The sequence below is a fragment of the Amblyraja radiata genome, chromosome 6 (assembly GCF_010909765.2).
Source record: "Amblyraja radiata isolate CabotCenter1 chromosome 6, sAmbRad1.1.pri, whole genome shotgun sequence".
In the NCBI taxonomy this organism is placed as follows: Eukaryota; Metazoa; Chordata; class Chondrichthyes; order Rajiformes; family Rajidae; genus Amblyraja; species Amblyraja radiata.
In genome coordinates this window covers 42,768,757-42,912,935 of record NC_045961.1, presented here as the reverse complement: position 1 = coordinate 42,912,935, position 144,179 = coordinate 42,768,757, and the positions used below count along the sequence as shown (strand labels likewise).

The following is a 144,179-nucleotide window of genomic DNA, read 5'->3' as shown; positions in this document are numbered from 1 at the left end:
TGGAGAAACTCAGCGGGTGCAGCAGCATCTATGGAGCGAAGGAAATAGGTAACGTTTCGGGCCGAAACCCTTCTTCAGACTGATAGGGGGTGGCGGGGAGAAGGAAGGAAAAAGAAGGAGGAGGAGCCCGAGGGCTGGGGGATGGGAGGAGAGAGCCCGAGGGCTGAGGAAGGGGAGGAGACAGCAAGGGCTAACAAAATTGGGAGAATTCGATGTTCATGCCCGCAGGATGCAGACTCCCCAAGCGAAATATGAGGTGCTGTTCCTCCAATTTCCAGTGTTCCCTGAAGAAACGGGGTTCCCCTCCTCCACCATAGATGAGGCTCGCACCAGGGTGTCTTCCATACCCCGCAACACAGCTCTCTCACCCCATCCCCGCACTCGCAACAAGAGCAGAGTCCCCCTAGTCCTCACCTTTCACCCCACCAGCCGTCACATACAACAAATAATCCTCCGTCATTTCCGCCACCTCCAACGTGACCCCACCACTCGCCACATCTTCCCATCTCCCCCTATGTCTGCCTTCCGCAAAGACCGCTCCCTCCACAACTCCCTTGTCAATTTTTCCCTTCCCTCCTGTACCACCCCCTCCCCGGGTACTTTCCGTTGCAACCGCAAGAAATGCAACACCTGTCCCTTTACCTCCCCCCTCGACTCCATTCAAGGACCCAAGCAGTCGTTCCAGGTGTGACAGAGGTTCACCTGTATCTCCTCCAACCTCATCTACTGCATCCGCTGCTCTAGATATCAGCTGATCTACATCGGTGAGACGAAGCGGAGGTTGGGCGATCGCTTCGCCGAACACCTCCGCTCGGTCCGCAAGAACCTAGCTGACCTCCCGGTGGCTCAGTACTTCAACTCCCCCTCCCATTCCCAATCCGACCTCTCTGTCCTCGGTCTCCTCCATTGCCAGAGTGAGCAACACCGGAAATTGGAGGAACAGCACCTCATATTTCGCTTGGGGAGTCTGCATCCTGCGGGCATGAACATCGAATTCTCCCAATTTTGTTAGCCCTTGCTGTCTCCTCCCCTTCCTCAGCCCTCGGGATGTCTCCTCCCATCCCCCAGCCCTCGGGCTCCTCCTCCTCCTTTTTCCTTCCTTCTCCCCGCCATCCCCAATCAGTCTGAAGAAGGGTTTTGGCCTGAAACGTTACCTATTTCCTTCGCTCCATAGATGCTGCTGCACCCGCTGAGTTTCTCCAGCATTGAGGTAGATAGTAGCTCTGGATCACTCTCTAGTAGTTGATAAAATGGTTTGGTAACCTGATAATAGCTGGGAAGAAATTGTCCTTGAATCTGGAGGTGTGCTATTTCAAACTTCCATTTGATGTGTGATTACTGATTATATACATAGATCAAAAATAAAAGCAAGAAACCAAAGGGAAAATATTTTGAACGGCTTTGGAAAAAGAGGAAAGAAGCAGGAGGGAGAGTGGGAATTATTTGACTCTCTCTGATTCTCTCATTCTAAGATGATGATGCCTGCTGAAGTGATGCCAACATCGGTTTGGATAGCAATTGCTCTTCACAAGCCAGGCTGTGAATCAAAGTGTGCTTAATTTAATCCAAGACGGTTTGCCCAGTACCATTGAGAATATTGAAAAATTGTGAATAACAAGATATTGGCATCATTAAGAATATTATTGGCATTTTCTAAACAAGTTGGCAGTGCATATGGGTGGATATATTTAAGTTATGGAACGCGTCTAATTCTGCCATTTCAAATAAACTACAGGTTTTTCCTTTTTTTTTCTTTGGTAATACAACTTAGATTGTGTTACATTATGACAGGCCGTTATTAATAGTGTGGCATGATTGATTTTGGCCTACTTTACATTTCGGCAACCTTCCCAACTAACCTTCCCTGAAGCCATATTTGACAATAACAAAAGTCTTCCATTTCTAATGCAGCATGTGGTGCTCTAGACATCATTTTATCTGCTGAATGTAGTCATCAGGGGAATGGTAAGTGGAAAATAATCTAACTTGGAAAATGGTCATTTCTACATTTTGCATTTTGGAATTCAAAATTTGAAGCCAATGACTGATGTATGAATGATGACTGGAATAGTTGTAGTGCCCATGGAATGTCGCCAATTCCACTTGTTATGTTTTGAAAGTACTAGAGGAAAAAACTTTGAAAGGAGAATGAATTATAAAATATTCCTGTCTATTAGGGTGGCACAGTTGTGGAGTTGCTGCCTTGCATCACCAAAGCCGCTGGTTCAATCCTGGCTACGGGTGCTGTCTGTACAGAGTTTATATGTTCTTGCCATGACCGTGTGGGTTTTCTCCGGGGGCTGGTTTCCTCCCACACTCCAAAGACGTACAGGTTTGTAGGTTAATTGGCTATGATAAAATTGTAAATTGCCGCTAGTGTGTAGGATAGTGTTAAGGACCTGTCCCACTTGACGATTTTTTCAACGACTGCCGGCGTCATTGACTGATGTATCAGGGTTGCCAAAAGATTCTGAACATTTCAAAATCCAGCGGTGACAAAAAAAAGTTGCGACACTTGAGGCAACACCGCGCGTCAATGCGTCATGACGCCGCGTCACGCCGCAACTATTTCGGTGACCTGATACATCAGTCAATGATGCCGGCAGTCACCGAAAAAATCGCCAAGTGGGACAGGCCCTTTAGTGTTTCCGTGCTGTATCTCTAAACTAAACTAAGCTATTATCTGATGGCTTATTTGCTTGAAAACCTGGTCAATACAATACAATACAATACAATACAATACAATATTTATTGTCATTTGAACCTCAGTGAGGCTCAAACGAAACTCTGTTTAAGCTCTTACCAGTTTTTATTCCAATTCTAATGGAAATCACTTAATAAAGATTTACGAGGATGTTGCCACGATTCGGTGGCCTGAGCCAAAGGGCACGGTTGGGCAGGCTCAGACTTTAATTATTGTGCAGGATGCTAAGGGGTGATTTTATGCAGGTGTATAAAATTATGAGGGGGATTTGACAAAGTGAATGCACTGTCTTTTACCCCAGTGTAGGGAAACAAGAACCAGAGGACATAGATTTTGGTGATTGGGGAAAGATTTAATAGGAGGCTGAAGGGCAACTTTTTCACTCGTCACTCATGGCATGTTGGTATTACAATTGACGCAAAGTGCCGGAATAACAACTCAACGGATCAGGCAGCATCTCTGGAGAACATGGATAGGCAATGTTTCGGGACAAAACCCTTGTTCAGACCCTCTATCAGTGTGGTTTAGTGACTTGCTGCATTGGCTTTGAGTCCACTGCACTCTTCCTGGTTGCAACCTTATGAAATTTGATAAGTACTCGAAGATGGTCCAGAGTCTAGAAGTCTGGACTTTCAAGCTCCTGTACTTTCCTCCAGAAGTTCAAAGCGAGGATGTTGCAAGGGCTCGAGGGCCTGAGCTAAAGGGAGAAGTTGGGCAGACTAGAACTTTAATCCTTGGAGTGCAGGAAGCTGGGGTGTGATGTTATGGAGGAGTGTAAAATCCTCAGGTGAATTGATATGGTGAATGCATAGTCTTTTACCAAGAGTTCAGTGATGACAAACCAGAGGACTTAGGCTTAAGGTGAGAGGGAAAGGATTTAATAGGTTCCTGAGGAGCAACCTTTTCACGCAGAGGGTGGTGGGGTATATGGAATGAGCTGCCATTGGTGGTAGTTGAGGCAGGTACTATAATAACATTTCAAAATGTCATCTATTCCTTTTCTCCAGAAATGCTGCTTGACCCGTTGAGTTACTCCAGCATTTTGTGTCTGTCTCGGGTAATTTAATTGCTTCATTTAATAAATCTTTCTGCTTTGTCTTTGATCCATGAGAATAGAAAATGCAGAGAATTCCTTTCTTATTTGTGCATTGATGACTCTGCATCAGTAGGATAAGGGCCAAATGGAGGCAGGTGGTATCTTGGGCTGCATAGGCCAATTGGGCCAAAGGCACTAATTGGACACTATGTGACACCATGACACTATATTGGACTACTGTGCAAGGGCACTTTTTCAATGGGAATTCGTCCTCAAACAGCAGAACTATGATCAGCATTGCTTGGCAATGGCAGACAAATGGTGACTTTCTTTGCCTTTAGTGTTGGAAACTGTATAGCAAATCTGACATTTGACTTTCCAAGTTTCCGACGCAATCGTAATAAAAAGATAAACTGAAATGTGTGTGTTTGTTACACTATCTTGGGATTTTCAAAAGATTTCTCACATGTGATGAACTTGTGGTGTAACTTGAACATGCCTGAGACAATGGAGTGTTTCATGACAATTGAGGATTAATAATACATTTTTCACCTGGATTGCACTTAAAATGAGAAGTCATATGTCCTGTACTGTAGTTCCTTGTTTTATCTTCATAAGATGCCCTGAAGTCTGTCAATGAGAAATGTCAATTTACAGTAATAAACAAGATGTCCTAATTTTTTGGGGCATATTTTACAATATTTTTAAACAAATAGAACTGGAGCCCAATAATTGTTCTCAGGGCAGCACGGTGGCACAGCTGTAGAGTTGCTGCCTTACAGCGCCAGAGACCTGGGTTCGATTATGACTACGGGAGCTGTCTGTACGGAGCTTGTACGTTCTCCCCGTGATCAATGTGGGTTCTCTCCGGGAGCTCCGTTTACGCCCCACACTCCAAAGGTGTACAGGTCGGTACAGACTCGGTGGGCCAAAGGGCCTGTTTCCATGTTGCATCTCTAAACTAAACTAAAGTAAGGTCAGCAATCATTTATTTTTCCTCCTTTGAAACTGATAGCATTTGTCCACCTCCCGATGGATTTCTCATCCACCCTTGGAGAGTCTGATAGTTGTAGTACATTTCCCATTAAAATCCCCAGACTTACTTTGCCTGTCTTTATTTCTGTTTGCTGACTCATCTGATCATCCTTGGATTGTCTATAGCAAAGATTGTCAAACTTATTTTTTCAAGAGACCGACTGAAACCAAACTGTTCATGCGCACAAACAATAATAAGTTCTTTAGTTTGCAGATTGGAGTTGTATTACAAGGAGCAAAGATAATGGCCAGTTGTTTTGTTTTAACAGCCTGCAATAAACCAAGAGTCATGTTCTCTGGTGTGGCATCTACAGGTGAAGTAGGTCCTCAATTTCAATGGAAAAAGATGTCCCAGATCAATAGTTGTCTCATTTCATTTATGATGTGAATCATTCTGCACAACAAATCATCTAATTTTCTGTGAAATAAATGAATTAATTGAGGCTTTACTTAACTTACAAACGGGCAGTCCAGACTGACTCACTCTAAAAATGCAGGCATTCACATCCCAGGCTACTCCAGTCAACAGTGCTACACTGATCCACTACAATGCTGTCCACAAGCATTACTTATTGCATTCTTGGTCCATCTCTCAAAATAAAGCAAAGGAATTTTCATTACAGCCAGGAGGCTTGGATCACAAAATCATAGTGTTTTTCTTTTTAGAAATAATGTATTCAAAGAATAAATGTATTGTTTCAACTTCTGAAGCCTTGAAAGTTATTAATTGTGAACATGCCTTGACTTGTGCTCTCACAATTAGCTTCGTAGGGCACCTACTGTTACAGCCGAGCAATACTATGGTATAATTACTGGACTACTACACAAGGGCACTTGTTCAATGTGAATTCAAGTCCTCAAACAACAGAACTATGATCAACATTGCTTGGTAATGGCAGACATAAGGTGAATTTTCTTGCCTTTAAACCAGTTGGAAGCTGCACAGCAGATCTGCCACTCCACGTTTGACTTTCCATGTTTCCCACTCAATCATAATAAAAAAGATGAAGTGAAACGTGTACTTTTGTTACTTTGCCTCAGGATATTCAAAAGATTTCTCCTTTATGACAAACTTGGAGGTGTAATTTGAACATGCCTGGGTCCATGGGGTGTTTCGTGACAATTCAGAATTAATGATACTTTTTTTTTCATCTGGATTGCATTTACAATGAGAAGTCATATATCCCATTGCTCCTTGTTTCATCTTAATTAGATGCCCTGGTCTGTCAATGAAAAATGTCAATTTGCAGTACGAAACAAAATGTCCTGATTTTTAGGGGTATATTTTACAGTATTTTGAAATAAATAGTACTGGGGCCCAATAATTCTCATAGAGTCAAACAGTTTGGAAACAGATCCTTCAGCCCAACTTTCCCACACCGATCAACATGTCCCATCTCCACCAGTCCCACCTGCCTGCATTTGGCCCATATTCCTCTCTTGAAAGTATCCAGAGAACTGGCCTCTGAGGTAGAGAATTCCACAGACTCACAACTCTCTGTGTGAAAAGTGTTTCCTCATCTCCGTTCTAAATGCCTTACCCCTTATTCTTAAACTGTGGCCCCTGGTTCTGGACCCCCCAAACATCGGGAACATGTTTCCCGCCTCTAGCATGTCCAAACCCCTAATCTATATTACTAAAAGTCTGATCTTGACCGCTTTTGGCCCACTGTGCTGCGATTTCCGAGAGAACGCCGCCACCTACGGCCGTCATTTTTGGCCACCTCGCCCAGAGCCCCCCTCCGTCTTTCGGGACCGGAGGATTTTTCCCATCGATGAAAAATCAGAGAGATATTAATGTTTTTTTTTTTAATTGCCATTCTCTCTGCTGCCCCTGCTGGTGGGAGGGGGGAGGGACTATAAAACCCAGAAGTGGTGTGCCTCACTCAGTCTCTGCAAGATGGAGGAAGCCTGAGGGTCATGTCTCTCTGAGCTGTGAATAACACTGAACACATGTCTACTCAACTGTGAGTGCCCTTAATGTGCCCTTAATGCTTGCAAAAAGTGTCTATTGTTTCTAAAATGGTTGCAAAAAGTGTCCCTATTGGTTCTAAAATGCTTGCAAAAGGTGTCTTTTTTGGTTCTAAAATGGTTGCAAAAGGTGTCTATTGGTTCTAAAAGGCTTGCAAAAAGTGTCTATTGGTTCTAAAAGGCTTGCAAAAAGTGTCTATTAGTTCTAAAAGGCTTGCAAAAAGTGTCTCTATTGGTTCTAAAATGCTTACAAAAAGTGTCTCTATTTGGTTCTAACGTGCTTGCAAAAAGTGTCTCTATTGGTTCTAAAATGCTTGCAAAAAGTGTCTATTGGTTCTAGAATGCATTCAAAAAGTGTCTCTATTGGTTCTAAAATGGTTCCATAAAGTGTCTCTATTGGCTCTAAAATGCTTGCAGAAAGTGTCTTTTGGTTCTAAAATGCTTGCAGAAAGTGTCTCTATTGGTTCTAAAGCTTGCATAAAGTGTCTATTGGTTCTAAAATGCTTGCATAAAGTATCTATAAAGTATCTATTGGCTGTTGTTGTGGTGGTAACTGCTTTGAAAGGCTGCACTACAACTAAAATGGCTGTTGGTGGTGGTAACTGCTTTTAAATGGCTGCACTGGTAAAAATGGCTTTGGTTGTTGGTGGTATCTGCTTTGAAAGGCTGCACTGCAAAAAAAAAATGGCTGGTGGTGGTGGTGGTAACTGCTTTGAAAGGCTGCACTGCAAAAACAAATGGCTGGTGGTGGTGGTGGTAACTGCTTTGAAAGGCTGCTGCACTGCAAAAAAAATGGCTATTGTAGGTGGTGGTAACTGCTTTGAAAGGCTGCACGGCAAAATAAATTGGCTGTTGTTGGTGGAAACTTGACAACTTCCTGTTTGCACGAATATTGATTTTAGATAAAACGCTACCACTTACAGCTGTGATTTGTGACCATCTTATTCAGTTCCTCGCCACTCATGAGGTGCAGAGGATTCTTCTCATCAATTAAAAATAAAAGTGGTGTTAGTGTTAAAACATTTTTTTGAGAATCTCTCTACTGTCAATCATGCCTTGAAGGCCACGCCCCTTCCACTTGGAGGGGGAGGGATTATAAAACCCGTAAGTGTGGGCGTGGCTCAGTCTCTGCAAGATGGGGGGGAGAGAGGTCACGACTGTCTAAGCTGTGAATCAACTGAACACACTGAATGTCTACTGGACTGCGAGTGTGGTATTTTGTGTGGTTTTATAGTGGTTTTATGGTGGTTTCACCCTGATTGAAATGGTATGAAACTGCATTTGAATGTGGTTGTGTTGCACCCTGCTTGAAATGGCATGAAACTGCACTAGCATTTGGTGGCCTTGCACCCTGCTGGAATTGACATGAAACTGCACTTGAATTTGGTGGCCTTGCACCCTGCTTGAAGTGGCATGAAACTGCACTTGAATTTGGTGGCTTGCACCCTGCTTGAAATGGCATGAAAGTGCACTTGAATTTGGTGGCCTTGCACCCTGCTTGAAATGGCAGGAAACAGCACTTGAGTTTGGTGGCCCTGCACCCTGTTTGAAGTGGCATAAACTGCACTTGAATTTGGTGGCCTTGCAGCCTGCTTGAGGTAGTCGGAAGCTGCACTTGCATTCGGTGGCCTTGCACCCTGCTTGAAGTGGTAAGAAACTGCACTTGAATTTGCACCCTGCTTGAAATGGTAGGAAACATTATTTGAATTTGGTTGTCTTACACCCTGCTTGAAGTGGAATTTCAAAGAATGGCCGTGAGTCAAATGTTAGTCCACCAGCCATTAGTGAGCTGCCAGCACATCAGGCTTGAGTGACTGAGCTGCCACCTCAAGAATCCATTTGGCCCACAATGTCCATACTAACCAGTCCATTCAGCCCACAGTACCCATACTGCATCGGGGGACCAGCCGTCCCATGTGAACATGGGACCCAACGGGTCCCACTTAGTCTAGTAATCTTATATGTTTCAATAAGATATCCTCTCATCCTTCTACATCCTTCTAATCCTTGGTTCTGAAAACTACTGCTTATGTTTTTTTCCCCAATGAGCCAATGAAATTCAGCTCTGGCTACAACCTACTAGTACCTAAGAGAACCTTCGACCTCATGGCAACCTACTAGGACCTCCTGGCGACTCACTTACGGCACGAGAATTCTCGCTACACTCCATGGCGGCTTCATTCTAGTCGCCGCTAATTTTTCAACATGTTGAAAAATTTGCAGCGACCATAATGAGGCCGCGACTAGTTCCCAGAATGCAGGAACTCCTCACGACCAAGAGGGCGACTCCCTGGCAACCATCCGGGAACATGTGGCGACTCTAAAAAGTCGTCTAAGTGGGACAGGCCCATAAGGTTAGCAATATAATACAATCTTTTATTTTTCTTCTTCTGAAATCGACAACAAAGGCCTACTTCGAGGTATGTCTCATCCATCCTTGGAGAGTCAGACAGCTGGAGTATATTTCCCAATAAAATCCCAAAACTTAAGGGCCTGTCCCACTTGGCGATTTTTTCGGCGACTGCAGCATCATTGACTGATGTATCATGTCACCGAAAAATATGCCGTGTGACGACATATGACACAGCAGTGACTCGCCGTGATGACGTACGATGCGGCGGTGATGCGGCATGATGACGTATGATAGTTGGGGGATAGTTAATGACCCCAGAATTAACGGGAAAGAAAGCTCACAAAGGGATAGGAGAGTATGGCCAAGTGTAATAGGGATCGATGTGAAAGGTGAGATGCATAAGGAATTAAAAGTATTGTATATGAATGAGAAAAGTATAAGAAGTAAAGTAGATGAGCTTGAGGCTCAGTTAGAGGTAGGTAGATATGACATTGTGGGGATTACTGAGACGTGGCTGCAGGAGGATCGGGCCTGGGAACTTAATATTCAGGGTTATACATCCTATAGAAAGGACAGGCAGGTGGGCAGAGGAGGGGGGGTAGCTCTGCTGGTGAGGGATGGAATTCAGTCCCTTGCGAGGGAAGACATAGGGACTGACGAGGTAGAATCACTGTGGATTGAGTTGAGGAATTGTAAAGGCAAGAAGACACTAATTGGTGTTATCTACAGAACCCCAAATAGTAGCCTAGATGTAGGGTGTAAGTTGCAGCAGGAGTTAAAACTGGCATGTAACAAAGGTAATGCCACTGTGGTGATGGGGATTTCAATATGCAGGTAGACTGGGAAAATCAGGTTGGTTCAGGACCCCAAGAAAGAGAGTCTGTAGAATGCCTCCGAGATGGATTCTTAGAGCAGCTTGTAATGGAGCCGACCAGAGAAAAGGCAATTCTGGAATTAGTGTTGTCCAATGAAGCAGATATGATAAGAGAACTCGAGGTAAAGGAACCACTTGGAGGTAGTGATCATAATATGATTAGTTTTAATCTGCAATTTGAGAAGGAGAAGGTTAAATCGGAAGTGTCAGTGATGCAGTTGAACAAAGGGGACTATGAAGGCTAGAGGGAGGAGTTGGCCAAGGTAGACTGGAAAGGGATCCTAGCAGGAACGATGATGGAACAGCAATGGCAGGAATTTCTGGGCATAATCCAGAAGACGCAGGATCATTTCATTCCAAAAAGGAAGAAAGATTCTAAGGGGAGTTGGAGGCAATCGTGGCTGACAAGAGAAGTTAGGGATAGAATAAAACTAAAAGAAAAGATGTATAACACAGCAAAGCGTAGCCGGAAGCCAGAGGATTGGGAAACTTTCATAGGACAACAGAAGGAAACAAAACGGGCAATACGGGCTGAAAAGATGAAGTACGAGGGGAAGCTGGCCAGGAATATAAAGGAGGACAGTAAAAGCTTCTTTAGATATGTTAAGGGAAAAAGAGTAGCAAAGTCAAATGTGGGTCCCTTGAAGGCAGTCACGGGTGAAATTATTATGGGTAACAAGGAAATGGCAGAAGAGTTGAACAGGTACTTCGGATCTGTCTTCACTAAGGAAGACACAAACAATCTCCCAGATGTACTGGAGGACAGAGGATCTAAGGGGGTAGAGGAACTGAAATAAATTTTCATTAGGCGAGAAATAGTATTGGGTAGGCTAATGGGACTGAAGGACGATAAATCCCCTGGGCCTGATGGTCTGCATTCCAGGGTCTTCAGGGAGGTGGCTCTAGAAATAGTGGACGCATTGGTGATAATTTTCCAATGTTTAATAGATTTAGGATCAGTTCCTGTGGATTGGAGGAGAGCTAATGTTATCCCACTTTTCAAGAAAGGAGCGAGAGAGAAAACGGGGAATTACAGACCAGTTAGCCTGACTTCGGTGGTGGGAAAGATGCTGACTTCGGTGGTGGGAAATATTAAAGAGGTAATAATGGGGCATTGGGAAAGCAGTAAAAGGATTAGTCCAAGTCAACATGGATTTATGAAAGGGAAATCATGCTTACTAATCTTCTGCAATTTTTTGAGGATGTGACATGATGGGGTAGTGTATCTAGACTTTCAGAAAGCCTTTGATAAGGTCCCGCACGGGAGACTGGTGATTAAAATTAGAGCACATGGTATTGGGGGTACAGCGTTGACATGGATAGAAAATTGGTTTGCAGACAGGAAGCAAAGAGTAGGAGTGAACGGGTCCTTTTCAGAATGGCAGGCAGTGGCGAGTGGAGTGCCACAAGGCTCGGTGTTGGGGCCGCAACTGTTTACCATATATATTAATGATTTGGAAGAGGGAATTAGGAGCAACACTAGCAAGTTTGCGGATGACACAAAGCTGGGTGGCAGAGTGAACTGTGAAGAGGATGTTAGGAGGTTGCAGGGTGACCTGGACAGGTTGAGTGAGTGGGCAGATGCGTAGCAGATGCAGTATAATATAGATAAATGTGAGGTTATCCACTTTGGTGGCAAAAACAAGGGGGCAGATTATTATCTCAATGGGGTTAGGTTAGGTAAGGGGGAGGTGCAGCGAGACTTGGGTGCCCTTGTACACCAGTCACTGAAATTTGGCGTGCAGGTACAGCAGGCAGTGAAGAAAGCTAATGGAATGTTGGCCTTCATAGCAAGAGGATTTCAGTATAGGAGTAGAGAGGTTCTTCTGCAATTGTATAGGGCTCTGGTGAGACCACACCTGGCGTATTGGGTACAGTTTTGGTCTCCTAATTTGAGGAAGGGCATCCTTGTGATGGAGGCAGTGCAGTGTAGGTTCACGAGATTGATCCCTGGGATGGCGGGACTGTCATATGAGTAAAGATTGAAAAGACTAGGTTTGTATTCACTGGAGTTTAGAAGGATGAGGGGGAATCTTATAGAAACATATACAATTATAAAAGGACTGGACAAGCTGGATGCAGGAAAAATGTTCCCAATGTTGGGCGAGTCCAGAACCAGGGGCCACAGTCTTAGAATAAAGGGGAAGCTATTTAAGATTGAGATGAGAAAAAACTTTTTCACCCAGAGAGTTGTGAATTTGTGGAATTCCCTACCACAGAGGGCAGTGGAGGCCAAGTCACTGGATGGATTTAAGAGAGAGTTAGATAGAGCTCTAGGGGCTAGTGGATTCAAGGGATATGGGGAGAAGGCAGGCATGGGTTATTGTTTTGGGACGATCAGCCATGATCACAATGAATGGCGGTGCTGGCTCGAAGGGCCGAATGGCTTCCTCCTGCACCTATTTTCTATGTTTCTATGTTTCTATAATGCGCGGAGTCTTTTCAAGTGTCGCAAACACTTTTTTGGCCCTGCTGGATTTTGAAATGTTCAAAATCATTTGGCGACACTGATATGACGCTGGCAAAATCGCCAAGTGGAACAGGCCCTTTACTTTGCACATCTTAATTTCTGTTTGCCAACTCATCAGATCGTCCTTAGATTGTCTAAAGCAATGATGGGGTTTTTTTCCCCCAAGAGACCTACACACAAACAATAATACGTTCTGTTGTGTGCAGGTTGGAGTTTTATTTCAAGGAGCAAATATAATGCCCTGTTGTTTATGTTAACATCCTGCAAATTAGCAAGAATATATATAATTTTCTTTTTTTAAAGTCGGGCAATAACTCTAGATTAAACACATGCATACGCACACACTATATGTGTATATATGAAATGTATATAAACAATGCCCCCAAGAGCTTACTTATAGTGTTTAATAGCCTGATGGTTGTTGGGAAGGAGCTGCTTCTCAACATGGGCATTAGTTTTCAGGCAGGAATGAAATGAAACTGTGGTCAGGGTAGTGTGACTGTCAATAATATTAATGCAATTTTTTTCTTTCTTATCCTTTACAGGCTTTTTTCTTAATTTGTGTTCTCCATTTTCTTTTTGCAACCATACCGTTTTTGTGTTTGTTTTTACAGCAAAAGCGTGAGAGGGATGTGGATATATGTTGGTAATGTATCTAGAATAGTCATCCAGCTCTATTGAAGATACCAAGGAAAATGAGGAAAGAGTCAGGAATTACGTCAGAAAACCATAAGCATCATGACCCCTGGGCTGATGGATATTCCATGGAAGAATTGCAAATAACAGTGAGACCTGCATCTTTATCAATATTGGCTCCATAAATGTCGCAGGTTCTATTTTTTTCTGCAAAATTAAAAAAACGGGGCATTGTAATGGTTTTATTCATTTGCACCACCAATTAGTTTAAATGATTCCAGCTGTGATTAGCTGTCAGCATTCATTGTTGAGAATCCTTTTATATACTACAGCAGCAGAACCTTATTAACTTAAACCAATGCCTGCCCATCTTATTTATTGTAGAAATAATGCTTGTTTGAGTACCAAACAAATGATAAAAAATAGATTTTGCAGTACAATTTGTAATTGGGGAGAATATTCTGCTAAATCATCATTGTCCAACTAGATTACTGATGCACCATTTATCTGTCCTAACAGCCTGGGGATTCTGTCTTGGAGTTATTGTCTTCAGGATGAAGGACGGCTGACAGCTGATCTTACTGGGGGTCAGCAGGTCACATTCTGAAGCTGCTGCCATTTATTAGTTGGCAATGTCAGGGAGGCTGCGGGAATGAGATGACCTTTTGTTGCCCTCGGTGATGTTGGAAGCACCGTTTGTCCTTGTGTTTGCGTTCAGCCTACAAAGTAGTTGATGATGGACCAAAAGGAAAGCTTGTACACTCACTTTGCTCACTCACTTTGCACTCGTTCATTGTGGATGTCGTAGAGAGACAGTCACCTTGCTCTTTATTTAACACCGCTGCAAAAGGGAAATGTGCAAACGGCAGGAGCCAAGAGTCAAGACTCATGTCAAGTATGTTTTATTATCATCTGGCTTGAAACGGAACAATGAAATTATTACTTGCAGCTGCACAACACCGCTAAACCTAATACAGAGCGGCACGGTGGCGCAGCGATAGAGTTGCTGCCTTACAGCGCCAGTGACCCAGGTTCGATCCTGACTACGGGTGCTATCTGCGTGAGTTTTCTCCGGGTGCCCCAGTTTCCTTCCACACTACAAAGACGTACAGGTTTGTAGGTTAATTGGCTTTGGTCCAGTTTGTTATATTGTCCCTAGTGTGTGTAGGGTAGTGTTAGTGTACGGGCATCGCTGGTCGGCACGGACTGTGGGCCAAAAGGCCTGTTTTCACACTAAACTAAACTAAATAAGGTCAAAAATAAAACCCCTATGTGTACATCGTTTGGAGCCTATTTGGAGGGTGTAGTGTTAAATAGCCTGATGGTTGTTGGGAAGAATCTGCACCTGAACCTGTACGATAAACTAATCTCATCTCTCAGCACATGATCCACATCCCTTCTACACAAAAGGATAATATGCCAGAAGACTGGCAGATAGCTAAAGCAACAGCTGTACTCCATAAAGACAATAGAACATATCCAGGGAATTGTAGACCAAAGCAAAATAGAAAGAAGGGAAGCTCATGGGACTCAGCGGGACAGACAGAAGGGAAATGGACAGTTGACATTTTTGGTCAAAACCCGCCATCTAGCGTGTCTGTTTCACTCCCCAGATGCTGCCTGACACATTGAGTTACTTCAGCTTCTCTCTGTTATTCTGCCACAGATTTCAGCATCTGCAGTCTCCCGTGTCTCAGAATTGTGGTCCAGTCAGATCAACATTAATGGGAGGAGATGAAATGGAATCCCTACCAAGGGACAGAAAGGAAAAAAATCTAAAATGAGAAGTATAGCAATGACTAGTCAGCAAGGGTTTCAAAAGGGAAAGTCTTGCTTGATCAACCGTATTGAATTTGTTGAGGAGGTAACAGAGGCAGTAAACAATGGTAATTCAGTCGATGTTACTTAGATTGATTTTCCAAAGGCCTTTGAGAAAGGAACCCATAATATAACAATGAATAAGGTCAGAGAATGTGTAGTCAGGGGACAAGTAGCAGAAAGGATTTATAGCTAGTTTAAGGCTGAAAGCAGGGAGTGGGAATAAAAGATAACTATTCATTGTGGGAATGTGAGTAGCAGTGTTCCACAAAGGACAGCGCAAAGCTGCTATTCTAAATTTACTATCATGATTTAAGCTTGGGAATCAAAACCATCCTTTCTAAATTTGCAGATATTTTGCACTCTGGGATGGTGGGGGATGGGGGTATCAAATGATTGATATTGAAAAGGTTAATAAATAAATAAATAAACACACACGCACACACGCACACACACATATATATTTAATATCCTTTTCAATATCAATCATTTGATACCCCCATCCCCCACCATCCCAGAGTGCGAAATATCTGCAAATTTAGAAAGGATGTTTTTGATTCCCAAGCTTAAATCATGATATATATATATATTTTTCAAAACTGCATAATGGGAAAGTAATTGGCAAAGTGGGCGGCACAGTGGCGCAAAGGTAGAGTTGCTGCCTTACAGCACCAGAGACCCGGGTTCGATTCTCACTATGGGTGCTGTCTGTACGGAGTTTTGTACATTCTCCCTGTGACCGCATGGGATTTCTCCAGGTGCTCTGGTTTCCTCCCACATTTGAAGGACGTACAGGTTTGTAGGTTGATTGGCTTTGGTAAGAATTGTAAATTGTCCCCATTGTGTGGGGTCGTGCTTGTGTACAGGCGATCGTTGTCTTCAGTGCTGACTCAGTGGGCCGCGCTGTATCTCTAAACTGAACTAAGCTAAATCGGGAGAACGTGCAAACTTCATATGTAGTGCCCGAGGTCAGGATTGAACCTGGGTGAGTGGTGCTGAATGCAGAAACACTAACTGCTGTGCCACTTGGGTGTAGAGATCCCATGTAGCCTTTGGCAACCCCAGTATAAAATTTGTTGAATTTGTTCAGGTCGGGTATGAGGAAAAATCGTCAGTAAACATAGTAATTTCATGTGGGGGCTGCCACTGTCTGTAACAGAACACGACTTAGGGCAATCTCACGGCAGGTTTGCATTCTGTTGTGCTCCACCTACGCAAATCAGTGATACAAAGCAGCCATGAACAGAGCATATCAATTAATTGAATGGTTAAAATGTTCATCATTGCACAGAAGTCACCTCCATGAAATTGGACAAAAGACCAATGATCGTAAACTTTTATTAAAGGAAATAATAAACATCTAAGGATATGCAACAACAACTAATAGTTTTAGTTTTGTTTATTGTCAGGTGTACCGAGATGCAGTGAAAAGTTATTTTTGTTGCGTGCTAACCAGTCAGCGGAAAGACTATACATATTACAATCGAGCTGTCCACAATGTATGGATATATGATAAAGGAAATAACACAAGATAGAGTCCAGTGAAGTCCAATTAAAGATAGTCTGAGAGTCTCCGATGAGGTAGATAGTAGCTCAGGACTACTCTCTAGTTGTTGATAGAATGTCTCAGTTGCCTGATGACAGCTGAGAAGAAACTGTCCCTGAATCTGGAGGTGGGCATTTTCACACTTGTGTACCTCTTGCCTGATGGGAGAGGTTTGTAGGTTAATGGGCTTTGGTAAAATTGTAAATTGTCTTTAGTGTGTAGGATAGCATTAGTGCATGGGGTGAACGCTGATCAGCGCGGACTCAGTGGGCCGAAGGGCCTATCTCCTAGCTGCATCTCTAGAGTCTAAAGGGTGATATTTCGGATCGGGACCTTTCTTCAAACTGTCTGAAGAGGGGTCCTGACCAAACACATCACCTATTCGCATTCTCCAGAGATGCTTCCTGACTAGCTGAGTTACTCCAGCACTTTGTGTCTTATTTTGCAAACTAGCAACTGCAGTTCCTTGTTTCTCCATTCACCACTGCTTGGCACATCAACGTGAACACTCATGGTTCATAGTTACTAAAGTTGTGCTCAACTGTTTTGTCCCTTGAGAAACACTGTTTAATGTGGAGATCGAAAGTCGGATAGGTTTGAAAGAGCAAAACTTGACAAAGGCCCTCTGGTCATATCCTTTGCTGGAGTTTGATGTTGTAATGAATGTGTAAAGGAGGTCATTACAGAGGAGACTTTGACATCCTCAAAAACAGCTGTTTTTGATCAAACCATAAAACATTACAAATGGTCTTGGGAAACATTGTCAGGTTTGGGAATCTCGTATCTGGGAACTTTTACATTTTGCCGGCTCTGAGAATCATTTGGCCCCAGGGTACAGCTATAATCTGCATTCTTGTATTACTAAATGTTCCAAGGGACCTCTTAGGAATTTCATAAAGAGGGATTGAAATGAAGACCTTAAGAGATATTAGGGTAGACGACCTGAAGCTTGTTCAGAGAGGCAGGTTTAAACCAGAGAAGAAACCAAAATGGAAGTGAAGCAGAAAGATTGTGGGAATGAACAGCAGTGCTTAGCGACAGAGATTGCTGGAGTAACTCAGCAGGTCAGACAGCATCTGCAGAGAACATGGATAGATGATGTTTCGTGTCGGGATCCTTCTTCAGGCTGATTGTGAGGGGGTCGGGGAAAGCTGGAGAGAGGTGTATATAACGCTCTCTCACAGCTTTTTTTCTTCCCCCCCCCCCCCTCTCCTACAATCAATCTGAAGAAGGGTCCAGAACCGAAACGTCGCCTATCCAAGTTCTCCGCAGATGCTGCCTGACCCACTGAGTTACTCCAGCACTGCGTCGTTTTGTGTAAACTAGCATCTGCCGTTCTTTGTTTCTCTCAGTAATCCGTCTCTGTTTGTCGTCTGTTTTCAATTGTGCCTCGGTAGCTGATAAAGAGAACAGATAGGGCAAGATTTGAGTCCGAGTCCCAGAATTGAAAGAACACCACAGATTTATTGTAATGAGTATCTGCACGTCAGAGGATAAATCACACTTGGATATGAACAGGACAGTTAGAAGACTACAACAATACCAAGTCCATTAAACTCTTAATATTTCAAAGTGCAGGTAAGCAACATCATTATACCCTGAGGACATTGCTCTTTAGCAGTGTTGACCCAATAAATTGTGTCAGGTTTACGGGCACCTCCTAACCTGTTTTTCTTATTTAATGACTTTCTTGGGGCTACAGAGACATACTTCTGTCTTGTTCTATTAGTTGTTATCAACATAAAATGGAAATGCCGTAAACGTAGGGCTTATCCTAAAGACCGTGGGAGTGAAGGGAATTGTCATCTGCCTTTAAGGACGTGCAGATGGTTTCTAAGTTATTTTAAAAAAATCTAAGTGTCGGCATCACTCTTGCATTACTTTGGTATTTCAACACCGGATAAAAATATTTTGTATGGACAAAGGGTTCTAAAAGATGGGTGTCACACTGAAAATATCAAGTTCCTTGCCTTGAAGACTATTGTGATTTGTTTGGCTTACAATGTTTCAGTTAGTTTCACATGGGTTTATTTTAGTGAAGGGGTTTTTTTTTAAGATCCTAATTAAGGTTCAGATTTCCACTCTCCTCCCTCGAGGCATTGAAATCACCGACACCTTGAATCATCTCAACCTCACATTTCTCAATCTCAGCCTCTTGCCTCCCCACCTTGCCCCTCTCAACCTTAACCTCTCTCTCTCAATCTCAGCTTTTCTCTCTCTTAACCTCACCCTTCAACCTCTCTCTTTCTATCTCGTCCCTCTCATTCTTGCCCATCAACATCAACATCTCTCAACCTTGCCCTCATCTCGCTCAACCTGAAACTCCCATCTTAGCCTCTCCCCTCTCGACCTCTCCCCTCTCGACCTCTCCCCTCTCGACCTCTCCCCTCTCGACCTCTCCCCCTCTCGACCTCCCCCTCTCGACTTCCCCCCCTCTTGACCTCCCACTCCCCTTCGTCTTCCCCCCTCTCGTCCTCCACCCATCTCGACATCCCCTCTCGATACCCCCCTCTCGACCTCCCCCTCTCGACCTCTCCCCCTCTCGACCTCTCCCCCTCTCGACCTCTCCCCCTCTCGACCTCTCCCCCTCTCGACCTCTCCCCCTCTCGACCTCCCCCCTCTCGACCTCTGCCCCACTGCCCCTCTCCACCTCCCCACCTCTGCCCCTCTGCCCCTCTGCCCCTTTGCCCCTCTGCCCCTCTGCCCCTCTCCACCTCTCCACCTCTCCGCCTCTCCGCCTCTCCGCCTCTCCACCTCTCCAACTCTCCACCTCTCCACCTCTCCACCTCTGCCCCTCTCCCTTTCTCCCCCCTCTCCACCTCAACCTCACCCCTACCAAACAAATGTCTCCACTCTCAAAGGTAGACAAAAATGCTGGAGAAACTCAGCGGCTGAGGCAACATCAATGGAGCGAAGGACCTCAGCCTCTCCCTCTCAGCCACTTCTGTACCTAAACTGGTGGAATGATGACCAGTACTGAGAACAGAAACACTATTTATCTAACCACTGGGAAGCCATTGTGTTCCTACACTATAAATTATGTTCTTTCACCACTGACTCCGACTCTTACCTTGACAGTCCGCTTGAGTCTGGACCAAACAGCTTGCAGCTTTGTTGTTGTATCAAATGAGCATGGGGCCATGTATACACTCTGACTGCCTACACCGACTTCAATGTTTAGTTTAGAGACACAGCATGAAAACAGACCACCGAGTCCGCACCGAACATCGATAACCCCTTTACATTAGTTCTATGTTACACCAATCTTCCATCCAAACCCTACATACTAGGAGCAATTTACAGAGGCCAATTAACCTACAAATCTACACATCTTCGGGATGTGGGAGGAAATGCGAGTAAGCGCAGGAAACCCACGAGGCCTCTGGCAGGACATGCAAACTCCACATACATAGCACCTGAGGTCCAGATCGAACCTGGGTCTCTGGCGCTGTGAGGCAGCAACTCTACTAGATGTGCCACCGTGCCGCCCTTTTTGCAGACTGGAAGTACTTTAGAACCTGCACATTTCCTAATGGAGAAATATGACTTTTCTCATTTGGTTTTGTTATTGGAGCCATCCAAATGTTAAATTATCCCAGTGCATTCCTGATGAGTCTCCATCTTTCACCCTCCGCAACCCTCATTGCTGTCACCCCTATCCCGACCAGTCCCTTTTACCCACCACTGCTTTGCTTGCTGAGTTATGTTGGTTTCTTGTTGATCAATATTTTCTCACCCTTGGTTTCAAAAGAAATTTGCAAAAGCTTTTTCATAAAAGGTATGTGGAATTCACATCCCAATTAGTTTATAAGAACATAGAAGAGTACAGCACAGGAATGGCACTTTGGCCCACAATGTTTGTGCCGAACATGATGCCAAGTTAAATCTGGCTGCACATGATCCACATCCCTCTATTCCCTGCACTTCCATATGCCTATCTAAAAGCTCTTAAATGCCAACATCGTATCTGCCTTCACCACCATCCTTGGAGTGTGTCCCACCATTCTCTATGTAAAAAGAATTGCCCCGCACTTCTCCATTAGTTTTTGTCCCCTCTCACCTTATAGTTATGCCCTCTCGTGTTGGACATTTCCGCTCTGGGCAAAATAATCTGACTGTCTACCCTATCTATGCCTCTCGTCATTTTATGTACTTCTACCAAGTCTCCTCTCAGCCTCCGACATTCTAGAGAAAACAATCCAAGTCTGTCCAATGTCACCTTGTAGTTGAAGCTTTCCAATCTAGGCTGCATTCTAATATGATGCAAGTTGACTGAATTACTCAGATGGATGACATTTGTGTGGGAAGTGAGATTTTGAAGGATATGGAGACGAGACAGGAAATTTGATTTAAAAGGTGGAATTTGTTCTCTAGTTGAGAGACATTGATGTGCTACTGTGAATCTTTGTATCTTGCACAGGTTCATTTTGCATATCTCTGCACAGGTAATTGAAGCTTGGCAGCTCAATATCACATAACTGGGCAGCCACTAAGAATAGCTAACAAGTATGACCAATAGTAATCAACACTGTGTTGAGGATATCCGAATGTCACGTCAAAACGCAACAGAATTCATTTCACTTTAATTAAAAATATGAAATGTTAGAGCTACTCGGTAGGTCAGATTACATCTCTGGGGAGAGAACAAATGAGTCAATGTTAGCAGCTAGATCTAGCACAAACAGGAAAAACTGAGACCGTGTGCCAAAGAGTTGCAAGGTGCCAGGATGGAAAATGAGGTGCTGCTCTTTAAGATTTTATTTGGCTTTGTTGAAACAATGGGACCGGGGTGGACACTGAAAATGACAAGTAATTATAAGTTCAGGGTTGCCCTAATGAAGTGCTCACCCAATCTACATTTGGTCTCTTCATTATAGAGGAAGCCACATTGTGAGCACCAAATGCAGCACATTTAGTTGCCCCCTCTGGGGCGACACAGTGGTACAGCAGTACAGTTGCTGCCTTACAGTACCTGAGACCCGGGTTCCATCCAGCGTGGAAACAGGCTTTTCGGCCCACCAAGTCCGTGCCAACCAGTGATCACCCCGTACACTAGCACTATCCTACACCCTAGGAACAATTTACAATTTTACCAAAGCCAATTAACCTACAAACCTGTACGCCTTTGGAGTGTGGGAGGAAACCAGAGCACCCGGAGAAAACCCACGTGGTCACAGGGAGAACGTACAAACTCAGTACAGACAGCAGCCATAGTCAGAATCAAACCCCGGTCTCTGGCGTTGTAAGGCAGCAACTCTACTGCTGCGCCACGGTGCCACCCTGATTGGAAACAGTTTTTTTTCTAAATTAGTGGCGGTAATCTGTGGAATTGGAATGGATATTGGTCGTCCACCTATCAGAGATAGACAAGTCAAGAAAGGGAGGGGAATGGAGATACAAGGAATTACAGATGCTGGTTTACAAAAAATAAACAAATTGCTGGTGTAACTCAGCAGGTCAGGCAGCACCTCCCGTGTCCAAATGGGTCCCCCCTCCACAACATCACCTATCCATGTCCTCCACACATGCTGCCTGACCCACTGAGTTATTCCAGCACTTTATGGGGGGTTTTTTAAGGGAAGGGAATAGTCAGATATATATCAAAATGAGAGCAGAATGTCAATTGACAGCAAATGTAACAAGTTCTAAACTGTAATGAACTGTAATAAACTGTTTTGTAAAGAAACTCATTTGGGTTCTAAGCAATGCCAATATAGTCTTCAACGTATCAGAAAAACAGAGGAGGGAGCCCAAATGGGATCGAAATAAGAACTATTCCATTTGTCCAACGAAGAGGCAAACATGGTTTGGGTTCATGCGAGTTTCCCTAACCATTCCTTTTGATGTGGAGGGAATGGAGATAAAGCAATCCTACAATGTAAAAAGTAGTTATAGAGTCAGAGAGTCAAAGAGCATGGAAACAGGCCCTTCAACCCAACTTGCCAACACCGGCCAACATGTCCCATCTACATTAGTCCCACCTGCCTGAATCTGTCCCATATCCCTCTAAACCTATCATATCCATGTACCTGTCTAAATGTTTGTTAAACATTGCGATAGTCCCTGCCTCAACTACCTCCTCCGTCAGCTCGTTCCATACACCCACCACCCTTTGTGTGAAAAGTTTCCCCTCGGGTTCGTATTAAATCTTTTTCCCCTCACCATAAACCTACGTCCTCTGATTTTTGATTCCCCTATTCTGGGCAAGAGACTCTGTGCGTCCCCTCGATCTATTCCTCTCATGATTTTGTACACTTCTATAAGATCACCCCTCATCCTTCTGCACTTCAAGGAATAGCGTCCTAGCCTGCTCAACCTCTCCCTATAACTCAGGCCCAATGATTGTGGTTCAGCCAGTAGTATGTGGTTGGTGGTGGAAGAGACAGGTTGGACCTCTGGAAAGGGTGGAGGTGCAGAGACGGGATTATCGTGGTGACAAAGAATCAGTTAGGATCAGGAGATTAGAAACTGCCAGAGTGCCAGAGATTATTGGAAGTGTCAGAAAGGTAAATGGGGAGCAATTGGAAAAGAGAGAGAGAGAGAATAGAATCAAAGTAGGGAGAATTTAGCTCCTTGGGACTAAAACAGGCTGAAACATTAGCGCTATCATGACAATGAAGGAATCTATAGGCGCTGACACAAAAATGCAGCCAACATTATCAAAGATCCACACTACCCTGGCCATGCTCTCATTTCACTCCCACTGTTGTGATGAAGGTATAGGAGTCTGAAAACCGTGACTTACAGGTTCAAGAACAGCTTCTTCCCAACTACCATCAAGCTCTTGAACACCGCAAAACACCAACTAACCTACAAACTAGAGATTATCCTGCTTGCACTAAGGACTTCTTTTTGTACTAGAATTGGGGTTTTCATTTTTTTTTTTAACGTTATCTATGTCCTGTGTTTCCAGACCTGATATGCTGCTGTAGGTAGTTCATTTGTCAGCACATATGACAATTCTTGACTCTTGCCCACTGTGGGTCTTGGGGGAGAAGGTAGGTGGGCTGAGGAAAAAATATCTCTCCAAGAAATGAGGTCAGTGACTGTGTGAAAAATCATAGCTTCGTGCATCTTGTGTTCTGTATCTCCCGCTGCTTATCTTCTGCCAAAGGCAACTCGCATTGGAAGATTGTCGTATTTTCACCCAGAAATGACTAACAGCATAATCTACTCCACATAAAATCAATTTCTAAGCATGTTGTGCCTGAAAAACCTGCAGTGCGATTTCAATTACTAGGCAATGATAAATCTATAGGAAAGTGAAAGAGTTAGAATCATTTAAAATCTATTAAAATGGTTCATGAATCATTCCAGCTACTAAAGCTAAGTGTCAAAGTTATTGGGGCATTTTCAGGGATAGGTCTTCCCACTCAGGCAATCTAGACCCTCCCACTGTGGAGATTGCTTTGATGGAGTCTGGGAAGTGAGACTGGTCCACTGTATCTGAACCTGATAAGTATGAGTGTGTTGTCAATGTACGCAATCTTCCAATGGGGAGGAAGAACATTAGGTCAGCAAAGCCCAGCCTATTTCATCTTAGTCATTAGGCCTAGTGGCGCAGCGGCGAGCTGCTGCCTCACAGCGCCAGAGACCCGGGTTTGATCCTGACCATGGGTGTTGTCTGTGCGGAGTTCACACATTCTCCCTGTGACTACGTGGGTTTCCACCAGGCATTCCGGTTTCCTCCCACACTCCAAAGACGTGCAGGTTTGTAGGTTACTTGGCTTATGTGTGTGAGACAGAACTAGTGTATGCGTGATCATTGGTCAGTGCAGACTCGGTGGGCCGAAGGGCCTGTTTCTACTATGTATTTCCAAACTAAACTAAAACTAATCCTAAAGACGCGTGGGCTTGCAGGTTAATTGGCCTCTGTAAATAGTTCGTAGGGAGAGTGAATATTGGATAATATACAACTAGTATGAATGGTTGATCGATGTCTGCCGTAGATGCAGTCGGCCGAAGGGCCTGTTTCCATGCTGTAATTTCAGACTTGAAGATTATAAGATGGCACCTAAAATGTGATGACCCTTGTGTCAATGTGACACTTGACTCAATGTGGTCTACTATCTTACAGGCTTATACTTAATATGTGCTAATGTATGGTAGGATTGTCATTGAACTGAATGCAATAAAATAATTTCACTGTACCTAGGTACGCATGATAATAAAGTGCCTAAAACTGAACACAATATTTAAATGTGGCCTCACCAACGTCTTATATAACTGCAACATGAACTGTGTCTGCCAAAGAAAAATACAGGTACCTTCATCCGTGGATTTAAGCATCAACATTGTACCACAAGGTCACTCAACACCACACCACCAATTCTGCGTTTCCAGGTTGATTTTCTTATACTTCAAACAGCCAACATGCATAAGCATTTTCACTTCATTGGTTCAATGGTTCTTTATTTGTCACATGTGCATTGCACAGTAAAATTCTTTTTCCATATTTGCACATGCAGGCGCCGCCATGTTTTGAAGCCATGTCCAAAGTCCGGTCCACCTGCACGCTCGGTCTACTGGAGCAGTTCCCTATCCAGGTAAGCCCCAGGCTCCTGAAAGGCCTTCCTCCATCTCCTTTGTCCAGATTGGCCCACAAACCGATATCCCTCACCTCGCCCAGCCATCTTTGTGTCTCGCGGGGTTGGGGGGGCATCCTGCAGTTGACGTTGAAGGCGCCGGAGGCATTACCTTGGTTCACCTTCCTAACGGCCCTTGCTCCGCACTGCTCGGCATTGCAGGAAGTTTGCGGGGAAAGTATGAACAATGTAGTTATCAAAAGCTTCATAAAAGCCGAATGGGCACTATTAGAGAAGAATGGGGAAAAAGTTGCCTTACAGCACCAAAGACCCCAGTTTGATCCTGACCACGTGTGCTGTCTATACAGAGTTTGTACCTTCTACCCCTGACCTGCGTAGGTTTTCTCCGGGTGCTCCGGTTTCCTCCCACAGTCCAAAGACGTGCTGTTTCGTATGTTAATTGGCTTTGGTAAAATTGTCCCGAGTGTCTAGGAGAGTGTTAGTGGACAGGGTGATCGCTGGTCGGCGCGGACGTTGGGCCGAAGGGCATTTTTCCACGCTGTATCTCTAAACTAAACTAAAACAAAAAGAAGTACACCTCGACTGGAATGGGCTAAAACTCATGGTTGATTTTTTTCACTCTGCTCATTAAATGAGCTTCTGCCAGCTGCTGTTTGCTTAGCAGCCCTGGTCACCCATTATACATTAACAAGATTCGGAAATACAGTCGTATTCGTGTAGTGGCTAGAAACACACCTGGAAAGTGTTTGCGTCACGTTATAAAGCTCTGTCCTGTCTCAGACAGGACTTCCTCTCAGTTGGCCCCTGTGCCATTAGAAGTACACGTGAGTGCAATACAGAAACAGAACAACTATTCAGCAATTTCCAACTCATTACCTCCTGTGAACGAATGCATGCAGATGCAATGCAGACAGAACAATTGACAATATTTCTCCCAATCATTATTTATTACCTTCCATTGAGTACCCTCACGCATATTTCCTACTATGGATTGTAAAATAATTGCCCTTAATCACCAGCAATTCACCTCATGAACTATGTTTGCTTTCCTCATCTTAAATACAATTCTTACGGCAATATTTCTGCTGTCATGCTATTTTTAACTTCTATAGAGTCATAGAGTATGGAAACTTATACTAAAGCCCAGCTTGCACATGCCGACCTAGGTGTTGCAACTACATTAGTCCTACCGCCTCACTTTTGGCCCATAATCCCTCAAAACCTTTCCTATCTATCTATCCATGTACCTGTCCAAATGTCTTTTAAATGTTGTTATAGTTCCTGCCTCAGCTTTCTGCCTGGCAACTCATTCCTTATACCCACCACCCTCTGCCTGAAAACGTTGCCCCTCGGATTCCCATTAAATATTTTCCTTCTCTCAATAAACCGATGTCCTCTGATTCTTGATTCACCTGCCCTGGATAAAAGACACTGTGCATCAACCCTATTTATTCCCCTTATGATCTTATACAAGGGCGGTACGATGGCACAACGATGGCACAGCTGCCTTACAGCGCCAGAGACCCTAGTTCAAGCCTGACTATGGGTGCTGTCTGTATGGAGTTTGCATGTTCTCCCCGGAACCTTTGTAGGTTTTCTCCAGGCGCTCCAGTTTCCTCCCGTACTCAACGTACAGGTTTGTAGGCTAATTGGCTTGGTGAAATTGTAAATTGTCCCTAGTGTGTGTGCGGGGATCGCTGATCGACATGGATTTGATGGGCCGAAGGGCCTGTTTCCGCACTGTATCTCAAAAACTAAAACCAAAAACCTTTATAAGAATACCTCTCATCTTCCTACGCTCCAAGGTATACAGTCCTAGCCTGTCCAACGTCTGTCTGTAGCTCAGGCATTCGAGTCCTTGCAACATCCTGGTAAATCTGCTCTGCACCCTTTCTAGCTTGACAACATCTTTCCTATAACATGGTGCCCAAAACTGAGCAGGGTACACTTAATGCAGCCTCACCAACATCTTATACAACTGCAACATGACCTCCCAACTTCTTTATTCAATGCTCTGACTGATGTGCCAAAAGCCTTTTTGATCACATTATCTATCTTTGATGCCACTTTCAACGAACTATGTACCTGTACTCCTAGATCCCTCTGCTCTCCAACACTCTCCAGAGGCCTAGCTTTCACTGCGTAATGTAAGTCATTGTATTATGTGATGCGTGCGCAAATCACACAGCTTTGCATTACAGAAGATTGCAATATGGGTTGTAGTCTAGGAATGCAACACCATTCCTTTGCTCCCCCACCCACCCTGCTGGTTGCCTCTGACAGAAGAGCAAACCCACTGATTGCCGATGAGACGTTGTAGCCTCCGTAAGTCTAGGGTCCTTACCAAACATAGCATGCAGCCGCAATCTGCTGCAATTCTCATGTTGCGCTAACCGTATTCCAGGCATGACCCTAACCTGCTTCCTTAAGGGCCTGTCCCACTTTCATGACCTAATTCACGACCTTTTTTACTCGTGGACATTTTTCATCGGGTTAGAAAAAAACGCCCCGACTTACTTGATACCACGAGTACCTACGACTAGCATCACGGCCTGCTACGACCTACCTACGACCTCCTACGACCATGCTGCGAGTATGAATCAAGGGCAAACTCAACAGAGGTTTTGTATTAGGTTGTGAAAGTGGGACAGGCCCTTTAAGCCTATAAGCCGCATGCATGCACCCATGCATCTGGTGATTGACAACATTCTTTATAGCTTTTTGCTGCCATTTCTGTCAAGTTGAGATCATGCAAGCCACGTTAAATGTAAGTTACTCCATGTCAGACAAGTTGCGTTGAGTCCATTCATCAGGTACAGCACGGTTAAGCACACGGTTTAAGAATTCACCAAAGTCGCGTTGTCTGGATAAATCGTTTAATGCAACAATACAGCCATGGATTGTTCCACGTATTCTTCGATGCTTTGTGTCAAACTTGTAGCTCTCAGCTTTTTGAAATAGCGGAGGATTAAAATAAGCCCTACAATTTCTGCACTGCTTTAGTGAATGGAACAGCTTTGGCTTTCTGTAGGTTGGCCAGATTAGCAAGCATTTGATCTCAGAGGCAATCTCCGCAATAGCCATTTACTGCACTCTGAAAGTAGTATTCACTACCTGCATGATTACAGTGTTGTCCTCTACTACGAAAGCATCTGCTTCCCATTTATTTAGTTTAGTTTAGTTTAGTTACGAGATGCAGCATGGAAACAGGCCCTGCGGCCCACCAAGTCCTCGCCGACCATCAATCACCCATTCCCACCAGTTCTCCGTCATTCCATTTTCACATCCACTCCCTACAAATCGGGGACATTTTACAGAGGCCAATTACCCAATAAATCGAGTGCTGTTATACCCAACACTGAGCCTTTAATTTGTCCCATTGCTGACCTAAACAATCAGACTGTAACACTTTAGACTTCTCTGCCCTGTGCTCACTTCGGCTATGTGTTTCATTCCTCTATTATCAAGGCATCTGTCTGGGCTGCAGATGACTGCAGTCATTCTTAGTTTAATCAGCACTATCTGCACAGGTTCACCACACAATGTTTGCTTGTGCTCACTTTGTCCCGGAAACCACTTTCTCTTCCCAAATGTGGAGTACGAGCCCCTATTGCCCGTATCGTTGATCACTGATCAGTCCAAGCACTTCTTCGAGCCACTATTTTTATTGCAGAATTTATATTCATCAGTTGTTTTGACAAACTATATTGCTCGTTGTGATGTATTTGTAGAAACAAGGAATGGCATCATTTTGTAAGACGCTGGCTTAAAAAAAAAGAGCATTCTGTTACATAATACAATAGCTTCAATATAATGGAACAAAATATGGAGAGGATGTTTCCACTACTGTAATGTGGGGTGGATGTTTCCACTAGTGGGATAGTCCAGGAGCAGAGGCCATAGCCTCAGAATAAAAGGACATACCTTTAGAAAGGAGATGAGGAGGTCAGAAGGTGGTGAATCAATGGAATTCATTGCCACAGAAGGCTGGGGATGTCAAGTCAATAGATATTTTAAAGGCGGAGATTGATCGATTTTTGATTAGTAAGGGTGTCGGGGTTATGGGGAGAAGACAGAGGAATTGCATTGAGACGGAAAGATAGATCATCCATGATTGAATGGCAGATTAGACTTGATGGGCCGAATGGCCTATTTCTGCTCCTAGAACTTATGAACTTTTGAACATATAAGAAATGATATAAAGTGCTGGTGTAGCTTAGTAGGTCAGGAAGCCTCTCTGGAGAACTAGGATAGGTGATGTTTTGAGTCGAGACCCTTCTTCACTCTATCTGAAGCCTATCCATGTTCTCCAGTGATGCTGCCTGACCCGCTGAGTTACTCCAGCATTTCATGTCTTTTTTATGGAGTATTTGAAGTCAGTCTGTGCATTTGTGTGGTAGTGCTCATAAAATAGTTGCTGTAATAATCTATAGTGGACACCATGAGTTTCCAAGAAGGGGTCTACACTTTATTGTAGATTAACACAACGGACGTGAATGCTTAAGTCACACATATATTAACTATTACATCACTTGTACATGTGGTTCATTTACAAATATAAAACAGTGGAGGCCAGATAACATATAAAATTCCTTCACGTGCCCTAATTTGCAAGTTCATCGGCATTGATTATAACACAAGACGTCATGATAAAATCACTGAACAAAACATTTCTGTATTTTCAGGTGAATGACACCCCATTTATAAAAAATACTAAACTCAACACAAAATGCAGTTTCCCCAGACATTCATTAAAATCTTAAGCTCTTAGGACTTTTGCTTGTAGCAGCTGGGTATTACGATATTCAACAGGTGGAGAGATACATTGAGGGGCTAACATTTCAAACTGTGTGAAAACGCACACCTCCAGATTCAGGGACAGTTTCTTCCCAGTTGTTATCAGGCAACTGAATCATCCTACCACAACCAGAGAGCAGTACTGAACTCCCATCTACCTGTTTGGTGACCCTTGGACTATCCTTGATCGGACTTCACTGGTTTTACCTTGCACTAAACGTTATTCCCTTATCGTGTATCTATGCACTGTAAATGGATCGATTGTAATCATATATTGTCTTTCTGCTGACTGGTTAGCACGCAACAAAAGCTTTTCACTGTAGCTCTGTACATGTGACAATAAACTAAACTGAACTGAACTGATGAAGCCCACAATAACTCAGAGTGAGAAAATGCCAAGGGGAATCCAGTTATCTTTAAGTTATTGCACCAATTGAACACTTAAAGGTCTGCAGACGGGTAGAACTGGTGAAGTATATGCTGTAGATGCACTGTTTCATTCATTTTCTGGGCAACTTGGTATCGCTTATTTGTGTATACATTTCATTAATCCTCTCGCCTAATTTCATCTCTTTCAATCGCTCGTGTAGGAATGGTTTTCAGAGAAGAGACATCATCCAACAGGTATTTCTCCTTATTGCATAAAGCTCCCGCATATTTAAACTTTAGGCTTTAAAGATACAGTGTGAAAACAGGCTCTGCGGCCCACTCAGTCCACGTTGGCCAGTGATCGCCCCGTACATCAGCTCTATCCTACACACTTGAGACAATTTACAGAAGCCAATTAATCCACAAACCTGCACGTCTTTGGGTTGTGGGAGGAAACTATAGCACCCGGAGAAAACCCATGCGGTTATAGGGAGATTGTACAAATATATCACCCAGAGTGGGTATCGAACCTGGGTCTGTGGCACTGCAAGGCAGCAACTCTACCGCTGCGCCACCGTGCTGCCCCATATTTCTTGGGTTTAATGTAGGAAGGAACTGCAGATCCTGGTTTACACCGATGATGGATGCAAAATGCTGGAGTAACTCAGCGGGACAGGCAGCATCTCTGGAGAGAAGGAATGGGTGATGTTTCAGGTCAAGACATTTCTTCAGAGTTAGGTTTAGGTTTATTATTGTCACGTATACAGTGCAGCTTTTGATTGCGTGCTAACCATAATCAGATAATACAATGAGACCAATTACAATATGATAATGCAATTAAGATCATCAAGCCAAACACAAGTACAACAGGTCGAGCAAAGGGAAAATACCAGAGTGAAAAATATAGTTCTCAGCCATGTAATGTATCAGTTCCAGAGAAAATGTCCAATGTCTGCAATGAAATATGTGGTAAAGTCAGGACTCTACCCTAGCTTATGGCTTATGGAAGGATCCTTCGAAGGTCTGGTAACAGAGGACTGACAAAACAGAGGTCTAATCTGTTTCAGAGTCTGATGGTACATTATTTCAAGCTGGCAAGCTAATTCTCTACCTCTTGTAAAGTTCCTTCACAGAGCCAGCCATGATAGGATAGATAGAGAGATAGAGAGATAGAGAGAGAGATAGATAGATAGATAGATAGATAGATAGATAGATAGATAGATAGATAGATAGATAGATAGATAGATAGATAGATAGATAGATAGATAGATAGATAGATTGATAAGATAGATAAGATAAACAAGCAGGGGATAAGAATGAAGAGAATCTTAATCAACTTCAGTTTGGAGCTTCCATGCAAACTTTGCCAGAATAACATGCAGTTGCAGCATGATTCTAATTATTTCACAAGCATTGCATTAATATTCATGGGGAAAGCTTCACTCAACACCACTCAGCAATCAAGGGTTAAATATGTTCACATGATCTGCACGATGGTAAGAATATTTCTCGGTGTGGAATGACTGACTGCAGGAGTGCCAGAAACTGACATGGGTGTGTGACTTATGATTGTACATTGAAGTTAATTAATTCCTCCATTGTGACATAGACGGAGGCCATTCAGCCCATTGAGCCTATGTCTTCCTAGCAGAGTCAGAAGAAGGCGCGGCACAGTGGCAAAGCTGTAAAGTTGCTGCCTCACAGCACCAGAGACCCAGGTTCGATCCTGAGTATTGGTACTGTCTGCACGGAGTTCGTATGTTCTCCCTGTAGCCGCATTGGTTTTCTCTTGGTCCTCTAGTTTCTTCCCACACTCTAAAGACGTACAAGTTTGTAGATTATTTGGCTTCTGTAAATTGTAAATTGTCCCTACAATGTAGGATAGTGCTAGTGTACACAGTGATCGCTGGTCGGCATGGACTCGGTGGGCCGATAGGCCTGTTTTCATGCTGTATCTCAAAGAATAAAGGGTCCTGACCCAAAATGCCCCCTATCCATGTTCTTCAGAGATGCTGCCTGACCTGCTGAATTACTCCAGTACTTTGTGTCTTGTTTTTTCCCCGTAAACCAGCATCTGCAGTTCCTTGTGTCTACAATCCCATTTCCTCTCTTCTTTCCCTGTACCTTTTGACTGTCACAGTGTTGATGTGAACAAGTGATCTTATAGATGTGTACAAAATCATGAGAGGGATAGGGTAAACGCGCTGGAGGAATTAGTTCAGGCCGGGACTATCGCACCGTTTCAGAAACATTTAGACAGGTACATGGATAGGATAGGTTTAGAGTGATGTGGGCCAAACGCAGGCAGGTGGGACTAGCGTGGATGGAACATGTTAGTTGGTGTGGGAAAGTTGGGCCGAAGGGCCTGTTTCCACACTGTACGACTCTGTGACTATATTTGGTACTAACTGCAATGTGGGGGTCAGCAGATACACTGAATCTAGAGTAATTGTCTTAGAAATCACATGTGTCCCATTTCAGCATTTTACTCTGAATTTAAACTGCCCTAATGATAAAATAACATTTTGACCAACTTATCTTATTTGGTATTAACCCACTACATGCAATAATGCTATAATCAGGTTTCTCAGCATAGGTTCCTTCTCTTGATTTTCCTTTACTTTTCAATATCTTAGTTACAGTCATACAGTAGGGAAACAGGCCCTTCGACCCAACTTGTCCATACTGACCAAGATCTAAGTTACTTCCATTTGTCTGCATTTAGCCCATATCCCTCCAAACGCTTCTGATCCATTTACCTGTCCAAGTGTCTTTTGAATGCTGTTATAGTACCACCTCCTCTGTCAGGTCATTCCATATATCCACCACCCTCTGAGTGAAAACGTTGTCCCTCAGGTTTGTAGCAATTCCTGTCATTCTCACCTTAAACATATGCTTTCTTGTTTTTAAATCTTCTTCCCAGGGTATCATTCAAACACCCTTATGATTTTATACATAATATTTCAATTGGGCCATGACTTATTAGAAGTTGAAAGGTATAAAACTAATCCATCTGCTATTTCCCCTCAATTGTTCCCATCCATTTAGATTATGGCTCTATCGTGAATTGTTCCCTGCATATGTCCAAATCAAAATAACTATTGAAATGCTTGATCCGCAAAAATCTTTCTCGTGAAACTGGAGGTGAGGTTTAGATTTGTTTGTAATAAAATGGATACTCCCAATTTTTTATTTTTTTTAAACACAAGAAGCACTAGTTTCAAGAATAAGTACTGTGATTTCATTTTATTCGCTGTTTAGTCATTTATATCTAATAGTAAAGGATTGGATTTGCAAATTGTCACCGGTAACTGGAAATTGTTGCTGATGCACAATTCCTATATTATCAGAAACAACATGAAGGACAGATAACCAGTCTGAATGTGTATGATTCAATTATGTGGCTGAAAAACATAAGTTGGATTGTTGTAGGAGCTGAATGGAGAAAAAGCAAGCGCTTATTTTTTTGTGATTAGCACCTAACTATTTATGTGTGAGAGCAGTGGGAGCTTGTTTCATCTGTGTCACACATAAAGTGATATATTTCTGCCTTTCATTCTCCTTTCATTTATATTCTATTAAAGCCCGACTGCATTACCTGATCTTTGGATGTTTCTCTTTTCGAACTTTAGCTACTATCAGAAATATAACGTGTTGACATTTACTTAAGCATGATGGTGTTATTGCTCACAATATTATTCTTGCTTCTGCTAGAAGATGTTGGGTTTAGACTCACTCTGCTGGCTTTCTCCCTGATGGAAACCATCAGCCTGAAGAGTGAACACTGGGTCAGTCATTTTTAAGGAGGATCTTATATTAAGAAGCAATCAGAAAAAAAGTACTGTATGAATTTACCGTATTTCTATAGAATTCTTCATAACCTCGATATCTTGAAGCTTTGTGCAACCAATGAGATACTGTTGATGTAAAGTCTCTATTGTCATTTTCTTTGTAGTCATTCTCTAGCGATCAAGGTTGACTTGCTTGCATTCCAGTTTGTTGGTTCTGAGGGAGATATTGAGGGTAATGGACGAACTGTTGGCTCATCGAAAGATGGGGCAGGAAGTGCCGATGGGGCTGGCGGGTGGCTAGTTTATGAGTGGGTGCACCCTTGCTGATGTTTAAATATGGTTAAGTGCGCATTATGCAATGTTCTCAACAGTATCCTGAATGTTCGTTCTCTGCTTTGAGCGGTAGGAAGACCAAGGATTCCTAAGAGTCAGTGTCATAGAGCCATAGTCATAGAATCGTACAATGTGGAAACAGGCTCTTCGGCCTAACTTGCCCACTCCGACCAACATGTTCCATCTACACTAGTCCCACCTGCCTGCATTTGGCCCATATCCCTCTAAACCTGTCCTATCCATGTATCTGTCGAAAAGGTTTTAAAATGTTGTCACTGTACCTTCCTCAACTACCTTGTCTGGCAGCTTGTTCCACATAATCACTACCCTATGAGTGAGAAAGTTGCCCCTCAATTTCTCCTTAAACCATTCCCCTCCCACCTTAAACTACAGTCCTCTGGTCTTTGATCCCCCTATCCGGGTAAAAGACTGTGCATTTGCCTTATCTATTCCCCTTATGATTTTATACACCTATATAAGATCACCCCTCAGCCTCCTGCGCTCCAAGTTATAAAGCCCAAGCCTGCCCAACTTCTCCCTGTAGCTCAGGCCCTCGAGTCCTCGGGACATCCTCATAAATCTTCTCTGCACTATCGTAGAAACAAGGAACTGCAGATGCTGGTTTGCACAAAAGTACACAAAGCGCTGGGGTGACTCAGCAGGTGTGGCAGCATGCTTGCAGAATATTGATAGGCAACATTCCGACAAGAGGCGCCATGTTTTGGCCCAATTTCTAAGTCCACGCTCTAGTTCTCATGAGCGGTGCCCATTCCAGGCAAGTCCCAGGCTGTTGCGGGCCTCCAGCCGCTCTCTCCTTGGACGCCATGTGCCTCTCCTCACCCGTCCATCTTTGTTCCCTGGGGGTGCCCCATGCAGCTGAGCATGAGGGTGCGGGAGGCCAGACCGCGGTTTCCTCTCGTCTTTGCTCCTCGACGGTCACGCCCATTGTCGCTGGCTCCATCCTCCCCATCCCACATCACCCCAGCACTCTCTGTCTTTCTCTGCACTCTTTTCAGGTTAAAGTTCTCAACCATAAACTACCAGAGCACAGTGGCGCCGCGGCAGCTTTACAGCGGCAGAGACCCGGGTTCAATCCTGACTACGGTTGCTGTCTGTACAAAGTTTGTACATTCTCCCTGTGACTGAATGGATTTTCTCCGGGAGCCCTGGTTTCCTCCCACACTCCAAAGACGTACAGATTCATAGGTTAATTGGCCTGTAAAATTTTAAATGAATGAATGAATAAGTTTATTTGCCAAGTATTCACATACAAGGAATTTGCCTTGGTGCTCTGCCCGCAAGTGACAACATGACATACAGTGACAGTTAGGAATGACACATAAAACATTAATAATAAAACATTATCGATTAAACATGTGAATTAAATAAAATACCAGAGCAAAAGTAGGGTACAGATTGTTGGTTATTGAGTAGAGCTACTACTCATGGAAAAAAAGCTGTTTTTATGTCTGACTGTGACAGCTTTGACAGTCCGGAGTCGCCTTCCAGAGGGAAGTGAGTCAATGAGTTTGTGGCCAGGGTGTGAAGGGTCAGAGATGATCTTGCCCGCTTGCTTCCTGGCCTTTGCAGTTTACAGTTTGTCAATGGAGGGAAGGTTGCAGCCAATAACCTTCTCTGCTGATCGGACGATTGGCTGCAGCCTCTGGATGCCGTGCTTGGTGGCTAAGCCAAACCAGACCATGATGGAGAAGGTGAGGACAGACTCTACGATGGCCGTATAGGATTGGACCATCATTGCCTGTGGCAGATTGTGCTTCCTCAGCTGCTGCAGGAAGTACATCCTCTGTTGTGCCTTTTTGACTATTGTCCCTGGTGTGTGTGTGTGTGTAGGATAGTGTGGTGATCGCTGGTCGGCGAGGACTCGTTCGGGTGAAGTGCCTGTTGCCGCGCCGTATTCTAAGCTAAACTGAATGAAACACCCAGCACTCTTTGTGTGAAAAAGTTAGCCATCAGATTCCTATCTTTCCCCTCTCACCTTAAACCTATGCCCTCTGGTTCTCGATTCCCCTACTCTGAGCAAGAGATGTTGTGCATCGACCTGATCTATTCCTCTCATGATGTTGTACTCCTCTATAAAATCCTCCTCCTATCTTCAATGTTTCCTACTTGTGTTTGGAATTTCATGTGTATGCAGGTTATTTTTGGCTTTTTGCGACATTGGTGAAAGTCTCACTTGTTTACTGTATGCAAGGTTGCCTCCAACCTTCAGTTCAAGGGCATATTTACAGCAGCTCAGATACACTGCAGTGGATACGAGGGTGTACAATCACTGCAATTGGTGACATTCTGCAGTAACCCCGTCTGCTTTTTATACATTCAGCTCAAAGTAGCGATTGTCTGCTCTGCCTAGCGCCGAGAAAGCAGCCCATTAAAAAGAATAAAGCTGTGAAGTAGTTGGCGGGAGGGAGGGAGGGAGGGATGAAACAATCAAATGTCAATCAGTGCTCATTCGTCATTTTGAAATGTCCGATTGTGTTGGCATCCGAAAGGTATTTACAGTCGCCAGTGAGAGAAAGCTGGTGTGTGTTTGTTTTATGGTGCATATACTCACCGGAGCTCTCCGGCATCTGCTTTGTGAAAGACGGGTGTGAGAGGGCTATTATTTAGAGCAGATAACAGGAAGTTGAATGCAGACAAAGCCCCACCCACTAACAGCATGGTTGCTGCTGAGGCAAGTGTGAAGGGAACAAAGAAATGACAAGCAAAACAGTAAACTGTGCTGGTAGCATTCCAAGAGGAATACTTTCCCTGCTTGTCTGGCTAACGCTTGCTGGAAAATTTCAAAGCAGATTTTGATCACTGAAGCCAGGAAGGTGGTGGTGGCTACTTGCAGGTAAGCCCATTGTATTTGAATGAAAAATGCTGCATTTTGAGTAGATGGCTTTAAAGGCTATTCCAGGTTGGCTTGGTGCTTTGATTAATGATCTTATTTGGATTCTGAGCGCCGCAGTACCGGAGACTTGCAATTGTAAGATATCTACTTAAATTATCTTTGAAGCTTGGCATAAAAATGATTTTATTTTTTGCCCAGCACGATAATATATTAGTGGCTTCCTGGGTTGCTTTTACGTATTGATGCACTATCGATATTGCCGACTTTCTATTTATTTTAAATAAATGTTGACCCTGTCCATTTAGCCAGGATGATCTGTACCGAATGCATTTACCGTAAAGACTCTTTGTCCCAGAATGAAAGGACTCTACTTTCTGAGGCACCGTGCAGCAGTCAGTCTGTTCCAGCTTTCTGTTTAGAGGGGGGTTTAAAGAAATAGAATAATATTTCTGTGTTCTGTGATGGCAGTAACATCTCTGGAACAAGAAGCTATGCTGATGTCTGCCCCTACTGATCATCACCCGTCCAGGATATAATTATATACAGAGGAATATTTATGAGATTACTTCTGCATTCCCTGTTATTAGCTAAACTTTTTGGACGTGAAATTGGACCGATGCCTGCCTTCCTTGTCAGATATTAGAATTGGGGGGTTTTTTTTAAGCCTAACCATGAAATATTAGTTACCCTTTAAATGAAAGAACTCTGCATCAAATATCAATACGTTATCATTTAGAGGTTTGTATTGGTGAGTTCAGTGTCGGAGATCCTTGCCTCTCCTCCAAATTGTTGCATATGAAGTGCATTCATCAACACAGCCAGCCTTCCAGAATGTATTAGTTGCCCTTTATGAAAGCAAAACGTGGGTGGAATTGTAGGACAGAGCTTAAACCAAGGCTTGAATTTTGATATTTGCTTTATAATTTCAAAGAAAAAAAAACGCGCATATGTTAAACAGACTTTTAAAAAAACTGGAAAGATATATGCTCTTGAAAGTGTGCACCACCAGACTCTGGAACAGCTTCTTCCCCTCTATTATCAAGGTTACGAACTTTCCTTCAATAAGCTAGCGTACTGTCTGCTGTGGACATAGGAGTTTGTCTATAGAATTGATGTGCTACAACGTGTTTGAGAAGGAACTGCAGATGCTGGAAAATCGAAGGTAGACAAAAATGCTGGAGAAACTCAGCGAGTGAGGCAGCATCTATGAAGCGAAGGAAATAGGCAACGTTTTGGGTCGAGACCCTTCTTCAGATGCACTACAATGTTCTGCATTTTGTATACTCCCCTTTCCTATTTCTATTGTACTTGACTTGATTTTATTTGTGTATAGCATATTTGATTAGTGTGGATAAACAAAGCTTTTCACTGTGCCTTGGTACACATGAAAATAATAAACATAAATCTAATCTTGTTCACTGTCATAATAATCACTATTTGTTATTTTGTTTTTGTTTTACATGTGTTTATTGAACTTTTGTGTTTGTTTATGGTGTTTACAGAATACTGTATTTACATATCTGTTGTGCTGCTGCAAGTAAGAATTTAATTCTTCTGCAGATGTATAGGGCTCTGATTCTTCTGCAGTCGTATAGGGCTCTGGTAAGATCATATCTGGAGTATTGCGTACAGTTTTGGTCTCCTTATTTTGAGGATGGACATCCTTGTGACTGAGGCAGTGCAGCGTAGGTTCACAAAATTGATCCCTGGGATGGCGGGACTGTCATATGAGGAAAGATTGAAAAGACTAGGCTTGTATTCACTGGAGTTTAGAAGGATGAGGGGGTTCTTATAGAAACATATAAAATTATAAAAGGACTGGACAAGCTAGATGCAGGAAAAATGTTCCCAATGTTGGGCGAGTCCAGAACCAGGGGCCATAGTCTTAGAATAAAGGGGAGGCCATTTAAGACTGAGGTGAGAAAAAACCCAGAGAGTTGTGAATTTGTGGAATTCACTGCCACAGAGAGCAGTGGAGGCCAAATCACTGGATGGATTTAAGAGATAGATAGAGCTCTAGGGGCTAGTGGAAACAAGGGATATGGGGAGAAGGCAGGCACGGTTTATTGATTGGGAACGATCAGCCATGATAACAATGAATGGTGGTGCTGGCTCGAAGGGCCGAATGGCCTATTTTTTTTATGTTTTTATGTTTCCATGTTAATTGAAGATAGGCACAAAGTGCTGGAGTAACTCAGCAGATCCAGCAGCATCTCTGATTATCTTTGGTGAAAACCAGCATCTGCAGTTCCTTCCTACACCCTAAGAATTTCATTGTTCTGTTTCGGGACATAAAACAATAAAAAAAAACTCGTCTTAACTCTTGACTAATCTAATTTTTATCTTGGTGTTAGCTGAGCAGGTTGATCCAGTGATCCATTTTCAGAAGGTAGCAGATGGTAACTTTTTTACTGTGCCAAAGTGGCCATTTCTCCTTTCCGAGAATAAAACACCATTTGCTGACTGATAAGGGTAACATCACAGCCAAGAATGATCCTGCACATCAGTAGCGGTCTTATCCTGAGTCAGGAAGATTAATGTTCAGGACTTGGTCCACCAGACATCTGAGGATGCCATTTATGTTGGCAATTCATCATAATATCAAGGAAGCCCTGGTAACTGGAGATTTCATCTTTTGCTTGGTGTATTAATCTGAAGTGCATATTCTGCAGTCTTCAATAGCAACTGGCCTGCTTCCAATACCTCTCCTTCGCCATTACAGCAGCAATTTGCATTTATATAGCACTCATAATAGAGTACACTGTCAAAAAAATGTTTCAGAGGAGGATTATCAAAGAAGAATTGATAGAGAGCCTGCGCAAGGAGATGTAATAACCCAGTAACCAAGATATTGATCTAAGAGGCATTTTTTGAAAAACATTATTAAGGGGGAGATAAAAGTAGCTGTGGAGAGATTAATGGTGAGCATTGCAGAGCATGGGGAGTGGGCAATTGAAGGCATGGCCATGAATCGCAGAGTGGTCAAATGGGGATGTGTAAGGTGTCATAATCTGTGCAAGGAGCACAGAGTACTTGAAGGGTTTTAAGGTTGTTGGAGATTACAGAGGTAGAAAGGTAAGAGGCCACGATATGATGTGAAAAGAAGCATAAGAACTTTAAAATTGAGGCACTGCTGGGGATGGGAGCTGCAGTTGTTCTTTGAGTGCTTAATAATGGCAATTTATATAAATTTGAATAGGATCAGAAGAGTCTAGTGATTTAAGGTTTGCCATCTGCCTCACGGCGGCCCCACAATTCCCCGTTTTGTGCTCCTGTGCTTTGGTCAGTTCACGTGGTAAAGAAGGCATTTACGACATTTGCAGCACAGTGGTGCAGCGGTAAGAGTTGCTGCCTCCCAGTGTTGGAGACCCGGGTTCAATCCTGACTACGGGTGCTGTCTGTGTGGAGTTTGCATGTTGTTCCTGTGACCGTGTGGGTTTTCACTGGGTGCTCTGGTTTCATCCCCACACTTCAGAGAAGTACAGGTTTGTAGGTTAATTGGCTTCTGTAAATTGACCCTAGTGTGTAAGATAGTGCATGTATACAGGGTGATCGCTGGTTGGACACGATGTGCCGAAGGGCTTGTTTCTGCCTTGTATGTCTAAAGTAAAGCTGCTGCCTTGCAGCACCAGAGACCCAGGTTCAATCCTGATCTCAGATGCTGTCTGTGTGGAGTTTGCACGTTTTCCCTTTGACCAAGTGGGTTTGCTCTAGATGCTCCGGTTTCCTCCCACATCCCAAAAACATGCGGGCTTCTAGGTTAATTGGCCTCTGTAAATTTCCCCTTGTGTGTAGAGAATGGATGTGACAGTGGGATAACATAGAACTAGTGTGAACAGTGATTGATAGTCAGCGTGGACTCGATGGGCTGAAGGGCCTGGTCCAATGCTGTGTCTTTCAATCAATTGAATCGTGCTATGGGAAGTCATAGTTAACTTGCATATCTTCTTTACTATAAGACACCACTCACCTGAACAGGATATATTTGCCTGCTGAGATGTTTTAATTGTTTGGATCACATTTGGGTCTTCAACCTAATTTCGAAGGGCGAGTGGAGAAGGTTCGAGGGGCAGAGGTTCAACCTAAAGTGGTTTCTTTGAAATTATAAGTCTATTATTATATGCATGAGTACGGTGATGTACGTATACAATGAAATGTCCTGCACTAGATCTCCTGTTATTCTAAAGGAAAAAAAAATCTTGCCTTTCCAGTTTGTGCAAATAGTTAATTTTCAATATCTCTCGATAAACCTCCTGTTAAGGAGTGATTGCTGACACACTGTAACCTTTACTAAGAGTTTATTATAGCACATGGCACACACGTCCCAGCACTGACTGCATCCAGCCTTCAGGCGTACCGGGACCAAATGGGAGGAACAAAGGGAGGATACCACAGTTATACTAATATGATGTGGCGTGGTTAGTGGTGATGAGGTAACTACATTCTAGGTTGCATGCATAAACCATCTACATCCTTCCCCTTACAAATTACACAAGGCAGGTTGGTTATACAGTACCTGCAAAGCTAAACGAACTCTCCGTATCGAGCCGGAGGTTTGACAATCCGACCCGAGCGAGTGCGCACAGCACCCTCACCCTCCCACCCGTAAGAATAGGAGGAGGGACAGGAACAGAAACAGGAGGGAGAGAGAAGGTGGGTGGAGAACCAAGCTTGGAAGGGGAACGGAGGGGCACAGGTGAACCAGGTGAAACAGAAGGGGTAGAATGAGCAGAAGTCGGAGAGAGAGAAGACCTGACAGGGGACGGCAGGGCCTGAGAAGCGAACCCTGGAAGAGCAGGGGGAGGGGCCTGAGGCAAACGGACCGACCGGGGCATGCGGGGAGCAGAGGGTAAGTTAGTGGAGGAAGGCTCGACACGCGATGGAGGGGTATACGGAATCGCAGGAGGTGGTTTGGGCTCGTTGACCGCCAACAGGTGCTGGCGGCTGCGCCGGTAGATAGTCCCCTCAAAATCCACCAGGTAGGACCGTGGCGAACTGTCGAACCCGACCACGGTGGCTATTCGGGAAAAGCCGGTAGACGTCTGCAAACGGACGACCTGGCCAGGCAGCAGTGGGGATAGAGGGCGGCAGGACTTGTCATGCGAGCGGCGCTGGATTTCGTGCTTCTGACACCATGTAAAGGAGTGATTGCTGACACACTGTAACCTTTACTAAGAGTTTATTATAGCACATGGCACACACGTCCCAGCACTGACTGCATCCAGCCTTCAGGCATACCGGGACCAAATGGGAGGAACAAAGGGAGGATACCACAGTTATGATGGGGCGTGGTTAGTGGTGATGAGGTAGCTACATTCTAGGTTGCATGCATAAACCATCTACACCTCCTTTATACCGTATCAGGACCGTGATATTTTACTTACTAAGTTCATAAGTGATAGGAGCAGAAGGAGGTCATATGGCCCATTGCCGTTCTGCCGTTCAATCGTGGCTGATCTATCTTTCCCTCTCAACCCCATTCTCCTGTTGTCTTTATGGAGTTTGCACGTTCTCCCCTTCTTGCGTGGGTTTTCCCAGCGTGCTCTGGTATCCTCCCACACTCCAAAGATGTACAAGTTTGTAGGTTAATTGGCTGCGGTAAAATTGTAAATTGTCCCTAGTGGTTAGGATGTTTAGTGCATGGGTATAGCTGGTCGATGTGAACTCGGTGGGCCTAACGACCTATTTCCTCGTTGTATCTCTGAACTAATCTAAACTAAATTGAATTAAGAGGTCAGTGTATAATATTTAAAGCAGTGATCCTAATAAAATCCTCTGCCTTGAAAGTTTTTTTTTGCTCGAATGCAATTAGCATTTATTGATAGAAAATACCAGGGCAAAATGGGATGAAAGGTTTCTTGAATATTTATTTTAATTTTATAATGCAATTAAAATAAAAACAACTCAGACATTTTTTAAGTTAAACACGTATGGTTAACTTAAAGCTTATTGAGTTACATGACAAACTCGACATCCAGGACATATAAGAACTATATTATGTTATCACGACCAGTATAAAAATGAGAATGCAAACTTGTTTACAATATAATCCTAACTGTGCATCATGAACACCTTGTAACTTTGCACTCTGATTAATAACATAGAGTGAACTATGTAAGTGTAATCACTACCCCTCTTCCCCACCCCTTAAAAATGCTTTTAATAGAATTGGTTTCCACTGGTTCCTGTTTATGGTGAAATTAAATTAAATTTGAAGTACCCTACTGTTTCACAATATGATTGTATGGTTAGGAACTCAGCATTTATGGCCTCAAGGAATTTGGAGACCTCCACAACATTCAGACTAATGAGATCCAGCATCGGCAGGGCTTGGAGATCTGCTCTGAAGATAAATTAAACCTAAAAATTGGGCACTCTGAATGTATAATTGTGCCGGATGCATAATTGTTTTTTTGCAAATCAGAACGAAAGAAACATTTTAACCCCCTGGCAATGTAGACCTTCTATATCCAGGCAAAGCTCAAGTAAAATGTTTTAATGTAACTGCAGTTGGAGCTTTTTTATTTTGGTTTAGATTGGTGTATAGCTTTAATGGTATGTAACTTTGAATAGCTTCTTTATTATCACGTGAAACGAGGTACAGTGAAATACATTTTTTGCATACAGATTAGCGAGACTATCACCCTACATAATCAGCATACGTAGTACAATCCCCCGGTTGGCACACTGAGTTCATATGCAAGAGGTGCAATTTTGGTGCCATTTTGCATTCTCAGCTGCAGCTGGCCACAAAGGCCCGTTGCAGCCGTCTCCTCTATTCCAGTCGTCTCGCAAACCATCATCTCTCTCCTTGCACGGCGCTCTTCATCCCGGGGTTGTGCCTCCCGTACTTGACCTTGTGGTATTAGTTTTGTTTAGAGATACAGCATGGAAACATGCCCTTAGGCCCACTGAGTCCGGGCTGGCCAACCGATCACCGTACACTACCTCTATGTTATCTAACTTTCTCATCCTACACACTAGGCACTCACAGCAGCCAATTATCCTACAAACGTGCACGTCTTTGTAGTGTGGGATGAAGCCAATGCACCTGGTGAAACCCGCGCGGACACAGGGAGACGACTCCCATGGTTGCTGGAAGTCAGGTCTCTGGCGCCGTGAATCAGCAGCTCTACCGCAGCGCTGCTGTACTGCCCCTGATTTAGATCCGAATAAGATGAATAATGTCTAGGTTAGATGTGAACATTGCTGTTTGTTTCCCATTGTTCATACATGACAGATCACTTCTGATAAACCAGGAAGTGTATGCACTCTCAGATAAGATGGACATTTGTTGTAGGAAAATAACTTCCTCTTCAATTGTATAAACTGTCTTTGTTTGCACTGAGGATGTTTTTATTTTCATTAGTATTGGTGTTGTCCATTTATTGAATTTCTGTTGGTCACATATTTGGGAACATCGTGTTTACGGGCCTCTTTTGTTGCAACAAGGTTTAAGGTGAAGGGGAAAGGTTTGATAGGAATCTGAGGGGTAAGTTTTTCCATGCAAAGAGTGGTGGGTGTATGGAATGACCTGCCAGAGGAGGTAGTTGAGGCTGGGGCTATTGGATAGGGCAGGTTTAGAGGGACATGGGCCAAATGCAGGCAGGTAGGGCTAGTGTAGATGGGATCTGTTGGTTGGTGTTGGCAAGTTGGGCCGAACAGCCTGTTTCCATGGTCTATGACTCGTTGAGCAAGGAAAAATGTTATTGGTCTGTTGTTGGCACGTATGACGATTAAGCACCCTTGTGTTGTTTTCAGGCAACGTAAAGTTACAAGGCATGAGATATTGCACATTATCTACAGATAACTATGTGAGATAATTGATATTTATCATTACTTAACAGAAACATTTTTAACCAGCCTACCAGACAAAGGATAAAACATGACATTCTTGAACTACTTGAGCGAGGAATTTAAGTTGTAAAGTTATGCGAATGCAGAGTTAAGAATCCAGATCCATTTTGCATGCACTGTATGCCACACCAAAGTTGGTAGTAACAGATAGTAATCAGTCATTGTTTGTCCTCTACTATCATTTCAGAAGCAATTAAATAACTTTTGTTTGTCTTTGTAACTTTGTCTTTGTAACTATGTTTTGAATAATTTTGGAACTATTCCAGTTCAATGAATATTTCTACCTGTTCTTGCCCAAAATGTCAGCCAAGCTGATTATGGATTGTATTCTCCCCCTTTTTAAGTAGAATATGATAACAGGATCTCTTGAGTAGTTCAGAAATATTTTGTTTGTCAGTAAACAACAGATTTTAAACAGAAAATGGTCATGTCAGAGAGAAGAATTCCAAATGAAATATTTACTGTAATTATCTTCCTTCATTTAAAATGGCTCTGTATGTTTGGTGCCACCCTGCAGCTGTGAAATTGACACAAGATGGATCAATGATGAGAATTATATTCTGCACGCTGTATCTCCCCCTTCGCTGTACCTACTATACTTGAGTTTTGCTTGCTTGTATTTATGTAGAGTATTATCTGATTTGGTTAGATAGCGTGCAAAAACAAAGTTTTTCACTGTACCTCAGTGCAAGTGACCATAATAAATCTAAACCTCAAAGTAAGAATCGTGTGAAAACTATGAAGAAATACCTTTATGTTTAATAACTTTGTATAGGTTCACCGTTGTTTTTACACCTTTGCCTAATTTTGTAATGATATTCCTAGCTATTGTCAGCTTGGATAATACAGGAAAACTGGTGGTGAATTCTTGTTCAGAAAGGCTAATGCTACACAGCTAGATACGGATTGAAGATTAATTATCCATTCCTTCTCTCCAGAGATACTGCCTGTCCCACTGAGTTACTCCAGCATTTTGTGTCTACCTTACAAATTGATTGGGTGGTCCGTATCATAATCATACTTTATTAGCCAAGTATGTTTTGCAACATACGAGGAATTCAATTTGCCATACAGTCATCCCAATAAAAAGCAAAACACACAAAATACATTTTAACATGAACATCCACCACAGTGACTCCTCCACATTCCTCACAGTGATGGAAGGTGAAAAAAAGTTCAAATCTCTTCCCTTCTTTGCCCTCTCGCAGTCGGGGGCCCCGAGCCTTCCGTTGACGGGAAAATCTTGGCTCCCCTAGCCGGCGGTCGGGCACTCCGCGTCGGGGGGGATCTCAGCTCCCTCGCAGCAGGCGATCGGACCCCAGGTCAGGGCTGGTCGAACCTCTTGCGACTTTGGAGCTTCCCGTGATCAGTCTCTAACTGAGACTGCGAACTCCTCGATGGTGAAATTCGCAGGCTGCGGTTGGAACGTTGATCCCAGGCAAGGGATCGCAGGTTCCGATAGTAAGTCCACGGCCCTGCGGTGGGGCTTAAAGTCAGTTTCGCGCAAGGCCGCCAGCTCCATGATGTTAGGCCGCAGAGCAACCGGAGTTACGATCCGGAAAACAATCGCATCTCCGGCAAGGTAAGAGATTAACATTAACACATACTTTTTAAAGCACACAAAAAAGACGAAAAGGCAGACAGACCGTTGGCAAAGCTGCCATCGTTGACGGCGCCACCATGCCACCCAATGATGTTTATCCTATGTATTAGGGGTGGCATGGTGGCGCAGAGGTTGAGTTGCTGCCTTACAGAGACAGAGACCTGGGTTAGATCCTGACTACAGATGCTGGCTGCACGGTGGGTTTGCTCCTGGTGCTCCGGTTTCCTCCCACACTCCAAAGATGTAAAGGTTTGTAGGTTAATTAGCTTTGGTGAGTTGTCCCTAGTGTGTACAGGATAATGCTAGTGTATGGGGATCGCTGTAACTGTACAACTCCTCCCCCTTCTGTTATGGGGTAGACTGACTTCCCCCCCCCCCCTCCCCTAGCAATCTTTGCACATCCCCAATCCTTTCCACCCATCACTTTAATTTCATGTTTCATGTATTAGGTGTTTTTATGAGTGTTGGCAGATCAATTTCCCTTCTGGGATAAATAAAGTTCTATCGTATTGTGCCGAAGGGCCTGTTTCCACGCTGTATCTCTGAACTAAACTAAACTAAAACTGTAACCTCTTGTGTGAGCATTAATATCACTGACCATCGCGAATCTGTGAACTCCGATCAGACCAAGAATTGGATTTCTGGCACAGTTAAACAATAAGCTATCAAAATAGATCATAACTGGGTCACCAACTGTGAAATGCATTGAGGCACCTGTTCCATTCACACTTTTATTTTGTATTCATAGATATGTTCTCTTCGGTTCAATATATTGTGTTGCGAGTCACATAATGAAAGTAATAATCTTGAGGAAATAACGTTCGGTCACCATGCTCTGCACTCTAGAAATACATTAAGAAAATTGTTTCCTGTAAGAGTTAGTAACAGCCAGAAGAAACATTATTCATCAACAAAGCTGTTGAAGTCTGGTTCGAAGATGAATCGCAACAAAGGTGTGGGAGTGGGGTGAGGTGGACAGTGCCAACAAGATGTCAAGTCCATTTCAACTCGTGGGATTCATTATCATTTAGGGGACAGGGTTTCTCTCCTTGGGCAGTGCAGTGGCGCAGCAGGTAGAGCTGCTGCCTCACAGCGCCAGAGACCCAGGTTCGATCCTGACATCGGATGTTGTCAGTGCGGAGTGTGCCTGTACTCCCTCTGACTGCGTGGGTTTCTTCCTGGTGCTTTGGTTTCCTTCCACATTTCAAAGACGTGCGGGTTTATAGGTTAATTAGCCAATGTAAATTGCCCCTAGAGTGTAGGGAGTGGACATGGGATAACACAGAACTAGTGCAAACAGGTGATTGATGGTCGGCGTGGACTGAAGGTCTCTCTCTCTCTCTCTTTTTTTTTTTCTCTCTCTCTCTCTCTTTTCTCCTCTCTCTCTCTTTTCTCTTTCTCTCTCTCTCTCTCTCCTCTTCTCCCTCTCTCTCGTTCTTCTCCTCTTCTCTTTTCTTCCTCTTCTCTTCTCTCTCTTTCTCTCTCTCTTTTTTTCTTTCTCTCTTTTTTCTTTCTCTCTCTTTTTCTTTCTCTCTTTTTCTTTCTCTCTCTCTCTCTTCTCGCTCTCTCTCTCTCTCTCTCTCTCCTCTCTCTCTTCTCTCTCTCTTCTCTCTCTCTTCTTCTTCCTCTCTCTCTCGTTCGTCTCTCTCTCTCTCTCTCTCTCTCTTCTTCTTCTCCTCTCTCTATTCTCTCTCTATTCTCTCTCTCTCTTCTCTCTCTCTTCTCTCTCTCTTCTCTCTCTCTTCTCTCTCTCTTCTCTCTCTCTTCTCTCTCTCTCTCTCTTTCTTCCTGGCAACTTAAATAATAATTCCCCCTATCTACATCTTGCCCTCCTGACATTTTGGACAGTGCCACTTCAATTCAGGTGAGGAACTGGGCTCCACGGCAGGGTCAATCTCATCTCTCCCTTTTGGAGCCTGGAAAGGCTTTTGTCCCTGCAACCCCACAAATTATTTTTCAGTTTTGAGATTCAGCGCAGAAACAGGCCCTTGGATCCACCGAGTGAGTCTGTGTCACCCAGCGGCCCCCAGCACTATCCTGCCCACTAGGGACAATTTACAATCTTTTCCAAAGCCAGTTAACTTACAAACCTGTAGGTCTTACAAATTTCTGGAACTCTGCCACAGAAGATAGTTGAGGCCAGTTCAATGGCTATATTTAAGAGCGAGTTAGATGTGGCCCTTGTGGCTAAAGGGATCAGGCGGTATGGAGAGAATGCAGGTACAGGATACTGAGTTGGATGATCAGCCATGATCATATTGAATGGCGGTGCAGGCTCGAAGGGCCGAATGGCCTACTCCTGCACCTATTTTCTATGTTTCTATGTCTTTGGAGTGTGGGAAGAAAGCAGAGCACCGGGAGAAAATCCATGTGGTCACAGGGAGAATATATAGTACAAACTCCGTACAGACAGCACCCGTAGTCAGGATTGAACCTGGGCCTCTGGCGCTGTAAGGCAGCAACTACACTGCTGTGCCACCGTGCCACCCTAGTCTCCAATGGTTAAAACATTCACCCCTCTCTCTGATATCTAGCCACAAACCTTCCTATTCCCCATGTCTCTGGATCACCCAGCTTGGGCGGGAGTCCAAATTCTGACTGGATCTGGGAAGTTTTTTTACGAGACCTTTGTTTGCCTCCATTGGGATCCCTGCTGGGTTCAATACCCAGCCGTTAAAACGTCAGCCGGAATGAATGAATGAATCGGGAATGGATTGGAAAACATCCGATTCCAAACTGTTCGTAGGTTGGAATCTGAACTATGATGTCTCGCAGCTTACTGACAGAAACCTTTCATCTCTATTATTCAAGATGTAACAAAGCAGACCCTCTTATGATTGATTAGCAGCCATGGTATTCTCCCCTTCCCCCTACCAATTAGGCAGCTTTTAATGGAGTAACTATTAACATGAAGGACTGGATCCTTATTTCCATAGCAACCATGATAGAAATGTTTTTGTATATGGAATGCCACACAGCGCCTTGTTTCACAGCTTTGGTAATGACAGTTGTGGTTCATACATCAACATGTAATCTAAAAATAAGTATTGATTATTTGATTAAAGGTAGGGTTATAAACTATTTCACAGTTTCATGCAATAAAAGTATTGAATAAGCTCAGCAGTGTGGTTTGTTCAAAGCTATTTTATTATGTTGGTATGGTCTTTATTAAACCAATATTTGTACAAAATTAAACAAGACCTGAAGATGGGTCTCAACCCGACACGTCACCCATTCCTTCTCTCCAGAAATGCTGCCTGTCCCGCTGAGTTACTCCAACATTTTGTGTCTATCTTTGGACAATAGGAACTGCAGATACTGGAAGTGCTGGAGTAATCCAGCGGGTCAGCCAGCATCTCTGGAAGACCTACATAGGTGACATTTTGGGTCGGGACCTTCTTCAGACTGTGGAAGGGTGCCGACCTGAAAGGTTGCCCATCCATATCCTCCAGCAATGCTTTGTGTGAAAAAGTTACTCCTCAGGGTCCACTCAATTCTTTTCCACCACCCCCTGTGAGAGGTGCCCTAGAATTTCCCCTACACTGGGCAAGAGACTCTGTGCATCTACCCGATATATTCCGCTCATGATTATTCTCTTTCTTTGCAGCCAGCCATTTCTTCACTACCAGCTCCCTTGACCTAGTTTCTCGCGCAAGTTTATGCACCGAACACCTGTGAAAGAATTCTCTGCCATGGTCTTGCTATCTATATGATCTTGCTATCTATGTGACTTCTGCAAGGGTAGCGTGTAAGTCTGGTTCTTCCTGGTACTACTGCACAAGATGCAATTTGAAACATTTCAATGCGTTCATCAATTTGAATTTTGGAGGCAGTCCTTCCTCCATTTGGCATGAGAGATGAGGCTTCCAGATAACACCTGACCGCTATCCATTGGAATTAGAATATTTGTCTATGTGTAGCATCTAATCCATTACATAGTGCTGCATACATGAAAACATTTAATTATTTAAGATGTATTTCGAAAAGGATTAAATTGATGTCAACTTGACGAAGCCACTGTCGTCATTTAATTCAGTTCAAATACACAGTGAAGGATCTTTTTAAATCCCAAACCCCCGAGGGCCTCTACCTGCTTTGGTCTCGCTCCCAATGCAGCTCTGTTGTGGAATTTGCAGCTTGTCAGGTAGGCTCCATGGAATTGGATTTAATGTGCAGCCTTTCAGACTAAACAATTCATTAGTATTAGAAAAGAGACACAAATGCTGGAGTAACTCAGCGAGTCAGGCAGCATCCCTGGAGACCATGGATAGGTGACGTTTTGTGTTGGGATCTTTCTTTAAAGGGCGTCACGGTGGCGCAGCAGTAGAGCTGTTGCCTGACAGTGCCAGGGACCCGGGTTCGAACCTGACTACGAATGCTATCTGTGCAGAGATTGTACGTTCTCCCCGTGATCGTGTGGGTTTTCTCCCCGGAGCTTTGGTTCCTCCCACATTCCAAAGATTCTGGTCCACCATAATTGAAAAACTTGTCACTATGACCCAGAACTGCCAGAGCTGGACTTGTAACTTGCCTAACTTCCTTAGCATGCTCTACAATGGCAGAGTCATTGACGAAAGGACATTGAACAGTGCAAGGTCTCGCTACCTGATGCACAACACATCGGCCTATTGTTTGCTGATGCTGCCCTATCCAGGTTTGATCCTGACCTCGGGTGCTGTCTATGTGGAGTTTGCACGTTCTTCCTATGACCACATGGGTTTCCACTGGGTCCTCCGGTTTCCTCACACATCCCAAAGACTTGCAAATTTGTACGTTAATTGGCCTCTGTACACTGCCCCCTAGCTTGTAGGGAATGGGATAACATAGAACTAGTATGAACAGGTGATCTATGGTCAATGTGGACTCGGAGGGCCGAGGTGCAGTTCCTCAATTTTCCCCATTTACTAAGATTGTGACTGAATCTGCACTTTCACTTTTTAGCCCTATCCTCAAGCCCTTGATAATCTTCGTCCAAAGACCGCAAAGACCGCTCCCTCCGTAACTCCCTGGTCAATTTGTCCCTTCCCACCCAAATCACCCCCTTCCCTGGTACTTTCACCTGCAACCGCAGGAAATGCTACACTTGTCACTTTACTTCCCTCCTCAACTCCATCCAAGGACCCAAGCAGTCTTTCCAGGTGAGGCAGAGGTTTACCTGCACCTCCTCCAACCTCATCTATTGCATCCGCTGCTCTAGGTGTCAACTGCTCTACATCAGTGAAACCAAGCGCAGGCTTGGCGATCGGTTCGCCCAACACCTCCGCTCAGTTCGCATTAACCAACCTGATCTCCTGGTGGCTCAGCACTTCAAATCCCCCTCCCATTCCAAATCCAACCTTTCTGTCCTAGGCCTCCTCCATGGCCAGAGTGAGTCCCACCGTAAATCGGAGAAGCAGCACTTCATATTTCGCTTGGTTAGTTCACACCCCAGCGATATGAACATTGACTTCTCCAATTTCAGGTAGTCCTTGCTTTCTCCCTCCTTCCCCTCCCCTTCCCAGCTCTCCCACAGCCCACTGTCTCCGCCTCTTCCTTTCTTCTTCCCACCCCCCACCCCACCCCTACATCAGTCTGAAGAAGGGTCTCGACCCGAAACATCACACATTCCTTCGCTCCATAGACGCTGCCTCACCCACTGAGTTTCCCCAGCTTTTTGTCTTCCTTCGATTTTTCCAGCATCTGCAATTCTTTTTTAAACATCTTCGTCAAAAAATCATTTGATCTAATTTTCAATAAATTAAAAAACTGATCGTTCTTAATCCTCCGAGACAGAAGTGACGAATTTTCTCCTCGATCGTAAAGACCCTAACAAAGCTGCTACTCTTGTATGTTTTGATGTTTACCTTTTTCCCCAAAAAGATTCAAATTCATGAAAACATTCAAGAGTGGCGGTTTTGTTGTTCGTTTGCACCAGCTTCGCGTTTTCACCCCACAAGGAGCCAGGAATGGCCTGCTTCCTTTATCATTGGTACTTTTTTGCATATCTTTCCTTCATTGTTCTTTATCTCTCTACATCACCGTCTATATCTCTTGTTTCCCTTTCCCCTGACTAGTCTGAAGAAGGGACTCGACCTGAAACATCACCCATTCCTTCTCTCCAGAGATGCTGCCTGTCTTGCTGAGTTATTCCAGCTTTTTGTGTCTATCTAATCTTCAATGATCAATCTGATAAACCTAGTTTGCACTGCTCAAGTATAAAATTCCATAATTATAGAGGCTGAAATTGTACACAGTACTCCAGGCATGGCCTTACCAATGCTCTATGTAGTTGCAGCAAGACTCTTTAAGCCTGCACTCCAATTACATGTGCAATAAAGACCAAGGTACTATTTTGCTTTATCGTCTATTCCAGTATGTACTTGTTAACTTTGTGTTTAATATATATGGGGAAACAGATCACTCTCAAAAGCAACATGTCACCGTGAAGAGAAATATTTTGTAGGTTCTTTCTGCCTAGCAAACATCTGCACATTATATCCTCTTATGGAGTCATACAGCGTGGAAACAGACCCTTCAGCACAACCTGCCCAACTTGCTTCACCCACTAAGTTCCTCCAGCACTTTTTGTCTTTTCTTAGCAAATGGGACTAGCAAATGGGGCATCTTGGTCAGCATGGACAAGTTGGATGAAAGGGCCTGTTTCCATGCTGTACAACTCCACAAAATGGTACAAATGACCTGAGGGACATTTATGATCATGTGCTATTCCTTATGGACCAACTTGCCCTGTCTACACTAATCCCAGCTGCCTGTACTTTGGCCCATATCCCACTAACCCTGCCCTATCTATGCAACTGTCCAAATGTTTCTCAAACATTGAGATAGTACCTGTCTCAACTACCTCCTCCAGCAGCTCGTTCGTTCCATACACCCATAAGCCTTTGTGTACAAAAAAAAATAACCCCTCGGGTTCCTAGTAAATCTAGATTGTAAATGTTGCTGCATTACCATCCAGCGGCAGCTTTTTAATAACAGCCTGTCAGCTGAAAGCTCACTGTTTTCTGTCCATTTGCCAATCTTCGGTGACTGATGTTATCCCCGTTTAATTGTGCGCAGCAGCTTATTGGCTTTAAGTTTGAGACTTTTAGCTTCTGAGTTAAATATGTCATTTCCTACGTCAATGTAAAATACCTTTTTATATGAAGCTCCCTCATCCCTAGTGGACCCCTAAGTTTTAGATTACTAAATAATCTTGTCTCATTGCACAAAATAACATCATAAACAGTCTGTTTATGGCTCCATATCAGATTGCCAAAGGAAATTGTTTCAAATGCATTCCAGGAACATGTCCTCTAAACTACTTTTATCAAATTGAATTCATCCACTCTCTTAAAAAAGACTGAAGCCTTTCTGTGACCATTGTGCATTTACCTTGAAAGTTGTTTAAGAAGGAACTGCAGATGCTGGAAAATCGAAGTTAGACAAAAATGCTGGAGAAACTCAGCGGGTGAGGCAGCATCTTCCCGCCTCCCCCCCCCCTCCCCCTTCCCCACATCAGTCTGAAGAAGGGTTTTGACCCGAAAAGTTGCCTATTTCCTTCACTCCATAGATGCTGCCTCACCCGCTGAGTTTCTCCAGCATGTTTGTCTACTTTGAAACAGTGTCATCCTGATTAATAATTTGTGCAACAGTAACTTCTGTAAGAGGAACTTTCAGTTATTCCTACAAGAACTTTTTGTCCCTTTACCTCAAATCTTCCCCATTCTGATTTCTCCCTTCAATAACGATTATAGCAAATTTAAGGGATATAACAATTACTTTCATGACTTGTATGAATAGACTGCACAACTTTATGTAATTATCGACGGAACCTGCATATTATTCAGCTCTCCCATTTAATGGTAAATTTAATGGTAAAACACAACTTTGGAGAATGTTCAGGAAGGAATTGCAGATGCTGGTTTACAGCGGGTCAGGCAGCATCCCTGAAGAAAAGGTGACGTTTCGGGTCGAGCTTCTTCAGAGAATTTTCATCTGGAAGGAATAACCCAATGCAGTTATTTGACCGACCACTTTATAGTTCACTTTATACCAACCTGATCTCCCGGTGGCTCAGCACTTCAACTCCCCCTCCCATTCCGAATCTGACCTTTCTGTCCTGGGCCTCCTCCATGGCCAGAGTGAGGCCCACCGTAAATTGGAGGAGCAGCACCGAATATTTCACTTCGGTAGTTTACACACCAGTGGTATGAATATTGGCTTCTCCAATTTCAGGTAGTCCCAGCTTTCTCCTTCTTTCCCCTCCCCTTCCCAGCTCTCCCACAGCCCACTGTCACCGCCTCTTCCTTTCTTCTTTCCCCCCAACCCCACATCAGTCTGAAGAAGGGTCTCGACCCGAAACGTCGCCTATTTCTTTCGCTCCATAGATGCTGCCTCACCCGCTGAGTTTCTCCAGCATTTTTGTCTGCCTTCGATTTTCCAGCATCTGCCATTCCTTCTTAAACTTTATAGTTCATGATTATGTCTCTGGGTTTGCCCCAAGAAAGAGGATCTTATTCTGTGTAATCCCTATAATTCATTCAGTCAAGGTCATGCTGAATCAGTACTGACAATTAAAAGTAAACAGAAAATCTAAGTGTAAAGTGTTAAACATATTAGCCGCAATCTGTCACTGCTTTGACTTTTTGACCTTTAAAACAATAATGTTTCTTGTAAAAGTTGAGCAAGGACTGACATTGTATAAACCAACATTAAGCGGAGACATTGGCCTAGGATATTGGTTTGAACAAGTGTCCCAACCCGAAATGTCATCTATCCATGTTCTTTTTTGCATATCTTTCCTTCATTGTTCTTTATCTCTCTACATCACCGTCTATATCTCTTGTTTCCCTTTCCCCTGACTAGTCTGAAGAAGGGACTCGACCTGAAACGTCACCCATTCCTTCTCTCCAGAGATGCTGCATGTCTTGCTGAGTTACTCCAGCTTTTTGTGTCTATCTAATCTTCAATGATCAATCTGATAAACCTAGTTTGCACTGCTCAAGTATAAAATTCCATAATTATAGAGGCTGAAATTCTACACAGTACTCCAGGCATGGCCTTACCAATGCTCTATGTAGTTGCAGCAAGACTCTTTAAGCCTGCACTCCAATTACATGTGCAATAAAGACCAAGGTACTATTTTGCTTTATCGTCTATTCCAGTATGTACTTGTTAACTTTGTGTTTAATATATATGGGGAAACAGATCACTCTCAAAAGCAACATGTCACCGTGAAGAGAAATATTTTGTAGGTTCTTTCTGCCTAGCAAACATCTGCACATTATATCCTCTTATGGAGTCATACAGCGTGGAAACAGACCCTTCAGCACAACCTGCCCAACTTGCTTCACCCACTAAGTTCCTCCAGCACTTTTTGTCTTTTCTTAGCAAATGGGACTAGCAAATGGGGCATCTTGGTCAGCATGGACAAGTTGGATGAAAGGGCCTGTTTCCATGCTGTACAACTCCACAAAATGGTACAAATGACCTGAGGGACATTTATGATCATGTGCTATTCCTTATGGACCAATTTGCCCTGTCTACACTAATCCCAGCTGCCTGTACTTTGGCCCATATCCCACTAACCCTGCCCTATCTATGCAACTGTCCAAATGTTTCTCAAACATTGAGATAGTACCTGTCTCAACTACCTCCTCCAGCAGCTCGTTCGTTCCATACACCCATAAGCCTTTGTGTACAAAAAAAAATAACCCCTCGGGTTCCTAGTAAATCTAGATTGTAAATGTTGCTGCATTACCATCCAGCGGCAGCTTTTTAATAACAGCCTGTCAGCTGAAAGCTCACTGTTTTCTGTCCATTTGCCAATCTTCGGTGACTGATGTTATCCCCGTTTAATTGTGCGCAGCAGCTTATTGGCTTTAAGTTTGAGACTTTTAGCTTCTGAGTTAAATATGTCATTTCCTACGTCAATGTAAAATACCTTTTTATATGAAGCTCCCTCATCCCTAGTGGACCCCTAAGTTTTAGATTACTAAATAATCTTGTCTCATTGCACAAAATAACATCATAAACAGTCTGTTTATGGCTCCATATCAGATTGCCAAAGGAAATTGTTTCAAATGCATTCCAGGAACATGTCCTCTAAACTACTTTTATCAAATTGAATTCATCCACTCTCTTAAAAAAGACTGAAGCCTTTCTGTGACCATTGTGCATTTACCTTGAAAGTTGTTTAAGAAGGAACTGCAGATGCTGGAAAATCGAAGTTAGACAAAAATGCTGGAGAAACTCAGCGGGTGAGGCAGCATCTTCCCTCCTCCCCCCCCCCCCCCCCCCCCCCCCCCCCCCACATCAGTCTGAAGAAGGGTTTTGACCCGAACAGTTGCCTATTTCCTTCACTCCATAGATGCTGCCTCACCCGCTGAGTTTCTCCGACATGTTTGTCTACTTTGAAACAGTGTCATCCTGATTAATAATTTGTGCAACAGTAACTTCTGTAAGAGGAACTTTCAGTTATTCCTACAAGAACTTTTTGTCCCTTTACCTCAAATCTTCCCCATTCTGATTTCTCCCTTCAATAACGATTATAGCAAATTTAGGGGATATAACAATTACTTTCATGACTTGTATGAATAGACTGCACAACTTTATGTAATTATCGACGGAACCTGCATATTATTCAGCTCTCCCATTTAATGGCAAATTTAATGGTAAAACACAACTTTGGAGAATGTTCAGGAAGGAATTGCAGATGCTGGTTTACAGCGGGTCAGGCAGCATCCCTGAAGAAAAGGTGACGTTTCGGGTCGAGCTTCTTCAGAGAATTTTCATCTGGAAGGAATAACCCAATGCAGTTATTTGACCGACCACTTTATAGTTCACTTTATACCAACCTGATCTCCCGGTGGCTCAGCACTTCAACTCCCCCTCCCATTCCGAATCTGACCTTTCTGTCCTGGGCCTCCTCCATGGCCAGAGTGAGGCCCACCGTAAATTGGAGGAGCAGCACCGCATATTTCACTTCGGTAGTTTACACACCAGCGGTATGAACATTGACTTCTCCAATTTCAGGTAGTCCCAGCTTTCTCCTTCTTTCCCCTCCCCTTCCCAGCTCTCCCACAGCCCACTGTCACCGCCTCTTCCTTTCTTCTTTCCCCCCAACCCCACATCAGTCTGAAGAAGGGTCTCGACCCGAAACGTCGCCTATTTCTTTCGCTCCATAGATGCTGCCTCACCCGCTGAGTTTCTCCAGCATTTTTGTCTGCCTTCGATTTTCCAGCATCTGCCATTCCTTCTTAAACTTTATAGTTTATGATTATGTCTCTGGGTTTGCCCCAAGAAAGAGGATCTTATTCTGTGTAATCCCTATAATTCATTCAGTCAAGGTCATGCTGAATCAGTACTGACAATTAAAAGTAAACAGAAAATCTAAGTGTAAAGTGTTAAACATATTAGCCGCAATCTGTCACTGCTTTGACCTTTTGACCTTTAAAACAATAATGTTTCTTGTAAAAGCTGAGCAAGGACTGACATTGTATAAACCAACATTAAGCGGAGACATTGGCCTAGGATATTGGTTTGAACAAGTGTCCCAACCCGAAATGTCATCTATCCATGTTCTCCATAGATGCTGCCTGACCCGCTGAGTTACTCCAGCACTCTGTCTTTATGTGAATAGTCTTGCCATTTTAAAACTCCCATTGCTTCTTGATTTTCCTTCTGCCCTAAAGAAAATTAATATTTGAGTTACATACATGTACAAATTTAAACCCTTTCTCCATCTCGAGAATGCGAGGCCAATTATGACGTTGAGTTCTTCACTCGACTGTGATTAGCTGATTTAGCAGCACTATCTTAGAAACTCAGGCAGCATCTCTGGAGAAAAGGAATATTTTGTGTCCATCTTCGGTGTAAACCAGCATCTGCAGTTTCTTCCTACACAAACTTTATTAATAGTTTAATAGTCTGGATAAACAGGGTCTGATTAGGAACAGTCAACATGGATTTGTGCCTGGAAGGTCATGTTTGACTAATCTTCTTGAATTTTTTGAAGAGGTTACTAGGGAAATTGATGAGGGTAAAGCGGTGGATGTTGTCTATATGGACTTCAGTAAGGCCTTGGACAAGGTTCCTCATGGAAGGTTGGTTAAGAAGGTTCAATTGTTCGGTATTAATGGTGGAGTAGCAAGATGGATTCAACAGTGGCTGAATGGGAGATGCCAGAGAGTAATGGTGGATGGCTGTTTGTCAGGTTTGAGGCCGGTGACTAGTGGGGTGCCTCAGGGATCTGAGTTGGGTCCACTGTTGTTTGTCATGTACATCAATGATCTGGATGATGGTGTGGTAAATTGGATTAGTAAGTATGCAGACGATACTAAGATAGGTGGTGTTGTGGATAATAAAGTAGATTTTCAAAGTCTACAGAGAGATTTAGGCCATTTGGAAGAGTGGGCTGAAAGATGGCAGATGGAGTTTAATGCTGATAAGTGTGAGGTGCTACATCTTGGCAGGACAAATCAAAATAGGACGTACATGGTAAATGGTAGCAAATTGAGGAATGCAGTTGAACAGAGGGATCTAGGAATAACTGTGCATAGTTCCCTGAAGGTGGAATCTCATTTAGATAGGGTGGTAAAGAAAGCTTTTGGTGCTGGCCTTTATAAATCAGAGCATTGAGTATAGAAGTTGGGATGTAATGTTAAAATTGTACAAGGCATTGGTGAGGCCAATTCTGGAGTATGGTGTACAATTTTGGTTGCCTAATTATAGGAAGGATGTCAACAAAATAGAGAGAGTACAGAGGAGATTTACTAGAATGTTGCCTGGGTTTCAGCAACTAATTTACAGAGTAAGGTTGAACAAGTTAGGTCTTTATTCTTTGGAGCGCAGAAGGTTAAGGAGGGACTTGATAGAGGTCTTTAAAATGATGAGAGGGATAGACAGAGTTGACGTGGATAAGCTTTTTCCATTGAGAGTAGGGAAGATTCAAACAAGAGGACATGACTTGAGAATTAAGGGACAGAAGTTTAGGGGTAACATGAGGGGGAACTTCTTTACTCAGAGAGTGGTAGCTGTGTGGAATGAACTTCCAGTGGAAGTGCTGGAGGCAGGTTCGATTTTATCATTTAAAAATAAATTGTATAGGTATATGGACGGGAAAGGAATGGAGGGTTATGGTCTGAGTGCAGGTAGATGGGACTAGGGGAAAATAAGTGTTCGGCACGGACTTGAAGGGCGGAGATGGCCTGTTTCCATGCTGTAATTGTTATATGGTTATATGGTTTGATTTTTGCACCATAAAATAGAATTAGCTATCTGCCATTGCATGGACTTTGTATTTATCCACATTGATTCCTCTTGGATGTTGTAAACAGAGTGAAGACTCGTTGAAATGAATGTCAGAGGATAATTGGAACCATACGCATAAAAGTAATTCAGTCCCCTTTTTAGAAGTCATGCAATCTGTTCTTGGTTCTATATTTGCATTATGAATATTTATAATGGCAATTCCCTACCCGAATATTGTCAAGCTTTAATTAATGCCCATCTGCTGTTCGAGACGTGGCAGCTTTTCCGGAGGTGGGTGTAATTTCAACATGACAAGTTTGCACTGGCACCTTCCATTAAAATCACGGACATGTGAATTTATAATGAACAAAGCTGACAGGAAAGACACGTAAACTGGAGGCTTTTTTGTCATTTAACTCCAGTGTTCTGTCAAATTGTGTAGAGAGAGTCAAGTCCAAACACGATCAATAGGTCGACTTGGATTCAAGGCTGGGAAGCTTGTGATGAATGAGGTTAGGGAGGGAAGGTTAAATAAAAAGGGAATGATGACGTGGATTGTTAGGTCTCAGTTGTGGCAAATCCGCCACAGTTAGAGTCTGAGGAGAGTGGGGAAGATAATGGGCGGTGAGAGATTGAAGGAGAGAGGAATAGCAGTAGCTAAAGCAGAGGGGAAACAGATCTAGGTGAGTGAAAACCTTTGTGGAAAATTGGAAGGAAGGCTTAGGAGAAGAATGCTAGGTGATTGGGGTGAGGGAGCAGAGTCCATGGGTTGCTATTACCATTAAATTTGAGAAGGGTTGGGCTGCACTGTTCAACATGCGGGTGGCACAGTGGTGCAGCAGTAGAGCTGCTGTCTCGCAGCACCAGAGAGCTGGGTTCGATCCTGACTATGGGTGCTGTGTGCATATAGTTTGTATGCAAAGGACAAAATGGAGGAATTCACGGCACAGAGTGAGGGAAAACATTTATAGCAAAGCAAAATATGAGGAAAAGCAAAACGATATAAGGAAAGATGAGGGGAAGGTGAAAGGCAGGAATAAGGGTGGCACAGTGGTGTAATTGGTAGAGTTGCTGCCTCACAGCACTGGAGATTCGGGTTCGATCCTGACCTCGGGTACTGTTTTTGTGGAGTCTGCACGTTCTCCCTGTGAACACATGGGTTTTCTCCGGGTGCTCCGGTTTCCTCCCACTTTCCAGGGATGTGTAAGTTTGTAGGTTAATGGCTTCTGTAAATTGTCCCTAGAGCGTAGAATGCAGAAGTGGAATAAAATAGAACTAGTGTTCGATAGTCGGAGTGAACAGAGTGAACCGAAGGGCCCGTTTCTACGCTGTATCTCTAAACTAAATTAAACATGTGACAAGATGCTCTAAAGTTTGGCAAAAACGGGGCAAGCAAGGAGCAGTCAAGGGATGGGGAGAAGGTGAAAGCAACTGAGGAGAAGAGAGAGAGAAGTGGTTGATAAGAGGTGGAGAAGGAAAGTATTGCAGAGGAAGGTGGGGGAGGAAGGAGGGAGAAGAAAACAGGGGAGAGAAGGAAAAAGAGGAAAATAGGAAACGTAGGGCATTCTAACAATAGGATCAGAAGAGATAGTGGTAAAAAGCATGGTGGAATTTAGAAATGAATCCCACTGCAGTTCTAATTCAGTTTTACACAATTGGGAAATTAAATATCCAGCTATGCATATCTTTTATGGTTGAAAGTCACACAGAGGGAACCATGCTGGTAAGTCATGTGTCTAAGAACAAAATCATCTTTGCATGAACCAAAAGTACTTTGTCCTCTCACGCTGGGGAAATCTACCTTTTGTATGAAAAACTGAAAATTAATAGCTCGACATCACTGAGTTCTGTAGTGCTCCTGTTCTGTCTGCTAGAGCTGTCATGAAAATACCTGAATGCAACTGATTAGTCACTTCGCAAATCAATGTTCAAAAGTGAAAAGAAACGTTACATTTATATAGCACTTTTATCGTAGAGAAACACAAAATCTTTTGGATGAGAATCTCAACTTTCCCGTCAGATCAAAGTGCTTCCATGAAGTCATAGTCATACAGCATGGAAACGGGCCCTTCGGCCCAACTTGCCAATGCGGACCCAGGTGCCCAATCTACACTAGTCCTACCTGCCCATTTTGGCCCATATCCTGCTAAAGCTTTCCCATCAACGTACTTGTCCAAATGTATTTTAAGAGAGAGAGAAATGGTGGCTAAATGTAGTATTTTGTGCTGTATTCCCAAATCGTATGATCTACGTTGAGCCAACAAAGATAATTGGAGGACAGACGTGCTTGTGAGTGGGGCGGGCTGTGGTGGAGCGATGTGTGAGGGCCCAGTGGGCATGTTAAAGCAGGCGATATTGGGATTGTCAGTGTAAAGCTTGGGTTCCTAGGAGGGTGAGGATGAGGTGGGCATTTGCAGACCGACTCACTTCCTGTTACAATCGTAATGTCAGAACTGAACGAGGAGGAGGACACAAATGCAGGCTCAGACACAGGGCAGATCAGTCTTCGGCGTTTAATCGGTCCAAGTCAGTACACAGGTAGGCAAAACAGAGGCAACAGTACCATATAGGAGCAGGCAAGAACCAGTGGTCGAAAATACAGGCAAAGGTCGAGATCACAAGGTCACAAGATTTCGAGAGCTGGAACGAGGTGATACCAAGTAGCATACACCACGAACTGGCAATGGGAACTAAAACACAAAAGGCTTAAATACAGACTAGCAGGGGATAACGAGACACAGGTGAAACACATCAGGGCGTGGCCAACAGACTAGCAGGGGATAACGAGACACAGGTGAAACACATCAGGGCGTGGCCAACAATCACATGAGGGTAAACGACCTGACAGGAAATGGGACCTGAAACAAGAGGAGATGTGAGACACCAAAATAAAACAAGAATGCAAACTCTAATACTAAAAACCAATAAGAAACAGAAACTAGATCAAACGCGAGACCTGACACGTAACTCAGCCGATCCGACAAATAACGCTTGAAGGCCTTTCCCTGGAGAAGGTCAGTGCTAAACCAACCATCCAACAGCATCACTGGTAATTTTTCTGAAACTGTACTTTAGTTTCAGAAAACATTATTCCCTTTATCCGGTATCTCTCTACTATGGATGGCTTGATTGTGACCCAAAACATCACCCATTCCTTCTCTCCAGAGATGCTGCCTGTTTCGGGCCGAAACGTTGCCTATTTCCTTCGCTCCATAGATGCTGCTGCATCCGCTGAGTTTCTCCAGCATTTTTGTGTACCTTCGATTTTCCAGCATCTGCAGTTCCTTCTTAAACACAATGATGAGACCGAGATTGAGAACCTGGTGTTGGTACAACAACCTTTCTCTCAATGTCAGAAAGACAAAGGAGATAGTGATCGACTTCAGGAAGCGAAGCGGTACACATGCCCCAGTTTGCATTGATGGCACCAAAGTAGAGATAGTTGAAAACATCAAATTCCTAGGAGTAAATATCACCAACAACTTCTCCTGAACCACCCATATTGAAACAATGGCCAAGAAAGCACACCAACACCTCTACCTCCTTGGAAGGCACAGGAAGTTCAGCATCCAGTCACATCCTGGATAGTGATCGATTGACCAGGTAGGCGGAGGAATGGTTGATGGAATTTAATACAGAGAAGTATGAGGTGTTGCATTTTGGGGCGTCAAACAAGGGCAGGACTACACAGTAAATGGTAGGCCTCTGGGTAGTGTTGTCCAGAGGGATCTAGGAGTACAGGGTGCATGGTTCCTTGAAGGTCAAGTAGCAGCTAGATTTGGTCAAAAAGGCTGTTGGCACTTTGGCCTTCATCAGTCAGAGCATTGAGTATAGTAGTTGGGAGGTCATGTTGCAGTTGTATAAGACGTTGGTGAGACCGCATTTAGAATATTGTGTTCAGTTCTGGGCAGCATGTCATATTCCAGGGTAGTTATCAGGTAACTGAACCATCCTACACAAGTAGAGAGCAGTCCTGAACTACTCCAAAGAGTCCTGAACTACTATCTACCACATTGGAGGTGCTTGGACTATCTTTGATCAGACTTTACTATCTTGCACTAAACATTATTGACATTATTCCCTTTATCATGTATCTGTACACTGTGGCACCATTGTAATCATGTATTGTATTTCCGCCGACTTGTTAGCACATAACAAAAGCTTTTCACAATACCTCAGTACACTTGCAAATTAAACTAAACCTCTCCTTAGAGCTAAGACCCTCTGATTCAGAAAGCATTCTGGTAAATTTATTCTTCATCCTCTAGAGCAGGGGCCTCCAAACATTTCAGCATGTTATATATTATATAATAAGCCTCCACCTGCACCTCGTCCTGCACCCATTTTCTATGACTCTATATATTTGGCACATTTTTGCGGGTCGTATGTTCACACACACACCCTCCCTCACACACTCTCACACACACTCTCACACACACTCTCACACACACACTCTCACACACACACTCACACACTCACACACACACACTCACACACCCATCCACTCACCCACTCATTCACTCACTCACTCACTGGGGCCACCGCTGCTGCTGTCGCTGATCTTCACTGTCTCCCGGGGGCCATCGATGCTGCTGCCACCGACCCGTATCTCTACTCCAGCCCCCCACGGGCCTCCACCAGCGACACCGCCGACTCTCGCCTCTCCACCGGCCACCAGCGGTCCAGAGCCGTCACCTCACCAGGCCCACAACCTCCACCATGCAGACATAATGTGGTGTGAGTCTGCTGGGTCCTAGTGCTCCTCCCCTCCTACAGGGAACCTCAGTAGTGGTGGGTCTTCCCCGAGCACACACCTGCTAGTTAAAATTCCCCGCTGTTTATTTTGTCTTTCTTTTTTTACAGAGATGCCGGAGCTGCTCCAGTGAGCTCCGGCAGCACTGCACCGCTGGGTATTAGTCACGTACAACTAACGGTAACCTGTCAGCAGCTGCACACAAACCCTCAACTTGATAGCCTACGGAAAACTGACGCGTAAGTTCCCGCGCTATCACAAAACCCCTAAACAGACCGCCGCACAGAACGTGTTAAGAGCTTGCTTCGGGCCATAGTTTGTAGACCCCCTGCTCTAGAGCCTCCACATCCTTCCTGCAACGGGACGACCAGAACAGCACGCAAAACTCCAAATGCAACCCAACCAATATCTTTTAAAGCTGTGTCCGAATGCTTTGACCAACGTAGGCAAGCATACCATACGCTTTCTTTATCACTCTATCTACTTGTGTTGCCAATTTCATGAGCATTATTTCATGAGCCGGTTAGTTTGTTTAAAATGTTTAGTTCAGTTTCGAGATACAGTGTGAAATTAGGCTCTTCGGCCCACCGAGTCCACACCGACCAGCAATCATCCCATACACTAGTTCTATCCGAACATTCGGGTCAACTTACAGAAGCCAATTAACCTACAAACCTGCAAGTGTTTGGCATGTGGAGCACTGAAAGGAGAATGGGATCAAATCATCTTTGCGGGTGCAGCAACTATGAGTTGTAAAACTCCAGGGTTAAAATAAAATATTTAATAGTATTTGGGGGAAACATTAATTGAAATGGGTCCATTGAGTTTACCTTCGTAAAGAAATAATTGCAGATTCAATGTGCCTGAAGCAGTGCAAAATCTGCACAACCACCAAGATTGTAATGTAACAAACTTGTGAGTTTAAATCCTACAACAGAACATTGTCAAATAAAATTCAATATTGTGATCTTGTAACTTTGGGGGGCTTATTTTAGAAATATTACCAGTGATACTGTTGGATGGTCGGTTTAGCACTTCTGTCATTCAGAGAAAAACTTTCTAATTTTACTCTGATCTGCATTTGATTACGGCTTATTACCTACCATATGGTTGTCTTTCAGTGCTGGTAGTCAATGTCACTGATGTTTCGAGAATGAATATCAAGCATTTTTAAAGGTTTTGTTTGGGTATTTAGAGATACAGCGGGGAAACGGGCCCTTCGGCCCACCAAGTCCACGTCAACCAGTGATCACCAGTGCACTAGTTCTACTAGGGGCAATTTACAGAAGCCAATTAACCTACAAACCTGCATGTCTTTGGAGTGTGGGAGGAGACTGGAGCACCTGGAAAAACCTGTGCAGCCACAGGGAGAACTTGCAAACTCTGTACAGAGAGTACCCGTAGTCAGGATCGAACTGGGGTTTCTAACGCTGTAAGGCAGCAACTCTACCACTGTGCCACTGTGACTACCAAGCCACTTTCTCCTGTTTTACAGCTTTACATGATGCCATTGTAAGTGCTTTTATTGCTGCAATTTGTTTTTTAGTGGGAGGGAGTGAAGGTAAAAGAAGACAGATTCACTGTCATTTCCTGCCTAATACTCTGCCCTGAATTAGGGAGGCATGGTGGTGCAGCGGTAGAATTGCTTCCCTACAGCGCCTGGGACCTGGGTTCGATCTTGACCATGGGTGCTCTCTGAACGGTGTTTGTACATTCTTCCTGTGACCGCGTGGGTTTTCTCTGGGTACTCTGGTTTCCTCCCACCCTCCAAAGAAGTAGGATAATTGGCTTCGGTAAAATTGTAAATTGTCCCTAGTGTGTTGGATAGTGCTGGTGTTGGATCACTGGTGGGCTAAATCAGCCAACTTAACATTTTGAAATTGATTATCAAGCAGAGCGCAATAAAACTGTACGGATCATGTACTAAATTATTCACACAAGGGGATAACATGGAATATGGAAAATGGAAGCGCACATATCTGGCTTACCTTTTAAAAATGGACATCGTACATAGATGGAGTCCCATTTGGAAACATTCCCTTTAAACATGACCATTTTATATAAATATCAGGTCTTTGCAGCTGCTCTGTGTATGTAAATGAAGCACTCATCATAATCAATATTTTTAATGAGTGTAGCATTGATCATCATAAAGTAATACAGTCATACTTTTATTGATTTCTTATTTGCCCCAATCACATTCGATTGTATTCCAGGGGTTCTGGTTTCTAAGATGCTAATGATACCAACACAGAGCCAGGGCTATGGGCACAAGCTTCCAAATGTTCTGATTGTAAGTACAGATTACCCTCCTGTTATGGCTGCTCAAGTTCTTCCCATAGAATTCACAAATCACTGCCAAGAAATTTGAAACATGGAATAAAATTAGTTCTCGTGGAACTTGTGTGGGGAAAATAACTCAATAAATCAATGTAAAATGTATTTTTCTTCAACCTGAGTTTCATGATCACCTTTCCTATTTTCTCTTCCCACTTCTCAATTCTGCTATCTTTTGTAATGATCTGCTTGTTTGTTTATTTTACTTTTATTTTGTCCGATCCTCTGCTATTTGTGAAAACTTTTTTGCCTTTATTCAGTTTCCTGCCCTGTTGTCTCCTTGAATTTGTATTTGCTTTTTTCCCCTCCCCTTATTGTGAGAGTATTCAAGCGTGAACTGTTCGGAAGCAGAGTTAGCTTAAACATAAATAGACCATCGTTGGAAATAAACCTTTTTTCACTTGCGTACTGGGGGACAGCACAGTCTGTTTCAGTAGATTGCAGAAGGACGTGTAGTCGGTTGAATAGCAGGAAATGACAGCAGCGGTCAGCTGTCTCCGAATAGACTGGAGGTACATGGGTCCAGTGACAGTCAAGAGATTGAATCAATGAGCCTCTACCTCTCAATTTCCTGGCTGCACGGATAGAGTTTTAACCTTAACATCAGGGAAGAGAGATCGCCACATTTCTAGGGTTTCCTGTACAGTCAGAAATATTTCAGCCGGGGGAATAATCACTATTTCTGAGTAATGGCTGGGAAGCAGAATCTGCGTCCCCCTGCTACACATTGTGACTAATGCAGCTGTTTCTCTTTTTTATTCTCCCAGCTTTCCCTTTATTCCAACTTTCTCCAGCAATGCTTTGCAGCTTTTTCGGAGGAGGTGCTGCAGCCATGGAGCCCGACTGGGAGGAGGTTGTTCCCTCTTGCTTCTTCTGGACTCTTCATTGTTCCTGAAATGTAGGAGATGATAACTAGTCGGGATTCAAACCCTCCTCCACCATTGACTGAGGAGCCTTCTCTCGACTCGTCTTCCGAAGCTGACGTGACTTCATCGCATAAAAAATAATCCTTGGTGGTTTAAGATGTAGGTGAATCATCTGTGAAGAAATGAATAAAGAAATGCTTTAACTAAAAGATACTGTAGATGTTATTGGAATGAAGCTGTTTGGTTTCCCCCTGTGGGATGAAGCACTAGGATTAAAAGGTAAATAAAGATATGGCAAAGGCAATAAACTAATTGTAGTTACAAAACTGCAGATGCCGGTTAATTCACAATAAGACACAAAGTGCTGGAGTAACTCAGCCTGTCTGGCAGCATCTCTGAAGAACATAGGTAGGTGACGTATCAAGTCAAAATGTTAGCTAAACAAGGGTCTTGATCCAAAATGTCCCCTGTCCATGTTCTCCAGAGATGCTGCATGACCTGCTGAGTTACTGCAGCACTTTGTGTCCTTTTGGCTCTGAACTAATTGTTGGGAAAAGGAATTGACAAGGAATGTTTAAATATAAATGAACCCAGAAAGAAGATTTTGGGACAGATTTGCCTGGGTTTCAGCAACTAAGTTACAGAGAAAGGTTGAACAAGTTAGGGCTTTATTCTTTGGAGCGCAGAAGGTTAAGGGGGGACTTGATAGAGGTTTTTAAAATGATGAGAGGGATAGACAGAGTTGACGTGGAAAAGCTTTTCCCACTGAGAGTAGGGAAGATTCAAACAAGGGGACATGACTTGAGAATTAAGGGACTGAAGTTTAGGGGTAACATGAGGGGGAACTTCTTTACTCAGAGAGTGGTAGCTGTGTGGAATGAGCTTCCAGTGAAGGTGGTGGAGGCAGGTTCGTTTTTATCATTTAAAAATAAATTGGATAGTTATATGGATGGGAAAGGAATGGAGGGTTATGGTCTGAGCGCAGGTATATGGGACTAGGGGAGATTATGTGTTCGGCACGGACTAGAAGGGTCGAGATGGCCTGTTTCCGTGCTGTAATTGTTATATGGTTATATGGTTATTTAAATAAAGGAGGACATTTATAGCCAGGAATACAATAAATTGGATTGTAAAAGCATGATTAAAAATAAAGCGAGAACAATTTATATTATTAATGGAATAAACCACTTGCATGCAATGTGCACTGTATTTCTTAAATAAAACAGTAGAACTGGAGGCAGTAATGGATTACAGTGAGAAGACGAGGGAACAAAGATTACTGAGAAGATGTTAATGTTTTAAATATAAAGCAAATACTGCAACCTATATATTTCGAAAAATGGAAAGTGGGAAGAAATATTTATTAAAGATAACAATGACATTGAGAATAATTCTGATGAGACAAAAGTAGAAACTGTTGACAGACCAGTCCTCTCTGCCTCAGAGGGCGGTGGAGGCAGGTTCTCTGGATGCTTTCAAGAGAGAGCTAGATAGGGCTCTTAAAAATAGCGGAGTCAGGGGATATGGGGAGAAGGCAGGAACGGGGTACTGATTGGGGATGATCAGCCATGATCACATTGAATGGCGGTGCTGGCTCGAAGGTCCGAATGGCCTACTCCTGCACCTATTGTCTATTGTCTATTTATAAAAGAAAAAGATTAATTATAATTGTCCTATAATCGAGTAAACTTAATTGTCATATGCACAAGTATGGTAAGATACAGGTACAAAGAAACCCTTTCAGCTGTATCTCAGGCGCGTAGGTACTGTTCCTCTAATTTGTATGTGGCCTCACTCTGACACTGGAGTAGGCCCAGGACAGAAAGGTCAGAATGGGAAGGGAAGTTAAAATGGTTGGCAACCAGGTGATCATGTAGGCCAAGGCGTTCTGAGCGTAGGTGTTCAACGAAATGATCGCCCAGTCTATGCTTGCTCGTGCCTATGTATAAGAGACCACAACAAGAACAACAGATATAGCAAATAAGGTTGGAGGAGGAGGAGGAAATGAACCTCTGCCTCACCTGAAAGTCCCTGGATGGAGTCGAGGGAGGAGGTTTAGGGACAGGTGTTGCATCTTCTGTTGTTGTAGGGGAAAGTACCTAGGGAGGGGGTGGTTTGGGTGGGAAGGGATGAATTAACCAGGGAGTTGCGGAGAGAACGGTCTCTGCGGAAACCGGAGGAGACAATAGAATCTTGCTTGAAATATTGTTTACCATCCCAATCACTATATATTCAAAAGGATATGGGAGACTTGAGCATGAAATACTTAGATGGATAATGCAGAAAATAGAGCTACCAGGGAATTAAAAGGTGGGTGGTTATCCATTGGAAACTGAATTTGCTTACATGTACAGAGTGTTGTTGTTCATTTGCATGGAAGAGCAACACTAGAAGCTATCAAAATAATCACTTTTAAAGCACTTGGAACCGTGCAGCACAGGAACAGGCCATTCTACCCACGATGTTCTTCCCACATGATACCAAATTATATTAATCCTCTCTGTCCGCACATGATTCATATCCTTCCATTCCATACATAACCATGTCTGCCTATCTAGTTTAGTTTAGTTTAAACTATCTAAAATCATCTTAAATGCCATTATCACATCTACCTGCGCCACCAACCCTAACAGTGTGTTCCAGGCACTGACTGTTCCCTATAAAAATAAATCATCGTTCCTACCAATCTTCTTTAATCATTTCCTTCTCTTGCCTCAAAGCTGTGCCCTCTAGCATTTTACAGTTTCACCCTTGGGGGGGGGGGGGGGGGAAGAATGATTTTGACTATCTATTCCAGTTATGCCTCTCATGATGTTTTCTCGATACTTCTATCGGATATCCCATCAGTCTCAAGGTGTTCCAGAGAAAGCAATCAGAGTTTCTCCAAGCACCTTATAGCTAAAACCCTGTAATCCAGGCAGTATTCTTGTAAACCGCTGTTACACCCTCTCCAAAGTCTCTTCATCATTCCTGTAATGCAATGACCATGTCTGCATGTAACACTTTAAATGCAGCGGAACCTAAGTCTTATAAAGCTGCAACATAACTTCCTGATTCTTATACTCAATGCCCCGATCGATAAAGGCAGGCATGCCCTCTGCTGCCTTTAGCCACTCTGTACCTGTGTTGCTATTTTCAGGGTGCTATTACCTTGAACTCTAAGCTATGTATTGCTGATTATCTTATTCAGATGTAAGAAGGTTTCTGATTTGGGCACAAGTTGCCTGTTTTTCATGAGTTCTATTTTTCTTGCTCTCTTTTTGACCAGTGAAGAAGATTTTAAGGTAATTTAACATCATTCAGTCGTTTCCACATGATTTAGTGATAGCGTTTCTGTCTCCGAGTCACGTGTCTAAAGGTTCATGAATCATTCTTGAGATTTGAGCAGAGATTTGTCTCTAAACACTTCCTGCTGAGAGGGTGCTAGGTCATAAGGTCAGAAGGAATAGGAGTAGAATTAGGCCCTTTGCTCCATCAAGTCTACTCCGTCATTCCATCATGGCCGATCTATCTCTCCCTCCTAACCCCATTCTCCTGCCTTCTCCCCATTACCTCTGACACCTGTACTAATCAAGAACTGCACTGTCAGATTTTATTTTTGGATGACATCAATTCCATGCATTGAAAAAAATCTCAGCTAATCAATCATTGATAAATATCTCGTTCTGCATATTTACATCCAAAAGTGCTCCGGATGAGAAGATATTTGTCTTCCTTCTCGCAAAGATATTAATGATGCCTTTTAACATGAATAATTTTAGATCTTAATATTGGCAAACTCTAAAGACTAATCATGGAATTCATACATCATTACACTGTGATATCATTACCACCTTTCATGTGTATTGGCAATTTGACTGAAGACTTGTCATCCTCAAACTGGTGTGGTAATGCCCCTTTAATAGAGCAGCTCTGTGAAAGATTTACTCTTTAAAATAGAATAAGATAAATTTGACCTGCTTACAATTTACTTTTCTTGCTACAATGTATCGGTTTTAATCCAATCTGTTATTTTATATCACTTTTTTTTAGCTGGCTTTTTCACACGCCATCTGTGCTGAATCCAAGAGGAGTTTGGTGCAGTTTGGACAATGAAAGCCAAGGCCAAGCAATGGAAGCACTTAGTGCTGATTGGGATACTGGCATGGGCCCTCGCTGTCTTGCTGCTGTTTACATATTTCACAGACTTCAGAAGCAATGAGCGTCCAGCCAGCTCTTTCGCTAACTCTGAGACACGAAGGCTCTACCCCATCCAGGAAAAACTGCGGGCCATTATGGGAGCATTCCCAAATCCAAAGGTCTCAGCGAGTCGCAGAGAAAGCAGTCTTTCCTTTGAAGATGACGAAGATTCTGTGCGTTCATTGCGTTTAGATTATCTGAATGACCCCAGACTAGAATGGACCCAGGATGACAGTGGCGAGCTTCAAGTGGGGAAAAGTGTGAAGAGAGGGCAGGTCAATGGAAACGGGGCAGTGGATCAGATGGCTAATGTTGTCATGAAAGATGGCAAAGTCTTTGAGGAAGGAATTATTCAAGATGCAAAGTCTAGGCCTCGTGAAACAGTGATTCAGTATAAGGAGCGATCGAGTTACTCTCTCGACCCGTTACTCGAAAATCTAGATTCCTTGGACCTGGAGGACTTGGAGTTTTCAAAATCCAGTTCAATGCTTGTGAAACTGTGGAGAGGAAATATTTCATCGGCGATGCTGAATCCTCGTTTGAAAAAAGCGATGAGGGACTATATGAATGCAAACAGACACGGCGTCCACTATCAAAAGAAAAGGGAGGCTGAGACGATGATTGGGGAAGACCTCCTGTGTGAACTGAAAAACAAAGTCAATCTGAGGACCATCGATGGGAAAGAGGCTCCGTTTTCTACATCTGGATGGAAAAAACACATTCCTAAAATTCCTCTGAGCAAGATCCGGAGCAACCCTCAAGCCTTCAGGAATTGTGCAGTTGTTGCATCTGCTGGTGCAATATTGAACTCCTCCCTTGGAGAAGAAATAGGTAAGACCATAATTGTTGTCTTTTTTAGACCCACGTTGTCTTTTTTTAGACCCACTTCTTGTTACTGACTGGGACTTTTTGTTGGGCTAACAATGGCTTACATGTGTAAAGAGCAATTTTGGGAGGAAATAAAAACAAAGGTGTTAAAAATGCAAATATTTTTTACACTGGCTGCTAACTGACCTACAGTGCGGATTGGAAAATGAGCATGTTCTTAGTCCAATGTGGAAAATCTGTAGTTGGGGCAAGGACTGGAAAATTTAGTAAGAAAGGCACACTTTCAGTCAATAAAAAGACAAAAGTGAAATTCGTTTAATATTCTTAAATCAACTCTGAACTTAAAACTGTAAAAGCAGTTAGCAACCAAATAATCGACAGTTAACTGATTATACAGGGAACCCATCACACAGGGAATTGGAAACAGAGGATTTAGTCCATGTTTAATGGAAGGGAGGTTTTCTTTTAAATTAAACAAATTATTTTCAAATAAATCGGGTAGATTAGTTTGCATTAAACTTTAATCATTTTGATATGTAAGATAGCATTAGGTAAACAAAGCAGTACAGATGGTGTTGACATCTACAGTATGGGGGGGCTTGTGCAGGGCATTATGATCCCAGGAAACGAAATCTCTCAATTGTTTGCACATCAGAGTGTTTAGTGTATTGGCATGGAAATAGGCTTAAAGGGCCTGTCCCACTGACGCGACCTTTCAGCCACTGTCTTCGACCTTCAAACGCGAGGAGGGCACTCCCCTGAAAAACCTCGAGCTGGATTGACCGTCAGCGATGAAACCGCGAGTTGGATCGGCCGAACACACACGCACACACGCACACACGCACACACGCACACACGCACACACGCACACACGCACACACACACACACACACACACACACACACACGCACGGGGGGGAGAAGAAGGGGGGGAGAAGGAGTGGAGAGACTTTTAAGAAGCCAGACACCTTATAATGTCTGAAGAAGAGTTTCGGCCCAAAACGTTGCCTATTTCCTTAGCTCCATAGATGCTGCTGCACCCGCTGAGTTTTTCCAGCATTTTTGTGTGCCTTCGATTTTTCAGCATCTGCAGTTCCTTCATAAACAACTTATAATCAAGTTTAGCGGGCATTTAACCTTCAGGTTTTTCTTGGTCCTGAAAATGAGCCAATTAAAATGCCTGGTCAGCGAAGGAGATTGCCTACGGCTGCCCTCGACTGCCTGTAACTACATGGCGACCCCACTCCACTCCTTTTAAACAGACTAAAAATAACTAAAAGATGAAAAAACAGACGGACTGTGGGCAGAGGATGCCATCATATGGTGCCCCTGGTGGTTCAAGTCATTGACTCAATCTTTAGTAATAAAAACAGTGCTGGAAATAGTGAGCAGTTCAGACTGTATCTGTGGAAAGAAAAGCAGTTAACGTTTCGGGTCCAAGTCCTTTCGATAGGTGAAGAGACTGATGAAGGGTCCTGCACCTAAAGCTTTTTATACAAACGTTACCCAAATGGTAAAATAGCAAAAGGATTTGAGTATAGGAGCAGGGAGGTTCTACTGCAGTTGTACAGGGTCTTGGTGAGACCACACCTGGAGTATTACGTACAGTTTTGGTCTCCTAATCTGAGGAAAGACATTCTTGCCATAGAGGGAGTACAGAGAAGGTTCACCAGACTGATTCCTGGGATGGCAGGACTTTCATATGAATAAAGACTGGATAGACTCGGCTTGTACACGCTAGAATTTAGAAGATTGAGGGGGGATCTTATAGAAACATACAAAATTCTTAAGGGGTTGGACAGGCTAGATGCAGGAATATTATTCCCGATGTTGGGGAAGTCCAGAACAAGGGGTCACAGTTTAAGGATAAGAGGGAAGTATTTTAGGACCGAGATGAGAAAATCATTTTTTACACAGAGAGTGGTGAATCTGTGGAATTCTCTGCCACAGAAGGTAGTTGAGGCCAGTTCATTGGCTAGATTTAAGAGGGAGTTAGATGTGGCCCTTGTGGCTAAAGGGATCAGGGGGTATGGAGAGAAGGCAGGTATGGGATATTGATTTGGATGATCAGCCATGATCATATTGAATGGTGGTGCAGGCTCGAAGGGCCGAATGGCCTACTCCTGCACCTATTTTCTATGTTTCTATGATTGAGTCCTGTTCGCACATTCTGGTTTTATTTTAGATTTCCAGCAATTGCAGTTTTAGTTCTCGTTGTCCTCGACTAAATCCTTGGATTGCTTCAGGCTTGGTCAGTGGCCAGGTACAGGAGGCTGCCACAGCTGCAGGTAAGGGTTGGAAGATGTGCAATACTGCAGGAACCAAGGGCTGTGGTGCCAGAACACCTTCCTTGTGTCACATTTCGGCTGCTTCATCCCAATGGCAAAGAATAGGAGTTTCTTGCACAATACCGCATGAGTTCTGGTGAATCATCTAAGTTTTAGTCTGGCTCATCAGTTGATTTAATCGATCGTTTTCACGTGGAGTCAGCTCCAGGGTTTACCAGATGTCAAGCCTTTAGTAGTGGGGGTGAAATTAATTGCTATGCATCACTATCATGCCAGAGTGGCTTCATTAGAGATAGTAAATTGATGCAATGTAGTCTGACAAACACAATGCAGAAAGTCATGCCACGTTCTAAGTCATGGACTGTTGGGAAATAACCTCAGTTCAAACAACTCCATGATTCACCACAGTTTCAAACAAAACTCATTAACTCTTTATGTTATTAAAAAAAAAGAACATCAGATGCTGGTTAATGCCAAAAAGAGACACAAAATGCTGGAGGAGCTCAATAAATCAGCCAGCATCTCTGGAGGAAATGGAGAGGTGAGGTTTTCAGGTCCCGACTGCCTCTTCTTCCCTCTCCCCTCAGGCATGAGGTATCGATTTTTGAAAACGCAAACCTTTCGATTCAGGGACTGTTTCTTCCCAGCTGTTATCAGGCTACTGAATGGCCCTCTCATCAGCTAGAGGGCAGTCCTGACTCCCATCTACCACGTTGGAAACTATCATTAATCGCACGTTATCTTGCACTAAAGGTTGTACTCTTGATCCTTATTGTCCTCTGTGGATATCTTGATTGTTATCATGTATGATCATTTCCTTGACTGGATAGCATACAAACAAAGCTTTTCACTGTAGCTCATATACAGAACAATAACAAACTAAATTAAACTCAATCCACTGACGTACCTACAGTACGTCACCCCTCCCTTGCACTTATATATGCCGGCTGTCTTCCCTCCTGATGCAGGGTCTCGATCTGTAACATCAACCATCCCTTTGCCTCCACAGATGCTGCTTGGGCTGCTGAGATCTTCCAGATGTTTACATGTTCCCTTAATCCGATGTGTTTTCCTACCCATCTTTGGAGGAATATTATCTCAAATGGCCTCAAGTATCATCCAGAGACATTTTTATAATAAGTGTAATGTAGGACCCCAGAGTGGTCCATAACTGGACTTCCATGTGCTGTGGGAGAGCGACACGTAACAATGCGTTGCACTAAGACAGACAAACCTATTCTGCCATCTTGTGGACATAAATATTCATAAATATTTATAGCGCAGTGGCTTTGTGTCAGTCTGAAGTTGATTGCACTGTGCAGTTCAGATTACATATTTTATATATTGTATCATTATACGTTATCTGGGAGGATGTCCACAGTAATCAGTTGGCATGGGTCACAGTTTAAGGATAAGGGGGAAATCTTTTAGGACCGAGATGAGGAAAGCTTTTTTCACACAGAGAGTGGTGAATCTCTGGAATTCTCTGCCGCAGAAGGTAGTTGAGGCCAGTTCATTGGCTATATTTAAGAGTAACTCCCGTCTGGCTAAATGTGGCCCTTGTGGCTAAAGGGATCAGGGGGTATGGAGAGAAGGCAGGTACAGGATACTGAGTTGGATGATCAGCCATGATCATATTGAATGGCGGTGCAGGCTCGAAGGGCCGAATGGCCTACTCCTGCACCTATTTTCTATGTTTCTATGTTGATATTCTACTACATGGGTTGATATTCTACTTCAGACTGAAGAAGAGTTTCGACCCAAAACATCATCCATTCCTTCTCTCCAGAGATGCTGCCGGTCTCGCTGAGTTACTCCTGCATTTAGTGTCTATCTTCAAATCTATCTCCGTCGCTACCGGCCTGTCGCGTAAATGACGGCCAAGTGGGACAGGCCCTTTAGTGTTTTGTTTTATATTCATGTGCCTGTCTAAATACCTCTTAAATGTTGCTCTTGTATCTGCCTCCACCATTTCCCCTGCACCCCCTCTCATGTTATAGCTATGCCCTCTAATGCACTATAGTTAACATTGAAGTAGCTACAGAGGGCATTGCAGTTTTAATTGCAATTTCCTGATATTAACAAGATCCAACTAATTGGATTGCTCATCAACCAGAGTCAAGCAACTCCATAAACATTTACTGTTTCATCTGCAGAAATCGATAGTTGCAACAATGTGTGCAATATTGGGGGCAGTTTTGGTCCCATTGTTACAAAAAGCTGGAGTTCTCCTTCACCAATATGTTGCCTGGACGAGAAAACATTAGCTACTCTATAAGGAGTCATAGAAAGATACAGCACAGCATATCCTTCAACCCACCAAGTCCGTGTAATGATCAAGCAGCCATTTTTACACTATTCTTTCCGTAAACCATTTTTTAAGAGGCCAGGATATTAATCTTGACACCTCAACAGGACTGAGACCAATACCCTTGCAAATAGGTTTGCTGATGCTGATGGGGACTAAGAGGTTGAACAAACTCGGGTTATTTTCTCTGGAGGATCAGAGGGAGGTATTAATAGAAGATGAGAGGCAGGGTAGACAGTTAGAACCTATTCTCGGGTGGAAATGTCAAAATCTAGAGGGCCTAGCGTTAAGGTAAGAGGAGATGTGTTGGATAAGTTTTTTTACACAGAGTAATGGGTGACTGGAGAGCATTGCCGAGGGTAGTGGTGAAAGCAGACAGGATAGTGGCATTTAAGAGGCTTTTAGATAGGAAGTGCAGGGAATGGAGGATATGAATCATGTACAGGCAGATGAGATCAGTTTAACTTGGCGTCATGTTCGGCACAAGGATTGTGGGCTGAAGGGCCCGTTCCTGTGCTGTACTGTTCAATGCTCTGTACAAAACTGCCATGTAATGACACTAGAGAAGAATTGAATGCATATTGTTTTTTTCTCTGGAGACATTGTCAGATAAATTGTGCAGTTTATTTATTCATGTGTGTATATATTTATATTATGGTATATGGACACACTGATCTGTTTTGTAGTAAATGCCTACTGTGTTCTGTGTGCTGAAGCAAAGCAAAAATTTCATTGTCCTATCAGGGACACATGACAATAAACTCACTTGACTTAACTTGTCAGTACAATTCAGTTCTCTTAAATTCCTGAATAAATGCAAAGATCGTTACTCTTTTTGTTTTCCAGATTCTCATGATGCGGTTCTAAGATTTAATGCGGCCCCTACACAAGGTTACGAGAACGATGTTGGAAGCAAAACCACAATCCGTGTTATTAACTCACAGGTGAGTGATCACATGCCTTTATGTATCTTTGCTTCAGTTATTTTTGCTTCTCACTATAAAATATTCTTCATACCATTGGGGCATCAACCCTAGAAAGACTTTAAAGCTTCTTTATTCATTATTAAACTCCTTATGTAGTTTACCACAAGTATACAATGTGGAGGTAACACTCCTTTGGCATCTCCCTGGTGCCTCTTCCCCCCCCCCCCCCCCCAAATCCCACAACTATAATAATGAAACATACTCATCTTGAAGTTGAAAATGGAATGTAGCAGGTCTGTTAATTTAGTCAAAGGCTGACCATCAAAGGATCATGTCGTTGATGTTTATCACTTCATAATGTTTTTATTTTTAAACAAAAGTTTCAACCTTCTTCAAACATGATTTGACAAATTCTACACGGAAGATTTATTCAAACACAATCAGTGGGAAATTAATGACCTCACGATAGAGGAAAGATCATTGGTTTGTGTGACTTGTGACGTTACTTGTTGACCATTACATTTTTCTCTGGTGTGATCCCTCAGTGGGACAGGAATCACGTGAGCCAGTTCTAGGAGGAAAGTACAGGTCCACCACTTTTTTTTCCAGATGATCCAGCACCTCCTTTAATCCGCGCAAAATTATGGGAGCGTGCTTAAAAACCTACCACGGAAGTCCCGGCAAAAATGTGGCACCTAGGCCGGATGAGGCGGCCGATCTTGACCTCATCTGGACTTTCATGGACGAACCTCCGATTGGAGGGTTGAATTTGCCCTCTGCGGCTGGGGTTCTGGAACTCTGGCCCCGACGGAGCCGGCTGATTCGTTCCCATAGCTGAATTGCGAGGCCGACTATGTGGGCCGGCATCTCGGCCTCCCGGCAGCCTTGGCGAACTGTGCCGGTACCGTTCAACTCCCCTCATGACCATGACCATAATGAATAATCCAGCAAGACTCTGGAACCAAGGGTGCCGGAAAATCAGTGGTGGACCTGTACTTGCAATTAATCTTGTCTCTGTAACAGCCAAAGCCACTGAAGAAGTAACTTTGAACTTGTTTCTCATCTACATTTTGATCCTTAATGCTATCATCCATCAACAAAACATATCACATGTATATTGGGGTGCAAGTCCATAGCTCCCTGAAAGTGGCAACACAAGTGAGTAGTGTGGGAAAGATGTGGAGGCAGTTAATATGAATGTCAGGAAGTCATGGTGCAGCTGTATAAAACTTTGAATATTCAAATATTTAAAATGGTATCTTTGTGTCTTATTTCCAGATACTTGTGAACCCAGAGCACCAATTTAACAATAGCACCCTATTCAAGAATATTGTTCTGGTAGCCTGGGATCCTGCTCCTTACTCTGTAAACTTGCTAAAGGTAAGAGGAACAGAAGGAAAATGTTATGCTGGGTATTGAATCACTATGACGATAAATGTCGATGGGCCTTTAGGAAGCGAAGTAAAAGATGCAGATGTTAACATGTTTTCATAACTTGAGTTATAGGAGCAAAATTAGGCCATTTGGCCCATCAAGTCTACTCCGCCATCAATCATGGCTGAACTATCTTTCCCTTTCAAACCCATTCCCCTGCCTTCTCCCCATAACCCCCGACACCTGTACTAATCAAGAATCTATCAATCTCTGCCTTAAAAATATCCATTGGCTTGGCCGCCACAGCCTTCTGTGGCAATGAATTCCACAGATTCACCACCCTCTGCCAAATAAATTCCTCCTCATCTTTCTTAAGGTACGTCCTTTTATTCTGAGGCTATGGCCTCTTGTCCTCGATTCTCCCACTAGTGGAAACATCTTCTCCACATCCACTCTTTCCAGGCCTTTCACTATCAGGTAAGTTTCAATGAGGTGTTTTTCCCCCCCTCTCTCCATTCTTCTAAACACCAGTGAGTGCAGGCCCACTGCCGTTAAACGCTCATCATATGTTAACCCAATCATTCCTTGGACCATGTGTTTAGCACTAATGACTAGAGATTATCGTAGTGTCACCTCATGTAGAAACAAGGAATTGCAGATGCTGGTTAATACACAAAAGGACACAAAGTGTTGGAGTAACTCAGCAGATCAGGCAGCATCTCAGGAGAACATGGATGGGTGACGTTTCGGGTTGAGACTGAAAAAGGGTCTCGACCCGAAATGTCGCCTGCCCATGTTCTCCAGAGATGCTGCCTGACCTACTGAGTTACTCCAGCACGTTGTGTCCTATAGTGTCACTTTAGTCCAGTCATAGTTACACACACTTAGTTCATGCACTCATCTCCGTGTCACACAGGTTGAGATTCAAAACCCCGATGAAATACGACACTCGATCCTGCATTTCTGAAGCTGTTTTCAGATGTTCACCTCCCCTCTTTTCACTCCCCACCCCCCACCCCCCACTTTCTGTTTTTTAATTGTACATAAAAGAACTGAGCAAGCGTCGAAGAACAACAGGGCCTTTGCTTTCTACCAGGACCTACATTTATCCTTGATTTATTTGTGTAGATTACAAATGCGCGAATTATCCACCCTGTTTCCCTTTAGTTATATTTGCCTACATTTTAAAATAATTTAGCAACTGTGGAAAGTGCTTTGAGAATGTATAAATCCAAGGTTTATTAATTTGCAGAATAGGGATGAGTTTCTGAGAAACCAGATGATGAATGGCATAATTGTGAGCTGCAGACTAGACATTAGCTCATTTCTAGATATTAACTAGACTAAGTATCACACTGGAGGGCTGGTCCCGCAACGCAATATTCCACCTCACCACCAATCCCAATATTGGTGGCCAGTGGTGGGGGGGGGGGGGGGGGGATAGACCATACTAGTCTGGAGCACTAGTATGGGTGTTGTGGGTTGAAGGGACTGATTTCCAGAGGGCTAGTGTGGACATTGTGGGCCGAATGGATTCTTGGGCTGGCAGCTCAGTCACTCAAGCCTGTTGTGCTGGCAGCTCACTCACTCACGGCTGGTGGGCTGGCAGTTGACTCACGGCTATTCCTTGAAATTCTATTTCAAGCAGGGTACAAGGCCACCAAATTCAAGTGCAGTTTCTTACCACTTCAAGCAGGGTGCAAGGCCACCAAATTCAAGTGCAGTTTCAAACCATTTCAAGCAGGGTGCAAGGCTACTAAAGACAGCGAGTCGTGACCTCTCCCTCCTCCATCTTGCAGAGACTGAGCCACTATGTAGTTTTTTTTTTTTGGCGGTTGGCAAACAACTTTTTAGTGCATTACCGCCACCAACTGGTATAGAGTGTGGATCAAATAACATTATAACTTATATACTAATAACCTATATCTTTCCAAACAAATTGGTTACCCTGAGAAAAAGCATTAGGATTTGATAGCACTTATATGAATTATTTTGTAAAATATCTATTAAATCAAATTGTACTTTTTCTTTTCTGAATCGTTCACTCATTTGTCTTCTTTCTTCCTCATACCTCTCACAATGTATAATGGCATGCTCTATTGTCTCTTCTTGCCCACAGTATTCACATCTGCCTGTATTATGCTTGCCTATTATAAAACGTGTACTGTTCAGACCAGTGTGTCCAAATCTGATTCTTGAAATTACTGTCTCCTCTTTTCTGTTTTTTCCTGCACATCTCATTTCTCCCACTTTCCTCTGGACTCTGTAGAACCACCGTCCTTTCCGCTCTTCCTCCCATTGCTTTTGCCATCGTTCCTTCAGTCTTTGCTTAATAATGTCTTTGATTTCAGTTTTACCTATGTTAATACTTAAATTAATCTTACTTCTTTTTGTTACCTCTTTTGCTACCTTATCTGCCATTTCGTTTCCTCTAATGCCAATGTGTGCTGGTACCCATAAAAATATGACTGTAAGCCCCATCATTTGAATTCTGAATAGTGTTTGTTGTATTTCAATCAAAATGTCTGGTCTACTGTCTGAATGGCTGTGCTGTAAACTCTTTATTGCTAAACTTGAATCTGAACAAATAACTGTCCTTAAAGGACTGGTATCCTCGACCCACTGTACCGCTAACAATATTGCAATCATTTCACCTGTGTATACTGAGACTTCATTATTGATCCTCTTCCCTACTTTGATGTGAAATTCTGGTACAATAAATGCTACTCCTACTTTATCTACTGAATCTTTTGATGCATCTGTATAAATTTGGACAAAGCTTTAGTATCTGTCAATGTATTCCTGTATGATGAATGAATTATACATACGTTGTTTATCCTTGTTTTTCTGTTCTAATATTGTAAAGTCTACTGTTGCATCTGGAAGTATCCAAGGTGGAATTGAAGGTAATGGAACTGTTGGAACCACATACCGTTGGAACCACAGAGACTGAGCCACGCCCACACTTCTGGGTTTTATAGTCCCCCTTCCCACCAGAAGGGGCGTGGCATTCATGGCGTGATTGACAGGAGAGATAATCTCAACATTTTTTAAACACTGATAACTCTTTTAGTTTTCATCGATGGGAAAAAGCCTCGGCGCCTGATGAGCAGAGGAGGACTGAGTAAAATGGTCAAAAATCACAGCCATACGTGGTAGCGTTTTTTTCTAAAATCAATATAAAGCGCAAACAGGAAGTGGTCAAGATTAGACTTTTAATTATATAGAAGACATGGCAACTTTAATTAGGCATGGCAACTTTAATTAGGCATGGCAACTTTAATTAGGCATGGCAACTTTAATTAGGCTTGGCAACTTTAATTAGACAAGGCAACTTTAATTAGGCAACACAGCTTTAGCATTTCCAAACCAAAGGCAACATAGCTTTAGCATTATCAAACCAAAGACAACACAGCTTTAGCATTTCCAAACCAAAGGCAACACAGCTTTAGCATTTCCAAACCGAAGGCAACACAGCTTTAGCATTTCCAAACCAAAGGCAACACAGCTTTAGCATTTCCAAACCAAAGGCAACACAGCATTAGCATTTCCAAACTATATTTTCAAACCACATTAAGGGCATTGACAGTTCAGTAAAACCACTCACAGTTTAGTAGACATGTGTTCAGTGTTATTCACAGCTCAGACTGAGAGACGTGACCCTCTCGCTTCCCCCATCTTGCAGAGACTGACTGAGGCGCTCAACACTTCCGGGTTTTATAGTCCCTCCGGAAGTGGCGTGGCCTTCAGGAGAGAGAATCTCAACATTTTTAAAACACTAATAACTCTTTTAGTTTTCATTGATGGGAAATATCCTCTTGTCCCACGCAGCAGAGGGGGACTCTGAGTAAGATGGCCAAAAATCACAGCCATAAGTGACAACGTTTTTTCAAAAATTAATATACAGAACAACAGGAAGTGATCAAGATCAGACTTTTAGTAATATAGATTATTCTCTTTGGTATTATCTATGATTTTGGAGAGCAATGTTGCAACAATGAAATGCTATCATCATCATAGAAACATAGAAAATAGGTGCAAGAGTAGGCCATTCGGCCCTTCGGCCATTCGATCAATCATGATCAGCCATGATTTTAGATGATCCTGGCTGATCATCTAAAATCAGTACCCCGTTCCTGCTTTATTCCCCCATATTGCTTGATTCCTTTAGCCCTAAAAGCTAAATCTAAATCTCTTGAAACCATCAAGTGAATTGGCCTCCACTGCCTTCTGTGGCAGAGAATTCCTCAGATTCACAACTCTCTAGGTGAAAACGTTTTTCCTCATCTCAGTCCTAAATGGCCTACCCCTTATTCTTAAACTGTGACCTATGGTTTTGGACTGCCCCAAAATCGGGAACATTTTTGCTGCATATAGCCTGTCAAATCCTTTAAGAATTTTATATGTTTCTATAAAATCCTCTCTCATCCTTTTAAATTCCAGTGAATACAAGCCCAGTCGACCCATTCTTTCATCATATGTCAGTCCCGCCATCCTGGAAATTAACGTGGTGAACCTACGCTGCACTTCCTCAATAGCAATAATGTCCTTCCTCAAATTAGGAGACCAAAACTGCACACAATACTCCAGGTGCGGTCTCACCAGGGCCCTGTACAACTGCAGTAGGACCTCCTAGCTCCTAAACTCAAATCCTCTCGCAATGAGCTCTCTTCACTGCCTGCAGTACCTGCATGCTTACTTTCAGTGACTAATGTACAAAGCACACCCAGGTCTCGTTGCACCTCCCCTTGTCCTAATCGAACACCACTCAGATAATAATCTGCCTTCCTGTTCTAGCCACCAAAGTGGATAACCTCACATTTATCCACATTATACTGCATCTGCCCACTCACCCAACCTATCCAAGTCGTCCTGCAGCCTCATAGCATCCTCATCGCAGCTCACACTGTCACCCAGCTTTGTGTCATCTGCAAACTCATCCAACATGAATTACACCCAGCAACACCTTGAAGTAGTAAAACCTTGTTTGGGGAATGCAGCTGTGCACAAGATTTTAGTGAAAGGACTGCATAGTGGCACAGCGATAGAGTTGCTGCCTTACAGCACCAGAGACCTGGTTCGATCCTGACTATAGGTGCTGTCTGTACGGAGTTTGTATGTTCTCCTGTGACCGCGTGGGTTTTCTTCTGGTGCTCCGGTTTCCTCCCACATTCCAAAGATGTGCAGGTTTGTAGTTAATTGGCTGGGACATGAGCAGGCAGAAACAATGGGTCTTTCAGGACAATTGTGGATTTTGGGAAGGAGATAGGAAAGGGCAGTATGGGTTGGGAATCTATACGTTTGGTAGCTGCTGAGAGGGATGAGATCGGTAATGGCCTGGGTGATGGTGGCCTGGTGTTGGTTTGTGGGGTCATGGTCCTAGGGTAGATATGAGGAGGCTTGGCATAGATTAATTTTATAGATACAGCATGGATACAGGCCCTTCGGCCCACCAAGTCCATGCAGACCATCTATCACCTGTTTACACTATGTTATCCCGCTTTCTCATCCACTCCCTACATAAGGAGGGAGTGGATTAAGACTCTTAAGATTAAGACTTTACATTTCAATTCATTGTTTAACCTATTGGTTTCAGTGGAGATTTCCGTGGAACTGTCATTTAAATATTAATCTTAGATTATTATTATTCTCTTCTGATTTGCTTGGTTAATGTGCTACTTCCCTCCTTTCTATATTCATTTTCATGAAATGTATTTTGCTCTGTTTCCCGAGTTATTTCAGAGAATGTCCTATGATTGTTGCGCAAATAGTTTTCTTGTTCTTTAGTACTCCCTTGCTCCCAATATTCTTCTTTTTCCCTCCTTGCTATTTAACTCAGGAAACTTTTTAAGATCCACTGGGCACGACAAACACGAGGTTTGTCCCAGGAGAAATATGTTCAGCAGAGCAAATATTCAAACTGTGGTTGGTGAGGATGGGGTTGCTGAGAAATCCAGATGCTTGGCAGATGTTGTCTCTTCACCCTTCCATGGCTTTGGTGCATAGAATTGCATTTTGACTTCAGTGCTATATTTACAATTCTGAAATGTCAAGCCAGAAAACCAAAAATCCTGTTTCAGAATAAAATTGAAACACATCAAGACTTTATTCCCGTCAAATAAAGATGAGTCCCAAAGGGGCAAAAATAGCCATGGCATGAAGCTGTTACTTCAAAGCACGTAGGTTGACGTGGAACAATATTTTGGGGTAAATGGAAAACAGAATCTCAACAGAATATTTATTGGCTTATTTTTGTGAACGATACAAGTCAATGTCTCTATCTTGTGTCCAATTTAATCGTAAGAAGTGTACCTCAGAGTCATGGAGTCATACAGCGTGGAAACAGGCCCTTCGGCCCAACTTGTCCACACCAACCAACATGTCACATCTACACTAGTCCTACATGTCTGTCTTTGGCCCATGGCCCTCTAAATCTGTGTGATCCAAATACCTGCCTAATTGTTTCTTAAACGTTGCCATAGTCCCTACCTCAACTACCTCCTTTGGCTGCTCGTTCCACACACCCACCACCCTTTGTGTGAAAAAGGTACCCCTCAGATTCCTATTAAATCTTCCCCCTTCACCTTAAACCTATGTCCTCTGGTTCTCAACTCCTTTACTCTGGGCAAGAGACTCTGTGTGTCTACTCGATCTATTCCTCTCATGATTTTATACACATAGAAACATAGAAACATAGGTGCAGGAGTAGGCCATTCGGCCTTTTGAGCCTGCACCGCCATTCAATATGATCATGGCTGATCATCCAACTCAGTATCCTGTACCTGCTTTCTCTCCATACCCCCTGATCCCTTTAGCCACGAGGGCCACATCTAACTCCCTCTTAAATATAGCCAATGAACTGGCCTCAACTACATTCTGTGGCAGAGAATAGTAAGATTAAACGAGAACTTACCAGTTTGAAGTTTGATCGTTATTTTATGAGGAGTAACGTTGAGGGAATACGTGAAGAACCCCGCTAGGACGCATGCGTGTCATTCTTCAAAGCAGCGGTGTGAAATCACAGATAACTGTAATGACTAAACATAGTAAGATTAGAGAAGAGATACCAGTTGAGTATATGATCAAGGGTGGGAGCGGAGGGCACGCATTCCCTCAACGTTACTCCTCATAAAATAACGATCAAACTTCAAAATGGTAAGTTCTCGTTTAATCTTACTATTTTACTTCGGAGTCACGTGAGTGACTACGTGAAGATTTTAAAGCTCTGTGATTTCATACCGTGGAAACGAATCCATGCATCACATCTGCCTTGATTATGGGGAGAATAGTGTTAACATCATTAGACATCAACACGATATTGAAAACCAACGATAAATTTATTAACACCAAATCATAGCCCCTATTTATGGGGTAAAATCATATTACAGAACTTAAAATTGTTTCTGCAAATGTTCCAGGTTCAATTACTGGTTTGTTATAAAATCGTTGGAAAGTTTTCTCCGTTGACCATCCTGCTGTCTTGAGGATTTGGTCCATAGGAACATCCAACTTCATAGCTGCCGATGTAGCTGCAGCCCTGGTGGAGTGAGATTTAAAAATGTTAGTGTCTACTCCAGCCTTTATTAGGACCTGTTTTAGCCATCTCGAGATGGTCTAGACTGTCACTGTTTTGTGTGGCTGTTTGTAGCTGATTAAAAGTGCCATTTCTTTGCCTCAGATGATCTTAGTATTCTCCATATATAATAGTAAGTGTGTTACAATACAGAGACGATCATCTGTCGGGTAGGCCCTGAATTCTATTTTTAGGCCTGCTGACCCCTGTCTGTTCTGTTTGACTAATTCATTGATGTGAAAAGTTAAATTTCCAGATGAAATAGTCATGTTGTCCAGCCTTAGTTTCTGTAGCGACTGGACCTTTTGTGCCGTGACCAAGGCCATCAGCATGACTGTTTTCATAGTCAGTTTCTGTAGGGACAGAGCTGTAGGTGGAGACCAGTTTCTTAACATGGTCAGTACAATGCTCACATCCCATATTTGGGAGTACCTGGTTCTTGGGGGATTAACATTAAAAATGCCCCTCATGAGTTTGGTTACCAGGGGGTGTGTCCCAACAGAATGCCGTTCTGTTCCTTGCCACAGGTATGTTGACAGAGCACTTCTGGCGCAGTTGATGGCACTATAACTGAGCCCCCCATCGTAATGGAGGCTTGCCATGAATTCCAGAACAGACGGGATGTTCATAGATCTGTGGATTATGTTATTGTTGTGACAGTACTTTTCCCATTTCTTGATGTACACCAAGTACTGTTTTTGGGTGGACTGTCTGTGGGCCGCTGAAATAATATCCATTGTTCGGTCCGTCAGTCCCAGGTGTAGTAGAGGTGCTTTCAAACTCTACAAATTAATAGGTTTGTATAATTATGACATGGGTGACTTTCCCTTGTTACGGGATGAACCAGTAAATTAGGTCTATGATGGATGGTGATGCATGGTTCTAATACCATGTCGAGTATCACCGGGAACCATGGTTGAGTAGGCCAATCGGGTACTATCAAAATACCAGACGCAGTCTTGCTGTATTTTCCTTAATACCCGACTGATGAGGCAGAAAGGAGGGAATGCATAAATAAACAATATCCCCCAATGCAGCGAAAATGCATCTGTTGCCGCTGCCCCAGGGTCTGGTTCCCATGAAACATAATTCGATAACTGGTGATTGAGTCTGGATGCGAATAAATCGATATCTGGTGTTCCATACCGTGCTGTAATTTCAGCAAATACATTTTTATCCAACATCCAGGACAAGGGGTCACAGCTTAAGGATAAGGGGGAAATCCTTTAAAACCGAGATGAGAAGAACTTTTTTCACACAGAGAGTGGTGAATCTCTGGAACTCCCTGCCACAGAGGGTAGTCGAGGCCAGTTCATTGGCTATATTTAAGAGGGAGTTAGATGTGGCCCTTGTGGCTAAGGGGATCAGAGGGTATGGAGAAAAGGCAGGTACGGGATACTGAGTTGGATGATCAGCCATGATCATATTGAATGGCGGTGCAGGCTCGAAGGGCCGAATGGCCTACTCCTGCACCTAATTTCTATGTTTCTATGTTTCTATCCATTCAGTGTTTTCATTGAATTTGTGTGACCTGGTGTCTGCCACTAAATTTAGTTTACCTGGTAAGTAGGTAGCTGATATCCAAATATCTCTCTGGATACACCATTGCCAAATTGTGTTGGCCAGATTGTCACATGATGTCGATTTGTTTCCACCCATATGGTTGATATATGCTACCATGGTGGTGTTGTCAATTTGTAGTCTAACATGCTGGTGATATAACACAGAACAATATGACTTAAGGCCATGGAATGCACTTAACATCTCCAGGTAGTTTATGCCCAGTGTTTGTAATAATGATGCCTCCTGTGCATTCCATCTCCCTCCACAGCTGGAGATGGAATTGGTAGCACCCCAACCAAGTGCACTGGCATCAGTTTGTAGTACCATAGACGGGTTGCTGATAATGATTGGATTAGAACAATGCCTAATGTTATCTTCCCACCATTTTAGTTCCATTATGGCTTCTGTTGGTAGCTTCATTGGTCTGTCAAAATGACCACCATTAATTTTGAGTGCTCGTATTTTCGCCCTCTGTAAATTTCAATAATGTAAAGGTCCGAATTGTGTGGCTGGAAACGCAGCCACTATTTTGCCAATTATTCTTGCTACCAGTCTGATGGATGGTTTAGTGATGTCAATGATTTTGCTGCAAGCCTCTATTAAGGCTGTAACCTTTTCTTTCGGCAAAGTCACTGACATGTGAACTGAGTTAATGGTGAACCCCAGATAATCCATTGTGGTTGAAGACGTTAATTTAGATTTAACTGGATGGATGATAAACCCCAGTGTTTCAAATAATTGTTTTGTGGCTGTTACCGCTTGTTTAGCCAATTCCAAAGTTTTGCCCACAATAAGTATGTCATCTAGATATGCCATTACCATGTGTTTTTGTTTCCGCAGAAACGCTAGGGCTGGTTTCAAAATTTTAGTGAACAGCCTGGGGGCTGATGTTAGCCCATTAGGTAGTGCCCTATACTGCCAGAGCTGACCCATCCAGTTGAATTTTAAATAACATCTGTGGTCACCTCTTATGGGTACTGTATAGTAAGCATCTTTTAAATCGATGCTTGCCATGTAGTAACCTTTGGAAATCAATTGCTTAGCAGTAACAAAGGTTTCCATCTTGAAATGAATATATTGTACGAAAGTATTCAAATTAGTCAAATCGATGATGATGCGGCAACCACCATCTTTCTTGTTTTTGATAAAGATATTGGACACGAATTCCTGTGATTCGTGTTGGGTTTTCTCAATTACTCCTTTTTTATAAAGCCGCTGTAGTTCAGCATGTGCTTTTGATTTTTCTTTGCCTGTAAGCACGAACATTCGGTTCGGTACATGCTGAACTGGAGGGTTATGTTTTTGTATAAATTCTATGGTATAACCCTGGATACTGCTTAAAATATAAGTGTCGGTAGTTAACTTATTCCATGCATCCAGATAGAAGTGTAATCTCCCACCAACCTCCATGCTCCCTTCAATTCGTAAGGAACCAGACCCACCTACCTCCATGGTTACCAGTGGTAGGTTTGTTACTTTTTCGGCATCCTCCGTGGACGTTGAGGCGCCGGTGTCTGCGTCTGTAGTTGGGTTGGTGTTGAGGGTTTGCGCATTTTCCAGGAAGGCCGGTCTGGGCCATGGGCTAAAAAAGACCGATGTTGAGTGTTCCTGGCCTTCGAGCTTTCACCAGTTTGTCTTGGCCGACTGGTGGGTGCGTAGGGGTGCTGTTTCTGGCCGAAGTAGTTTTTGGACGCTGCTTTAATGAGCCCCAGGGTTTTAGCCTCTTCGTCAAGTTCTTTTACCTGTTTGGATAAGTCCCCTCCAAATAGTAGTATTGGTGGTTTGGAGGTTCCAGGTTTGCAGAGGCCTGCAAATTTGGGGTCTAAAGCCGGTTGGATGGCACTCTTCCTAATACTATTTAACTCGTATTGGGAGTTGCAAAATAAAGCCAATGCATCTTGGTGATCTTGTGTCATGTCTTGTTCGTTCAATGTGCGGGCGAAAGCCGTAATTCCCGCTGTTAGGACTTTCAGAACTTTTTGTATTTTCAAGTCCCTGGCTCTGATTGATGCCCCGACATGTTTCCAAATACACTGGTTGACACTGGGAACATTTAGTGATTTGCAGTTCCCTGGTGGTAGGTGTCTTGCTGTGGTGTCCAATAATGCCTGTCCTTGTAGCTGGTTGAATGACATGTAGTCAATACTTGCAGCTATTTTGGGCTCCAGGTTTTGGCCAGTTTGGTCGGGTTGAATAAACTGAGACACCATATCCAATAGGTTTTCTTGCACCCCATGCACACTAGGGGTATGTTCTGCACACCCCTCTTCAGGGTCAGCCCAGAATTGACCCCCCGTACTCCCCTCTGATGAGGGAGAAACACTGTGCAGCCCCACAAGAGGTACTGCTGTAGGACTTACTAGCTGCCCACTGTGACTAGGCTCCCTCTCCCGGAGCCTGCCACTTTGGAGTATTTGCTCCAACAGCCGCTCCAACCGGCTCCTATGCTCTCGGGCACAGGCCACTCGCGGCTGCTCCTGTTCCTCCAGCCGCTCCAACCAGCTCCAATGCTCTCGGGCACTGGCCGCTCGCGGTTGCTCCTGTTCCCCCAGCCGCTCCAACCGGCTCCAATGCTCACGGGCACTGGCCGCTCGCGGCTACTCCTGAAGCCGCTCCAACCGGCCCCAATGCTCACGGGCACTAGCCGCTCGCGGCTGTTCAAAGTCGGACTCATCGGAGTCAACGACTCTGTCTGTTTTTTGCTTCGCTTTACCGCCCGGCCGTGGTGTTGATTTGGCCGGTGCGGGAGCGAAGTCGGGCACAGCTGTTCCCATTACGGGAGATTGGTGTGCCGTTGGCTGCTGCTGGCTGCCCGCAACTCCGCGGTTCTCCCTCGCCAGCTTTTTCGCAGCCTTCTTGTTTCTTGTGGATCTGTCCATGCCTCCACCTGTAAAGTAAGTGGAAAGAACGCAGAGTCTCCTTACCTGCTGTTCCCGGCTTTTAAATTCTGCCGCTAAGGGGAACGTCGTTCCCCCTGCTGTGACTCGTTGCAATGCGTGTAGCGATATGACACGCATGCGTCCTAGCGGGGTTCTTCACGTAGTCACTCACGTGACTCCGAAGTAAAATTCCAGAGATTCACCACTCTGTGTAAAAAATGTTTTTCTCATCTCAGTCCTAAAATATTTCCCCTTTATCCTTAAACTGTGACCCCTTTACACCTCTATAAGATCATCACTCATCCTCCTGTGCTCCAAGAAGTAGTCCCAGCCTGCTCAGCCTCTCCCTATAGCTCATCTTGTTTTTCTTTTGATTTGAAATTAAGGAAGGTTGTCTGAAAATGCCTTTGCTGATAAATAAACCTTTGTTACCTATGCAATTCGCACTGGTTTGCAGCAAGACCATGAAATCTAGGCCTATGGAGGTCCATTATTTATAAGAAAAACATAATCAAAGTAGAAACTTTATAATGTCAAGACAAATACCTCCAGGAACAGGCCCTTTGTCCCACTGTCTCCATGTCGACCATCGAGCATACTAATCCTATTTTCCAGCACTTGGTCTGTAGCCATTGCAGTTCAAGTGATTGTTTCCATATCTTAAGTGTTGAGCCCTTTGCAAATGTAAAGCAACCAATCAAATCATCTGGGGCAGGTGTGCCCTTGGGTTTGGGTGTATAGTTGGCCACTATCTGCCTCAAAGTAACCATGAGGACGTTGTAGCCCCTCCAACTCCAGCTAGAATAATCGTCAGGAATATGGAAGTTGACTGAGGTCCAGACTCGAGCAACACATGACAATAATGGTGATGCAACCTGCCACCCTGAGTTCAAGTTCAATAACAGCTGATGTGACGTCAATAATGCAAACATTACATCAATCGTGCATGGAGGACCCAAGGCGCACTAAGCATACAAAACATTTACATTCAATAATATTGATCTTTAATATTAATTTAATATTTGATTAAAATTTGATTGTGCTCCATGCAAACCGTATGTCTCGTGATAGAAATTTCCTTTGTCCAGGATTCCGCGAGAAAGAATAATTTGGCCAAACTGCCTAGGACCTGCACAAATGTTTGATTAGCAATTAAAGTGAACGCACTTAAAATGGTGCGCGCTTTACAATCCATGATAATTAACGTAAATTACAGAGTTGAAACCAAATTTAGTTCTGGTCATGGGTATCTGGGCTATAAAGTCAAATACAATCACTGGTTTTACCAGAATTCCAATTTATATGAAAATAAATCAATTTGTTTGGCTGTTTTATAAATAATGGAAAGGGAAAGAAAGAATGTGTTTCTGTTTTGAGCTCCAGCATTGAAAATGAGCCCTTTAGTTCCCCTTCTAATGCACATTTTGTGTTCCGCAGTGGTACAAGAAGCCCGATTACAACCTATTCATGCCCTACTTGCGATATAGGAGAAAGAACCCTGAGCAGCCCTTCTACATCCTTCATCCAAAATTTGTTTGGCAGCTTTGGGATATAATCCAGGAAAATACCCAGGAAAAGATCCAGCCAAATCCCCCGTCATCCGGATTCATTGGTAAGTCCAGCCGCCTCCTTTCGCAAAGATAAATACTTCAGAAGCTGAAATTGTGAAATAAGATGCTGGCAAATGTCGGAGTTCTTTGTTGATGATCTGGTATCAGAACTGGTGTGGTACTGAAAGATAGTCAACCCGGAATGTTAAATGATGTGTAGGAAGGAACTGCAGATGCTGGTTTGTACCGAACATAGTGCTGGAGTAAAAGGTGCTGGAGTAACTCAGCCGGTCAGGCAGCATCTCTGGAGAAAAAGGATGGGTGGCGTTTTAGGTAGGAACCCTTTAAAACCTGCTGCCTGCCCTGCTGAATATCTCCAGCACTTTGTATCTCATTACTTCACTCCCCTCTGATGTGTCACCATAAGTATGGTAAGGTTGTTAACCATAATGGAATGAATGGGCCAGTGAATAAATCGAATCGACACATATTTTGTTTTTACAAATGATACTGGAAGTGAAAGCAACCTAAAACTAACAGACCATCTGATGGCTTATACTCTACACTACTGAAAGAAGGGAGATGAAAACTGAGTTTCCAACCAGAGTTTTTCAATATTCCTTCATTCAATATGCAATTTGATCAATAGGATTGGAAAGAATGGAATTGCAAATTAATTAATAATAGATCTGATAGTCTAACTTCACGTGACCAAACATTTACAATAATTGATTGAAGATAACAGTTGTATGAATTTATAAATTCATAGAATGAATCAACAAGAATATGTGATGTTGTGCTTGACATGTCCACCAAAGCTTTTTTGAAGAAATGTCTGGAAAATTAAAGGGACAGCAATAAATTGTGTAAGGTAATTAATAAAAACCTGTTTTTTTAAAGGCTGAAAAATTGGTTGTTAAATTAGCAATAAGTTTGCTTGCAATGGACAATAAAGGTATCTTGAAGGTTTCAGTGGAAAAATTGAAATAACTGAACTAAATGGATCTATGTATCAACTGTTAGATACTGCTTCAGAAGAGCACAATTGTTAAAGGCAAAATCTTGCACAACTGGTAAAGGATGCATGAATAGTGAATTGTTCCAATAAAAACAAACAGCTATTAACGGCCAATTTAAAGAACTATTAAGAACTTGAGTGTGTAAAGCATTCTGACATTAATCCTGGTTAGAATAGACAGAAGATTAATAAACTTGCCTTGTTTATATTTCTATATAAAGAAATAGCAGAGTCCTAGGGGTACTGCAGAGAAATAATTTCTATGCTTCACATTATCAATCACCATTTTTCTTCCATTTTATGAGTTGTTACAAATTAAACACTTTACACATTTAATAAAGAATGCAACTGAAGAAATCGCATACATTTCTCCCTCAGCCTTTTAGGAACAAAACATGTCATTCACTTGCATACTTCAGACTGAGCCTCTTATTCTCCAGCATAGAAAATAATCAAGAATAATTTAAAAAAAATTTAAATCCAGTATTTTAAATGCATTTGATGCAGAATTGTATTTCTTCTTTGCTCCAGTAGAAATGGTTACAGCTACCTCTAGCTATCACTCATAACTGTTCCATTTCATGTGATGATTATAATTAATATATGCTTTACCTTTCTTCTATAGTAATGGTGCCCAAAGCTATTTACAACATGGTGCTTTGTATGTAGTCATCTTCAATTCTTAGACTGTGAATCTCTCACAAATGTCACTTTCCCATATGAAAATGTTCTCACACAGATGATCATTTTGTGGGAGGATAATCCGCAATGCAACTTACACATTGTTATTAAGGAGCAAGTTGGATAACAATTTCTGCCATTTTGTTCATGCACAGAAAAATGCACTTGTTGGGAAGTTGCTGTTCCGTTTGCCCTGTGCATTCCTGGTCTTTGCTCTGTTAGTGTCTCACTGGAACAAATGTAGACTATTAAATTTCAGTACTTTTCCATGAACAGTATAGAGGTTGGGAGGTCATATTGCAGTTATATTAGACGTTGGTGAGGCCACATTTAGAGTATTGTGTTCAGTTCTGGGCACCATGTTATAAGAAATATGATGTCAAGCAGGAACGGGTGCAGAGAAGATTTACGAGAATAATACCAAGACTCAAAGGCCTGAGCTATGAGGAGAGGTTGAGCAGGCTACGACTATATTCCTCGGAGCGCAGGAGGATGAGGGGTGATCTTATAGAGGTGTGCAAAATTATGAGAGGAATACATCGGGTAAACGCTCAGTGGTGGGTGTATTGGACAAGTTGCTGGGAGAGGTAGTTGAGGCAGGTACTATCGCAACATTTTAGAAACATTTGGGCAGGTACATGTATAGGACAGATTTAGAGGGATATGGACCAAATGCAGGCAGGTGGACGAGCGTAGATGGGACATGTTGGTTGGTGTGGGAAAGTTGGGCCGAAGGGCATGTTTCCACACTCTTTGACTCTACGACTGGAAAAGATTAACAGTGGTGCATTTATGTTTGAGGCTTGTGGATTCAAGTTTGAGTGTATTTTATAATGGGGTAATAAATTGTAATTACCATCAAACTATCTCTGGCACTGCTATTACTGGTTACTGTGCTGTCCACGCTTGTCTCCGGTGGATTTTCTGGCAACATTTTTCTTCCCAAACCTGTTGCGTAGCCTAACGTGGTGGAAATGGTGTTGGTGGAAAGAGGCAGCTTGTGGCAGAACAGACACCATCCCCAAAGCTGCTGACATTCAGAGAGACGCAAGGAACTGCAGATACTGGAATCTTGTGGAAAATGCAAAGTGCTGGAGTACTTGCAGTTGGAGCAGGTGGTCACATGCTGGGGTTGGGACCCTTCTTCAAACCCTTCATAAGTGCAACACAGTGGTACAGCGATAGAGTTGCTGCCGAACAACACCAGAAACCTGGGCTCAAACCTGACAAACCTGTACAGAGTTTGTACATTCTCCCTGTGATCGCATGGGTTTTCTCCATGTGCTCCGGTTTCCTCCCGCATTTCAAAGACGTGCAGGTTAGGAAATTAATTGGCTTCTGTAAATTGTCCCTAGTGTGTACACAGGTGATCACTGGTCAGCGTGGTACCTGGAGAAAACCCACGCAGTCACAGGGAGAATGTACAAACTCTGTACAAACAGCACCCGTGGTCAGGATTGAACCTGGGTCTGTGCCGCTGCACGGCAGCAACTCTACCACTGTGCCGCCCTCTCTGGAGTCTGCAGTCTGAAGAAGGGTTCCGACCCAATACGTCACCTATTCCTTTTCTCCAGAGATGCTGCCTGACCCGCTGAGTTACTCCAGCATTTTGTGTCTGTACTCTGAAAGGATTCCAGAGGGCTTCAGGCAGCAAGATTACCTCTGCATCCAGACTGTAGGTGACCACATGTTCCTATTGCAGGCAGCACACCTACACCCACATGATCTGTAATTTTATTCTCTGGTTTGGTGAGTTCCTGGGAAGTCTCTAAAGGGAAGTTTCATACTTTTAATGAGAAGTAGCAGAGATGAAAGAAAAACAGGATCCCAACCTATTTTTATCACTTTGTTTCCTTCTGATGTTTGGAGAGGACAGTGGATGGGCTCTATATCTTTCACAGTGCCGAATACTACATGCCTTTGAGAAAATATACACCACCAGGGATGCACTTAAAATTGAGATGTGCAAGGTGCAAGAAAGACAAGAGTAGGCCATTCGGCCCTTCGAGCCAGCACCGCCATTCAATGTGATCATGGCGGATCATCCACAATCAGTACCCCGTTCCTGCCTTCTCCCCATATCCCCTGACTCCGCTACTTTTAAGAGCCCTATCAAGCTTTCTCTTGAAAGTATCCAGAGAACCGGCCTCAACCACCCTCTGAGGCAGAGAATTCCACAGACTCACAACTCTCTGTGAGAAAAAGTGTTTCCTTGTCTCCGTTCTAAATGCCTTATCCCTTATTCTTAAACTGTGGCCCCTGGTTCTGGACTCTCCCAACATCAGGAACATGTTTCCTACCTCTAACGTGTCCAAACCCTAAATAATTTTATATGTTTCAATAAGATGCCCTCTCATCCTTCTAAATTCCAGAGTATACAAGCCCAGCCACTCCATTCTCTCAGCATATGACAGTCCCGCCATCCCGGGAATTAACCTTGTGAACCTATGCTGCACTCCCTCAATAGCAAGAATGTCCTTCCTCAAATTAGGGGACCAAAACTGCACACAATACTCCAGGTGTGGTCTCACTAGGGCCCTGTACAACTGCAGGACCTCTTTGCTCCTATACTCAACTCCTCTTGTTATGAAGGCCAACATGCCGTTCGCTTTCTTCACTGCCTGCTGTACCTGCATACTTACTTTCAATGACTGATCAACAAGGACCCCCGGATCCCATTGTACTTCCCCTTTTCCCAACTTGACACCATTTAGATAATAATCTGCCTTCCTGTTTTTGCTACCAAAGTGGATAACCTCACATTTATCCACATTAAACTGCATCTGCCATGCATCTGCCCACTCACCCAACCTGTCCAAGTCACCCTGCATTCTCATAGCATCCTCCTCACAGTTCACATATTCAAAAAGTTCTCAAGTGAACACTTTGAGATCTATGTGTAGGAAGGAACTGCAGATGCTGGATTATACCGAAGCTAGACATAAAATGCTGGCGTAACACAGTGTGTCGGGCTGCATCTCTGGAGAGAAGGAATGGGTGGCATTTTGGGTCGCGACCCCTCTTCAGACTTTGAGATCTATATTCTTTCTAAATTTAAAAGGGCACAAAGTGCTGGAGTAACTCAGCGGGTCAGGCAGCATATCTGGAGAACACAAATCAGCATCTGCAGTTCTTTGTTTCTACATTGTCCTTTGTGAATCTGATCCATTTTTGTTACACAATCCTTTGTTGTGCTAAGTTCCATTGCATCCTGTTAACGATTTAGTCATTTAAAAATCTTTTTTTTTAAACTTTAGTGCTTAAAACAATAAAATATATTCAACTAAACTTAATTCAAGAATTTACATTTTATTTCATTAAAAATAATTATAATTTGATTTCTCAACATTAATATATTTAATCAATTGACTGCCTTTTTCTTAAGATTCCATAAGGTTTTAATTTATTGGTCAGTTTGAAAATGAGAGAATATATATTTTCCCTTGATTGATTGATTGATTGATTGATAGAATTGATTGATATAATTTATTGCCACACAACCAGGGTCGGTGGAATTTTGGGTTGTCAGCAGCGGTACAATAATAAAGAACACACAACCACAATAAAAATGTAACACAAACATCCACCACAGCATTCATCACTGTGGTGGAAGGCGCAGAACTTGGCCAGACCTCCTCCATTTTCCCCCGTGGTCAGGACCTCCACCCTCCGCAGCCGTTGCTGCGGGCGTCCAGATGGTAAGGGACAAAGTCAAAGGCAAGATAAGTCCAGGATCGGCTCTTCCCCACCGGAGACCGCGGCTTCAGGCTGGTGTAGGCCGCAGGCCGGCGGTCGAAGATTTAAGGTTCCCGCCACGCCACGCAGCAGCCAGAAGCACCGCAGACCGCAGGGCCGGTGGTCAAGGCTCCCCTCCAGGGGTGATGGTAAGTCCATGCCGGACCCGCGGTAGAAGTTGGCCGCGGGCCGGCAGTGATGGCTTCTTCTTCCCCCGGGTCCCCCACGAGGGAATTGCTGGCTCATTCCCCTCTCTTAATCACATTTTTATTTTCCTTTAGTTTGGTTTCCATTCTAGATTTTATGTTGAAATTAATATTTTACTGAGCATTTCCTGATTTGGACTGTTATTTGGACCTCTAATGATTCTTGAATCTGATTAGTGAATGGTCTATATTGTTTCTGTTGTTCCTGAAAAGGGCACTGTTTTGTATCTGATTTCTGATAAGCTTAGTTATTGCTTCAACCCCCACACTGAATGGTTACTGAGCTCGGAGAATCATTTGATGTCTCTGATTACAAAATACGTTACATTAGAATCAATGCATTCAAAATAACTTTGTCGTATTTATGTACTGGATTGCAATGATCAACATGAACCAAAAAGTTGACAATAAAATAATAGAGGAACAAATAACTCACTGGAAGCATAAAACACCACTAATTTATTATCAGCTGTGTTCATATCTTAATCAAATGAATCGTTACATAATAAAATTCAGTGTTTAATGTTTCTAGCCTGATTGACAATTGAGTAAATAATTAGGTGAAATAATTTTACAGAAATAAATACAGCACCAAGAACAAATCACATTTTGGGAAAAAATTAAATTAAAACATAGCATGTTGAATTATTGATCATTTTATAAAAAATATTCATGCCATCTACCTCTTTGGAGACCTTCGGACTATCTTGAATCAGACTTCAGACTTTTAGACTTTAGAGATACAGCTCTTCGGCCCACCGAGTATGGGAATAGAGATCACCCCATCCAATACAATGAACTTTATATTTTCGTTAGGGACTTTGGTTTCTGCAGCCATACAACAAGAAGAAACAATTTTACAGGATACACAACCAACCCAACTCACACAAATATCCATCACAGTGAATCTCCTCCTCACTGTGATGGAAGGCAAAGTCTTGTCTCTCCCCTGCTCTCCATCCTCTCCCGATGTTAAAGACCCCGGTGGGCAATGGCAAGTCCCGCGTCCGTTAAAGCCACGCCGGGCGACGTCAGGCCCCGCTCCGGGTCGTCTTCAGTCCCACAACTTGGGCGGGAGAAGTAGCAATGTTACAAAATTTTGAGATTTTAAAAATCAAGTCTGTAATTTATCCCATCAGATAAAGCATAAAAATAAGTTTAATTTGACACCTAATTCACTTTCATATCTCAAGTATTTAAAAAGTTATGGCCATTTTCATACTCGGAAATGAGCATCTTGTTCCCTATTGATTTTCTATGGACATAACAAAAAAGTTGTGATCGTGAACAGTCAAAAGCCCATAACTTTCTTAAAAATTAAGAGAACTGAATGAAATTTTCAGTTATCATAGATTGAAGCATTCTGAAACAAATATAAAATAATCTTACTTGGATGACCTGAAATTAAAGCATATAATTAGTTAGTTACCTAATTGTAGCTAATTTCAGACTTCAATTACTAGATCTAAACATCTATCCATTTCTTAATAAATGATTAACATTTTTAAATAGCCTAAATGTCCAAATAATATTCACAAATAATTCACAATAAAACATGATTTTTAAATCTCATTTAATTTAATTTATAGGCCAAATGGAAGGAATTCAGTGTTCAATTGCTGTAAATAAATGCCCATTTAAATCAGCTTTCCAGTGGGTCCCTGTGGAACGCGCTGGTTTAGAACGTTCACATTGCGGTAGATTTGTGCCCCAAATGCCCAGAAAAATACTGCGCGATATAATGGGCCCAAAATGAGCTACTCGCAATATTAAACTTTGTATAAAGGGATCTTTAGAAGCCCTTTTTAATGTAAAAATATACAACCTACCTTCTGTGGTTTGCTTTATGAGACCCTGCGGTTGCTGGCGGTCGCGGGTTTAGAGATTGATTTTTAAACTACTATAACTATTATTCAAGGCCTTTAAACCTAATAATAGCTTTTGCGACGGGGTCTTCCAGCGATTTTTCGTTAATAATGAACTAGGCTGAACATCTTCGATTTGAACAGCCTAGAGAAAATCGCGTTTTAAACCTGCCCCCCTCTAAACGGCGCCAAAATCGCGCACACCCGCAGCGGCAGATTTTCAAAGACGCTTCAGGTAGGCTTTGCAACATACCTAGGAGAAGCTGCCGCCACGGGAGCTCCGAAAAGCAGTCTCCCACCAGGGACCCGCGAGCTCCCGACGTCACCGTCCACAGGCCTGCAGCTGGAGCCTCCGAAGCCCCGAAGTCTGGTCGCAGTCGCGAGCCACCACAGCTCTCCACGCTCTGGGGCCAGCCAACCCCACGATAGTAAGTCTGGAGGCCGCTCCACGGTGCTAGGCCCCAACGACAACGGAGACCCGACAGGGAAGAGAACTAAACGAATGTAAGCTGAAGTTTACAGCAGCAAGGTATTGCAGCCACCCTGGCCATTCCCTTTTCTCTCTGCTGCCTTCTGGGTGAAGATTCAGGAGACAGGATGCCAGGATGTCCAGACTTGAAAATTGCTTCTTCTCCACTGCTCTCAGACTGCTGAACCAATTGCCACTTTCACATCCTAATGGGTCTGTCCCACTTGCCGATTTTTTCTAGGCAACTGCCGGCGACTGTCATAGTCGTAGCAGGTCTCAGAAAAAACAGCGATAACCTATGTCATCCTGGCGACAACCTACAACAGCACCTACAGCAGGAGAAGTCAAGTCAAACCCACTGTCGCCGAAAAATGTTCAACATGGTGAAATTTGGTGGTGACCAGAAATACTTTTTGCGCGACTGAGGAGACTACTCCCGGCGACCACCAGCGAACATGTGGCGACAAACCAGTCGCCTGTAGTTGCCTAAAAAATCGCCTAAGTGGGACAGGCCAGAGGTGTTGCCATGTACCTTCAACTCCACCTCATCCGGTTATTCTGTTATTATTTAGTTGTTTTTTTTTCATTACTTCTAATTGCACTATCATCTTTGCATCATTCTGCTGTTTTGCATTTGTCACTGGATGTATAGAACATGGAACAGTGCAGCACAGTATCGGGCCCTTCAGCCCACAGTTTATGAGCCAAACATGATGCCAAGTTAAACTGATCTGATCTGATCTGCCTGTCCATGATCCATATCCCTCCATTCCCTGCATTTCCATGTGCCTATCTAAAAAGCCTCTTAAATGCCACTATTGTATCTGCCTCCACACCAGCCCTGGCAATGCGTTCCATGCCCTCACTGTTCTGTTGTGTAAAAAAAACTTGGCTACACATCTCCATTAACCCCCCCCCCACCCCGCCCTCATCTCGCCTTATAGCTATGCCCTCTTGTGTTGGATACTTCCACTCTGGGGGAAAAGGGTTCTGACTGTTTACCCTATTGATGCCTCTCATAATTTTATATACTTCTTTCTATCAAGTCTCACTTTAACATCTGACGTTCCAGAGAAGCCTATCCAACTTCTCCCTGAAGCTGAAACCTTCTGATCCAGGCAACATTTATTGTTGGTACACACAAATGCTGGAGAAACTCAGCGGGTGCAGCAGTATCTATGGAACGAAGGAGATAGGCAACGTTTCGGCCCGATACGTTGCCTATCTCCTTCGCTCCATAGATGCTGCTGCACCCGCTGAGTTTCTCCAGCATTTTTGTGTACCTTTGATTTTCCAGCATCTGCAGTTCCTTCTTAAACATTTGCACAATGTACCTTTCATTATCGTGTATACTGTTCACCTTCTGAGCTTCATGCAAACAAGAATTTCATTGTGCCCTGGTGTAAATAATAAACTAATTGGAATCTGATTATTAATGGATATTAATGAGATCACATTGAACTGAGATATCTGAACACGGCTTCAATGAGACAGATTAACAATCATTACAGTTTTACTTGTACATTTAGAGCAAGGGTTTGCAATCTAATTAATTTGTCCTGTCGTTTGCAGAGCTACAATAACAAATACTAAACACCATTTTATAGACCGTAATCAATTCCCTTCCTCTCAAAGGGTTGACAGAGACCTGAATTTAAATAACTAATTAAAATCTAAATTTAAAACTCTTTTAAAAAGAGCTCTCTAAATGAGCTAAATATACAGCCAACAAGGGGAAGAAAAACAATTTATAATACACCATAAAACATTTTAAAATGTTTGAACATAAATTAAGACGGTTCGCAAAAAAAATAATTCTCTCCCACATGCCCATCCACTCTGCTCTGATTCTCCTACCACCCATTAACTTGCCAACCAGCACTTCTTTGTGTTGAGAAGGGAAAACTGGAATACATGCTGGAAACATTACATGCAAACTCCCCACAGACAGCGCCAGAGGTTAGGATTGAACCTGGATCTCAGCAGTTTGAGGCAGCAGAGCTAACATCTGTACTGTCACGCCATCAGTGTTGGAGGGTTGTTAGACGGGTGATGGAGGAAGGAAAGTGTGTAGGCAGGGCTTCTGCATGTCAGGGCTGTGGGCATCACTCCACGGAGAAGTGGGGTGCTGGGCCTGAGGGATAGCCTGGTTAAGTAACTGCCGAATAGACAATAGGTGCAGGAGTAGGCCATTTGGCCCTTCGAGCCAGCACCGCCATTCAATGTGATCATGGCTGATCATCCCCTATCAGTACCCCGTTCCTACCTTCTCCCCATATCCCCTGACTCTGCTATTTTTAAGAGCCCTATCTAGCTCTCTCTTGAAAACATCCAGAGAACCTGCTTCCACCACCCTCTGAGGCAGAGAATTCCACGCACTCACAACTCTCTGTGAGAAAAGGTGTTTTCTCGTCTCCGTTCTAAATGGCTTACTCCTTATTCTTAAACTGTGGCCCCTGGTTCTGGACTCCCCCAACACCGGAAACATGTTTCCTACCTCTAACGTGTCCAAGCCCTTAACAATCTTATATGTTTCAATGAGATCCCCTCTCATCCTTCTAAACTCCAGAGTGTACAAGCCCAGCTGCTCCATTCTCTCAGCATATGACAGTCCCGGGAATTAACCTTGTAAACCTAAGCTGCATCCCTCAATAGCAGGAATGTGCACTCCCTCAATAGCAAGATGCCCGAATTACATAAAGGATTGGGATCACAGGGTTGATTGTACCTGCTAAGTCAGGCATCTCTTTAAGACACGAGCAAGCTTGTTTCTTGGCTGTTAAGGCCTGCAGATAACACAGGCAAATATACATGAGCAAAGTTCTCTGTGCCACGCTGGAGATCCAACTTTAAAATCCTACTTCCAGGAGGTCCCTAATTATTAATTACAATTGATTTTTTATTTTGTGATTGAATCACATAATTCACATAAACATGCTCGGTATAAATGTTGGATGATTTTTAACACATTCCAGTTTTCTTTCGAAGGCAGTGTTTTTTGATCTTCGTATATTTGGTGCACGCGATGCCGAGGTAGACTTACGGCAGAAAAGTTTGAGAAGGCATTTGTAAAACTGCAGGAGAAAGCACAGAAACAACCTATTATGGTAGTCTGTAAAAGCAATGCTATCCACATATACGTCAACATTTCAATTTACCAAAGCTGAATCCTGAGAGAATTTGATACGGTTTTCAAGTTTGCCTTAAAGAATAGATGACAAAACGTGGTCCACGTGTATCAGCTCATTTAGAAGCACACTGCCGACTATACATTATAAAAGGAATTGTTTTCAAAGTATTTTTCTTCTTGTAAATAAAACCCAGGTTTCTAAAGCTGAAATAACTTCATAAGGCTCAGATTGCTTTCTACCTTAGTGATGTCTCGTATTGCCATCCATAGAAACAGGCTTAAAAACATGCGATTCGGCCCAATTCATCCATGCTAACCAGTGGGCATCCTTCTGCATTAATCCCATTGCCCAGCACTTGGTCCCGAGCCCTGTGTGTTTCAAGTATATATCTGGACATTTCTTAACCTTCTGAACCTTCTGAATTTGTAGTTGGCAGGGCAGTACTCTGCATATTGCCAACTTGAGTACTTAAGTACTGTTGGTGACCCAGCTTCTACCCGGGTGAAGAAGGCCCCTTTTATATCCCCTCTGAATCTTTTCCTCCATATCCTAAATCCTTTCATTTTACCTACCTCTGATATGGGGAAAAAGTTATTAAAGTCTACCCTGTCTATACTCCTCATAATTTTATATCCCTCAATCATGTCCCCTCTAAACTTCTGCTTCAAGGAGAACAGATCTTACTTCTCCATTCTCTCCCAACTTAACTAATCCATCTCAGGCAACATCCTGGTTAACCTCCTCTGCACCTTCTGTAGGCCTATTACATCCCTCCTGTACCTTGGTGACAAGAACTTCACAGGGTAGCCCAGATGAGGTCTGACTAAACTTTAGACTTTAGAGATACAGCACGGTAACAGGCCCTTCGGCCCACTGAGTTTGCGCTGACCAGTGATCACCCTGTACACTATCACTATCCTACACACTAGGGACAATTTTACAGAAGGCAGTTAATCTACAAACCTGTACAACTTTGGAATGTTGGAGGAAACAGGAACACCCAGAGAAAACCCACGCGGTCACAGGGACAACGTACAAACTCCGTACAGACAGCACCCGTGATCAGAATCGAACCTGGTTCTAACAGGATCGAAAACGATGTAGTCCTGTTATAATTTATTGCTTACTGCTAGGGAAGTGTAGGCATCAAACTGTACATACCTTCAAGTAGAGGCAATGAACTGCAAATGCAAGTTTACACAAAGTGCTGTAGTAACTCAACGGTACAGGCAGCATCTCCGGCCAATATGGATAGGCAATGTTTCGGATCAGGATCCTTCTTTGGACTTTAAAGATGTTTTTAAGGAGATATGCTTGCAAGAAACTTAAAATTTGGCGGGGCCCAAGGCTGTCTGAAGATGATTGTTAATTCAAAACATTTGATGAGGAACTACATGTACAAGGAGTTTAATTTAGATTGTGATTGTTACGTGTAGGGAGGTACAGTGAAAAACTTTTGTTTGTGTGGTATCCAGTCAAAGAAGGAACTGTACATGATTACAATCAAGCCGTCCATGGTGCAGAGATAAAATCAAGTCAAGTCAAGTCACATTTATTTATATAGCACATTTAAAAAAACAACTCTCGTTGGCCAAAGTGCTTTACATTTGTTATAAGAATAGTATAAACAAACAAACTACATACATATATACATATAACCCTTGCTCAGTGGACGTCAGGAAAGGCTTGAGAGTATAGATAAGATTTTAGTCTTGACTTAAAGTAGTCGATGGAGGGGGCAGTTCTGATGGGAAGAGGGATGCTGTTCCACAGTCTAGAAGCTGCAACCGCAAAGGCGCAGTCGCCCCTAAGCTTATGCCTAGACTGCGGGATATTCAGCAGCCCCAAGTCGTCCGATCTGAGGGACCTGGAGGTGGAGTGGTGGGTGAGAAGACTTTAATGTAGGAGGGGGCAAGCCCATTGAGGGCTTTGTAGACATAGAGGAGGGACTTGAAATGTATACGGAACCGCACAGGGAGCCAGTGGAGAGAGGCCAGGATCGGGGTGATGTGGTCCCTTTTTCGGGTGCCCATCAGGAGTCTCGCTGCGGCGTTTTGGACCAGTTGCAGGCGGGACAGGGAAGATTGGCTGATGCCAGTGTAAAGAGAGTTGCAGTAAAGGATAAATGGTACAACATTTAGTGCAAGATAAAGACCGTTTAAAGATAGTTTAAAGGTCTCCAATGAGGTAGATGGGACGCACGCTAGCTGCTGAGAGAAGAGTTCTGTCGCTTGATAACAGCTGGGAATAAACTGTCCCTGAAACTGGAGGTGTGCTTTTTCAAACATCTATACCTCTTGCCTGATGGGAGAGGGTAGAAGAGGGAGGTCTGGAGTGAGACTGATCCTTGATTATGCTGGTAGCCTTGCCAAGGCAGCGTAAAGTGTGGATGGAGTCGAAGGAAGGCAGAGTGGTTGGTTTGCCTATTAGTCTGGGCACTGTCCACAACTCTCTGCAATTTCTTGAGGTCTTGGATGGAGCTGGTTCCAAACCAGGCTGTGATGCATCCTGATAAAATGCTTTCTACTGCGCATCTGTAGAAGCTGGTGAGTGTTGTTGGGGACATGCTGAACGTCTTAAGCCTGCCAAGGGAGTACAGGCATTGGTGTGCTTTCTTGGCCATAGCTTTGCTGTGGCTGGGCCAGAACAAATTGCTGATGATATTTATTCCTAGGAACTTGAAAATGGTCTCTTGTCCTTTAGGATTTGGTATGGGATGAAATTATATTCATATTCATATTTTTCATATTCAAGCACTTTATTCATCCCCGAGGGGCAATTTAAAAGGGCGCATTACAGTAGCTTTTTAAAAAAAAAGAAAAAAGAAAGGGACACAATCAACGAAGAGACAAACATTCAAAGCTACTCTCTGCACCGACCAGTCGACCGCACGAGCAGTGACCCGGCAAGGATTGGGTTGTCAGCAGCGATACAATAATAAAGAACACACAAAATGTAACACAAACATCCACCACAGCATTCATCACTGCGGTGGAAGGCACAAAAATTTGGCCAGTCCTCCTCCATTTCCCCCCCGTGGACAGGACCAGAGTCCAGAGTCAGTCCAGGATCGGCTCTTCCTCACCGGAGACCACGGCTTTAGATTGTTGTAGGCCGCAGGCCGGCGGTCAAGATTTAAAGTCCCCGACACATAATTAGTGTCATTATGCCTCAGCTAGCCAGCTTCTTTCCACTTGAGGTTCATTTAAAGGTCTTATTGTAAGAGATTATTGGAACATTTAAATTTATATTGCATATTTTACATTCTTAGAACACTCCATCCAAATTACACTTTGAAATGTAGTCACTGTTACAATGCAGCAAATGCAGCATCAAGTTTGAACAGATCAAGCTCACAAATTATTGCAGACTTCATAGTAATTACTCATTCCTAAACAAGATCTATACTTTGCTTTAAATTTTATATTTTTGCTTGGATATGATGAACTACTTTTCACTTTAGTGCGTAGACTGTGCAGAATTACAGAATGGTTACTGTGACAGGGAGCCACTTAAAGCATCATCTCACATTTCCCACAATAAAAATCATTGGCTGTGCCTCTGCCCTTTCCACCAGCCTGTTTATACAAAGCTGCAATGTATCAGCAACCTTTCTGCAGTCACACTGTCAAGTGTTCCGAGTCATCTGCAAATTTAGAACATGTTGCTAATTAATGTAGATCAATAAAAAGGCCAAAATCTGATCCCTGTATAATACTGCTATTAACCTTCTTTCAGTCTGAAGAACAACATTTCAACGTGACTCTGTTGTCTGTTAATTAGCCATCTTTATACCCTTGCTATAAAAGTGCTTCAACTTTGCTAAGTATAGCTTATGGTCATGTGACGTATTGCAGTGGGGATGGGGTGGAGGGAATGCCATTGATTTTTCTTTCATTATGGAACTTGTTAAGAAATATGAGACACCAATATCTGGATGAGAGACATGCTGCAGCTCTAGCCCAAAAGAGTAATCTCCAGTGCATTAATGCATTAAACTAACACTTGCACAGAGATAGGCACAAAGTGCTGGACAAACTCAACGGGTCAGACAGCACCACTGGAGAAAAGGAACAGGTGACGTTTCGGGTCGAGACACTTCTTCAGACAGAGATGTGATTATCTACTTACTCAACCTACTTCCTTAAGCTTGCTCTACTATTCAATAACATCATGGCTGATCTAATCTCAGTGATACTTTCCTATATTAACGCATATTAATTCCCTTAATCAACAGGTTTCTTGTTTGTCAATTATTTTTGTTTAAATATTTTATTGGGACATCACATTTTGGTTAGTTGAAAAAAATACTTGAAAAGAAACAAATGAAGATATGTAGATGAAAATATGGATCGCACAGCCACAGATCATTTTGCTAATGAAAAAAAACTGTAAAAGAGATGCCTTGGTGTCAAAATGCAGGCCCACTTCTTTCTTCCACCCACAACTTAACTCCCTCTGGCTTTACAATCCACAACTCTTCAAACCCGTCTCCGCCTTCTTTTCTTCTCTCTGGTCTTTATTCCTCTATAAAAAAAACCTTGCCTTATGTCGACCTATAACATGCCACGCTTTGTCCTGCCTCTCCACATTTTCAGCTCCCTTCTCCTCTCCTACCATCAGTCTGAAGAAGGTTGTCGACCCAGAATGTCACTTATCCTTATTCTCCAGGGATGATTCCTGGCTCAGGGTCACTCCAGCACTTTGTGTCCTTTGCTCAGGCATCATCATGTGTTGTGATGATTTACACTAAAATTATCTTTTATCTTTCCAGTTTTTAATAAGATGTGGATAGACAGAAATGTCTTTAGAAGGATTTCTTAATGCAAATACTGCAGATAATCATGTGTTCTTATCTCTTTTTGCAGGAATTCTCATTATGATGTCTCTGTGTGATAATGTCAATATCTATGAATATATCCCTTCCATCAGACAGACTGATCTCTGTCACTACCACGAGCGATACTATGATGCAGCATGTACCTTGGGAGCCTACCACCCATTGCTGTATGAGAAGCTTCTGGTGCAGCGGATGAACAAAGGGGTGGAGGCAGATTTATATTCAAAAGGCAAGGTTATTCTGCCTGGTTTTAGTACCATGAAGTGTTCCAGTGAACAATGAATCTTGTGCTGCAGGACAATTACATGTTGTGTACATGACATATACACTGAAGCTTAACTAAAATACTTGAAATGAGTAGTTAGGACCAACTTTGGGGTGGATTCAAGGTAATAAGATAGAGAGATTGTGAAACAGACTTGTTACAATATATAGAAACAAGGAACTGCAGATGCTGGTTTACAAAAGAAAACACAGGGTGCTGGAGTAACTCAGTATGTCAGGCAACATCTCAGGAGAACATGGATGGGCAACGTTTTGTGTCAGGCCCTTCTTCAGACTCATCTCAGGAAAACGGATAGGTGACGTTTTGCTAAGGGACCCTTTTTCATTCTGTATAGACAATGTTTCGGATCGGGGCCCTTGTTTAGACACCGATCCAGTCTGAATTAGGATCCCGAGCTGAAACGTTACCTATCCATGTTCTCCTGAGATGCTGCCTTACCCGCTGAGCTACTCCAGCATTTTGAGTTCCTTTGTTCCATTATATTAAACTTTTTGTATTTTGTAACAGAATACTGTGCTCTAATGCATTCATAAAGGACCATTTGAAATTGTCAAACTTCAAATAAAGATTTAGACAATAGATTTACAAGGAATTACCCTTTTTTTTGTGCTGCCATAATTTTGCTGAGGTCTTGTATGTACAGGACCTGTGTGGTTTAAATAAATAGTATGTTGTTAATTTTACTCCCAACCCTTAGGCTTAGTAATGTTATAAACAGATGGAGCCCTTATTGAAGCATTTAACTTTTATGATTGGACTCCCAGAAGTCCAGTAATTCCCGTAGTGAAATACATTGAGATAAATTTCAATTATATTTCAAACTTACTTCCTCTCATCATTTATGAAGTATGAAAAACATATGCAAATGGCTCCAACAATTACTGGATGAAACAGTGAATCTTGTTGCAGAAAGTAAGATTTTGTGGCAATATCCTCATTAGTGAAACGGGAAATAAAATGAAGCATGGACACAAAATGCTGGCGTAACTCAGCGGGTCAGGCTGCATCTCTGGAGAAAAGGAATAGGTGGCGTTTTGGGTCGAGATCCTTCATCAGAATGAAGAAGGTCTGAGGAACGGCCTCAACCCTATTCCTTTTCTCCAGAGATGCTGCCTGACCAGTGAGTTACTCCAGCATTTTGTGTCTATCTTTGATGTAAGCCAGCATCTGCAGTTCCTTCCTACACAATAAGATAAAGCATGATGTAAATTGGAATGTCCGTAAGGTATCAACCTGATATGTGCTAATGATGAAACTGATTTCACCTGCTAAGGATTTGGTTTCAAGTCAAATCCCTCTGTTTATGAGAATTCACTGTATTTTCCAGACTAATCCAGAACCTGTACTAATCAAGAATCTATCCATCTCTGCTTTTAAAATATCTATTGACTTGGCCTCCACAGCCTTCTGTGGCAAAGAATTCCACAGATTCACCACCCTTAAACTGCAATGACATTCACACCTTTGATATTTACTGAAAGATCAGAAATAATCAGGGTTCTCACAACATATAAAATTTATAACATAACTTGCAATGAAACAATCACCACATCCCAATACTGATATAAAGGCATGAAAATTCAATATGTAGTTTTCCCTTCTGTGATTAAAAATTAATTTACTATCTTTTAGTAATGTTTAGCCTAAATTAACTTTTACTATCGGAAAAAATAGTAGAATCCTAATTCAAACCAATTCAGTCGGAAGAAGATCGTCCCGACCTGAAACATCACCCATCCATGTTTTCCAGAAATGCCGCCTGACCTGCTCAGTTACTCTAGCTCTTTGTGACAATTTTGAGAGATGTAAAAATGGTTAAAACGCCAGGGAATGTGTTTGAATAGATGGTGGGGGGGGGGGGGACAAGTCTGATAGTGATAAGTATGGAGAGAGCAGAGTTTGAATGGGGGGGGGGGGGGGAGTCTGATGATCTTCTTGCGTGTGGCGTGCACAGCCTAAAGTTGTAGGTCAACTTGTTCTATTTGATCTATTTGTTTGTGCATGTCGGGTGGGTTGCATTAGTCGAAACAGGGTGGACCACGTGAAGGTTGCAATCTCCCACCCCAGTCTGATGGTGAGAAGAATGGGAGAGGTCAGTGTTTGAATGGGGGAGACGTTTGATGTGATGATTATGGGAGAGGGTGGAATTTGAATAGGGGGATGTGGGGAGAGTAACAGGTTTTATAGTAATAAGTATGGGAGATGGCACAACTGTGCTTCTTGGAGTTTAGTGAAAATATTAACCACGTTGCCTTGCTACAGCTTTTGGCTTTCTCAAGGCACAAGAAACGGCCATCATTAGTGAAGTAGATGAAATCTGAGAAGCCCAGCCTCTCTGAATATTTAGAACATCTATCTACTGCCAGTCAGCTCCCAGCTCCCAAACTCTTGTGCTCTCACCAATATCTTTAAAGGCCATTTGAGAAGCATAGTTATTGTAAAATGACTTGCTTGTCACACAAAGTCTTTTACTAGATAACTTTATTATAAGCACTACACACACTATGCACTAGCTGTCCGTGGTCATCACTGGAGCTAGAGAGCGAGCTGGAGGTGGGGAAGCTACAATTATACAAGAGACAATGGGGAGTGGTTAGTAGTGGTGAGGTCACTATGTTAAAGGAGCATGCACTGATCTACATCCTTCCTCTTGGAAACAAAAGCATTGCACTTGCACAGAGCGACCACGGCTCATACGCTAGAATTAGAAACCGCGCAGGGAACAGTTAAAACATATGATACAGGCTACTCAAACACCCCGTAACGGACAGGCGGCTTGACCAACCGCCCAGAGCGGGTGCGCAACCCGCCTTCCCCTTCAACCGCAGGAGCTGCAGGGACGGGGGCAGGGACAGAGATGGGAGATCCGGGTGAAGAGTGCCCAGGGGAAGGAGGAGAATGGGGAGCCGAAACAGGTACACCCGCAGGTGAGGCAGGAGAAGGAGGCTGGCGTGTGCGGGGCACGGAGAGCTGAGAGGGCAGTTTCCGGGGCATGCGAGGAGTGACAGGGGCAGGAGGAGTTTCGGGCAGGGGGGAAGGGACAGGCGGTGAAAACGGGTCTGCGGGAGGCGGAGCAGGCTCGTTGACAAGTAGCAGGTGCTGGCGGGACCGACGGTACACGGTGCCCTCGTAGTCAACCAGGTATGACCGAGGAGAGTCAGCATTGCCAACGACAACGGCCAGCCGGTGGTGACCGGAGGGGGACTGCATCCGGACAACCTGGCCTGGGAACAGACGGGGAAGGAGACGGGACGACTTGTCAAAGGAGCGCTTCTGGATGGCCTGCTTCTCGATGATGCGCTCCTTGACGGCGGCAGGGCTCCGGACCGTGGGCTTGAGGGATTGCTGAGAGACCGGGAGAGGAGGGCGAGTGGTGCGGGACATGAGGCGCTGGGCAGGCGAACCGAGTGCGGGGTCCCGGGAAATGTTGCGGAGGTTGAGGAGGGCAAGGTAGAAGTCAGAATGAGAAAGCCGACAATGTTCCAGCAGCTCCTTGGCGCTGCGGACAGCGCGCTCCGCAAGGCCATTGCTTTGCGGGTACTCGGGGCTGCTGGTGATGTGGCGAATGTTCCAACGGGCGGCGAAGGCACAGAACTCTGCGCTGGAAAACTGGCTGCCGTTGTCGGATTGGAGAGTCACCGGGGACCCAAAGGTTGAAAAGCGGCGGCGAAGCTTCCCGATGACGGCAGCAGACGTGAGGGAAGGCAGCTGGTCCACCTCGAACCAGCTGGAGTAGGAGTCCACCAGGACCAGGAAGTGTTTGCCACGCCATTCGAATATGTCAGTGGCGACAGCCATCCACGGCAACTCAGGAGCCGGCTGCTGCATGAGAGGTTGGCGCTGTTGATGAGGCAGGAGACTGTTGCAGGCAGCACAGGCGGAGACCCTGTCCCGGATGTCCTGAGCCATGCCCGGCCAGTAAAACTGGCTTTGGGCCTGGGACAAAGTGGCCTCCACCCCGGGGTGGCCGTTGTGGGCGGTTTGAAAGTAATGATCCCGCAGCGCGGCCGGCACCACGACCTTGTGACCCTTCACCACCACGCCATTGTGCAGCACCAATTCGTCCCGAACCAGGAAGTAGGGCACGGCACCAGCCGGCAGGGAAGAGCGTCGGTCAGGCCAGCCACGGCGGATGACGCCCGCAAGCTGTTGCAGGGCAGGATCAGCGGCAGTGTGTTTGACCAGGGACTGCATCTGCCAAGAAGGAACAATGTTAACGTTCAGTACCATCAGGTCAGACGATTCGTATGGATGGCGGGCAACGGAAGGGAGCGGCGCACGGGACAATGTGTCGGCCACGAACATATCCTTGCCCTTGCGGTACACAATTTGGAACGTGAAACGCTGGAGCTGCAGCATCATCCACTGCAAACGGGAAGAGGCAACATGGATGGGCTTGTTCAAGATAGAGACCAGCAAGATAGAGACCAGAAGCATAGTTATTGTAAAATGACTTGCTTGTCACACAAAGTCTTTTACTAGATAACTTTATTATAAGCACTACACACACTATGCACTAGCTGTCCGTGGTCATCACTGGAGCTAGAGAGCGAGCTGGAGGTGGGGAAGCTACAATTATACAAGAGACAATGGGGAGTGGTTAGTAGTGGTGAGGTCACTATGTTAAAGGAGCATGCACTGATCTACATCCTTCCTCTTGGAAACAAAAGCATTGCACTTGCACAGAGCGACCACGGCTCATACGCTAGAATCAGAAACTGCGCAGGGAACAGTTTCAATGGTGAAGGTGTTGCCCAGAATGTAGTCCTTGAATTTGGAGCATGCGAACACCACGGCAAGGAGCTCCTTCTCGATCTGAGCGTAGCGCTGCTCAGCAGGGGTCATGGTGCGAGAAGCATAGGAAACAGGCAGCTGCTAGTCGTCATGGAGCTGCAGGCAGGCGGCACCGAGGCCGAACTGAGATGCATCGCAAGTGAGGACAATTGGCCTGTTTTTAGATCGAAGAACTTGAGAGTCGGGGTGCGAGCGAGCTTGGACTTCAGGGCCACGAATGCTGACTGGTGATGCGGGAGCCAGACCCAGGCATTGTCCTTCTTGATCAGCTCCCTCAGGGGAGCACTCGGTTCGCTGAGGTCGGGTATGAACTTCCCCAGGTAGTTGACCATGCCCAGAAAGCGCTGCAGGCCGGGCACGTCGGTGGGAGCGGGCATTTCGGTGACCGCTGCCGTCTTCTGGGGGTCTGGCTTTAGACCCCCGGCCGTGAAAACGTGACCTACGTAAGTGACTTCCGGAACGCGAAACCGACACTTCTTCGGGTTGAGTTTGAGATTGATCTCACGAGCCCTGTCCAGGACTTGGCGGAGGTGCAGGTCGTGCTCAGCGACGTCCCTCCCGTACATCAGGATGTCATCCACGATGATAGCGCACGGCAACCCGGCAAACAGCTGTTCCATGGTGCGCTGGAAAACCTCGCTTGCTGAGTTGATCCCAAAAGGCATGCGGAGAAAACGGAACCTGCCGAAGTGTGTGATAAAGGTGGTCAGGAAGGAGGAACGTTCATCCAGAGGGATCTGCCAGAAGGAGCTCTTGGCATCTAGGACCGAGAAGACGGTGGCCGGACCGACCTGTGCAGCGACGTCCTCCACTGTCCGTATGGGGTAGTGCGGGCGCTTGATGGCAAGGTTCAAGTCTTTCGGGTTGATGCAGATCCTGATCTCGCTCTTGTCCTTCTTGGCAGCGACGACCATGGTGGAGACCCACTGGGTGGGAGCACTCACCTCCTTGAGGATGCCCATGGCCACCATGTCACGTAGTGTGGACTCCACGCGGCCCTTCATGGCAAAAGAAATGCGGTGGGCCGGTCTAATCACCGGGTTGACCCCCGGGTCAACAACGATTTTGTAAGCACAGGGCAATTTGCCCAGAACGTCATCAAAACGGTCGGGGTACTCGCTCAGGGGGTCCATGGGGGCCTGCACCAGGTGGATGTCGCGGTGGAAAGAGACCAAGCCAAAATCCTGGCATGCACGGGCGCCCAGCAGGGTGACGTTTCAGAATCCAGCAGGAGAAAAGTGAGGGGCCGAGAGGTCTCAAGAACTGTACAGATAAACGTGGCCTTCCCCACAGCGACCAGAATACCTCCCCCATAGGCATGAAGGCGGGAGTCATCGGGAGTAACCCTCTCCCCAGAACTTATCTGCTTGAAGAGGCTAACAGACATAACATTGGCAAAAGCACCAGTATCGACCTTCGCAGGGAAGGAGTGGCCATTCACAGTGACATGTACAGTGGGATCTGTTATCAATGCAGGTGCACCCAAAAGCGAAAACACAGTTGAATCACCATGAGAGGAGCTCGTATCAGAGTCAGGGAGTTCATCCGGCTGGTACTGGGAACCAGGCGCACTATCAGAGTCCACAAGGTTGTTTAGACTCCTTCTTGGAGCAGGGACAGGTTTCCCACGGGATCGACATGCCGCAGAAAAGTGGTTCAGCTTCCCGCAGGAATTACAAGTTTTACCCTGCGCTGGGCAAACGTTGAATTGGTGGGAAGAGAAATTGCAATTTGGGCAGCGACGAGGGGTGACATTAGCGGGCGCAGCGGCGGTGCCCTGGCGTGGCGGGCCATTGATCCGCCAGCAGCCAGCAGCACCGGTGAAGTTGATGTCCTGGGACACCAGTTGAGATACGGAGCCAACAGCAGAGGCCATGCGAGCGGAATGCATAGCATCCCTTAGCGTTAGATCAGGCTTCATCAGGAGCTCGTCACGCAGCTTAGAGTTCAGGAGACCGTTGACCAGGACGTCCCTGATCATTTCGTCCGATGTTACCGTTTCTAGGCGGCACCGCCGAGCCATATGACGCAAAGAGGCAATGAAAGCGTCCATATGCTCACCGGGAATCTGACGCCTTTGGAAGAACTTAAAGCGCTCAATAATGTTATTGGTAGGGATATCACAGAGGGCAGTGAATTTGGCCATGAGACATACCGGGTCGTGACGGTCTTCAGCAGGGGCGAACTCGAAAGAGGCAAAGTGTTCCATTGCCTCCGGACCAGCCAGGTTGAGGAGCAGGTGAGCCTGTACAGCAGGAGTGGCATCAGGATGAGCGATTGCAATATAGTGTTCATAGTCGCGCTGGAAGACAGTCCAGCGGTGGACGATGTCCTTGTCAAAAACGAGCGTGTCGGGACGACGACACGAGTTGGACATAATAAAAACTGGGGGGGTGGGGACACAACTGGGAGAAAGCAAATAATAAAAATAAAGCCGATGAACAGGAGACGTGAGTCTACCGCTGTGACACCATGTAAAATGGCTTGCTTGTCACACAAAGTCTTTTACTAGATAACTTTATTATAAGCACTACACACACTATGCACTAGCTGTCCGTGGTCATCACTGGAGCTAGAGAGAGAGCTGGAGGTGGGGAAGCTACAATTATACAAGAGACAATGGGGAGTGGTTAGTAGTGGTGAGGTCACTATGTTAAAGGAGCATGCACTGATCTACAGTTATGTCTTCAGGTTCAGTAAGTATATCTTGCAGAAATGCTCACATTATTTTTTACTTATGTGTAATGAAAAGATAGGAATGACTTGGGTAAATCGGTAACTCCCAGCATTTTTCCACAGTGGTGCAGTGGTAGAGTCACTCTTTCAGCAGCAGAGACCCGGGTTCAAGCCTGACTACGGCTGCTGTCTGTACGGAGTTTGTACTCCCTGTGAACACGTGGGTTTTTCCGACTGCTCTGGTTTCCTCCCACATTCCAAAAACTTGCAGATTTGTAGGTTAATTGACTCCTGTAAATTGCCCCTGGCGGTTAGGATAGAACTAGTGTACGGGTGATCATTAGTCAGTGCAAACTCAATAGGATGGACTGTTTCCATGCTGTATCTCTAAGCTGAACTAAACAAAACTAAACTGTGGATATTGTCCTACAAAACGTAGGCTACTAACTCACTGTAATGGAAACCACATCATGAGTTCTAAGCTATAAACCAAAATGGAATTTACAGTACAGCAGAAAGATGAATTTGGAGGTGTTTTTCAAGTACTTTTTCAAAAAGCATTATTTTGATTTTCAGCATTTAATCACACAATGGAAACACATTAATCACAAACCTCTGGGCTGTTCTAGACTTCAGTTGGATTCTCACTAGATAATATAAGTGCTTTGAATATTTAATCTTCCAATGTTAAAATTATGGTGACTGTTGTGCCCTGGGCAATCCATTAAAGTTGATCTTTAGTGGATATTGTTCTTTGCAAGGGATGCACTTATATAGGCACAAGTATGAAATGTGAAACAGTTTTTTTTAAATTATGCTTTACAAAGTTTTACCTTAAAGTTGATGTTCCGCTAAACGTGCACTATACTTTGCTTGGGGTTGAGTTGAATTGATGCTAGGTTGGAGAGTTCATTTCCTTTTGTATGATTTTTGATGTCTTGTTGCTGATGCTAATAACAACTTGAAATATTATGCATTGTAAATATTGCAAAATTACAACCTTAAACCCCACAGTGGAGAGTGGTTTTCAATATTAGTAAAAAAAATGGTTAAAAAGATTACCAATTTAAAACAAATTTGAATGTTTTACAGGCTGCATTTGATTTCTTTTATTTGAGTTACTCACACTGTGAACTTACATTCCTTTGAGCTATCAAGTAGCAAACTAGAATTATGCTTGCCCAAAAATGTTGATCTTCATATTTTTAACATTTTGATTTTATATATTTTATATGCATACAAACTGTATAGAACTTGTAAATAAACATGTTTGTCTTCACTTACTTATCTGTTAAGTAATTTGCTTTAAAAAGCAATAGATGTGCAATGAGCTGTTGACACACAAGCTTTATGGAGATAGAGGAGTAAAAGTGTCAAGTAGAACATATTTACCACTGGAATAAAATATGAAGGCACTTTAATTGACGTTCTTTATTAAGCAAGTCAGATAGGCCAGGAGCTAGTCACCTATTATAGGCAGGTCTAATTAGTATCAACAAAATGAGCCAAGTTACAAAGTGAATGGTAGGGCTCTGGGGGACTGATGTAGAGCAGAGGGATCTAGGATGCAGTTACATAGTTGACAGTGGCACCACAGGTAGAGCGGGGGGTCAAAAGGATTTGGCACATTGGCCTTTGTCAGTCAGCGTTGTTGAGGCCGCATTTAGAGTATTGTGTTCAGTTCTGGGCAACATATTCTGGGAAAGATGTTGTCAAGCTGGAAAGGGTGCAGAGAAGGTTTCTGTGGATGCTGTTCGGACTCAGGGACCTGAGCTATCAGGAGAGATTAAGCAGGCTAGGACTATTCCTTGGAGCGCAGAAGGATGAGGGGTGATCTTATAGAGGTGTGCAAAATTATGAGAGGAATAGATAGGGTAGATGCACAGAGTCTCTTGCCCAGAGTAGGGGAATCAAGAAACATTGGACATAGGTTGAAGTTGAGGGGGGAGAGATTTAATAGAAACCTGAGGGGTAACTTTTTTTATACAAAGGGTGGTGGGTGAATGAAACGAGCTGCCAGAGGAGCTAGTTGATGCAGGTACTATTGCAATGTTTAAGAAACATTTAGACAGGTACATGGAAAGGACAGGTTTAGAGGGATATGGGCTAAACGCAGGCAGGTGGGACCAGTGTAGTTGTGGGAAAGTTGGCCGAAGGTCCGGTTTCCACACAGTATTACTTTATGTCATTAGAGCAGTGTTAGGCCATTCGGCCTATCAAGTCTACTTCCGCTGCTAGGCAAGTCACATGCTTCCATGAATGAACAGTTACAAAGTGAAGTGCAATGGCACTGCTGCCTTATGCTGGGAATCATCCTCAGATCCTGTGGCACATATCTGAGGCGCCGTAGTTTACAATTTGGGAGAGTTTACAAATGTTTGTTGGGCAAAGATCTAGGAACACAGTTGAATTAAAATGCCAAGATGTAAAGCATGATGCTTGCTTCTTTCTCTGTTTCTGATCATCTTTAGTTTGTTACTTGGTACTGCATATTCAATTTATTTTTGCTTTAATAGTTAAATTTAAATGAGATGTCAAAATGAACAAATTCACTCACTATCCTGACTTAGAAATATGTCACAGTTCCTTCATTGTTGCTGATGAATTGAAATCCTGGCACTCCCTATCCAATAATATTATGGGATCATCATTACCAGGAGAACTTCAGCAAGCCAGCTCATTACCACTTTATTAAGAACAACTTGAGATGGACAGTAAATGCTGGCCATTCTATCCTGTAAATAGATAAATTAAAAAATGACCAAAATGCCTTCAAACAAATTTCACTGTCGGCAAATAAGTTCACCTTTTGTAATTATTATTGTATGAAATAATAAAATTTGAAACATTAACTCTTGTACAATTTCTCTCTTGGATTTGTTACAGTCGGTTTCAGGTAACAAATCTTTAGTAAAGCATAGTACTGTTCAACATAGGAAGAGGTCTTTTGGCCCTGTCTGTGATGACCATGATGCCAATTTAAACTGTACATGATCTATATCACTCAATTCCGTGTCTACAGATGTGACTGCCTACATGCCTGTTAAATGTTGCTATCAAATCTGCTTTCACTACTTCCTCTGGCCTTGTGTTCCAGGTAGTAAGCATACTGTATAAAAAAAAAAAACATTCCTTGTTAAAAAACTCATTTAAACTTTCCCTCTCCCACCTTCAATGAATACCCTCTATTATATGACATTTTCACCCTGGGAAAATGACTCTATCTGACCTATCTGTGCCTCTTATAATTTTATACATCCCTCAACCTCTGACTCTCCAGAAGAAGCGTCAAGTTTGTCTAATCATTCTTTAGAGCTTAAACACTTCAATACAGACTAGAAAGTAGCGAACCTCTTCTGCCAAAGACTCCACATCCTCTCCATACCATGGCAACCAGAACTATGCACAACATTCCAAATGAGGCCCATCTAAAGGTTTATCCAGTTGCAGCATGGCTTCCTGACTTTTATACTCAACATCCTGACCGATGAAGGTAAGCATGTCATGCGCCATTTTTACCACCCTATCTACCTGTGTTGCCACTTTCAGGGAATTATGGACTTGCACCCCAAGATGCCTCAGTACATTGACCTTCCAAAAGGCAACGTAGCACACTTGTCCAGATTAAACTTCAACTGCCATTTCTTTGCCCATATTTCCAACAGGTATAAATTCTATTAATTTATTTGACAACCTTCCTTAGTATCCACGACTCTGCCAATCAGTATGGTTGATCTTGTTAATTAGCCAGCCTACGTTTTTGGATTTTCATCCATATAATTTTTTCCAGGCATAAATTCCTTCCTTTGTCGTTGAATGGTTCTACTCCTCTTGTTTTTAATGTATGTTTTCATTGCCTTGAAGTGGTGAACACTGCCTGGTCCATCAGGGGTACTGACCTCCTCACCATTGTAGGGAACTATTAGAGGGGCTGGCAGAAAGAGGCAGTCAGCATTAACAAGGACCCACACCACCCTGGAAATATTTTCATTTCACTCCTGCCATCAGGAAGAAGGTACATACATCTGAATACTGTAACATCCAGATTGAGTAACAGCTTCTTCCCAACAATCGTCAGGCTATTGAACACTACGAACTCCAACTAAACTGCGAACTACGAACTGCCTGGGTTGCATAGAGTCTTTGAGCTTTGTTTTGCTTTTGCACTATATTGGTTTTTATAAATATACTGAACCTTTTTTAGTTTGTTTATTATATTATCTATTAGGTAGTGTGTTTACAAACCAGTAAGTTAGTATTTCATTGTTCGGTTTTGGGACATATGGCAATAAAACACGCTCCTGACTTATTTTAAATTTTTGAAGAAAAGTTATTTTGTTTGTTCCCTCCACAGATGCTTATTGACATGAGTCATGCATTTTAATTGTTTCTGTTTATATTATAACAACTGTATTTTGGTTACTATGAAACAGAAGGAGGCCATTTAGCCTATCAGGTCCATGCTAATTTCCAACAGAGCACACCTATTCTCTTTCCCTACAGTCCTTCAAGTTATCCTGTCTCACATGACCGTCAATTTCCCATTTATTATTTTGCCACAAACCTACACAAAGTATACAATATCAAATATACCTACCAGCATGTCTTTGGGGTGTGGCAGGAAACTGGAGCATCCAGTAGAAACCAACACAGATATGGTGAAAATATGCTGGCTCTACAAAGACAGGCTTAAAGCCTAACCCCTGGACCCTGAGGCAGTGGTACTAACTGCTAGACAATATGCGGCCTTAACTTTAATTGAACAACTTGCAGGTACCTTTATCCCAGGTGTACTAATGGAAGGATTTTGTTGGTGTGCATATTTGGATTATTTACATGTGAGAGGAGTTATTTTCAAAGACTCTTCTCCCGTCCACTGACTTTTGACATATTATCCATTCCCGTACAATAAGGATGGATTTCATGTGAAAATAAAGCCTTCCCATAGCAAATCAGGAACCCACCTTCAGCACGTTCCTTCAGCAAGATACATTGTGGGTGTTGCACTATTGGCTTTCTGCCTGTAACATTGTTGTCACCAATAAAGTAGATCCTCATTTCTACTGCTGCAGTCCTTCCAAAGTGGGAGCTCAGATGATTTCTCTTCACCATTCAAAAGGCACTGGCACAGACTCAAATCAACCAAATCTTTAGGATTAATCATGTTCATGTCATAGAAGCAGCATTAGGTCATTTGGCCCATTGAGTCCACTCCACCATCATGGCTGATCTTCCATTCCTCTCTCAATCCCATTCTCCTGCCTTCTCCCCGCAACCTTGGACACCTTTACTAATCAAGAATTAATATTTTTCATAGAAGAATGAGTTTCAATTTGATGGATATTAAAAATTATCATAACTAATATTTACTTTCTATCTACACACAATGCTTATTTGAATATTTTCCAAATCTCATTCAAAGCAATATAAATATCAATATATAATTTGAATATCTTATCTATTGATGAAAATAGTTGTTTTTTTCAAAAATAATGTTCAATCACAACTGTGTTTTAACACATTCCTTTCAAAGGTACAACATTGACAAATTCTGTAAATATTATAGACAGTATATTTATGTACTACTACATTGTTTATTATATTATTTCTGACTAACTTACATTCTTATTCATTGGGATATAGATAACTGGATTGTATACAAAGCTCCATTTTGCCAGGATGGCTGGCACGATATTAGCTGCAGGTGTAATGATGTCTGCTTTACCAAAGATTGCAAGGAATGCCACAATTCCATAAGGCAGCCAACAAAGCAAGAACCAAACCACTGTGGTAATCACCATACAAAGGGCACGGTATTCTTTCTGGCGAGCTTCATTCTTTTTGATTTTGCCAACCTGCTCAAATAAGAATTCAGAAGATCATTTGATATACAGTCCAGATATTCCAAATCACATTTACAAAAAAAACAAGACTTTTAAAATCATGCCATTAATCTATACGTGCAACTGAATATTCTCAGTGAGTTATGAATTAAGTTTGGATTCATGTTGACAGGAGTCACAGTTATTTACAGCCTTGACTATAAATATCTGTTTCAATTACATCAACCAGCTACTGACATGACATTTGTGTCAACAGAATTACATTTGTGCAGCTTAAATATTGTGTCATATCTGAGTTACTTGTAAAGCAAACAGTGAAATTCATATATTTAGAAGGGAAAACAGAAATGACAGCTGTTTTTAAAGAGCAAATGTATAATATTGGATTCATTCAGTGCATCATTGGAGGTACCTGATGATGCCAAGCTCAACCAAACCTCACGGAAAGGTATCAGAATCTTATTGTTTATCATTCGGAGAAATAGAATACAAAAGTAGCATGCTTCAGTTATATCGGCCAAGGTGGCCAAGTTATACATCACATATATAATAATCTTAATAATCGTTAGTTGACGGAGACTCGGTGGGCTGAAGGGCTTGTTTCCATGCTGTATCTCTAAACTAAACTAAATACTGTCATCCCATCCCAGGGAAGAAAAGGTGCAGGTACTCCAAAAATAGATGGCGGCCATCAGTGTAGAAGCTTTTCTTCAACAAAATTAAGGAGATCTGATTATCTTCAAACTAATGGGAAGGATAGTCTGAAAGTGAAGACCATCTCCTTGCAGTAGCCAGATGACCTTTAAAATAGTATTTTGAGGAAACAAGTTCTGATGGCCTTGTTGACAAACCACTTGACCCTATTTCCCATATTGTTTGCATTTAAAAGTAGCTTAAATCACTCTAAAGATGCATTTTGTTCACATGTATTATCTCCGGATTGCCCCCAATGCTCAGGCAAGGGGACGTTCTAAAACCCATTGCAGAAGCCATCAGCATGGGAATCAGCAGCTGCAGACGAGCACGCCCCACCACCCAGATGATCACCTTCGTGAAGGCCGGAGTGCAGCTGTCAAGAACCACAGCAGCCAGGAATCCGTCAGGAATCCTGGCAACTGCGCAGGACTGGCAGCTTTCTGTACACCTGGCGTAACAGCTGAAGTTCCCACAGCACATTGCCACGATCACCCTGACGCCAGACATCCTCCTGGTCTCTGAGGCGACCAAAAATATTGTCCTGTTGGAACTGACAGTGCCATGGCAGGACCGTCAGGAGGAGACCCACAAGAGGAAGATGACGAAGTATGAAGTGCTGGTCATAAGCAGGGCTGGAAGGCAAGGTGTAAGCCCATCGAGGTTGGCTGCAGAGGTTTTGCAGGGCAATCGCTTTACGAAGCCTTGAGTGCACTGGGCATCAACGGAGTGGCGAGGAGAAGGGCCATCAAGAACACCACAGAGGCAGCGGAGAAAGCCTCGAGATGGCTCTGGATCAGGAGAGGAGGTCCATGGGGAGGAGCGAATGTCACCTGAACACAGGTCGTGGTCTGATCAACCACGGCTGGGTCGCCTGGGTGAGGGTGTCTGATGTTGAAAGACCCAAAACACCCAATGACCCCAGGTACATCACTGATGATGTGTTCAGGAGCATCAATACATGTATTTTTATCAATTGAAAAATAATATTTACTGCTGAAAATTGATGTTATTGAATTATAATTGAAATTATAACCCGGGTCTCTGGCACTGTTTAGGCAGCAACTCTCATTGTGCCACTGTGCCGCCCACAAATGGATTTTACTGAACTGTACGTAAGAGAATATTTTTTTTATTGTGCATTTGCACTTGTGACAACAAAAGCACCATTGAACCAGTGAAATTGTCGTTTTTTTGCAAGTTTTCCACAGTGCATTTGCAGATACTGTATCAGCTGTTGGCTGTGGTTTGCTGGAGCATGGTCATGTGACTCATGACCTGCTTGCCCTAGGCATCATGAGGTCGTTGTAAACATTCAACAATATAGAACACTCTTCAAATTGCTCAACACCTCATCCCCCTCAACACCTGATCCACCCATGCCATTCCTTGCAATTTATGATGAGAAATCAGGTAGCCAACAGACAGTTTATAGTCATCGATACCTTTTGTGCTTGTGGCCATTAATCAACGAGACCATATTTGTGAGCAATTATTGATTCCAAATTTGCACTATAAATACAAATAGTTGTGGCATCTGAATATACTAACATCGTGCGTGGTGATATCATCTGCAAAGAGTTAATCTTTGGCTCTGTGGCAAGAAATCTGAGATATAATATTGTTTGCCCAATCTACTCCATCTCCAAAATTATTTTTAGTTCAATGAAGATGGAATTAATTAGCAGAGCATAAATGTAACGTTAGGGCAATTTTTTCAGGATGGTCACTGTCACTGTGTTAAAACCTCCTGGGAATGCAGTGGGAACACCGGGTGGCGCCACCACAGTAGCTGCCTCTCCAACAGTCGGTCTGTCCCCTCTCTGTTTTTATTATTTTAAGTATGTTTTAAAAGTATGTTTTAGTGTTTCTTTGTTTTATGTGGGGAGTGGGGGGGTAATTGGGGAAAACTTTTTCAATCACTTACCTCGACGGATATGCAATTTTTTTCCGTATCGTATCGCTGTCCCTCCTGCGGCCTAACAACGTGGAGTGGCGCGGCCTTTCCTGAAGACTGGCCCGGCGCTTCAATCTGCGGGCGCGAGGACTTTAACATCAAAGGAGCCTCCGATCCTTTGCCGAGGATCGCCTGTGAAAGAGCTCCAACCGCAGGGCCTGTGGACTTTAACACCGTAAGAAGAAGCCGACTCGGGAGATCCATGCCGTGGAGTGTTCCAATCCATCCTGATGCCGGACTTTCGATAATCCCAATGCGAGGGCTTCGGACATCAGACCGTCGGCAGTAGCGACTGCGGAGGGTCAACGGCCCTGACCATGGGTGATCAAAGAGGAAGATGATGGAACTTTATTACCTTCCATCACAGTGAGGAATGTGGATTCCGCTGTGGAGGATATTTATGTTAAATTGTATTTTATACTAGACCAAGTGCAGCCCAGTTGGGGCTGTTCCCCAACGTGTGGTTGCGGGGGAGGGGGGGAGGCTGGGGGGGGGGGGGTGGTAGACTGGGGGGGGGGGGGGAGCGGCATGCGGCGCCACACACACTAACTATTCATTTTTTAATGAATATAGCATTTTTTTTAATGTTAGCCTCTTAAGTTATTCTCTTTGACTAATTTTAACTCAATTGGCCTATAATTCCCTGCTCGTTGCATCCCATTCTGTTTAAATAAAAATACCTGTATTGCATTTGTTATTTTCCATCTAATGGAAACCTTCCTCAAATCCAGGAATCTTGGAAAATCAAAACCAAATCACCAACCTCTTATTTTTGAGGTCACCAGATAAAATCCATCAGAACTGCAAGGCTTGACAACTTACTATTCCAATGAGATTCCACATGGGATCCAAGGCAAGTTGCCAAATTGGATCCAAAAATGGCTTGGTAATAGGTGGTAGAGGTTGATGATGAAGTGTTGTTTGGTGGCAAGGCCACCAAACTCAATTGCAGTTTCCTACCACTTCAAGCAGGGTGCAGGGCCACGAAACTCAAGTTCAGTTTCCTACCACTTCAAGCAGGGTTCAAGGCCACCAAATTCAAGTGCAGTTTCATGCAACTTCAAGCAGGGTGCAAGGCCACCAAATTCAAGTGCAGTTTCATTCCACTTCAAGCAGGGTGCAATGCCACCAAATTCAAGTGCAGTTTCATGCCATTTCAAGCAGGGTGCAAAGCCACCAAATTCAAGTGCAGTTTAATGCCATTTCAAACAGGGTGCAAGGCCACCAATGCAAGTGCAGTTTCATACCATTTCATGCAGGGTGCAAGGCCACCAAATTCAAATGCAGTTTCACACCATTTCATGCAGGGTGCAAGGCCACCAAATTCAAATGCAGTTTCATACCATTTCAAGCAGGGTGAAACCACCATAAAACCACACAATACACCACATAAACGCCACACTAACAGTTCTGTGGACATTCAGTGTGTTCAGTTGATTCACAGCTCAGACAGGGTCGTGACCTCTCCCTCTCCATCTTGCAGAGAGTGAGCCACACCCACGCTTACGGGTTTTATAATCAATCCCCCCTCTCACCGGAAGGGACGTGGCCTTCATGGCATGATTGACAGGAGAGAGATTCTCAACATTTTTTAAACACTAATAACACTTTTATTTTTCATTGAAGGGAAGAATCCTCTGCACCTGATGAGCGGAGGGGGACTGAGTAAGATGGCCAAAAATCACAGCCGTAAGTGGTAGCGTTTTATCTAAAATCAATATGCAGTGCAAACAGGAAGTGGTCAAGTTTAGACTTTTAATCATGTGCTTTATTTCAAGGTGACCACCACCAACCATTTACATAGAAACATAGAAAATAGGTGCAGGAGGAGGCCATTCGGCCCTTCGAGCCAGCACCGCCATTCATTGTGATCATGGCTGACCGTCCCCTATCAATAAACCGTGCCTGCCTTCTTCCCATATCCCTTGTTTCCACTAGCCCCTAGAGCTCTATCTAACTCTCTCTTAATTCCATCCAGTGACTTGGCCTCCACTGCCCTCTGTGGCAGGGAATTCCATAAATTCCATAAACTCTCTGGGTGAAAACGTTTTTTCTCACCTCAGTCTTAAATGACCTCCCCTTTATTCTAAGACTGTGGCCCCTGGTTCTGGACTCGCCCCACATTGGGAACATTTTTCCTGCATCTAGCTTGTCCAGTCCTTTTTTAATTGTATATGTTTCTAAAAGATACCCCCTCATCCTTCTAAACTCCAGTGAATACAAGGCTAGTCTTTTCAATCTTTCCTCATATGACAGTCCCGCCATCCCAGGGATCAATCTCGTGAACCTACGCTGCACTGCCTCAATCACAAGGATGTCCTTCCTCAGATTAGGAGACAAAAACTGTACACAATACTTCAGATGTGGTCTCACCAGAGCCCTATACAACTGCAGAAGAACCTCTTTACTACTATACTGAAATCCTCTTGTTATGAAGGCCAACATTCCATCAGCTTTCTTCACTGCCTGCTGTACCTGCACGCCAACATTCAGTGACCGGTGAATAAGGTGAACAAGGTCTCGCTGCACCCCCCCCTTACCTAACCTAACCCCATTGAGATAATAATCTGCCCCCTTGTTTTTGCCACTAAAGTGGATAACCTCACATTTATCTATATTATACTGCATCTGCCACGCATCTGCCCACTCACTCAACCTGTCCAGGTCACCCTGCAACCTCCTAACATCCTCTTCACAGTTCACACTGCCACCCACTGTCATCTGCAAACTTGCTAGTGTTGCTCCTAATTCCCTCTTTCAAATCATTAATATATATGGTAAACAGTTGCGGCCCTAACACCGAGCCTTGCAGCACTTCACTCGCCACTGCCTGCCATTCTGAAAACGACCCGTTCACTCCTACTCTTTGCTTCCTGTCTGCCAACCAATTTTCTATCCAAGTCAACATCCTACCCCCAATACCATGTGCTCTAATTGTGCTCTGCTTTATTTCAAACCGACAATCACCAACCATTTGCTGTGCTTTATTTCAAACCGACCACCAACAACCATTTGCCATGCTTTATTTCAAACCAATCATTTGCTGTGTTCAATTTCAAACCGACCACCAACAACCATTTGCCATGCTTTATTTCAAACCAACCATTTGCTGTGTTTTATTTCAAACCAACCATCCCCAACCATTTGCTGTGCTTTATTTCAAACCAACCACATTTTCATTTTCAAACCACATTAGGGGCACTCACGGTCAGTAAAACCACACTCACAGTTTAGTAGACGTTTGTTCAGTGTTATTCACAGCTCGGACTGAGCAACATGACCCTCTCGCTCCCCCATCTTGCAGAGACTGACTGAGGCACTCAACACTTTCGGGTTTTATAGTCCCTCCGGAAGGGGCGTGGCCTTCAGGAGTGAGAATCTCAACATTTTTTAAGCACTAATAAATCTTTTATTTTTCATCAATGGGAAAAAATCCTCTTGTCCTGCACAGCGGAGGGGGACTCTGAGTAAGATGGCCAAAATCACAGCCATAAGTGGCAGCGTTTTTTCTAAAATCAATATACAGAACAACAGGAAGTGGTCAGGATCAGACTTTTAGTAATATAGATTCCATTCCTAGTGTGGGCTTTCCAATGAACTGAGCAGCTGATTCCGATACCCTCTGGTCCATAAGCACTCCAGCCAAAGAGAGGGGGCATAGTTCAGAAAAGTGAATAATACCAGGTGAAGACAATAGCCAGCCATGCCCTTCGATAACTAGAGGCACAACACATATACTTAGTCACTATCCAGCTCCGATCACAGGAAAGGAAGCATAGAGATGTGAGAGAGACTATGCCTGAAAGATGAAAATAAACCATTGCCATTAATAAACGAAAGCACTGATGAGATTGACTCAGAGGATAAACAGTTTTATAGCAAAAAAGCAACACAAATAAAATGTGAAAGAGTATTTATCAGTATGAGTATATTCATCACATTCATCAGTATATTCAATACTCCATTGAGTGTGAGATAGGAAGATTTTAAAGTACGTTAAAGGGAGAAAAATATTAAAAGGCTTTGGGAAGAGTTTTTATAGCTTAAAACGGGCAGATAAAGGCTCATCTCCCAATGGTCCAGTAGGTAAGTATGACGATACACAGGAATCCAGAAGGTGGAGGAAAACAGATTTCTCAAATGTTCATAGAGCTGCAGGAACCTGTCCACTCACTCAACCTGTCCAGGTCACCCTGCAACCTCCTAACATCCTCTTCACAGTTCACACTGCCACCCAGCTTTGTGTCATCCGCAAACTTGCTAGTGTTGCTCCTACAATACAATACAATTCAATTTATTGTCATTTGGACCCCTTGAGGTCCAAACGAAATGTCGTTTCTGCAGCCATACATTACAAACAAATAGACCCAAGACACAACATAATTTACATAAACATCCATCACATTGCTGTGATGGAAGGCCAAAAAAACTTATCTCTCCACTGCACTCTCCCCCCCGATGTCAGTCAAAGTCAAAGTCAAAGCCCCCGGCGGGCGATGGCGAATTGTCCCGCGGCCATTAAAGCCACGCCGGGTGATGCAAGGCCGCACATCGGGTCTTGGTGTTAGAGCCCCCGGCGCGCGCTCGCAGTCCCGCAGCCATTCCAAGCCGCGCGGGGCGGTGCTGTAAGGCCCCGCTCCAGGAGCTCTTCAACCCCGCAACTTGGGCGGGAGAAGTCGTCGTTGCGGAAGCCCTGAAAAGCGGTCTCCCTCCAGGGACCCGCGGGCTCCCGGTGCCGCCCGCCAAACCCCCAGTTGCAGCCTCCGAATCTCCGGGGGTCGGGTCGCAGCAGCGTCCACCACAGCTCCGCCCGCTCTGGACTCGGCCAGCTCCGCGACGGTGAGGTGAGTAGTCGGCACCACAGCCCCCGGTCTTCCTGTTGGAGGCCGCTCCTCGTTGCAGCCCCAATGACAACGGAGACCCGACAAAGAAAAGGTTGGGTCTCCCGTGCATGGAGAGATTTAAAAGTTACCCCCACCCCACCCCCCCCCCCCCACCACCCCCACCCCCCCACACACATACCCCAACAAAAATAACAAAAACTACATAAAAACATAAGACATAAAATAATAAAAACGCAGACGGACTGCAGAGGCCGCTGCTGACGAAAGTCGCGCCGCCCACCGAAATTCCCTCTTCCAAATCATTATTATATATGGTAAACAGTTGCGGCCCCAACACCGAGCCTTGCGGCACTCCACTTGCCACTGCCTGCCATTCTGAAAAGAACCCATTCGCTCCTACTCTTTACTTCCTGTCTGCCAACCAATTTTCTATCCATGTCAACACCCTACCCCCAATACCATGTGCCCCCATTTTAGTCACCGGTCTCCCATGCGGGACTTTATCGGAGGCTTTCCAAAAGTCTAAATACACTACATCCACTGGCACCCCTTCATCAATTTTACTTGTCACATCCTCAAAAAACTCCAGAAGATTAGTCAAGCATGATATCCCTTTCATAAATCCATGTTGACTTGGACTAATCCTTTTACTGCTATCCAAATGCCCCATTATTACCTCTTTAATAATTGACTCCAGCATCTTTCCCACCACCGAAGTCAGGCTAACTGGTCCGTAATTCCCCGTTTTCTCTCTTGCTTCTTTCTTGAAAAGTGGGGTAACATTAGCTATCCTTCAATCCACAGGAACTGATCCTGAATCTATTGAACATTGGAAAATGATCACCAATGCGTCCACTATTTTTTGAGCCACGCCCCTGAGGACCCTGGGATGCAGACCATTCGGCCCAAGGGATATATCATCCTTCAGTTCCATTAGCCTCCCCAATACTATTTCTCGCCTAATGAAAATTTATTTCAGTTCCTCTACCCCCTTAGATCCTCTGTCCTCCAGTACATCTGGGAGATTATTTGTGTCTTCCTTAGTGAAGACAAATCCAAAGTACCTGTTCAACTATTCTGCCATTTCCTTGTTACCCATAATAGTTTCACCCGTGTCTGCCTTCAAGGGACCCACATTTGACTTTGCTACTCTTTTTCCCTTAACATATCTAAAGAAGCTTTTACTGTCCTTCTTTATATTCTGACCAGCTTCCCCTCATACTTCATCTTTTCAGCCCGTATTGCCCGTTTTGTTTCCTTCTGTTGTCCTATGAAAGTTTACCAATCCTCTGGCTTCCGGCTACGCTTTGCTGTGTTATACATCTTTTCTTTTAGTTTTATTCTATCCCTAACTTCTCTTGTCAGCCACAGTTGCCTCCTACTACCCTTAGAATCTTTCTTCCTTTTTGGAATGAAATGATCCTGCGTCTTCCGGATTATGCCCAGAAATTCCTGCCATTGCTGTTCCACCATCATTCCTGCTAGGATCCCTATCCAGGCTACCTTGGCCAGCTCCCCTCTCATGCCTTCATAGTCCCCTTTGTTCAACTGCATCACTGACACTTCCGATTTATCCTTCTCTTTCTCAAATTGCAGATTAAAACTAATCATATTATGATCACTACCTCCAAGCGGTTCCTTTACCTCGAGTTCTCTTATCAAATCTGGTTCATTAGACAACACTAAATCCAGAATTGCCTGTTCTCTGGTCGGCTCCATTACAAGCTGCTCTAAGAATCCATCTCGGAGGCACTCTACAAACTCTCTTCCTTGGGGTCCTGAACCAACCTGATTTTCCCAGTCTACCTGCATATTGAAATCCCCCATCACCACAGTGGCATTACCTTTGTTACATGCCAGTTTTAACTCCTGCTGCAACTTACACCCTACATCCAGGCTCCTATTTGGGGGTCTGTAGATAACACCAATTAGTGTCTTCTTGCCTTTGCAATTCCTCAACTCAATCCAGTGACTCTACCAATAATATTAAAATATTATCTGAAGAAGGGTTTTGGCCCGAAACGTTGCCTATTTCCTTCGCTCCATAGATGCTGCTGCACCCGCTGAGTTTCTCCAGCTTTTTTGCATACCTTCGATTTTCCAGCATCTGCAGTTCCTTCTTGAACATATTAAAATAATATTGAGGTATAGGACCATGGAGTAATTTGGAAACACATAAGAAAATATGAAATATGAGGCAATGTTTAACTAAAATGCAATGTAGGTTACCAAGCACAAGGGTGATAGGGGGGCTTGATGCACCTTAGGACAAAGGTCAGCCTTCTCCGAAACTGGTTATTGTGGATTTTTACAACATGACTTTGGGAAAGAAGCAATATAGGAGCAAACGTGACATATTTACGCAACCTCCCTTGTTAAGCAGCCAAGCCCAGAATTCATTCAATGTTCCTTCTTGCAAGTAATCAAAAAACTTGCACATCTTAACAACAAGTCCGAACAATATAATTGGTGAGGAAATTGGAAATAATGTGTCATCCAGTGGCTGCTTTAAAAGGCCCTTTCAATCACACTGCACAAATTTGCTGGTTTCTGGCATGCTGGCGTTCCCAATGTGACAGCCCGATATCTCTGTTCGACCATTTTAACTCAATTATTTACAGATAAGAAGCCAACGTGTTTCAAGTATTTTGACAGCTCCAAATGCTTGACAATTTTGTTATTTTGTTCTGAAACAAAATTTTTATAACCAACTTTAAAATCTTATTCAATCGTTTATTTTTGTGCCATAAAACCTTTTGGTAGATCTGTGGTCAATATTTCCATTGATTAAAAGAAAAATCAAATTGAAATGTTGCTGAATAGGTGACATTGCAAAATTGAAGATATGATAATGAACTTGAAGTTAAATGGGCTCAAATCAACTCTAGATGATAATACTTTTGTCTTTAATCAACATATTTTGAATAATGTTGTTGGTACTTAAATTGCAACAGAGAAAATTTACAGCGAAGATGTGGATTAGTTTATTTCATGTTCTTTTCCTAGGTCTGCACAAAACTTGAGAGTCTTCAATTTACAACAGAAGTCTTTAATGCTTTACTCAATGCTGGCAGCAAGACAACTCAAAATGGCTGCACACTGTCTACAGACAGGATAAACTATATACAAAACACCTCCCTTTGTCCTGTGCAGCGCCACCTGCTGCACGGGAGGAGCAACGGGTCCTCCCACCCCACGCAGTCCACCAAACATCACATTCCCCCTTTCCTGTTTGAACGTCTCCATTTGGCTGGACCTCGCTTCACTCTTTTTTTCCAGCATTTCACAACTCTTGCTAAAGGCTCAGAATCAACAGTTTTCCTCATTGTTCTCTTTTGAAGAGATATCAGTATTTGCTTTATCTGGATGCTGTTCTTTCTCCACTTGGCTGTAGTTTTTCTCGGTGGTCGTCAGCATTTTGGATGCAAACGCAATTGGTTCTTTCTTGCTGTTCGGCGCTGTTTGTGAGATTGCAGCTCCATGACCATATGGCGATGCATCCGCGGCCAGCGAGATCGGCTTCAATGGTTCATAGTGGACCAAACGCGTCTTCTGGGCGAGCATCTCCTTCAGGTCAGTCGTAATTGCCATACTTTCAAAATAAAACACAGCGCACATTCAATACGATGACCACCTTTCTCGCTCGGGATCAAAACGATCAAATTGCCGAGATGTTAGTTTGAGTACACTATGGAACTCAAAAAAACATTTTTTTTTAAAATCGTATATTAGGCTCTTATATGGGTCTTTGGACGCAAACCGTAGTATCCCACTCCTGACACCACTTTCGTGTTCGTTTCCTAGGTCTGCATAAAACTTGAGAGTCTTCAATTTACAACAGAAGTCTTTAATGCTTTACTCAATGCTGGCAGCAAGACAACTCGAAATGGCTGCACACTCACACTGTCTACAGACAGGATAAACTATATACAAAACATCTCCCTTTGTCCTGTGCAGCGCCACCTGCTGCACGGGAGGAGCAACAGGTCCTCCCACCCCACACAGTCCGCCAAACATCACAGTTTCGTTTAGAGATACAGCATGGAAAAAAGGCCCATCGGCCCACCAAGTCCATGCCAACGACCTGCAACATCATCCATTCCTTCTGTCCAGATATACTGCCTGTACCGCTGAGTTACTCCAGCATTTTGTGACTATCTCCAACCATCGATCACCTGTTTACACAGGTTCTATGTTATCCTACTTTTTCGTCTACTCCTTACACATTAAGGACAATTTACAGAGGCCATTTAACCTACAGGCCGGCATGTCCTTGGGATGTGGGAGGAAACCGGAGCACTGAGAGGAAACCCATGCAGTCACATGGAGAATATGGAAACATCGAACCCGGGTCTCTGGCGCTGTGAGACAGTATCTCTCCCAGCTGTGCCACTGCGTCGCCCATGGAGTTGCTGCAGGAAAATGCCATTGTTTTTACTAATTGTAGAATCAGGGTAATGCAGCAGGGAAACACATCCTTCTGCCCAGTGTGCCCCTGTCAGCCATCCTTTCCATGGTCACATTTTTCAGCACTCAGTCCATGCCATGGGATTTTGATTTTCTAGTGTAATGACTTTTTGTGATATTTTATGCATATATGTAATCTAATAGATAGATAGATAGACTTTATTAATCCCCTTATTCAGGGGAAATTCTGATGTCCTTGCAGCACACTAATAAAAATACAACACAGTATTCATAAAGAAATTCAACACCAAAACATCCCCCCACAGTGATTCCCACTGTGGGGGAAGGCACAAAGTCCAGTCACCATCCTCTTGTCCACCCATAGTCGGGCCTATTGAGGCCTCCACAGTCGCCGCCACGGTGCCCGATGTTCTTGCCGGGTGATGGTACTCCGGCGTCGGGAGAACCCCCAGCGGCTTGGGGTGCCAGGAACGGCCGCCTTCCCACCGGAGCCTGCGGCTTCCAAGCCAACAGACCACGCCAGACGGAGCTCCGCACACTGGTGATCTCGGCGAGATGTAATACAGGACTGAGTCTTTTTATTTAAACTTCCATTTCAGCAAAATGTCAACGTATTTTGTCGAGTCGATTGAGTAAGGTAAGATTCTTTTATTTTGAACGACAATAAAGCGATTATTACTCAAACGCGTTTAGAACAGCCAAAAATACGAAGCTCCTTCTAACAGGATGAAGCGTGAAGGAATGCTATAGAAAAGCCCGCAAAAACAATCCCGCGATCACGTGACCGCACCAGCCAATAGCGACGGTTTGTGGTTCCCCAGGTCACCACTAGGTGCCGCTACAGGACCGCCCCCCAGAACCCGAGGTACGCAACTGAGCGGGTGGCTGGACAAGGCGACTGGACCAAGTGGAAATAAGGGACGGGACAGGTGATACAAGTGGGAACGGCGAAACGGAGCCAGGAAACGGTAATGGTGCAGGGAAAAGGCACAACAGGTGAAGGGGAGACAGGCACAGCAGGTGCCACCGGAACGGCCAGCAGACGGCCCCTATGCCGGGGTTGAGCCACCACCACCGGGCTATCGACATCCAGGTGGGCGGGCTAGACGCGAGGGACCGAGGCAATCTCCTCCTTGTCCCCGACATCCAACAGGAAAGTCACGACGCGGGGGCTCAACACCCGGAAAGGGCCCTCATAAATCCGCTGCAGTGGTGACCGGTGCCAGTCCCTGCGGAGGAATACAAACAGGCAGTTAAGGTCCGACGGCACATATACTGGGGCTGTACCTTGCCGCGAGGTCGGAACACGAGCCAGGCTGCTCACTTTCTCCCGAAGACTCGCCAAAACGGCCGAGGCAGGCTTTGGCTGCCCCCGAGCCGCAGGAAGGAAATCCCCAGGTACCCGCAACGGAGAGCCGTACACCAGCTCAGCGGACAATGGGTCCAGGTCCACTTTAGGGGCCGTACCGATGCCCAACAACACCCAAGGCAACTGGTCGATCAGTGAGCCGGGCCTTCAGCGCCGATTTCAGATGCCGGTGGAAACGTTTCACTAACCCATTGGCCTGAGGGTGATAGGCGGTGGTGTGACGCAACTGCGCCCTGTACAGTTGCGCCACTGCGGCCCACAAAGCGGAAGTGAACTGGGCCCCCCAGTCGGTGGAAATGTCTGCAGGCACCCCATAATGGGCAATCCAATGGGCCGCGAGTGCTCGAGAACAAGACGCGGCGGAGGTGTCCGTTAGTGGTATAGCTTCGGGCCACCTCGTAAAATGATCCATTACGGTGAGTAGATGCATGGCACTGCGAGATGGCGGCAGTGGACCTACCAAATCCACGTGGATGTGTCGGAAACAGCCAGAGGGAACCACAACATCTTGTACCAGTGCTCGCACATGACACTGGACCTTGGACGTCTGGCAGGGGATTCAGGAACTGGCCCAAGCTGCGACCTGCTTACAGAGGCCCTGCCAGACAAATTTGTCCTCCACCAGCGCGGAAGTCGCCCGGATGGAAGGGTGGACCAGGCCATGGATCGTGTCGAAGACCCGGCGCCGCCAACCCACGGGGACAATAGGGCGTGGTCTCCCACATCACAAAGGACCGACACTCCTGTTGAGCCAAAAGGGGCGTCGGCTAACCGCAACCCGGAGGTGGCCGTCCTGTAACTGTCCATCACGCCACCCGTGCGCTGTGCCTCGGCTAACACCGCATAATCCACGGTGGGGTCCAAGGCCGCCACTGCCAGGAGAGCAAGGCGGGACAGAGCATCGGCAACCAGGTTGAGCTTACCAGCCACATGCTGAACGACCGTGGTGAATTACAAAATTCTTAAGGGGTTGGACAGGCTAGATGCAGGAAGATTGCTCCCGATGTTGGGAAAGTCCAGGACAAGGGGTCACAGCTTGAGGATAAGGGGGAAGTCCTTTAGAACCGAGATGAGAAGAACATTTTTCACACAGAGAGTGGTGAATCTCTGGAACTCCCTGCCACAGAGGGTAGTCGAGGCCAGTTCATTGGCTATATTTAAGAGGGAGTTAGATGTGGCCCTTGTGGCTAAGGGGATCAGAGGGTATGGAGAGAAGGCAGGTACGGGATACTGAGTTGGAGGATCAGCCATGATCATATTGAATGGCGGTGCAGGCTCGAAGGGCCGAATGGCCTACTCCTGCACCTAATTTCTATGTTTCTATGTTTCTATGTTTCTATGAATTCAGACACGAACGCCTGGTGCCGCTGCTGCCAGACAGAGCAGGGTTCAGACACCTTGGCCAAGGCGAATGTCAAGGGCTTGAGGTCAGTGAAAGCCGTGAACGGCCTGACCTCCAGAAAATGCCGGACAGCCAGGTACAGGGCGAGGAGCTCCCGGTCGAAGGCGCTGTAGCTGCTCACCGGGGGCCGCAGATGACGGCAGAAAAAGGCCAGCGGCTGCCAGTGGCCGTCGATGAGCTGCTCGAGCACCCCTCCCACAGCAGTGTCAGAAGCATCCACCGTGAGGGCACTAAAGGCAGCGGCTGGCGGGTGCACCAGCATGGTGGCTTTGGCCACCGCCTCCTTCACACCATCAAATGCAGCCACAGCCTCGGGGGTCCACACGAGGTCCTGTGGTTTACCGGCGAGGCACTGAAATAGAGACAATAGACAACAGACAATAGGTGCAGGAGTAGGCCATTCGACCCTTCGAGCCAGCACCGCCATTCAATGTGATCATGGCTGATCATCCCCAATCAGTACCCCGTTCCTGCCTTCTCCCCATATCCCCTGACTCCGCTATTTTTACGAGCCCTATCTAGCTCTCTCTTGAAAGCATCCAGAGAACCTGCCTCCACCGCACTCTGAGGCAGAGAATTCCACAGACTCACCACTCTCTGTGAGAAAAAGTGTTTCCTTGTCTCCGTTCTAAATGGCTTATACTTTATTCTTAAACTGTGGCCCCTGGTTCTGGATTCCCCCAACATCGCGAACATGTTTCCTGCCTCTAGCGTGTCCAAGCCCTTAACAATCTTATATGTTTCAATGAGATACCCTCTCATCCTAAACGCCAGAGTGTACAAGCCCAGCTGCTCCATTCTCTTAGCGTATGACAGTCCCGCCATCCCAGGAATTAACCTTGTAAACCTAAGCTGCACTCCCTCAATAGCAAGAATGTCCTTCCTCAAATTAGGGGACCAAAACTGTACACAATACTCCAGGTGTGGTCTCACTGGGGCTCTGTACAACTGCAGAAGGACCTCTTTGCTCCTATATTCAATTCCTTGTGTTATAAAGGCCAACATGCCATTCGCTTTCTTCACTGCCTGCTGTACCTGCATGCTTACTTTCATAGACTGATGTACAAGGACTCACAGATCCCGTTATACTTCCCCTTTTCCCAATTTGACGCCATTTAGATAGTAATCTGCCTTCCTGTTTTTGCTACCTAAGTGGATAATCTCACATTTATCCGCATTAAACTTCATCTGCCATGCATCTGCCCACTCCCCCAACCAGTCCAAGTCACCCTGCATTCTCATAGCATCCTCCTCACAGTTCACACTGCCACCCAGCTTTGTGTCATCTGCAAATTTGCTAATGGTACTTTAAATCCCTTCATCCAAATCATTGATGCATATTGTAAATAGCTGCGGTCCCAGCACCGAGCCTTGCGGTACACCACTAGTCACTGCCTGCCATTCTAAATGCAACAAATGCAGAAGTTATTGGCAGCAAGGTATAATAACTCTTCTTGACAATATCACAGATGAGTTATAATCAATAGATGCTCAAGAGCAGTTAAAACAACTTGGGAACATTCAGGTAAATTATCTTTTTGTATGCTGGTATTATAACGTCAAGTTTTCTGAAATACATTTTGCGACATAAATATCGTAACAGTAATGTATGTTTACCTTGCTAGCTGGCCACAACTACAGGTAAAACATGGATAGGAATGAATGTGATTGTGTGGAGCACAGTAGCAAGATAAGAGTCCACAATTCAATAAATTCATTAAAACAATTTCTGGAATTTACGAATTCTTCTTGGAAACTACTTGGTTTTTTTCTGGAATTATTTTAAAACATGTTTTCAGCTACTGAATTCAAATTTCAAATTGTGAATGACAACTGTTTTTCTTAAAACACTTTGAGCGATTCAGTACATTCACTGTCAGACCTTGAACAGCTCATGGTTACATAAGTTTTCCTATATCAAAAGTTTATACAGTGTTGACATAAGAAATATCATCGAAAATAATAATAACTTGAAAATGCTCAGTTAACCAAATTTTCACGACATTTGGATGAATGAAATACTGTAGTTCAAAACAATATATTTCAGTCAAACCACTACACAGCATTCTGCCTGTTTTGCATTCATTTTGTATTTTATACCTTGTTGAACCATGGCTGTTGCATGTATACTAAGTTAATTACATCCAAAGTAAAATCAAGACTCAAGCCATGGAGGTGGCTACTTAATCTTCATGTATCCATCCACCAAAGCTATAGATCTGTATCCGTTGACCAGCATAATGCAAAATGTATTAGATCGGCTTGGCAACATCTTGAAACCATGGATGGCTCATTCTTTCACTGCAGTTATAAGCAGCCAATGTACACTGGTGCTAGAGGAATAAATGTTAACATTGTGGTGCGTAGGTCTCGAAACGAAAGAGAGGAGTCAGGTATTTCGAGAGGCACCTTTATTTGTGTTCCTCCCGGTTGTAGGGAAGTCCACACGAGAGAAAGATGGCACCCAAACCTCTGCCTTTAAACCCTCTGGTTAAGGGCCGCCTCCGGACTGAACCACTCCCGTGCCGAGGGGTTCGACAGTTAGGATGGCCCGACCCTTGGGAGCTGCCACAGGACCCACCCCAGAACCAGAGGCTCGAAACGCACCGGCGGGCGCACGACCCGGCCGGCCCGCGTGCGGAAGTCAGCCGATCGTGGGGCTGGTGGAGGCATAGGTGGAGGGACAGGTCGAGGGATAGGTCGAGGGACCGGCGGGAGGACAGGTGGAGTGACAGGCGGAGGGAGCCGTGAAGGGGGGCGCCCTCGAGGCCGAGGTTGGGCAACCAGCACCGGCTGGTCAATGTCCAGGTGTGCCGGCTTCAACTGGTCAATCAACACGGCCTCCGGCCGGCCCCCCATGTCCAGCACAAAAGTCATCTGCCCGTGTTCCAGCACCCGGAACGGGCCCTCCTACGGCCTCTGGAGTGGCGTCCGGTGGGCATCACGGCGCAGGAAAACGTATGGACAGTCCCAGAGGGCTGATGGCACATGCAGGCGAAATGTCACATGGCGGGACGTCGGGATGGGTGCGAGCCTGCCAACTCGCTCGCGAAGGCGCTTGATGGATGAGGGCGTTCCCAGCTGCCCCGGCGCCGACGGCACAAACTCCCCGGGCACCGTGAGTGGCGAACCCGTACACGAGCTCTGCCGATGATGAGGCCAAGTCCTCTTTAGGAGCAGTCCGAACGGCCAGCATGATCCACGGCAACTCGTCCATCCAGTCCGGGCCGGAGAGTCGCGCCTTCAGCGCTGCCTTGAGTTGCCGGTGGAACCTCTCCACCAAACCGTTAGCTTGTTGGTGATAAGCTGTGGTGTGGTGCAGCCGCACCCCGAGCAAGCGAGCCATGGCCGACCACAGCTCGGAGGTGAACTGTGGCCCCCGGTCTGAGGAGATGTGCGCCGGCACCCCGAAGCGAGCAATCCAGTGCGCGGACAACGCATGAGCGCACGTAGCTGTTGAAGTGTCGGCCAGCGGAATGGCCTCCAGCCACCGCGTGAAGCGGTCCACCATCGTGAGGAGGTGGGTGAAGAGGCCCCACAATGTCCACGTGGAGATGGTCGAATCGCCGGTGAGGTAGACCGAACTCCTGGAGAGGCGCACGGACATGGCGCTGGATCTTTGCCGTCTGGCACGGAATGCAGGTGCGAGCCCAGTGGCCAACCTGCTTGCGCAGACCGTGCCACATGAAACGAGCGGCCACTAGTGCCAAAAAAAACAAAAAAACAAAAAGATACCGGGCTGAAGGTGGAGGCTGCTGGCACCAGCGCCACCGGAAGTACAACACATTGAACGTTTATGTACGTTTGGTACACTGTAATTCGCAATTGCTGAATAAAGACCTTGGATAGGAACAAAAAAGAGAGAGTGAGAAAGAGAGAGGGAGAAGGAGAGGGAGAGTGAGGACTTTTTTTTAGCATTTGCATATATTTTTCTGAATGGTCTAGAATGTTGCCTTTGGCATGTACTTCTGGATTTAGAGGGCCAAACACTTTGAATAATCAAATTTCCAGACTGGAAGAAGCTGTCCCAGAATCTGGAGGTGTACATTTTCACACTTCTGTACCTTTTGCCCGATGAGAGAGGGGAGAAGAGGGAGTGGTCAGGGTGCGACTCATCCTTGATTATGCTGTGGCCAAGATCTTAGAAGAATGGCTACGGAAATTGATGAAATGGTTTATGTATGAAGGTACTGATGTGATACTGTATTAATATAAAAATTACATTTCTAATGTGAAATGTCATTGCACTCTGGTGTACATCACAACAAACTAATCTGATTCTGAATCTGGAAGAAGTTCTTAAACTTAACTCTTGTTCTCTCTCCACAAGTGCTGCCAGACTTGCTGTATCTTTCCAGTGTTTAGTTTAGTACACCGAGGTACAGTTAAAAGCTTCTTTGTTGCGTGCTATCCATCAGTGAAAATACTGTACATGATTACAATCAAGCAGACCACAGTGTACAGATACAGGATAAAGTGAACAATGTTTAATGCAAGATAAAGTCCAACAAAGTCTGATTAAAGATTGTTCAAAGATCTCCAATGATGTAAATGAGAAGTCAGGACTGCTCTCTAGCTGGTGAGCGGACAGTTCAGTTGAAACTATCCCTGAATCTGGAAGCATGGGTCTTTGAACTTCTGTGCGTCTTGCCTGATGGGAGAGGGGATAAGAGGAAGTGACCGGGGTGAGACAGTTCCTTGATTAAGCTTAGTTTAGTTTAGTTTAAAGATACAGCATGGAAACAATCCTTCGATCCACTGAGTCCACGCCATTTTAGCGACACTCATACAAAAGCACTATCCTACACACTAGGGACAATTTACAATTTTTACCAAAGCCAATTAACCTACAAACCTGTACGTCTTTGGAGTGTGGGAGGAAACTGGAGCACCCAGGAAAAGCCCAAGCGGTCACAGGGAGAATGTACAAACTCTGTGCAGACAGCATCCATAGTCAGGATCGAACCTGGGTGTCTGACACTGTAAGGCAACAACTCTACAGCTGTGCCAACATACCATTCCCCAGCTGGTGGCCTTGCCATGGCAGCATGATGTGTGGATGGAGTAAGTGGAAGGGAGATTTGGTTTGCATGATGGTCTGGGATACGTCCACAACTCTGCAATTTCTTGCAGTGTTGGGATGAGCTGTTCAGAAATCATGTTGTGATGCATCCCGATAAAATGCAAAACACGCACTTTTGATGCATTCTATTCCAGCCTTTGTCAACACATACATCAGGCTCTAGTTCAGCTCGGCGCTTAACACCAGCATCCCCTCCAAGCTGGTTACCAAGCTCCCAGAACTGGGTTTCTGCACTTCCTCAACTTCCAGAAGTGTAAAAACGCACACCTCCAGATTCAGGGACAGTTTCTTCTCAGCACTAACCTTCCGTACCTCCAAGGTCGGCCGCGGGAGATGCCCCATGGGGCAAGAACGCTGAAGGCCCGGTGAGGAGATGGATGGCTAACTGGCAATCTGAATGCGGTGATGGCTACAACTCCAGCCTGGTATCCAGTAACATGGATGATTACAAGGCAGAGCCCTATCGACTGCGAAGGGCGGTGAGGGATGCTAAAAGGAAGTACAGGGACAGGATTGAGTCGCAGATGGACCAGCGTGACACCAGACGCCTATGGCAGGGGCTACGGATTATAACAAATTACCAGAGCAGCCCCCCCTCAACCGGGAGTACTGGCGCCTCCTCAGCTGATGACCTTTTTCTATGCTCTTTCTATGCATGGTTTGAGGCAGGCAACAACACCCCTAGCTCGCTGGCTAACAAAAACATCGTCAGCGCGCTGGCTAGCGAGGCTGGAGTGAGATTCACCGCTGGGGATGAGCACACATGCTCGGTGTCCGAGCACAACGTGAGGAGGGCTCTGACGCGTGTGAACACAAGGAAAGCTGTAGGCCCAGATGGTATATCTGCGTGAGTACTAAAGTCTTGTGCTAATCAGCTAGCTCCTCTCCCTGGCCAAGTCCATGGTCCCTACCTGCTTCAAGAGATCCACTATTGTCCCAGTGCCTAAGAATGCCTCTCCAGCCTGCTTGAATGACTACCGACCGGTGGCCCTCACCTCAGTGGTCATGAAATGCTTCATGAACCACATCTGCGCCTTCCTCCTTCGCACCATGCTACAGTTCGCATACTGTCCAAACAGATCTGCGGATGATGTGGTCTCCCAGGTTTTGCACACCACTCTCTCTCACCTTGACAGCCAGAAGGGGGGTTATGTGAGATGCTGTTCATTGATTTCAGTTCAGCTTTCAACACCATAGTCCCCACCAGACTTGCTGAGAAGCTGCTGGAACTGGGGCTTAACACTCCCCTGTGTGCCTGGGTCCTGGACTTTCTGACCACCAGGCCCCAGGTGGTCAAGATGGGGAGACATACCTCCAACCTCCTCACCCTGAACACAGGATCCCCCCAGGATTGTGTCCTCAGCCCCCTACTGTGCTCCCTGTACACACATGACTGTGTGGCCAGGTTCAGCTCCAACTCCATCATTAAGTTTGCTGATGACACAGTGGAGGTGGGACTGATCTCCGAGACCGGCAGGAGAGAGGTACATGGGCTGCGGAACCGGGGGGTGGCTGCAGCCCCCCACTTTTTTGGCTAGACATATTTCAATATCTCAGGCTTTGGACGAGGCGCTGCAGTGGAGAGCCGGGGCGGAGGGATGGAAGCAGAAGCA

At 44.0% G+C, this 144,179-nt stretch overlaps 2 protein-coding genes across 5 annotated transcripts; one reads left to right on the top strand and one right to left on the bottom strand.

Annotated features, from left to right (window-relative positions):
* The first annotated feature begins 36,753 nt into the window (after positions 1 to 36,753).
* Positions 36,754 to 110,058, top strand: st6gal2 (ST6 beta-galactoside alpha-2,6-sialyltransferase 2). Of its 4 annotated transcripts, none has more exons than XM_033022623.1 (8): positions 36,754 to 37,133; positions 64,687 to 64,815; positions 67,681 to 67,938; positions 71,812 to 72,789; positions 78,228 to 78,325; positions 79,586 to 79,687; positions 93,134 to 93,308; positions 109,220 to 110,058. In XM_033022623.1, exons 4-8 carry the CDS (start codon positions 71,871 to 71,873, stop codon positions 109,471 to 109,473), a joined length of 1,548 nt encoding a protein of 515 aa, XP_032878514.1. In that variant the 5' UTR covers positions 36,754 to 37,133; positions 64,687 to 64,815; positions 67,681 to 67,938; positions 71,812 to 71,870; the 3' UTR covers positions 109,474 to 110,058. The 4 variants fall into 4 exon arrangements, with proteins under 4 accessions (XP_032878514.1, XP_032878513.1, XP_032878516.1 ...); XM_033022622.1 differs by having other exon boundaries at positions 67,681 to 68,058; XM_033022625.1 differs by lacking the exon at positions 64,687 to 64,815 and having other exon boundaries at positions 67,681 to 68,058.
* Positions 110,059 to 122,559: 12,501 nt separating this feature from the next.
* Positions 122,560 to 133,875, bottom strand: LOC116974709 (rhodopsin-like). Its single transcript, XM_033023430.1, is given in 4 exon segments — positions 122,560 to 122,802; positions 124,631 to 124,770; positions 128,994 to 129,239; positions 133,599 to 133,875. Coding segments are annotated over 4 exon segments (906 nt in total).
* Positions 133,876 to 144,179: the final 10,304 nt, after the last annotated feature.

Excerpts from the sequence above, each read along its gene's own strand:
- st6gal2 (XM_033022625.1), top strand. The coding sequence starts at position 71,871 with ATGAAAGCCAAGGCCAAGCAATGGAAGCACTTAGTGCTGATTGGGATA. Across the intron at positions 79,688-93,133 it reads ACTCTGTAAACTTGCTAAAG|TGGTACAAGAAGCCCGATTA; the intron begins GTAAGAGGAACA and ends TGTGTTCCGCAG. Across the intron at positions 93,309-109,219 it reads CCCGTCATCCGGATTCATTG|GAATTCTCATTATGATGTCT; the intron begins GTAAGTCCAGCC and ends CTCTTTTTGCAG.